General features: G+C 34.8%; 8 protein-coding genes and 1 long non-coding RNA gene across 16 annotated transcripts; 5 read left to right on the top strand and 4 right to left on the bottom strand.

Annotated features, from left to right (window-relative positions):
- Positions 1–17,348: 17,348 nt before the first annotated feature.
- Positions 17,349–19,786, top strand: LOC133824555 (E3 ubiquitin-protein ligase WAV3-like). 2 transcript variants are annotated; one of them, XM_062257459.1, is made up of 5 exons: positions 17,349–17,446; positions 17,697–17,765; positions 17,887–18,446; positions 18,556–18,902; positions 18,988–19,786. In XM_062257459.1, exons 2-5 carry the CDS (start codon positions 17,714–17,716, stop codon positions 19,583–19,585), a joined length of 1,557 nt encoding a protein of 518 aa, XP_062113443.1. In that variant the 5' UTR covers positions 17,349–17,446; positions 17,697–17,713; the 3' UTR covers positions 19,586–19,786. The 2 variants fall into 2 exon arrangements, with proteins under 2 accessions (XP_062113443.1, XP_062113442.1); XM_062257458.1 differs by having other exon boundaries at positions 17,364–17,446; positions 17,701–17,765.
- A 13,516-nt stretch (positions 19,787–33,302) lies between these two features.
- Positions 33,303–35,554, top strand: LOC133824554 (E3 ubiquitin-protein ligase WAV3-like). Of its 2 annotated transcripts, none has more exons than XM_062257456.1 (5): positions 33,303–33,388; positions 33,686–33,754; positions 33,875–34,434; positions 34,526–34,872; positions 34,947–35,554. In XM_062257456.1, exons 2-5 carry the CDS (start codon positions 33,703–33,705, stop codon positions 35,542–35,544), a joined length of 1,557 nt encoding a protein of 518 aa, XP_062113440.1. In that variant the 5' UTR covers positions 33,303–33,388; positions 33,686–33,702; the 3' UTR covers positions 35,545–35,554. The 2 variants fall into 2 exon arrangements, with proteins under 2 accessions (XP_062113440.1, XP_062113441.1); XM_062257457.1 differs by having other exon boundaries at positions 33,311–33,388; positions 33,690–33,754.
- An 11,153-nt stretch (positions 35,555–46,707) lies between these two features.
- LOC133821687 (uncharacterized) lies at positions 46,708–47,874 on the bottom strand. 2 transcript variants are annotated; one of them, XR_009887741.1, is made up of 2 exons: positions 47,782–47,874; positions 46,708–47,142 (listed from the first exon to the last, which is right to left on the bottom strand). It is a non-coding gene; the product is annotated as an uncharacterized LOC133821687 (long non-coding RNA). The 2 variants fall into 2 exon arrangements; XR_009887740.1 differs by having other exon boundaries at positions 46,708–46,889.
- Positions 47,875–50,973: 3,099 nt separating this feature from the next.
- LOC133824553 (uncharacterized) lies at positions 50,974–52,211 on the bottom strand. 2 transcript variants are annotated; one of them, XM_062257454.1, is made up of 2 exons: positions 51,371–52,211; positions 50,974–51,056 (listed from the first exon to the last, which is right to left on the bottom strand). In XM_062257454.1, the coding sequence occupies exons 1-2, from the start codon at positions 52,197–52,199 to the stop codon at positions 51,022–51,024; spliced, it is 864 nt and encodes a 287-aa protein (XP_062113438.1). In that variant the 5' UTR covers positions 52,200–52,211; the 3' UTR covers positions 50,974–51,021. The 2 variants fall into 2 exon arrangements, with proteins under 2 accessions (XP_062113438.1, XP_062113439.1); XM_062257455.1 differs by having other exon boundaries at positions 51,380–52,211.
- A 1,240-nt stretch (positions 52,212–53,451) lies between these two features.
- On the bottom strand, positions 53,452–56,120 carry LOC133825767 (uncharacterized). Its single transcript, XM_062258669.1, has 5 exons — positions 56,108–56,120; positions 55,754–55,998; positions 55,486–55,656; positions 54,229–54,681; positions 53,452–54,022 (listed from the first exon to the last, which is right to left on the bottom strand). The coding sequence occupies exons 1-5, from the start codon at positions 56,118–56,120 to the stop codon at positions 53,585–53,587; spliced, it is 1,320 nt and encodes a 439-aa protein (XP_062114653.1). The 3' UTR covers positions 53,452–53,584.
- Positions 56,121–69,107: 12,987 nt separating this feature from the next.
- On the top strand, positions 69,108–71,557 carry LOC133824550 (E3 ubiquitin-protein ligase WAV3-like). Of its 2 annotated transcripts, none has more exons than XM_062257451.1 (5): positions 69,108–69,193; positions 69,491–69,559; positions 69,680–70,239; positions 70,331–70,677; positions 70,752–71,557. In XM_062257451.1, exons 2-5 carry the CDS (start codon positions 69,508–69,510, stop codon positions 71,347–71,349), a joined length of 1,557 nt encoding a protein of 518 aa, XP_062113435.1. In that variant the 5' UTR covers positions 69,108–69,193; positions 69,491–69,507; the 3' UTR covers positions 71,350–71,557. The 2 variants fall into 2 exon arrangements, with proteins under 2 accessions (XP_062113435.1, XP_062113434.1); XM_062257450.1 differs by having other exon boundaries at positions 69,116–69,193; positions 69,495–69,559.
- Positions 71,558–97,990: 26,433 nt separating this feature from the next.
- LOC133824549 (uncharacterized) lies at positions 97,991–101,268 on the bottom strand. Its single transcript, XM_062257449.1, has 6 exons — positions 101,181–101,268; positions 100,177–100,709; positions 99,536–100,089; positions 99,263–99,445; positions 98,983–99,184; positions 97,991–98,865 (listed from the first exon to the last, which is right to left on the bottom strand). The coding sequence occupies exons 2-6, from the start codon at positions 100,694–100,696 to the stop codon at positions 98,168–98,170; spliced, it is 2,157 nt and encodes a 718-aa protein (XP_062113433.1). The 5' UTR covers positions 100,697–100,709; positions 101,181–101,268; the 3' UTR covers positions 97,991–98,167.
- Positions 101,269–119,503: 18,235 nt separating this feature from the next.
- Positions 119,504–121,937, top strand: LOC133824548 (E3 ubiquitin-protein ligase WAV3-like). Of its 2 annotated transcripts, none has more exons than XM_062257448.1 (5): positions 119,504–119,601; positions 119,852–119,920; positions 120,041–120,600; positions 120,710–121,056; positions 121,139–121,937. In XM_062257448.1, the coding sequence occupies exons 2-5, from the start codon at positions 119,869–119,871 to the stop codon at positions 121,734–121,736; spliced, it is 1,557 nt and encodes a 518-aa protein (XP_062113432.1). In that variant the 5' UTR covers positions 119,504–119,601; positions 119,852–119,868; the 3' UTR covers positions 121,737–121,937. The 2 variants fall into 2 exon arrangements, with proteins under 2 accessions (XP_062113432.1, XP_062113431.1); XM_062257447.1 differs by having other exon boundaries at positions 119,519–119,601; positions 119,856–119,920.
- Positions 121,938–135,456: 13,519 nt separating this feature from the next.
- Positions 135,457–137,898, top strand: LOC133824547 (E3 ubiquitin-protein ligase WAV3-like). Of its 2 annotated transcripts, none has more exons than XM_062257444.1 (5): positions 135,457–135,542; positions 135,840–135,908; positions 136,030–136,589; positions 136,681–137,027; positions 137,102–137,898. In XM_062257444.1, exons 2-5 carry the CDS (start codon positions 135,857–135,859, stop codon positions 137,697–137,699), a joined length of 1,557 nt encoding a protein of 518 aa, XP_062113428.1. In that variant the 5' UTR covers positions 135,457–135,542; positions 135,840–135,856; the 3' UTR covers positions 137,700–137,898. The 2 variants fall into 2 exon arrangements, with proteins under 2 accessions (XP_062113428.1, XP_062113430.1); XM_062257446.1 differs by having other exon boundaries at positions 135,465–135,542; positions 135,844–135,908.
- The last annotated feature ends 3,562 nt before the right edge of the window (positions 137,899–141,460 follow it).

The following is a 141,460-nucleotide window of genomic DNA, read 5'->3' as shown; positions in this document are numbered from 1 at the left end:
ACTAGACTAATCACATAGTTAATTTTCACACTAAACTAGTCATCGAGATATCATCTAGCAACACAAATATAATCCTATTATAGGTCATAACTAACAGCAAACATTCCCAGAACATGCATAGTTAATAATTAATTTCCACGTATCCTAAGTAGGTGGACATAGGTCAACTTGTTTAGAGTCGAACCAGTATAAATTTCTTCTTCTCTACTACTCAGTCTTTTTAAACACTAAACCAACATCCTTGTGCTTATAAGAATTTTATCATTGATGAAATATGTCATCAACACTTTTCATTCTTGCTAATTGTATCCTTAGATGTTGTTTTTCTTCTTCAGTTATCGTATATGATTTATTATATTGTTATGGGTCCCTTGGAAAAATGGTCTATTTTTTTAAGTCAATTTACACTTTGGCCTAATTTTGGTAATTTTTTATAAAATGATCTCTGACACTCGAGACAAGTAGTCGAAATTTTTTAAACAAGTGGTTGAAAAATTGAGATAACTAGTTGAAATTTTAGATAAGGGCTATTTAATTTTGCAAAAAATTATTAAAACTAAGTCAAAGTACAAAATAACTCCAAAAAATATGTTATTTTCACCAATTACTCTATTGTAATGAAATTGAAGATATGTGTAGAAGAAGAGTTATACTCATTTTTCCAACAAAAAAAAAAAGTTCATTTAACATAATTTCTGATGTTACTTTTTCATTTGTTTTGTTTTATTTAGTTTCTTTTTTTAGAAATATGACAAGGAATAAAGATTGAATGCCATGTGTATAATATAGTGATGATAGAGTTAAGCCCAAGGTCCTAATATTATTCCTTGTTCTTGTCTTATCCGTGACAATGTTGAAAGGAGGGAAATTTGTAAAGTGAATGAGAACTTATATAAAAATGGAATATTAGAAGTTATAAGGTTTTAATTTTGCATGGAGAAAAAATCAAACTTAGTTATATAAGTGACCACTAGATAAGAATAAAGGTGATTGTGTGGATTGTAAGAATGATGGCATTGCAATAATAATAAAAACTATGCACAACCATGCATTCTAACTAATAAGTCTCTTTGGAGTAAGAAAAAGAAAAGAAAAGAAAAAAGCAGGTGGACTAGCAATAATAAAGTTGTTTCTTCATACATAATTATTTAAGTAGCCAAGGAAAGAACAATAGAGGACAGCAAAGCATTAAAACAATTATATTAAAGCTTAATAACAATTATAGATCAAAGGTACGTAGGATACCGAATTGATGCTTCTAGTTTCTTTTGCGCTAGCAAGTAAGGGTACGTGTTCATCAAACTGACAACACCTCACAAACCTTCCACATCGCACTACACTGCACCCTAATTTGCGGTTTGAAACTCTTCACGGTGTGGTTGCAGTTTGCATTTTTGGCAAATCGCGTTGTGTGGCGCGGTTTGCGGTTTTGAATTTTAAAAATGAGTTTCAAACCGCACCGCATCGTTATATATATAAAAAAAATTATACATTTTTTCAATTTTACTACATTTAAACTTAATACATATATATATAGTATAATACATACAATATCTAGAAAAATTACAATATACACAATATATGTTTCATAAGTTGCTAACACAGATTCTACTTCAACCTAAATATATTCCTCCTTAATTAAAATCTTTACTTATATATCACTTTTTTTTTCTTTATTATTAGTTTGTTGTATTTTTATTATTTTGCTAAAAGTTTATTAGTTTGTTGTATATTTATTATTTTGTAAAACATTATTTAGTTATATATGAGTTTTCCAATGAATCTTTATTAATTATAACGTTTAATTGTTAAAATATTTGGCGATAGGTATAAACCGTCTACACCATGCCACATTTTTGAGGTTTATGTGGTGCAGGTTGCAGTTTGGAAAATTGCTCAAATTGCATATGCGGTGCAGTCCAATAAATTGGCAAAAAACTACACCGACCGCACAAGAAACACCCTTACTAGCAAGACATATTAGCTAGTTGAGGTCTATGTACGAAATGAGAAAGTGTTGTGTTGGATTGAGTATTTACTTTAAGATTTGTGAGTTACACCTTTGATTATTTATAGTTCTTGAGATAACGTTTTTTTAGATTACCAACTGAATTTAACAAACAATTTAATTAATACGGAATAGTTAAACAATTGTTTGATCAGATAGATATTCTGATGAATCAAAACAGAATTTTGGTGAATTAGAATATACGAATAGAAAGTAAATAAACTAAAAGTAACGTGACACAATAAGTTTTTTACGTGGTTCGGAAAACCTAGTCCATGAGGCCACACCCAGGGATAAAATCAATTAGTCAAGTCTCAAGAATACAATAAGCAATTGCCTTATACAAGTTTAGACTCCCTCTAAATCCTTGTCGCAACCTTGAAGTACTCCACTTTAATAATCTGATTTTGATAAAGACCAAGAACATGAAATCCCTTCTGAACTTGATGAGTGATTACTTCCTCCCGAAGTAAGTCTTGTGAAAATCTTCTACCGAAAACATGTATGTCACATTCACAAGCTTTATTACCTGTTTAAGAAAAAGCAACACAAAAACAAACAAACAAAGAGATAGTAGAACAAGAACTACTCTTTTCAAATAAAATACTCTTAAAAAACATAAAACATTAGAATGGTGAAGATGTGAGAATGGCTTCTGCTTAGGTCTAGTATTTATAGAGTTTAGAAACCTCTAAGCCAGCCAATCTCGTTAATGCCCCAAATCAGACCAAATCGGGAAGTTACTAAAAATAACTTCTCATTTCATTTACTGCAGGCATTTCCAGATGTGATAGACAACAATTTTGTAGCATCAGGAAATGGACGAACCTAGTCTTAGAATCCAACCAGGTTCATTTCGAAATTTCCTTCCTTTAGGCACAAGCATCATTCAGTTTCCTCATTTTAGTCTAGATAAAATCAAGCAAAAATATACAAAGAAAAATTCTTTAATACACATACTCATTATAGACAAGGTTGCCATAAATAATTAAGGAAACTTCACTATATATAAATTGCACTTAATAAAGAATTGATTCTTACCAAATTGAGACACAATCACACTTAATTACCCAATATAAAATTTCAAAAAATACCCATTAAATAATAAAATATATTTATTAAAAAGGTTAGCCAAAATAGGATTTTACAATCTCCCCCTTTGGCAACTTTTTAGACAAAATATATTTTCAGCAATATGAGCTCAAAAACCTGCAGCAAACACTTTGTTAGAAAAAATAAAAGTTCCTAAGAACTCCCCCTGCAAACAATCATACTAACAAAGATAAGATTTGTCAATTTTTTGGAAAAAGTTTAACAAGACATACCACGCATCTCCCCCTGAAAATAGGGTCCAGAGTTGTACACAAAAAACATAAAAATAAAAACCATAGCAATCCAACTACTCCCCCTTTTTGTCTATCAAGGAGCCAAAGTAACGAAAATTAAAAATAGAAAACAAGGAACATGTTCCTTGGAAAAACAAGATAAAAATGGAAAAACATGAAAAATAGAACTAAACATCCTTGGCTAAGGCCGCCAGCTGAGCAAGGATTGCTTGTTGATTGGCCTCCAATGTTCCAAGTCAATTTTGTACCATTGTAAGATTAGTCTTGACAGCGAGCATTTCTGATGTCTCAGGACCAGCACCAGACAGAGCAGCGGCAATGGCAGTGGAAACAGAGGGAATCACCACAGATTTGGACTTCTTCAATGCTTGATCTTTCCCTTCAAATGCCTTGAAAGAGGGATCGGGAGGAGGAACCTCAACTGACTCATTTGGCATCAGGACATCTTTATGAGATGAAAGAATCTTAAACATGAGTTGTGGAAATAACAGGTTGAACCCCTTCTTTTTTTCCTTCCTTAGAGAAACAATTTGGTCCATAATTAAGGAAGAAAGATCTATATGTGCACCATAACCAATCTTGAATAGAAAGAATGCTAATTCTTGAGACACAACAACTAGATTAGAAGAGGGCATCCAGTTGGACAGATCAAAATGCATAAGCACATCATAGGTATGTGTAAGACCAGTAATGGAGAGTGATGTGCTTGGATTTCATGATACCTTTTGTCCTACAAACTCTGAAAGGACTAGGTCCTTATCAAATTCAAGGGTATTTGGAATGACACCAAATGGAAAACTTAGGGCAGTAGCAATATCTTTAACTGTAAAAGAAAACCAATGATCCCGAACATACACTTTGCCATACGTAAAGGAATTATGATTAAGAAAATCATCAGTAGTGTTAGCATAAAATTCCTTGACAACCTGATCTACATACCCAGATTAGCCCTGTAAAGAATCTAACCACTCTCTTTCTTGCAAATTACCAATCACCCCAAACACCCTATGAGCAGCAAGATAAAAAAAAAATTCACAAATAACCTTACGATTAACACAATAAACCATATCCCTTTCATGATCATTATAGCAAAAATGATGAGAAAGAGGAACAAAAGATGAACTTGAATCAGTGTTTTTGGTTAGAACCTTGCGAGCAATTGGACTAGGAATAGTCAAGGGTTTCATTCCCTTGGATTTGGAAGGTAGAGGTTCGGAGAGATGGTCAAAGGGCTCAAACGGAGTGTCGGATGCATCATAACCATCCTCTGATTCAACAACTCGTTCTTCAGAGGAAATAAGATCTTCAAGTTTTGGGGAAGATTCTGACCTTTTGGTTCTTTCAGAACTTGAGTGGTCAGAAGGATTGGCTGCTTCACCAGATGGGTCTTTAGACAAATCAGCCTCAAAGGAAGAACATGCAGGTGGAGTGATTTTGAGTTTCTTCGCTGGAGGAGATGTCTTGCCTCGTTTTCCTCCTTTCTTCACGACTATCGTTGAACTAGAGGCGGTTGCTTGTCCTAGAAGCATATGACATACGAGAAACAGGTTATGCAGTAGCAGGAGAGGCTTTTGATTTGGAAGTCCTGAATTTTGAGGGTTTGAGATTTGGAGTAGGTGGCTCGATTGCTGAAGGAAGGGTCTCGATAGCCACCACCTCTTCAGATGGTGGTGTGGGCAGAGCCATCAGATCAAGAAACAGAGATGGAGGCACTAACAGAGAGGTTGTGGACACAGGGAAGGTCTTTTTGCGAGCCCTAGTCTTGACAGAGGACTTCAGAGAAGATCTTGAAGCCACGGGAGGCAAAGCTGATAGAGCAAAACCACTCACAGCAGCAGAAGGTCTGAGAGCTCCGGTGGTCTTAGTTCGAGCCATGGGTTCCTGCACACTTAGACAGGCGAGAGAGCAAATAAGTAGAAAACAAAGAAAGAGAAAAAAAATTAAAGTGTGAGAGTGGAAGAGTGATCGTTGGAGTTGAGGCCAAACGTGGGATATAGGCATAACAAAATGGGTAGTTAACCGTTTTTAACTATGAGACAAAAAAAAAGCAACTTTTGTCTTAATTGTGACCAAACCAGAAAAGGCAACATATATATTTTTTTAAGGAAATTTTTCAAATTGTCATTTTTCTTCACATATTACACAATTAATATCAGCAATTTGCTTGTCTATTTCAATGCATTCCAAGATTAGTGTCTTATTTTCAACAAGCTCTCTAATGAAATGGTGTCTAATATCAATGTGTTTTGTGTATGAGAATGTTGGACAGGATTTTGAGAAATATTTATTGCATTGGTAGTGTCACAAAAAATAGTTAAAGTGTCAAATTCAAACACATAGTCAGACATCATTTGTTTCATCCATAATAGTTGAGTACAACAACTTCTAGCAGCAATGTACTCGGCCTCAGCTGTAGAAAAAGATATGAAATTCTGCTTTTTGCTATGCCATGACACTAAGTTGTTCCCTAGATAGAAACACCCTCCATTTGTGCTTTTTCTGTCATCTACATTACCTGCCCAATTGACATCACTAAAATACACAAGATTAGAATTTGTTTCTTTAGAGTACCAAATCCCATATTCTAAAGTACTGTGACAATATTTAATAATTATTTTTACAGCAACCACATGTGACTCCACGGGATTTCCTTGGTACCTAGCACATACCCCAACATTATAACATATATCAGGACGACTAGCAGTGAGATACAAAAGATGTCCAATCATACTGCGGTATAAAGTGGGATCTACCTTAACTCCATTCTCATCTTTAGTTAATTTAATTGTTGTTCCCATGGGAGTTTTGGTATGTTCTGCAGTATCAAGCCCAAACTTTTTTCACCAAGTTTTTGGCATACTTACTTTGAGATATGAACGTACCATCTTCTTATTGTTTAACCTGCAAACCTAAAAAGTATGTTAATTCACCCACTATACTCATCTCAAATTCATCCTTCATTAGATGAACAAATTTCTGCACTTCAGAGTTAGATTTAGAACCAAACACAATATCATCAACATATATTTGAGCAATAATTATGTCTTTCTTGATTATTTTAATAAAAAGTGTTTTATCTACTCCACCTTTACGATAACCATGAGACACCAAAAATTGTGGCAATCTTTCATACCATGCCCATGGGGCTTGTTTCAAACCATACAAAACTTTTTTTTTTTAATTTAAAAACATGATTTGGAAAATGTGGATCTTCAAACCCCTTCGGTTGTTCAACAAAAGCTTCTTCATTCAAAATGCCATTCAAAAAAGTGGATTTAACATCCATTTGATGCAATTTGAAACCCATGATGTGTGCAATAGCTAATAACAATCTAATCGATTTTAGTCTAGCAACAAGTGCAAATGTTTCATCAAAGTCCACACCTTACACTTGAGTGTACTCTTGTCCTACCAATCCAGCTTTGTTTCTTACTATTGTGCCAAATTCATCACTTTTATTTTTAAAAATCAATTTTTTTCCAATGACATTATTGTGATTTGGTCTGGGCACAAGGGTCCACACATCATTTCTCATAAACTATCCCAGTTCTTCTTGCATAACTTTAATCCAAGATTCATCAGTTAAAGCTTCTTTCACGTTTTTTGGTTCAAGTGAAGAAGTGAAACACACATGTTGAACAAGATTCACATACCTTCTCCTTGTGACCATGCTCTCTTCCAAATCACCCAGAATGAGATTAGCAGGATGATTCTTTTTCACCCTGTTTGAGGATCCTCTATGCACGGAATCAGTGATGATTTTTGGCATTTGTGCCTTTGCCTGTTCAGATGACGATATATCAGAGACAAAGGGTGATGGTTCAGTTGATGTTTCTATCGCAGTGGGTAAAATTTCTGATACATCATTTTGTGCATCTGAGGCAACATGCATGTTTTTTATGAATTTTTCTATCTTCGCTTCTGTTGAAAACTCTTTCATATCATCAACAACAATGTTAGTAGATTCCATAACAGTTTGGGTTCTCATGTTGTACACACGATATGCCCTACTATTTATGCAATAACCAAAAAAGACACAAACATCACTTTTAGCATCAAATTTTCCAATATTTTCGTGATCCCTCAATAAGACGTTTAACAAACACAACCAAAAATATGGAAGTAACTTACATTCGGACGTTTATCTTTCCAGATCTCATAAGACGTTTTGGTTGTACCTGGACGTAAGAACACTGTTTATTGTGTAGCAAGGAATATTATTAGCTTCACCCCATAATCGTTTGGACAATTTCTTGCTATTCAACATTATTCTTGCCATTTCTTGAAGAGTGTGATTATTTTTCTCAACAACTCCATTTTGTTCAGGATTTTTGGGTGCTGAAAAATCATGAGAGATACCACAAGACTTACAGAATTCATCATACACAACATTTTCAAATTCTTTACCATCATCACTACAAATTCTTACAATTTTTCTAATATTACAATCTTTTTCAACTCTCAATTTTAACACAGATTTTTGAAAGCTTCAAATGTGTCAGATTTTTCTCTTAAAAAATCAACCTAAGTAAAACGAGAGAAATCATTTACACATACAAAAATGTATCCTTTTCCATTTAAACTCTCAACTTGGATCGGACTCATGAGATCCATGTGAATAAATTCTAAAATTTTTGAGGTATTTACATCCACAATACATTTGTGAGTCATTTTTAATTGCTTGCCAAGTTGGCATGGCTCAAACTTACCAATAGACTCTTTACTCAGTTTGGGTAATCCTTGAACAATACCGGCATTTGATAACTTTTTCATGTTTTTGAAATTAATGTGACCAAGTTTTTTATGCCACAGATCAGTTGAATTATTTATGGCTGAGTGACATGACAAATTTTGAGAAAGAGGATAACAATTGTCAACTAGTTTGAAACCTTTTAAAACACAATTTCCATCTTTATCAATCACACTACAATCATCACAAGAAAAATTAACACTAAATCCTTGATCACAAATCTAACATATGCTAATTAGATTAGCTTTCAATCCATCAACCAGTAGGAAATTTTTCAGTTTAGGTAACCCTTCCAAATTTAGGGTTCCCTTTCCAAGTACTTTACCTGCCATACCATCACCAAAAGTGACTGCACCACAATTTTCATCTTTAAAATTAATAAGAATATTTGTGTCACCTGTCATATGTCTAGAATGTGACAGTCAGAATCTCGTGATCCGTAAGGGGAAAAACCGAGTAAAGTTGTGCAACCTCACACCGCTTGGGGAAGGTTAAGTGTGATGATTCTAAGACTGTGTACGTATGGGACTACACAGTTCAAGATGGCTTAAATGGATTGATGGGTACTACTTATGCCAACAAGATGCATCTTCTTTTCAGTAGCCCATCACTTGAGAACTCCAAAGTTAAGCGTGCTTGGCCTGGAGTAGTCTCAAGATGGGTGACCTCCTAGGAAATTTTCCCAAGAAGTGTGCGAGTGAGGACAAAGTACACTGGAAAGACTCAATGTGGTTTGTAGGGCCAGTCATCATTCCAGGAAGCAGCCATAATAACGTGGGGTGTTACAAATGGTATCAGAGCCTTGACCCAACCAGAAGTGTGGCCGACGGGGACGTCGGGCCCGTAAGGGGGGGTGATTGTGACAGTCAGAATCCCGTGATCCGTAAGGGGAAAGACCGGGTAAAGTTGTGCAATCCCACACTGCCTGGGGAAGGTTAAGTGTGATGATTGTAAGACTGTGTAGGTATGGGACTACACAGTTGAAGAGGGCTTAAATGGATTGATGGGTACGACCTATGCCAACAAGATGCAGCTTCTTTTTGGTAGCCCATCACTTGAGAACTCCAAAGTTAAGCGTGCTTGATCTAGAGTAATCTCAAGATGGGTGACTTCTTGGGAAGTTTTCCCAAGAAGCGTCCGAGTAAGGACAAAGCATGCTGGAAAGACTCGTGTTGGTTTGTAGGGCTAGCCGTCATTCCAGAAAGCAGCCATTGTGACGTGGAGCGTTACATAAAACATCCACTATCAAAGTACCAAGAATTAGATGTATGAGTTCTATGACATGTAAATGTTGCAAAACAAGTATTCACATTCTTTTTTAACCCATTTTTGTTTAGGTGCATGATGTTTCTTTTGTACCTTTTTGAATTTTTCATGATGGAAATAATTTGTATTAAAAAAATTCATCATAGTAAAACACTTTGGTCGAATGTGACCTTTGACACCACAAAAATGGCAAGTGGGAATGAATTTTTTAGTCCCTTCATTGGACGTCAGATTCTTTCCTATGTGTCTCTTTGTTGATGAGACACTCAGTGATGTTGGTGAATCAGAAACCTACAGTGTTAGATCATAAGATACAACGGTTAATGAGCGAGCTTGATGTAGAGTCCAAGAACTTTACTTAGCTAGTTAGATAGTAGTAGCAATAGTAATTGTTGTAGTATTTTTATGACTGTGGATTTTGGTTCAGACTGGGATTTAATTGGACACTCGTAGTAACACTTGTAGATTTTCTAAGTTTAACCTATAGTTTAAGAATATTAATTTTAACCTAAGGTTTGATTAATATGACTGATATTGATGGTAATATTTATTATATTATAAGGTTTAGATAGACCCAATAAGATAGTAACACTTGTCTTATGTATGTTTAATGATAATTATGTGTTTTTGAGGAATAAGTTTATTAAGATCAATATTTGAATATCTAGGGTCTGCCAGCAGCTTTGAAATCGTTAGAGGACTTAGTCAAGGTTGTTTACTTAATTCAAATTAGGCTGAAAAAGTGTAATTTCGTGTTTAATATTTCAGCGTATGCCGATATATCGCAGCTATAGGGGGCGATATATCGCCATACGGGGATACGAAAAACACGTGCCTTCGCACGGCCACCTCGACGAACCTCGGGCATATTAGCCCAGGCGATATATCGCCTACTAGGGGCGATATATCGGCTCATTTGAAGGATTTTTTAATGTTTTTAAAACCGAGCTCATTTTAATCTTTAACTTCTTGATAAGTCTAGCATCTTTCTGACCAAGTCTTCAGCCTCTGCTGAACGATAATTCAAATATTTTTCACTTAAAAAGTCATTATTTTATTCAAGTTAAATGAAGATATTTTCATTCTTGAACTCTATAAATAGGACCTAGTACCCAGCCATTTATTCATTCATCAAGCTAAGTTCAGAGTCTGCAAGCTGCTAGGTTATTTTTGAGTGCTTAAACACTTGGGTTGGGAATATAAGCTTTATCCTTTTAAGCTTAATAAACACTCGGGAAGTAAGGTTCATAGTATTTTTCGGTTCGAGGTGTAGTTCGGTTATAGAAGCATTCAAGGTATTCATTATTCTAGTTCACTTCTGTGTTATTCTTATAGTTTTCTACTCAAACTCCTAACTCTATTCTTTATTCTTGGTTAGGAAATCTAAGATCTTGAACATAAGGTTCTTGGTAAGTATCTTTTCGATGGTATAGTTCTTTCATTCTTTTCATCCCTTTTTCTTTAGTATACTCACATTTCTTTGATGGTTTTTAGGAGTGTTCCAAAGTCTCAATCCTGTTCTCATATCCCGGTATATTTGGTAAGGAAAATAGGATAGGATTTTATATGTTATCTTATGATTTATATGTTATCTTATGATTTATGTGTTATGTTATATGTTATATTGTGTATGATTGTAGACTTGGGCATATGACTTGTATAACTAACAAGCCCCAATAAATTTATGGGCATATGACTTGCTTAGCTAGCAAGCCCCGCAAATCTAATGGGCATATGACTTGTTTAGTTTACGAGCCCCAAGTAATAATGGCCATTACAGTATATGTGACATATGTTTATGATATGTTTTAGTATATGTTGCGATATGAATTTTATGTATATGATTTATGTGTTAGATTTTCCTTGCTGGGCATTAGGCTCATTCCTTTATGTTTATATGTGCAGGAAAATAGCTATGGTGGCGGTAAGGTTCTTAGCAGCTTGGGGGTTGTGTATTGAGGCAGGATGGAATCAGTGGATTGAGCGTTCAATTCGAGGATGAAGTCACTTCTTATTCTTTTAAAAATTAGGCTTTATATATATTTTCCGCACTTTATTTTGTAATCTATTTATTTAAAGTTATGTTATGTTTTATTTTAAAAAACAATGGGATCCCATATCCTACTTTAAATTGTATGTAGTTTAACATTTGTCTTACAAATTTTAATGAAGTTATGATTATTTCACTAGTGAGTTCTATTAAAGATTAGTGTCTATGTATAAGTAATCATTAATGGTCCAAAGTCTAGAGTAGTTGGGTCATTACACTTGAACAGACACATTTTTTCCCTTTGATCAAAACCCTTTAGATCCCAATCTAACATTGTTTCGTTGACATGCATTCTGGACCTCCTCAAAAATTGTAGATCCTGGATTAAGCATTTGAACATTTCTTTTTATAAGATCAAGCTCTTTTTTCAAACGATTAATTTCAGCATTTTTATCAAAAATCTCAGTTTCAAGAATTTTAACATTTGTTTCATGTTCATCATTTCTATAAGAAATAGATTTAATTATTTTTGCATTTGATCTTGTAATGACGCGACTAACTTAAAGACCTCGGACCATTAAAAACTACTAAGACATAATTACTATTTTCGAATACATGCATACGATAATAGAACTTTATTATAAAACTCCAAAATACGGGATCCCATTGACATAAAATCATAAAGAAAATTTAAACCTTTATTTTAATCGTTCAAATTCTAAATGCAGAAAAACATAATACATAATTAAAAAAACTCAAAATATAAATGTCATCCTCGATCTTTCCCATCAGTCCATTCATTTAGTCCTCTCCCAAAACACATGCCAAAGCTATCATGAATCTGTCTTGCCTTCCATGCTCATTTTCCTGCACCATCTAAAATAAAAAGGAATGAGCCTAATGCCCAGTAAGGAAAAACTACTAAAGTTTATCATAAATCATAAGAAGTAAAAACATAAATCATAAAATCATGACGTAATAACGTAATTCATAAAACATAAGACTACAAATTAATGGTCATTAACTCATTACCGTAGTATGTGATAAAAACTATCTAGGTCCTCTTGCTACTATTTAGAGGTAGGTTTAGACACAAATATAGTATATGATAAACCATCTAGGTCCTCTTGATACTATTTAGAGGTAGGTTTAAACATAACTATAGTCTACGATAATGATAAAAAATCTTGGGATTTGCTTATTTGCTATATAAGCAACTATATTTCCCAAGCGACTAAAACATAAAACATATACATTCATACATACAAATATCATATAAACATAATCATAACACATAAAATCTAACCTATTTTCCTTACCAAAAATTGGGGTATTGGAGACAAAAGCGGGATTAGAAACTCCTAAAATCAAACAGTAAAAATCATAAGTTTCCTAAAGAAAATAAGATGAAGATGAGATCTAAACGATCAAGATAAGAACTTACCGAAAACCTTTAGTTTTAAAGGAATCAATTACCTAACCAAAAGTCATTATAACAAGTTAGGATTTTAAAGAAAATGAAAAGAACAAGAGGAACTATAATGAACTAAACCTGAGGATAAGAGTACTTTAGATAGATTAGAACTTGGATCTACACCTTAATACCGAAATAACATTTTATCTTACTTCCCAAGTGTTTAGAAAAGCTTGAATTTGAAATCTTTTAACCCCAAAACCCTAGTGTTTCTCTTTAGAACGAACTTAGCAGCTTGGAGGGTCTGAAAAATGCTTGAATGATGAAGCAAATGGCTGAGTGAAAGGTCCTATTTATAGAGTTCAGGGAGTGAAACTAACTCCTTTTAAAATGAATAAAAATTAAATTTTCTGCTCAACAAATGCCCAGAACTCGGTCAAAAACGTTCAGGAGCAAGTCCAAGTTGTTGGGGGTTGTTTCTAGCTCGGATTCCATGGATTTTCAAAAATGCCAAAGGGAGCCGATATATCACCCATATAGGCGATATATCGCCTACCCCATAATCCCGAGCCTCCGTGGTTTCGTTCGTGCGAAGTCAACGTGTTTTCAGTATCAATCATAGGCAATATATCGGCCCATATAGCTGCAATATATCGGCATACACTGATATATCAAACACATTTTTGCACACTTTGAGCACACTTGAATTTGTTTAAACCACTTTGACTAAGTAAAACGTGATCCTAATAGCTGAGGGAAGGTTCTAGACTTCCTTGGTTTATCCTAGATTAATTTATTCATCTAAAATCCTTAAATCCTTGATAAACATACATGTGACAAGTGTCACGTTCTTAATTATTCTATCTAAACCTTAGGTTATAATAAATATCATTTCTAGGACTAGCTATATTAATCAAACCTTATGTTAAAATTAATATTTCTAAACTATAGGTTAAACTTATAAAATCCATAACTATCTCTATGAGTTTCCAACTAAATCCTAGCTTGAACCAATAACCACGAAAATTAAAATACTACAGCACAAGCTACTTCTATCTAGCTAAAGTAAAATTCTGAGACGCTCTAGATCTATTCATAGCACACCACTTAATTCATTCATCATACATTTTTTGTAAGATTCTTCCAATGAATCTTCATTGACTTCTGATTCATCAGAATCAGTGTCAACAATGTCAGCGGTACCTGTCGTGTTATTAGTAACCTTATTTACCGAAACATTATTGTTTAGGCAAACTAATTGTCTATTTTTCTGCAAAAAAACACAGAAAATTTGAGAGTACAGATGTTAAATAAACATTTTCTCTGTCTTCATCACTACTTCCAGAGTCATTGCCACTCCAAGTAGCATTCATACCTTTTTTATTTCTTTTCAAGGTATTTGCACATTTTGATTGAATGTGAACAAATATTTCACATTCCCTGCATTGAATTCCCTTTCTATTATTAGGAAAAGAAGGTTTTGAAGATGTATTACCTTTAGAGAAATTCTTTTTGTTGCCCAATTTTTTCATATATTTTTTAAAATTTATTGTCCATGGGGCAAACTCATTATGATCTTCATCCTCATAACTTTTCAGGGAGATAGAGTTTTCTTTTTCTTTTACCTTGGTCGGCTTTTCTTTCTGTCTGATTTGTTGATTTAGTTCAAAGGTTCGAAGAGAACCCATTAATTCTTATACCTTCGTGGTATTCAGATCTTTGGCCTCCCCCATAGCCGTTAGCTTGGTGCTAAGCCTGTCAGGTAAGACACGAACAATTTTTCGAACTAAAACAGTTTCTTCTAATTTTTCTCCTGAGGCAAAAAATTCGTTAGCAATATCAGACAATCTTTCATAAAATTCAGTAAGAGTTTCAGTCTCAGACATTCTAAGATCCTCAAATTTTGTTTGCAACATAATGGACATAGAATGCTTGACATTAGCAGTTCCTTCAAATTGAGTTTGAAGGATTTGCCAAGCTTCTTTGGTCGAATCACAAGAGGATATGAGTTTAATATATCATTCACCAACACCTTTGAATAAGGCTTGTAAGGCCTTGTTATTGTAACTAGACAGTAAATTATAAGCATTGACCAATTTAACTCAGATTTTACTGTTGTTTCTCCAGTTTTTCGTCAACTTCTATTGGTGCTGACTAGCCTGTCAAAACAATTCTCCATGCCTTCTCATCTTGAAATTTGATGAAGGATTTCATCCTAACTTTCCTGTAATGATAATTTGAATCATTAAGCAATGGTGGTCGAGTTATAGAACTCCCTTCTGCAAAAAAAAATGACATGTTGCAACACAAAAAAAAAAAATACAACAAAAAATACAAACAAACGGAAGGAAAATCACAAGATCTCACTAAGAGTTTAATGAACTGCTTTAATACCCATTGAGGTTCCATATTTTAAGATTACCAACTGAATTTAACAAATAATTTAATTAATGCGGAATAGTTAAACAATTGTTTGATCAGATAGATATTCTAATGAATCAGGACAGATTGCTGATGAATCAGAATATACGAATAGAAAGTAAATAAACTAAAAGTAACGTGACACAAGAAGTTTTTTGCGTGGTTTGGAAAACCTAGTCCACAAGGCCACTCCCAGAGATAAAATCAATTAGTAAAGTCTCAAGAATACAATAAGCAATTAACTTGTACAAGTTTAGACTCCCTCTAAATCTTTGTCGCGACCTTGAAGTACTCCACTTTAATAATCTGATTTTGATAAACACCAAGAACACGAAATCTCTTATGAACTTGATGAGTGCTTACTTCCTCCTGTTCTAAGTCTTGTGAAAATATTCTCCCAAAGACTTGAATGTCACGTTCACAAGCTTTATGACTTGTTTAAGAAAAAAACAACACAAAGCACAAACAAACAAAGAGATAGTAGAACAAGAACTACTCTTTTCAAATAAAATAACTCTTTAAAAGCATAAAACACTAGAATGGGTAAGAGGTGAGAATGGTTGCTACTTATGTCTAGTATTTATAGAGTTTAGAAACCCCTAAGCCAGCCAATCTTGTTAATGGCCCAAATCAAACCAAATCAGGAAGTTACTAAAACTAACTTCTCATTTCATTTACTGTAGGAATTTCCAAATGTGACAGACAACCATTTTGTAGAATCAGGAAATGGACAAACCTGGTCTTAGAACCCAACCAGGTTCATTTTGAAATTTCCTTCCTTTGGGCACAAGCACCATTGTGTTTACTCATTTTAGATCAGATAAAATCAAGGAAAAATATACAAAGAATAATTTTTGAATACACATACTCATTATAAAGAAGGTTGCCTTAAATAATTATGGAAACTTGACTATATATAAAATACACTTAATAAAAAATTGATTTTTACAAAAATGAGACACAATCACACTTAACCCAATATACAATTTTGAAAAATACCTCATAATCCCAAACCTCCGTGGTTTCGTTCGTGCGAAGTCGACATGTTTTCAGTATCAATCATAGGCAATATATCGGCCCCTATAGCTGCAATATATCGGCATACGTTGATATATCAAACACGTTTTTGCACACTTTCAGCACACTTGAATTTGTTTGAACCACTTTAACTGAGTAAAACGTGATCCTAACAGCTAAGGGAAGGTTCTCGACTTCCTAGGTTTATCCTATATTAATTTATTCATCTAAAATCCTTAAATCCTTGATAAACATACATGTGACAAGTGTCACGTTCTTAATTATTTTATCTAAACCTTAGGTTATAATAAATATCATTTCTAGAGCTAGCTATATTAATCAAACATTATGTTAAAATTAATATTTCTAAACTATAGGCTAAACTTATAAAATCCATAATTATCTCTATGAGTTTCCAACTAAATCCCGGCTTGAACAAATAACTACGAAAACTAAAATACTACAGCACAAGCTACTACTATCTAGCTAAGTAAAATTTTGAGACGCTACACAACGTATTCCATTCATCATACATTTTTTTGTAAGATTCTTCCAATGAATCTTCATTGACTTCTGATTCATCAGAATCAGTGTCAACATTATAGACAATATTGTCATAAATAATTAAGAAAACTTGACTATATATAAAATGCACTTAATAAAGAATTGATTCTTAACAAAATGAGACACAATCACACTTAATTATCCAATATACAATTTCCAAAAATACTCATTAAATAATAAAATATATTTATTAAAAAGTTTAGTCAAAATAGAATTTTACAGTCCTAAAATTTTGAATTATTAAATATAAATAAATTAAAAAGTATATATAAAAAAAAAAAATCAATCTAAAGTTGTTTCTTCATACCTACATAATTGAAAAGTAAGTAGTCAAGGAAGGAATTAACAATAACGTACGACAGCAAAGCATACTTATCCATTTTCTTTTATCTATTAACTTTTGTGTGCTAGAATTTATCAGTCAACTCAGTTAACTTTTAATTTAACTAGAGCTAAAGTATAGATTAACCTATGGTTAAGTTATGTGAACTAAGAGTAAGTGTATGGTTGGAATAAACCAGCGAGAGTCACTTACTTAATCCTTGGCTCTTCTATATAATAGAATTGTCTCAGTTCATAATAAATCAAACACAAGCTTTATTCTTTTGTCAGAAGCAGAAGAAAGAAGGAGATATAGTGAAGGCTTCATCCACAGAACACCACCCAATATGTAAGGCTTCAATAATATTATGCATGGCTTTGTTACATTTATTATATATAAATATATGATAATAATATAAGATATTAAGAACATGATGTACTCGTGTCACGTGCATGGCTTGGCTAAATATAAAGATTTTGTATGTTTAATTGTTAAACAAATTAATTTGTAATCACTGGTATAAAATAAGCACACGTACGTGCATGTATGTGACACTGTTGTATCTTTTTTTGTGCATGAATATGAATATTTGGATTAGCCAGTATTCTTGGCAAAATGAGCTTCAACGATGATCAGCCGATTGTTGCAACTACCCAAGATGTATCAGGTTTGTGTTTGACATTATTTTTCCATAAATTAATATCTGAATATTATATTTCACAACTAATATTAATTTTTTTTTTTTTTTTGGAAAATATTTGAATTTGGGATCGATGCATATGTGGCAGAGGAAAGATACAGGAGTTCTTTTGTAGCAGGTAAAATAAAGATGTCAATCTTCAACAAGACAGAGGCACCACTAGAAGAAACGAAATTCAAGGTGGTGTTGGAGCTGACAGGGTCAGGACTCGGAAATGATAGACCTGGAGTTGATCTTGTGACGGTTTTGGATGTGAGTGGGAGTATGGAGGGTGAGAAGTTAGATAAGATGAAGACTGCCATGCAATTTGTCATCAAGAAACTCAGCCCAATTGATCGTTTGTCAGTTGTGACATTCGATGCTAATTCGAAGAGGTTGTGTCCACTGCGCCAAATTACTGAGAGTGCTCAATCTGATATTGAGAATATAGTCAATGATTTAAAGGCCAACGGTGGCACCAACATCACTGCTGGCCTTGAAACTGGCTTGAAAGTCATCAATGACCGCACTCTCAGTAGCGGTCGTGTGGCTGCTATCATACTTATGTCTGACGGTAAACAAAATGCTGGTTGTGATGCGGCCCAAGTTGACATCGGCGATATTGTGCCCGTCTTCACATTTGGTTTCGGCGCAAAACATGATCCAAGGGTACGTACGCACGCACATGCATGTTTCATAGTTATACATATACACACACACATATATATTCACTACTACTCTTTCTCTCACTCTCTCTTATATATCCCTTTCTCTCTAGGTGCTTAATGCCATTGCTGACAACAGCAAAGGAGGAACATTCTCAGTTGTCCAAAACCGAGACACCTTGAGCGTTGCATTTGCCCAGTGTTTGGCTGGGCTTCTGACTGTGGTTGTTCAAGACTTAGAGCTAACTGTCACACAAGTCGAAACCGAATCAACCATTGAGAATGTGCGTGCTGGAAGATACCCTCAATATGAGGGCAATGAAGCTGGCTCTGTAATGATTTCATTTGGTGATCTTTATGACAAAGAGATACGTAAGGTCGTAGTAGATCTTGTTCTTCCTTCTGTTGGCAAGCGAGCAGGCCCAGGGGCAGATATTATACAAATCGATTATACTTACAGGTACGTATAGCTAATAAATTAATGCTTAATTTTGTAAAGATCATCATCATCATCATCATCATCATCATCATCATCATATATGTAGCAATGGAGGGAAACCCTTTTCTGCAAATACAATGTATGCTAACGTACGTCGCACGGGGGCAAATGCGGAGGAGAAGGAGGAGGTGTTGGTAGAGGAGAACCGTCTTCAAACTGCAATGATGGTAAAAGAAGCAAGATCCATGGCTGACCAAAAGAGGCTACAGGAGGCTCGGGACATGATCCTCGATGCCCAAAGAATGCTTGATGATGAGTCAACCCCTGATAATCCATTGATTGAGATGCTGAGAATTGAGTTGCAACAGCTGCAGAGGTTGATGAAATCACAACAGATGTATGAAAACAAAGGGCGTCCTTTTGCACTCTCTTCTGAGACATCTCATGATCGCCAACGTTTCGCCACAAGAGGAGATGCGGAGAAGCTGCGTTTATTTGCTACACCACGTATGGATGCATACCTTGACCAAGCCAAGGCATTTGATGAGGACCCATCCCAGCCATTGCCCACTTCGGACCAAGATATGCTCGAAGAACTCGCTGCAGATCCCCTTGGTCCCATCGCTGGAGCTCTTAGCTACCATATTCAGTCTGCCATTCAGTCCCTTCAAGCCATTGACAAAATAATCAACAAAGCTCGTTGATCATATACATATATACATATGATCTTATTAATTAATGCATGTGTGCTTTAATTATATATGTACTCCTTGTTGTCGTTTCTGCTTTTGCTTAATTCAGTATTTAAATAATAAGCCCAGATCATAATAAAGTGGTGTGCATGAGATGGGATATGTATGGTTTGTTTGGTTTGTTGGTTGCCTGATAACAGACTTATTTAATAATGGTACATTTCCTTAATTTTCAAGTTATATATTCTTTTTATTTTTTAACCTTACGAGCTCATCTAATATATATTTGATTTATAAATGAGTAATGGGAGACACACACTTAAATTGTACACAATTTTTACTCACATGTTAAGTTTTAACAATGGATAATTTTAAATGGGGATCACATCAATTTTAATTGTTAGTTGAGATTAGCTAGTGCAAAGTGAGTATGTCTCAATCATTACTCTTTATTAAAAAAAAAAAAATTATTCTTTCCCCCTACACAGTCACAAGTATCAAAGTTATGCAAACACTACACAACTATCAAAAGTCATAAATGATGTAGTCATCTAAGAGCACAATTATAAATATTGTACATTGGAGCACAATTATAAATATTGAGTCAAATATAGTATTTACTCATTTTGTGTGCCAAATTTGACACAAAATTTACATCTTGCATTGGATATGGTCTAAATGTTATCTTTATCTTCAATTATACTATTTGTAACTACCAAACAACTGTAGTGCTTATATTTATTGACATTAATAAATTAAGGGAAAATACTAATTTGGCTCATGTGTTTTTCCTGAATACTCGATTGGCCCCTATGTTTTGTTAAATGACAAATCGGACCATGTGTTTTGCAAAACGGATCAAAATGATACCCTGAGCCTAATTTTGGTCAAATAATTTTTAAATATGACCAAAATACCCTCGAGTTTTATTAATTAATGAATTAAATAGATTTCCAAATAAAAATAAATTCAATTTAATTTAGAATAAAACTATTACTTTTTTATGTAAAAAAGTAAAACAAAAATTAAATCTGCTAACAATCTGATATTAAAAAGGAAACCCTAACTTTATTTTCCTTCTCTTTCTCTCTCCTGTCCGACCCTCTCTCTCCTTCTCTCTTGTCTACCTCTCCTTCTCCACTGCCATCCATGGCAGCTCCAGCATGCGAGATCCCCTGGCAATACGCGCTCCACCAGCCTCCACCTCTCACCGTTGCATGGCCACCTCGGAAGTTTGGAGGCTCGATTTGAGTCGTATGATATCGTGCGTGGCGACGAAACCATCTCACTAGAATCCATGGACTCCAAGGCTGTTTGCTTCTATCTGACCACCTTAGCATGTCGTGGGTTACACTGTCACCACCATTAGCTTCCTCGTGGTCAGGGCTTTAAAGCCAAGCATCTTCTGTGACCAACCTTCCTTTCGCCTGTGAACTCTTCCCATATTCCCATTCACATTTTATACCAACTCTCTGATCTGATTTTGTGTATTTGATGTCATTAATATCTGTAAATATACTTGTAGGAAGATAAAATGGAAGAGGTTGCACACGGGAGAGTTTGGACCGGTAAAGAAGCAGCATCACGAGGTTTAGTCGATGCAATAGGAGGTCTCTCTCGGGCTGTTGCAATAGCAAAACAAAAGGCCAATATACCACAAGACAAAAAGGTTTGAAGATCAGTTTTCATCAATCAAACTATATTTTCTGTTGTTATCAGTATACATGTGTTTTTTGTTTTATATTTATTACATCTTCGTCACCCAGTCAACAGAAGAAGAAGAAGAAGAAGAAGATGATGATGATGATGTTGGAGATTTAGGGTTTAGGGAAGGGAAGGGAGATTTAGGGTTTAGGGGAGGGAAGGGAAGAGAGGAGTTAGGTTTAATTTTAATTTTGTTTTAGTTTTAGTTTTATTTTTTATATATTTTAAGTGTGATGATTCTAAGATTGTGTATGTATGGGAATACACAGTTAAAGACGACTTAAATGGATTGATGGGTACTACATATATCAACAAGATGCATCTTCTTTTTGGTAGCCCATCACTTGAGAACTCCAAAGTTAAGTGTACTTGACCTGGAGCAATCTAGTGATGGGTGACCTCCTGGGAAGTTTTCCCAGGAAGCGTGCGAGTGAGGACAAAGTACGCTGGAAAGACTCGTGTTGGTTTGTAGGGTCATTCGTCATTCCAGGAAGCAGCCATAGTAACGTGGGGTTGTAGAGTCCAAGAACTTTACTTAGCTAGTTAGATAGTAGTAGTAGTAGTAGTAGTAGTAGTAGTAGCTAGTAATAGTTGTAGTATGTTTATGACTGTGGATTTTGGTTCAAATCGGGACATAGTTGGACACTCGTAGTAACACTTGTAGATTTTATAAGTTTAACCTACAGTTTAAGAATATTAATTATAACCTAAGGTTTGATTAATATGACTGATTATGAAGGTGATAAATATTATACTAGAAGGTTTAGATAGACCCAATAAGATAGTAACACTTGTCATATGAAGGTTTAATGAGAAATTAAGTATTTTTGAGGAATAAGTTTATTAAGAGTAATATTTGAATATCCTAGGGTCTATCAACAGCTTTGAAATCGTTAAAAGACTTAGTCAAGGTTGTTTACTCAATTCAAATTGGGCTAAAAATGTGTAATTATGTGTATAATATTTCAACGTAGGCCGATATATCGCAGCTCTAAGGGGCGATATATCGCTACTCGGGGAATATGAAAACATGTGAACTTCGCACGAACACTTCGACGAGCCTCGGGAATATGAGCCCAGGCGATATATCGCCTACTAGGGGCGATATATCGGCTCAAGAGGATGGTTTTCAAATCATTTTGAAACTGAGCTCAATTCAACCCATAACCTCTTAGCAAGCCTCTAAATCTTTTGACCGAATCTTCAGCCTCTGCTGAATGATTATTCAAATGTTTTTCAATTAAAAAGCCATTATTTTATTCAAGTTAAATGAAGATCTTTTCATTCATGAACTCTATAAATAGGACCTAGTACCCAGCCATTTCTTCATTCATCAAGCTGAGTTCAGAGCCTACAAGCTGGTAGGATTACTTTAGAGTGCTAAACACTTGGGTTGGGGTTATAAGCTTAATCATTATAAGCTTAATAAACACTTGGGAAGTAAGGTTTATAGTATATTTCGGTTCGAGGTGTAGTTCGGTCATAGAAGCATTCAAGGTATTCCAAATTCTAGATCATTTCTGTATTGTTTCTTTAAAGTTCTTATAGTTTTTCTACTCAAATCCTAACTCGTATTCTCTATTCTTGGTTAGGCACCTAAGATCTTGAACGTAAGATTCTTGTTGGTAAGTATCATTTCGATGGTGTAGTTATTCTTTTCATCTCTATTCATTAGTATACTCACTTCTCTATTATGGTATTTAGGAGTGTTCCAAAATCCCGACTTTGTTCTCATCATCCCGGTAAATTGGTAAGGAAAATAGGATAGTTCTTATGTGATATGTACTATGTTTACATAAAAGTGTTATAGTATGATTTTATGTGTTATGATATATGCATGTTTTGGGGCTTATAGTTGTTATATAACAAATCCTAACACTTTTATGTTTTGGGCTTATAGTTGTTATATAGCAAACCCCAACACTTTTATGTTCTTGGGGCTTATAGGTGCTTAGCTAGCAAACCTCAACTCATAGATATAGAATAATTATGAGGTTATGGACTTCATAGACATAGTCAACTAGAGCATTTGGCTCAAATGGAGCATCAGCTCAACTTACCTTCCAAACATGTGCACTAAGATCATCTAGCAACACAAATATAATCCTAATATAGATCATAACTAACAGCAAACATTCCCAGAACATGCATAGAAAATAATTAATTTCCACGTATTCTAAGTAGGTGGACATAGGTCAACTTGTTTAGGGTCGAACGACTATAAATTTCTTCTTCTCTATTACTCAGTCTTTTTAAACACTAAACCAACATCCTTGTGCTTATAAGAATTTTATCATTGATGAAATTTGTCATCAACACTTTTCATTCTTGCTAATTGTATCCTTAGAGATGTTGTTTTTCTTCTTCAGGTATCGTATTTGATTTATTATATTGTTATGGGTCCCTTGGAAAAATGGCCTGTTTTTTGAAGTCATTTTGCACTTTGGCCTAGTTTTGATAATTATTTACAAAATGGTCTCTTACACTCGAGACAGGTGGTCGAAATTTTTTAGACAAATGGTTGAAAAATTCAAACAACTAGTTGAAATTTTAGATAGAGATCATTTAATTTTGCAAAAAATTATCAAAACTAGGTCAAAGTATAAAATGACTCCAAAAAATAGGTTATTTTCACCAATTACTCTATTGTTATCAAAATTGAAGAGATGTGTAGAAGAAGAGTTATACTCATTTTTCCAAAAAAAAAAAAAGGGGTCATTTAACATAATTTCTTATGGAACTTTTTCATTTGTTTTGTTTCATTTAGTTTCTTTTTTAGAAATATGACAAGGAATAAAGATTGAATGCCATCAGAGTATCAGTATAATATAGTGACATAGAGTTAAGCCCAAGGTCCTAATATTATTCCTTGTTCTTGTCTTATCTGTGACAATGTTGAAAGGAGGGAAATTTGTAAAGTGAATGAGAACTTATATAAAAATGGAATATTAGAAGTTATAAGGTTTTAATTTTGCATGGAGAAAAAATCAAACTTAGTTATAAGTGACCATTGGATAAGAATAAAGGTGATTGTGTGGATTGTAAGAATGATGGCATTGCAATAATAATAAAAACTATCCACAACCATGCATTCTAACTAATAAGTCTCTTTGGAGTAAGAAAAAGAAAAGAAAAGAAAAAAGCAGGTGGACTAGCAATAATAAAGTTGTTTCTTCGTACATAATATAATTATTTAAGTGGCCAAGGAAATAACAATAGAGGAGAGCAAAGCATTAATACAATTATATTAAAACTTAATAACAATTATAGATCAAAGGTACGTAGGTTACCAAATTGACGCTTCTAGTTTCTTTTGCGCTAGCAAGTAAGTGTTAGGAAAAAATAGATTGCTTCAATGAAAATAGTAAGAAAAATACAACTCTATACAATATATTACAAATAAATAATTATTGATTAAAAGGAGTGTTACAACTCTATAACTAAAAAATACAAATAAAGGGAGAAAGAGATGTAATATGATAGAAATAGAAAGTACAACTCTATTACAAAATATACAAATAAACTAGAAGTGTTTGAACAAATGAAATAAAATGGTTACAACTCTTAAACAAAAGTACAAGTAAATAGAACAAGAAGAAAAACAATAGAAGAAAATAAGAACAAGAACAAAAACAATAAACTCTCACTCACACAACCAAAGTGAAGAGTGTTGGGGATCACCAACTTGAACAAGGTTGGAAACCTTTATCCAAAAGCTTATTTCTCCCTAACTCAAGCACTAAGGGATCTCTCACAGATATTGGAAATGCTTTCTGGATTTATCAAGCCTCAAAGTATGTCTAGCCAAGTGCTCTAATAGATAGAAAATGTTGTGTCTTTCAAGTGAGCTATAGGCTCCTATTTATAGAGTTTAGAGACACCCTTTGAATTTCAAATTCCACCAACCCACATGGCTGTTACCAATGTTTAATTAGATTAATATGGAATTAAAATTGAGATTTGGGAGTTATTTGAGTTTTTGGAACCGTTCAACACATTTGGAAAAAACTGAAAAATTGGCCTGAAATGCACCTGTGGCCGCAAGCACTGCTCTCTGTCCCCCAGGCCGCGGCCACAGCCCAGTTTCAGCACTTGAAAATGTGTTGATTTTCCAAACGGTTCCAAACCCTCCCAAATAATTTTGTAACTCTCAAAACACATTATTAGGGTTAAAATCATATCTCTAACAGCCATTTCACATATGGCTTTATGAAATTCATCTCAATATTGTGTAACACAAAATTTACACAGTAAAGGGTAATATTTGAAAGTTGCAAATTTGTAACACCAAATATGTTACATTATTTGGATATATCTCATATATATAAATATTGTAACTCTCTATTATATGTTACAATATGTGACACTCTTTGTCACATTTATTTAATCTAAAACATTATATTATAATATAATAATATAATATTACATTATATTATAAAATAATATAACATTCCCCCACTAGATTAAATAATTATCTACTGTAACACGTATACAATCAATCATTATATTTTGAAATATAACATATCCCCCACTTGATTAAATAAGAACTCTCTCTTATAGGAGTCATTGCATTAGTGCATAAAGCAAAGTGTTTTTCAACTTGAACTTTACTATAGTGTAATTATCACAAAATTTGTCAAAAATTTGGTTGCACTAGGCATTGAACCATCTTTTCATGATAACAAATCGGTGATAACACACACACATTTACGATGTTCACTTGAGACCTCTATGTCTCGTTTTGCACCGTTAATGGCCATGTGCACTTTCCATTCATGGACGTTCTTGAGAATACTCTCAATTCTCATGAGAGGTGGCACCACCTCTAGGTCCATATAGGTAGAATTTTTACAGCATTTTGTTACCAAAAATACTTGTCTTCACAAGACTAGATTCTATTAAAAAACATTTCGGTTTTAACCCTCAACTTTGGTAACACACAAGTACTCAATATCTCAGATGGGACATGTTTTGAGTACATCTAATATTCACTTGATTGACTTGTTATTACCTATTGAACCTAACACTAGTTGAATAACTAGTGTTAAGATAGGTTACCATCAATCGTGAATCTCTTTAGGGAGTTTAAGTCTCATCCCTCAAGATGATGCAGCCACTAAATCCCTCGTTAGTGGCTTAGTGAAAAGATCCGCCAGATTTTCACTTGTTCTCACATAGGATATTGAGATGACTCCTCTTTGAATCAATTCTCTTACATATCCATGTCTTACACTAATGTGTCTAGACTTCCCATTATACACTCCGTTGTATGCTCTAGCCAATGTCGCTTGGCTATCACAATGTATCGATATAGTAGATACATTCTCTTTGATTAGGGGATTCTCTATCAACAAATCCCTTAACCATTCGGCCTCTTTACCAGTAGCAGCTAGAGCTATAAACTCTGCTTCCATAGTGGAATGAGATATACAGGTTTGTTTCTTGGAACCCCAAGAAATTGCACCTCCACCAAGTGTAAATACCCAACCAATTGTGGACAAGTTGTCCCCAAGATTGGATATCCAACTTGCATCTGTATATCCTTCTAAAATTGAAGGAAATTTGGAGTAGTGAAGGCTTAGTCCTTTGGTTTTCTTGAGATAACCTAGGACTCTTCCAATTGCCTTCCAGTGATCCACACTTGGATTACTTGTAAATCTATTAAGTTTACTTACCGAAAATGCTATATCAAGTCCAGTACATTGGGCAGTGTACATTAGACTCCCTATAGCACTAGCATACTCCAATTGAGTCACCACTCTTCCTTCATTCTTCTCTAGTTTTACACTATGGTCGAATGGAGTATTGGCATCTTTAACCTAGAGATGGTTAAATTTGTTCAATACTTTCTCAACATAGTGGGCTTGCCCTAATGCAAAACCCCCCACTATGTTTCTTTACTTTGATACCGAGTATATGGTATCAACTTCTTCAAAATCTTTCTTCTTGAAGGTTGATGATAGAAACCTCTTCATTTCTTCTATCACTTTCATGCTATTACTTAGAATAAGCATGTCATCCACATATAAGCAAACAATGATCACATATCCCTTATAAGTTTTGGAATACAAACACTCGTCTCTATTATTATGTCTAAACGCATTAGACATGATGGCTTGATCAAATTTCTCATGTCATTGCTTAGGAGTTTGTTTCAATCCATATAAGGATTTTACAAGTCTACAAACTTTATGTTCATATTTTGGTAGGACAAACCCTTCGGGTTGTTCCATATAGACCTCCTCATTGAGGTCACCATTAAGGAATGTCGTTTTGACATCCATTTGATGAACCATACAAGTTGTGTATATAAGCTAAAGCGAACAAAATTCTTATAGAAGTTGTTCTTGCAACAGGCGCATAAGTATCGAAATAAGCGATACCATCTTTTTGCCTAAACCCTTTAGCTACTAATCTAGCTTTAAAGGTTTGGATAGTGTTATCAGTGTGGTATTTTCTCCTAAATACCCACTTACACCCAATTGGCTCCCGGTGGGAGGTCTACCAATTCCCAAGTGTCATTGGAAAGACTGTAATCCATCTCATCATTGATGGCTTCTTTCCAAAATTCACTATCTCTCGATTGCATAGCTTCTCTATAAGCCTTAGGATCACCCTCAACAAGAAGTACAATAGGAATTTTCCTAATAACTTCCTCTCTATTTCCTTCTACCATGTAGAACAAAATTCGTTGAGAATATATCTCATCCATTACTAGACTTTTATGATTTTTAAGCCTTTGACTTCTTCTAGGTTCAAAGGGTTGCTTTACATCTTTTTGAGAATTCTCCTCTTGAGAATCAACTTTGGATGTAGAAGCTTGAGAATTGTTCTCATATAACAAATTCTCCTTTAGAGATGTTAAAGCTTGAGAATTGTTGTCACATAACAAATTCTCAAGAAATTCAACTTCTCTAGATTCAATCACAATATTAGACTCTAAGTCTAATAGCCTATAAGCTTTACTATTGTTGGCATAACCAACAAAAGCACACTTTATGGCTCTTGAACCTAACTTTATTTTATTACGTTCGTTTTTCTTGCAATATGCAAAGTACCCCCACACTTTGAAGTACCCTATGTTGGGTTTTCTTCCTTTCCATAACTCATATGGAGATATCTCATTTTTCTTCATCGGTATTCGATTAAGAATGTGACAAGCGGTTAAAAGCTCTTCACCCCATAAGTTGAAGTTCAACTTAGAAAACACCAACATAGAATTTATCATCTCTCGATAAGTCCTATTTTTCCTTTCGGCAACACCATTGTGTTGTGGTGTATAAGGCGCAGTGCACTCATGAATTATACCATTTTCTTCACAAAATGTATTGAATTCATTAGAGAAATACTCTCCTCCTCTATCACTTCTTAGCACCGTAATTTTTTTATTTAGTTGATTTTCAACTTCTAATTTATACAATTTAAAAGCATCAAAACTCTCATCTTTATGATTTAAAAGAAACACATGGGTATATCTACTAAAATCATCTATAAAAGTAAGAAAATACATTTTACCACCTCTAGTTAAAACACCATTTAATTCACAAAGATCACTATGGATTAAATCTAGTAAATTAGATGATCTTTCTACACTAGGAAATGGTTTATTAATCATTTTTGCCTTAACACATGTTTCACATTTACCATAGTTTTTAATATTGCATGCAATCATACCACATTTTACTACTCTTTTCATGGTTGAAAAACCTATATGCGATAGTCTGAGATGCCACAAAAATAAAGAATCATACTCAACAATATAGGCGGAATTAGCATTTTTATTGATAACATTGAAAGTTACATCATTGGTGCACAATTTAACCATACCCTCACAAGAGTACCCCTTTCCCAAAAATACATTAGATTTGGTAAGTATAAGTTTACCGAACTCAAAAACGGCTTTAATGCCAGGCTTGCCAAGAAAATCACCACTTACCAAGTTTCTATTCATTTCGGGAACATAAAGTACATTCACTAATATAACTTTCTTGCCGGAGGTGAAAAAGACTTCAATGGTACATTTGCCAAGTACCTTGGATTTGCCCTCATTGCCCATTTGAATATCATGGTTTCCCTTTGACTCTTCAAATGTCTTGAACAATGATTTGTCATAGGTGACATGGACGGTGGCACATGTATCATACCACCACCCTTTCACCTTGCCTTGGACCGCATTCACCTCACTAAGGGTAGCAACTATGTTTTCCTCTTAAGTTGCGTTCACCTTAGGTCCTTGTTGGTCTTTTCTATGCCTAAACTCTCTAGCATAGTGACCATTTTTCCCACACACAAAGCAAGGACCTTTCTCGCCCTTAAACTTGTTTGGGTTGGTTTTTGGACCCAAAGGTTTCTCGTTACCCTTTTTCCCTTTGTTTTTGGGATGTTTTGGTTGTGACACCGCATTTACTTTGGAACTCTCCATGAGACTCATCCACAAGTTTATCTCTACATATCGATTCCTCTTCGATTCGAATATGCTTTTGGATTATCTCCAAAGAATAATCCTCATTTTTATGAATGATTCTTTTCCTATAGCTCTTCCAAGTTGGTGGTAATTTAGCCACTATAGCACCAACTTGAAAGGCCTCGGGAAGCTCAATCTTTAAAACTTTCAGTTTGTTAACAATAATTTGTCATTCATGAATTTGAGGAAGAATAGGTTTATCACCAAAAAATTTGAAATCAAAGTATTGAGATATCAAAAACTTTTTGGTACCTTCCTCTTCCGCCTTGAACTTTTTCTCAAGTGCATCCCATATCTCCTTTACCGATTTGGTCTCATTGTAGAGGTCATAGAGCCTATCGGATAGGGCGTTGAGGATATGACCCCTACAAAGGAGATTGTCCTCCTCCCTCTTCCTTCTTTCTCCACCTCCTCGGGAGTGTCCTTGTCGGATGGTGTTGGGAGAGGTTCTAGAGTGGATTCTAGGATGTAGGTGATTTTGAGAGTGGTTAAAAGGAATCTCACCTTGTCTTGCCACCTAGTGAAATTGGACCCATCAAACCTATCCAACCTCACTAGGTCTTGATTCATGATTTTGATGGTTTCACCTTCCATTGAAACAAACAAAGGATTAAGCTTTTGAATGTTAGGAAAAAATACATCGCCTCAATGGAAATGGTAAGAAAAATACAACTATATGCAATATATTACAAATAAATAATGATTGATTAAAAGTAGTGATACAACTCTATAACTGAAAATTACAAATAAAAGGAGAAGGAGAAGGAGATGTAAGATGATAGAAATAGAAAGTGCAACTCTATTACAAAATATACAAATAAACTAGAAGTGTTTGAACAAAGGAAATAAAAGGATTACAACTCTTAAACAAAAGTACAAGTAAATAGAACAAGAAGAAAAAGAAGAAAAGCAATAGAAGAAAATAAGAACAAGAACAAAAACAAAAACAATAAACTCTCACTCACACAACCAAAGTGAAGAGTATTGGGGATCACCAACTTGAACAAGGTTTGAAACCTTTGTCCAAAAGCTTATTTCTCCCTAACTCAAGCACTAAGGGATCTCTCACAGATATTGGAAATGCTTTCTGGATTTATCAAGCCTCAAGGTGTTTCTAGCCAAGTGCTCTAATGGATAGAAAATGTTGTGTCTTTCAAGTGAGCTATAGGCTCCTATTTATAGAGTTTACAGACACCCTTTAAATTTCAAATTCCACCAACCCCCATGGCTGTTACCAATGTTTAATTAGATTAATATGGAATTAAAATTGAGATTTGGGAGTTATTTGGGTTTTTGGAACCGTTCAAAACATTTGGAAAAAACTGAAAAATTGGCCTGAAATGCACCTATGGCCGCGGCCAGGGACATCAGTGGCCGCGACCACTGCTCTCTATCCCCCAGGCCGCAGCCACAGCCACAGCCCAGTTTCAGCACTTGAAAATGTGATGTTTTTCCAAACGGTTCCAAACCCTCCCAAATGATTTTGTAACTCCCAAAACACATTATTAGGGTTAAAATCATATCTCTAACAGCCATTTCACATATGGCTTTATGAAATTCATCTCAATATTGTGCAACACGAAATTTACACAATAAAGGGTAATATTTGGAAGTTACAAATCTGTAACACCAAATATGTTACACTATTTGGATATATCTCATATATCTAAATATTGTAACTCTCTATTATATGTTACAATATGTGACACTCTTTGTCACATTTATTTAATCTAAAACATTATATTATAATATAATATTACATTATATTATAAAATAATATAACTGTAAGGGTGTTCATCAAACCGACAACACCTTTCAAACCGTTCACACCGCACCACAATTTGCGGTTTGAAACCCTTCAAAGTGTGGTTGCAGTTTGCATTTCTGGCAAACCGCGTTGTGCGGTGCGGTTTGCGATTTTGAATTTTATAAATATGTTTCAAACCACACAACATCGTTATATATATTATTTTTTATACATTTTTTTCAATTTTACTATATTTAAACTTAATACATATATATATATTTATATAGTATAATATACACAATATCTAGAAAAATCATAATATACAGAATATTATATGTTTCATAAGTTGCTAACACATATTCTACTTCAACCTAAATATATTCCTCATTAATTAAAATCTTTACTTATATATCACATTCTTTCCTTTGTTATTAGTTTGTTGTATTTTTATTATTTTGCTATAAGTTTATTAGTTTGTTGTATATTTATTATTTTGTAAAACACTCTTTACTTATATATGAGCTTTATAATTAATCTTTATTAATTATAATGTTTAATTGTTAAAATATTTGGCGATAGGTATAAACCGTCCACACCACACTGCATTTTTTAGGTTTATGCGGTGCAGGTTGCAGTTTGGAAAATTGCTCAAATTGCATATGCGGTGCAATCTAATAAATTGGCAAAAAACTGCAATGCCCGCACAACAAACACCCCTACTAGCAAGACATATTAGCTAGTTGAGGTCTATGTACGTACATTTAAGAAGATAAAGCTATTTTTAAGTATAATTTTTTTTATGGAAATGAGAAAAGTGTTGTGTTGGATTGAGTATTTACTTTAAGATTTGTGAATTACACCTTTGATTATTTATAGTTCTTGAGATTCTTTATTTTAAGATTACCAACTCAATTTAACAAACAACTTAATTAATGCGGAATTTAAACAATTATTTGATCAGATAGATATTCTGATGAATCAAGACAGATTGAAGATGAATCATAATATACGAATAGAAAGTAAATAAACTAAAAGTAACGTGACACAAAGTTTTTTACGTGGTTCGGAAAACCTAGTCCAAAGGAAGGAAGATATATATGTGCACCAAAACCAATCTTGAACAGAAAGAATGTCAATTCTTGAAACACAACAATTGAATTAGAGGAGGGCATCCGGTTGGAACCTAAATATATTCCTCCTTAATTAAAATCTTTACTTATATGTTACATTTTTTTCTTTATTATTAGTTTGTTGTATTTTTATTATTTTGCTAAAAGCTTATTAGTTTGGTGTATATTTATTATTTTATTAAACACTCTTTAGTTGTATATGAGTTTTATAATGAATCTTTATTAATTATAATATTTAATTGTTAAAATATTTTACTATAAGAATAAACTGTCCACGCACCACACCGCATTTTTTTTAGGGCTATGCGGTTTGAGGTTTAAGATATGTGAGTTACACTTTGATTATTTATAGTTCCAAAATTTTGAATTATAAAATATAAAAAAAAAATTAAAAGGTATATATATAAAAAAAAAATCAATCTAAAGTTGTTTCTTCATACGTACATAATTAAAAAGTAAGTAGTCAAGGAAGGAATTAACAATAACGACAGCAAAGCATACTTATCCATTTATCCATTTTCTTTTATCTATTAACTTTTGTGTGCTGGAATTTATCACTCAACTCAGTTAACTTTTAATTTAACTAGAGCTAAAGTATAGATTAACCTATGGTTAAGTTATGTGAACTAAGAGTAAGTGTATGTGGCTCTTCTATATAATAGAATTGTCTTAGTTCATAATAAATCAAACACAACCTTTATTCTTTTGTCAGAAGCAGAAGAAAGAAGGAGATATAGTGAAGGCTTCATCCACAGAACACCACCCAATATGTAAGGCTTCAATATTATTATGCATGGCTTTGTTACATTTATTATATATAATAAATGCAATAGTGTTAAGATAATATTCTATATATTTATATTTATATGTGCATGCATGCATGCTTATTACTATAAAGAACATGATGTAGTCATGTCATGTGCATGGTTTGGCGAAGTATAAAGATTTTGTATGTTTAATTGTTAAACAAATTAATTTGTAATTACTGGTATAAAATAATAAGCACACGTACGTGCATGTATATGACCAGTGTTGTATCTTTTTTCGTGCATGAATATTTGGATTAGCCAGTATTTTTGGCAAAATGAGCTTCAACGATGATCAGCCGATTGTTGCAACTACCCAAGATGTATCAGGTTTGTGTTTGACATTATTTTTCCATAAATTAATATCTGAATATTATATTTCACAACTAATATTAATTGTGTTTTTTTTTTTTTGGATCATATTTGAATTTGGGTCGATGCATGTGGCAGAGGAAAGATACAGGAGTTCATTTGTAGCAGGCAAAACAAAGTTGTCAATCATCAACAAGACAGAGGCGCCACTAGAAGAAACGAAATTCAAGGTGATGTTGGAGCTGACAGGGTCAGGACTCGGAAATGATAGACCAGGAGTTGATCTTGTGACGGTTTTGGATGTGAGTGGGAGTATGGCGGGTGAGAAGTTAGAAAAGATGAAGATTGCCATGCAATTCGTCATCAAGAAACTCAGCCCAATTGATCGTCTGTCAGTTGTGACATTCGAGGCTAATTCGAAGAGGTTGTGTCCACTGCGCCAGATTACTGAGAGTGCTCAATCTGATATTGAGAATCTAGTCACTGCTTTGGTAGCCAACGGTGGCACCAACATCACTGCCGGCCTTCAAACTGGCTTGAAAATCATCAATGACCGCACTCTCAGTAGCGGTCGTGTGGCTGCTATCATACTTATGTCTGACGGTGAACAAAATGCTGGTGGTGATGCGGCCCAAGTTGACATCGGCAATATTGTGCCCGTCTTCACATTTGGTTTCGGCACAAAACATGATCCAACGGTATGTACGTACGCACATGCATGTTTCATAGCTATTCACTACTTCTCTTTCTCTCTCTCTCTCTCTCTCTTATATATCCCTTTCTCTCTAGGTGCTCAATGCCATTGCACACAAGAGCAAAGGAGGAACATACTCAGATGTCCAAAACCAAGACAACTTGAGCATTGCATTTGCCGGGTGTTTGGCTGGGCTTCTGACTGTGGTTGTTCAAGACTTAGAGCTAACTGTCACACAAGTCGAAACCGAATCAACCATTGAGAATGTGCGTGCTGGAGCCTACCCTCAATCTAAGGGCAATGAAGCTGGCTCTGTAACCATTTCATTTGGTGATCTTTATGACAAAGAGATACGTAAGGTCATGGTAGATCTTGTTCTTCCTTCTGTTGGCAAGCGAGCAGGCCCAGGGGCAGATATTATACAGATCGATTATACTTACAGGTACGTATAGCTAATAAATTAATGCTTAATTTTGTAAAGATCATCATCATCAATGTTTCATTATAATTATATAGCAATGGAGGGAAACCCTTTTTCGCAAATACACTGTATGCTAACGTACGTCGCACGGGGGCAAATACGGAGGAGAAGGAGGAGGTGTTGGTAGAGGAGAACCGTCTTCAAACTGCAATGATGATAAAAGAAGCAAGATCCATGGCTGACCAGAAGAGGCTTGAGGAGGCTCGAGACAAGATCCTCAATGCCCAAAGCATGCTTAATGATGAGAAAACCCCTGATAATCCATTGATTGAGATGCTGAAAATTGAGTTGCAACAGCTGCAGAGGTTGATGAAATCACAACAGATGTATGAAAACAAAGGGCGTCCTTTTGCACTCTCTTCTGAGACATCTCATGATCGCCAACGTTTCGCCACAAGAGGAGATGTGGAGAAGCTGCGTTTATTTGCTACACCACGTATGGATGCATACCTTGACCAAGCCAAGGCATTTGATGAGGACCCATCCAAGCCATTGCCCACTTCGGACCAAGATATGCTCAAAGAACTCGCTGTAGATCCCCTTGGTACCATCGCTGGAGCTCTTAGCTACTATATTCAGTCTTCCATTCAGTCCCTTCAAGCCATTGACAAAATATTCAACAAAGCTCGTTGATCATATACATATACATATGATCTTATTAATTAATATGCATGTGTGCTTTAATTATATATGTACTCCTTGTTGTCGTTTCTGCTTTTGCTTAATTCAGTATTTAAATAATAAGCCCAGATCATAATAAAGTGGTGTGCATGAGATGGGATATGTATGGTTTGTTTGGTTTGTATGGTTTGTTTGGTTTGTTGGTTGCCTAATAACACTTATTTAATAATGGTACATTTCCTTAATTTTCAAGTTATATATTCTTTTTATTTTTTAACCTTACGAACTCATCTAATATATATTTGATTTATAAATGAGTAATGGGAGACAGATACTTAAATTTTACACAATTTTGACTCACAATAATGTGTGTTAAGTTTTAATAATGGATAATTTTAAATGGAATCAAATCACTTTTAATTTTTAGTTGAGATTAGCTACACACGTGCAAAGTAAGTGTCTCAATCATTACTCTTTATAAAAAAAAAAATTTATTCTTTCCCCCTACACAGTCACAAGTATCAAAGTTATGCAAACACTACACAACTATCAAAAGTCATAAATGATGTAGTCATATAAGAGCACCTCTTATGTAGTTTAAAAAAAAGTGGTGCATTGTTATATTTAGCACATTAAAATAAAATAAAAAAAAAATTGTTACCTTTTGTATATTATTAATAAATATTAAATGAATTGTTGATTTTTTTTAGTTAATTTTGTATCTTGTACATTGGAGCACAATTATAAATATTGAATCAAATATAGTATTTACTCATTTTGTGTGCCAAATTTGGCACAAAATTTACATCTTGCATTGGATATGGTCTAAATGTTATCGTTATCTTCAATTATACTATTTGTAACTACCAAACAACTGTAGTGCTTATATTTATTGACATTAATAAATTAAGGAAAAATATCAATTTAGCTCATGTGTTTTGCTTGAATACTTGATCGACCCTTATATTTTGTTAAATGACAAATCAGACCATATGTTTTGCAAAACATATCAAAATGATACCCTGAGCCCAATTTTGGTCAAATAATTTTTAAATATGACCAAAATACCCTAGAGTTTTATTAATTAATGAATTAAAAATAGATTTCCAAATTAAAATAAATTCAATTTAATTTAGAATAAAACTATTACTTTTTTTTTATGTAAAATAGTAAAACAAAAATTAAATCTGCTAACAATTTGATATTAAAAAGGAAACCCTAACTTTATTTTCCTTCTCTTTCTCTCTCCTACCCGACCCTCTCTCTCCTTCTCTCTTGTCTACCTCTCCTTCTCCACTGCCATCCATGGCAGCTCCAGTGTACGAGATCCGCTGGCGATACGCGCTCCACCAGCCTCCTCCTCTCATCGTCGCATGGCCACCTCGGAAGTTTGGAGGCTCGATTTGAGTCGTATGATATCGTGCGTGGCGACGAAACCAGCTCACTAGAATCCTTGGACTCCAAGGTTGTTTGCTTCTATCTGACCACCTCAGCCCGTCGTGGGTTACACTGTCACCACCATTAGCTTCCTCGTGGTCAGGGCTTTAAAGCCAAGCATCTTCTGTGACCAACCCTCCTTCCACCTGTGAACTCATCCCATATTCCCATTCACATTTTGTACCAACTCTCTGATCTGATTTTGTGTATTTGATGTCATTAATATCTGTAAATATACTTGTAGGAAGATCAAATGGAAGAGGTTTCACACGGGAGAGTTTGGACCGGTAAAGATGCAGCATCACGAGGTTTAGTCGATGCAATAGGAGGTCTCTCTCGGGCTGTTGCAATAGCAAAACAGAAGGCCAATATACCACAAGACAGAAAGGTTTGAAGATCAGTTTTCATCAATCAGACTATCTTTTCTGTTGTTATCAGTATACATGTGTTTTTTGTTTTATATTTATTACATCTTCGTCACCCAGTCAACAGAAGAAGAAGAAGAAGATGATGATGATGATATTAGAGATTTAGGGTTTAGGGAAGGGAAGGGATGAGAGGAGTTAGGTTTAATTTTAATTTTGTTTTAGTTTTAGTTTTATTTTTTATATATTTTCATTGTTTTATTTATTTTTAAATCAATTTAATTTATTTTTTTTATAAAATTCAATATTAATTAGATAATAAAAAAAACTTGAAAATAATGAAATGGGGGCGATCTTTGACACAAAAGGTAAGTTATATTTAATCTGGACCATTATAATCTCTAGTGATATTTCTTTATATGATTGCTTATTAATTCCCCATTCATTGAATGTTCTCAAAATTATTTTAATGCTTTCATGCTTCTTCGAATGCTCACTTATTTATTTCTTTAAACAGTCCCTCAATTCTTCGAGTGTTTACACAAAATTTTATTTCAAAAAGAAAGAATGGGCATAAATAGATCACCCCTTTGACCCATCTCATCTATTTATACCCCATCACTAAGAGCTAAATGACCTACTTGGGTTTTGTCCAAAAAAAATGACCAACTTAATTGGGCTATAATGGGCAAAAGCTAATTATGGTCAAGTACACAAATATAATTATATTAGGTAAATCAAACCAGCACTCATGAAGACTTTACTTGATGCACTTCCTACTATGATTTTATGCTGCCTAGTATATAATTCTTTCTATTGTTATATTTTACAATTCTATTGCTACTAATTTCAAGTTATTTTGCTCCTAAATTTTACTATCAAAATAATTTCAAGTTATTAATAATCCAATTTTCTATTGAACACTATTCTGTTCGCTACCATTTTTCAAGTAAGTGGTAACTAAATTTAGGGTAGCGAAACTAATTTATATTAAAAAAAAATAGGGCATATTTTCGAGAAAAAAATTGCAACGTAAGTTGTTTGCTTTCCATATGAGATATGACATATTTACAAATTAGGTGAAGTCTTGCATATCCAAGTAAATTTCAAACATAGATGCATTCTAGCTAATAACATTTGGGATAATTAAAATAATATTGGGTATGTCATTTTAATTTAAGTTAATATTAGTAGATCGCTTAGATAGTGTCTTTAGATATTTTAAACTAAAATAAATATATAAGAGTCGCTTATTTATTTGTGTGCATACTTTTGATGGAATCTCATTATGAGAAACTTAGAATAAGTTTAGAATATTTTGTGGGGGTTATATAGATAAGTCTGGCGAGACTTTAGACTATGATTTTATAAGTTGAAGAGTGTAAGGGCCCAAGATGTTGGACTTGGGCTCGAGAATTATTATTTATAAATAAATGAAGTTTAATCTTTGGATTTTAGACTTAAGATTGGATTAACTATTTTGGGGAAAAGTAATTATCTAAGCAACATTTTGGATTTTCGAGAAGGATAATTTAGTCACTTTAGTCCGGGGGCTCGGGTTTGAGCCGAATTTCAAGAATGTAATTTTGAGATAGGTTTTTCCTTAAATTGTTTTATTAAGAGACTTAGTAAGCATATAACAAAAGTGCAAGTGGGGGTAGTGGGCCATATCTTATTCCATTTATACATACTTCTTTTATATGTTGTTCAGGCCATTGCTTAACTCGAGTTAGCTATTAATTTAACTAGAACTAGGGTAGATTAACCTAAGGTTTATGTTAACTAAGAGTACTGGTTATGAGTAAGAGTTAGCTCATAATAAGGCTATTATTGAAGTGAATGAAACTTGTGACTACACATTTCACACGCATTCAACTTCAATTGTTAGCCTCATTTGTGATAGTTGCTCTCTTGAATTTTGTAAAGCATTAACCTACCCGGCCTCTTCATGTCAGTAGCATATTCAAAGATAATTTTAGACCAAACTTTATTTAAGGAAACAACTTGTATGGGGAACGAAAAAACTGAAGTAGGATATAAAAATACTAAATAAAAGGGATGTGGAGAGATGAAAAGTTCAAGAATGTTGCTTCAACAGATTGAGTCACTACAATGATATAATAACCATGTATTCTGGCTAATAATTGTTGATATATTGAAGTTTATTAGCATAGCTCTAGTAAAACTTAATAGCAATTATATTGTTGCCTATCACTTAACATTTACAGTAATACATGATTAGACTGCTTGGTCGAGCAAAGGTATGAAACCAATTTGAGGCATCTAGTTCCTTTTGTGCTGGCAAGACATAGTTGAGATCTATGTAGAAAAATGTTAGAAGATAAAGGAATTTCTTAATTTTAAGTTTTTTTTTTTATAGAAATGAGAGAAATTGTGTGTTGGATTGAGTATTTTCTTTCAAATTTGTGAGTTAACTTTGAATACTTTTACTCTTAGAATAAATTTAAATTATTAAATTTCAAAAAACAATTAAAAAGTATACATAAAAATCAATCAAAGGTAGTTTCTTCATGCATTATTAATTAAGTAGCGAAGGAAGGAATTAACAATAAGGACAGCAAAGAATTAATGCTTGCATATACTTATCCATTTATCCATTTTTCTTTTTATCTATTTGCTTTTGTGTACTTGAATTTATCAGTACTTAACTCGAGTTGACTTATAATTTAACTAGACACTACAAGAAAAATGATTTTTAGGAGCGATTAAAAATCGTCCCTAATAATGTTGTTATTAGCAGCGACAGCACATTTTTGCCGCTAATATCAACTCAAATAAAAAAAATTAAACAAATTATTATTAGGGGCGACTTTTGTAATATTAGGCACGACTTTAATTTGAAAATTTTCTGGAAAAGAAAAACGTGGAATTTTTCCCACCTAATTTTTTTCCCGACTATTAGCAGCGACATGTGTCGGTGCTGATACTATGACACATTGATTAAAAACAACATTAGTGGCGCCCAATATCAGACCCATGCCTCGACTTCTTCTCCTTCATTTCGCCACTTTTCTCCAAAATCCCCAAATCTGAAACCCTCCCCCGAGTCGTCCCCTCCCGAAGCCCACCCACCCTCTCCCCGAGCCCACCCAGCCTCCCCAGAGTCGTCGCCCCTCCCACTACAAGAAATTCCATTATTAGCGGCGGGGGACTCCGCCGCTAATAATGTCCAAATCCGCCGCTAATGCTAATAATGTCCAAATCCGCCGCTTATCCCCATTAGCGGCGGGCCTCCGCCGCTAATACACCGCGCCTAAAAAGCTGTCGCTAATAATGATTATTAGCGGCGGACTGACACACCCGCCGCTAATACCCATGTCCGAGGCATTATTATTAGCCGCGGGGTCCGCCGCTAATATTGTTTTTATCATTTTTTTAAATTAAATTTTAAATAAATTAATATTTATTAAATTTAATTATTTTTAAAAATAATTTATAATATAATTTAACAAAAATAAACATTTAATTAATTTAAACATAACTAACATTAAAATTAATATAAATAGTTTTAATATTTATCAACCTAATAAATATCACTATAGTCATTAAAAATAAATAAAGTATTAATTCAGTCCAAATATATAAACTAGTAACTAAAGAAAGTTTCTTCTATTTCTCTTCTCACAAAATATCAATAAATAATTTAACATTATTTATTTCCATTGAACTAGTCAATATGATATTTTTATAATTAATAATTAAATTAATTATTCAAGGCTACTAAGTTCATTTTGATAAGAGATGGCATAGGAACCATGGATCCATGAACTCAAACTCCAATAAGTTATCGTGAATTTATTTATAACAAATAATCTCACTACCTTATTAATTCCTCGTGACTCCACTATAGACTCAGAATTGCACTCTTGAACTCATAGAACGCTTTACCCAAAATGTAAATATGTTATCCATTGTTATAACGGTAACCGTCATTCAATCCTTTATAGATGATCTACTAATGAGACGGGTGCAAATTATCGTTTTACCCCTCATTGGTATTTTATCATTAACTCCCACTAAGTTCTTTGTAAATGATATTTCCGTAAACTTAATTACAAAAATGAGTACTCTATCATTTAACACTTGAACCAAGCTATAAGGAAATCATCGTTTCACTTCTTAAACAGAAGCTATAAAATTTCATGTCTATGATTAATACTCCCACTCAATTATACTATCGAATCTCCAATATGTAAGTATGAGCTAGTCCGTAGGATAAGCTGATAATGAACAAATCAAAAGACTTGAATAATATAATTAGCAGAATACTAATCACTAAGAATTAAGATTGAATTGACCTATGGTCAATGTTGTGATATGATTAGAATAGATAATAACGATATTTACTTATCTTATCAATAATCAATATCGGTCCAATCCAATGTCTTGGAAAAGACATCACACCTCAAATGTGTAAATAGATCATATCGTAGATTACCAGATCAGTGAAAATCAAATGCACTAACTTAATCTTAGGACTCGTTATTTTGAATATATAATTACAACTATAATCTACTGTGACCTAGTCACTATAATTATAATTATTTATATGTTTGGGATTTTATAAATGTTTGTAGTATTATAATAATCATGTAATAAAACAAGCAAGCAATACAGTTGTCAAACTAAATGATTTTTACATCTTTTATTGAAAATATAAAATTGTGTTACATGTCCGACATGGTTTTATAAGGGCATAAAACCCAATATATATATATATATATATTGGTCGTTAATTCAAAAATCAAGACACGTCTTTAAACGATCGTTATTTTGTAGCCTCTAATCTTATATTGAGGCTAATTTCTCATTATAACATTAAACGATGTACTCCCTTACAGTAAATAAGAGTAATAGATAGACTGGTGAATTTGCATTAGTAAATATACAAAGAACAAGGCCCACTATGACCTCAATTACGTATCTTTTTGTCATAAAATTCACCAAACATAATAGTTACAGGACCATCGTAATCATCATTTTCATCATCATTGTCATTGTCAACATCATTATTATAATGTCTTCCTAATTCAGGACTGTTACACTATGTATTAGAATTTGTGCTCAACTCGCTAAACGAGACATTTGGACTTAAATTGTGTAATTAAGATTGACACAGGGTTTAGTTACTAAAAATTTTGGTCACACAGTAACTATTTCATTAAAAATGGTTAAATTTGATACATGGGATCCCAAAATGAGTTTATCACTGTTACAGACCCAAAATAAATACAAAAGGTCGACCTAACTGGAAAAATTAGGGTCCAACCCTAGTTCCAACAGATACCATCGGTCGTGGAGGTCGAGCAGGCCGCATATGTACACTCTGCCCCTGAAGCTCTCCAACTCATGGATAGTCCAGTTTTTCCTTCCCTTTACATGCACCATATGGCACTGTGAGTCGAGGCTCAGCAAGAAAACATAAACATGCTCATAAACATTTAATCAACAGATTTCATAATCATGATTAACATGTCTAGCAGTAATAACCAACCATATGTGTGCATGCATTTAATCCATTTAAGCAGTTATGGAGCCACATCGGTGCCCATCGCACTATTCCTTTTGGAAACGGCTATAGAGTCAGTCAAGTGTGCACCACGCTCAATGTTCCAAGCAGCTATAGAGTCGTACAGGTGTATATCACGCTTCTATATTGGCCCCGCCATTATGGCCTGCATTCTGCACGCTAATGTCGCCCATGGCTTATGATGAACTTCTATATTGGCCCTACCATTTCGGCTTGCGTTCTGCACACTAATGCCGTCCTTGACTTATAAGCTGAGCTTCTATATTGGCCCTACCATTTTGACCTGCGTTCCGCACGCTAATGCCGCCCTCAACTTATAAGTCGAGCTTCTATATTGGCTCTGTCATTTCGACCCACGTTCCGCACGCTAATGTCGCTCTCGACTTATGCTTCATCATCATATATGACGGATAAACCCTAGACTTGTAAGCCGAGATTTTCAATCAAATATAATAGATAAACTCGACTTATAAGCCAAGCTTTTCAATCAAATATAATAGATAAACTATTGACTTATAAGACGACATTTTCAATCATATATAACAGATAACCCTTGACTTATAAGTCGAGTTTTTCAATCAGATATAACATATAAACAATCATTACTTAACACAAGTATGCATAGTGCAACCAACATGGTTAGTAAAACGTTCTAAACATGGTTATAATTATGTTTGATAACTGGGCTCAAGCCCTAACCACAGTCCAGGTGCAATTTTCTTACCTCAAGTCTTGAGCACGCAAATATAATGACCTTGAGTGCGATCATTTCCTCCCGGTAAACACTAGTCACAACCATAACAAAGAATAACTATCAAGAAACGAACTAATAACGACTTCCGAACCAAGTCCTAGCCTCTGGGACCCTGAATTCTACTAAACCGAGTAGTAGAACCATTCCCGAGCCTTTAAGTTTGGGTTGCCACGACCCAAAACACATTTTTCTCATTTTTCCCATTTTGAGCTGTGGTGCCCCCCACTAAGGACCGCATCGCTCAACTAGGCAGAGAGCACCCAAAAATCCATGCACCTGCGCCGCGGCACAGCCCACCAAACGCCACGGGGCAAAGGCGGTTCAAAGCAGGGATGTTCATCTGGGTCGCAGGGCCCCAAGAATAGTGTCGTGGCGCGACCCTGCGAACTCAAAAACAAGTGATTCTAGAAATCGCAATTGACCCCAAATCCATTCCAAAACACAGTTTTCACCATAATAATGGTCTCAGCAACTCAGAAACATAATAAACAAACCCTAAAACTCAACTGAACTCAATATCAAAGTAATTCTTTTGAAACTTTCAAAACCAAGACCAAAGCTTAAAAAAACAGAGTTACCTTTGCCAAGGACGATTTCTAGTTGTTCAATAAGCTTAACAGCCTCTAAGTTCTCCCAAAGCAACTCAATTCCAACCAAAGATTGTTTCTAAACCTTAGATTTCAAGAACTCTCATCAAAACTCAAAACTTAGAGAGAGAGAACGTGTGAGAGGAGAGAGGAAATGAGACTTCTATTTTTCTGAGTTGATAAACTCAGCCTCTAGCCTATACATTCAAATGGTTCAAAATTACCAAAATGCCCCTACTTACGTTCCTCTCAAAGCCCACTAAGGGCAAAATTGTCATTTTACATTCCCGTCTCTCCTAGCACTTATAATTCTCAATTAATTCTGCCAATCCCATAATATAACTCGTACAATTCACACAATCACATAAATATCCAATTAAATCACATATTAACATATAATGATCAAATAATGCCCTCATTGCCCCCTAATCAAGACACTAAGCCTTACAATAGATGTATGAAACGGAAGGGCATCCTTTTGCGCTCTCTTCCGAGACATCTCATGACCGCCAACGTTTCGCCATGATATGAGATGTGGAGAAGCTACGTTTATTTGCTACACCAAGTGTGGACACTTGCCTTGAGCAAGCCAAGACATTTGCTGAGGACCCCTCCATGCTATTAACCACTGTGGACCACGATATGCAGGAAGAACTCGATGCAGATCCCCTTGGTCTCATTGTTGGAGCTCTTAGCAACTTTATTGAATCTGCCATTCAGTCACTTCAACCCGTTGACAACATAATCAAAAAAGGTCGTTGAATATAATGTGTGCTCGAAAAATGTGTGCCTTTATAATTCATTGTTGTTTTAAATAATGTGTTAAATAAACCAAGAGACGTGGTGCTTTGTGGTTTGTGGCTTTTAAATTATGTGCTAAATAAACCAAGAAGAAAAAGTATAGACAACCCCGCATTAAGCCTAGCCTTTTTTAAATTATGAACTAATCATTTGTCACATGTAACCAAAACAACTGCATAAAATAAATTTTCATATAAATTATGAGTCTGCAAGAGAATATACATGCCCTATCATCTTTAGGTATAGTATGAGCATTAACCAATAGATAACTAATACAAAAATTAAAAAAACATATCTAAATTATAATTGTGTCTGGTAAAATTTTTGTTTTTGAATTTTTGAAACACAAAAATAGAAATATTATTTTTATTTTTAAAAAATAAAAATATGTTTGGTAACTATTTTTTTTTTTTTAATCAAAAAATATTAAATGTGTTTAATAATTTTTATTTTTATTTTTTGTTTAACAATATAAAATGGGGTATTGATTTAAAGAAGAGAAGAAACAAAAAGTCAAAAAGGATTTAAAATTTTTAAAAGTGAAAAAATTATATTTTCAAAATTTAATAAATTTTAAAAAATAATAAATAAAAATAGAATTATCAAACACTATTTTATGTTTAATTGTCAAATTTTTAATTAATTAAATAAATAAAATTAAGAGTTACCGAACAGCACCTATATAAACTAACTATTCCTACATGAAGTAACTATTGATTTAATTTTATTGCTCAAACAAAACTATTAATTTAATTTTATGTTTTTATAATTTAGATGCCACCAATTAAATAATATCTTATCAAACTCAAAATCCAACTAGATTAGCTACATTAAACATACATGTGTTCAAAACTTATGAAGTAAAATACATTAAAAAATAATTGATTTCCATTCATATTCATAGTAAAATATTAATTGCGTACATGGCTTAGCAAATATGTGTGATTTTTCTTACCAATTGTTGATGAAAGAGATTAGATGGCGTTACTAAAAAAGCAATATAAAGATTTTGATCTTGAGTAATGTTAATTAATTAGGACAATGTATTTTATAATTTTGCAATTAATGCAATCTTTTCTATCAACAATTGAACAAACAAATAACATACACAAACTTAATTGTCACTATTAAATGAGATATACTTGAAGATTATCATGCCAAAAGCTAACACATGGTTGTAAGGGCATCACTATTCTCATTTAAACAATTTTTTCCCACCTCTTCCAATAACTATGAATACTCATAACAATATATTGTATTGCCATCTCCAATTAAGAGCAATTTGGAAATAATGTTAGAGGTAGTGTCATTAAAGAATGTATCTTGTGAAATAATATTGAATTTAATAATTTCTTCTCAATTTTTATTTGTACCTGTTCATTTATTACTATAATAAATAAAATATCATTTACATTCCAAGAATATTAATGTAAATTTAAAACTTGGTGTATAAACAACTATATACAAGTAGATTAAGATTTATAATCTATGACATACTCTTACTCAAACAAGCTTTGAAATTTAAATATTAAAAAGAAAAATCTAAATAGAAACCCACAAAGATGGGCATTTTACACCAAAAAAAAGAAGTAGAAGCTCCAAAAGATGCAAATTCAAGAGAAAGAAAAGAGTGAGGGGCAAAGGGCAAGTGAGCAAGTGAGCAAGTGAGCAAGGAGAAAGTTCACTAACATAATGCACAAATTATAAGAAAACTACAAACATGGATTGTGCTTAACACATTAACTAACCATTCATGTTCATGTCATTACCTTCTAAAACCATTGAACAACACTTGATGATGCTATATAGCATCTGTATAACCAATATACCATTATACTCAGTGTTGGCTTTCAAAGCATCCACTGTAACAATAAAAAGATAATTTAGAGAGTTGCACAAAAACATACAGTGAAATATGCTTAATGATTTGAAGGAAGTATAAACTTTGCTGCCAACACATGATGCATAGATAAGTTTATATTTTGGATTTGGTTTTAACAGCTACACCACTTCACGAAATCTGGGTTTACTTCACATTTTCCATTTGTTTGGTTCAAAAGCCTTGAAAAGAGCATTGGATGATCTTCCAGTGGCAGCTTAAGATGTGACAAGAAACTAAAAAATATAACCAGATATAGACAATCAATGCACTATCTCTATTTCCTTTATTGCTTTTTCATTCAGACACATGCAAGGTACTAATAATGATTTTTTTTTTTATGAAATAACTGAAATAAAAATGTTTGAAGCCAAGAAGAACAAAACTATTAAATCTAGACGGTTAAGCAAAGTCAACAGCCAAAAACAGAACAGAATAGTATGATTAAGCCAAAATAGGACAGAACAAAACACAAACATGGATTGAAAACTAGAAGAAAAAACATGATATAGTATAGTGATTTAAGTATGTGAATTGTCATATGGAATAATCTATGTTATAAGTAAAATTTCTAATAGACATCATTAACTTTGTAATCCAAATGAACCCAGACAATTTTATAGGGAATGGAAAGTGAATAGACCAAGAACTTACTACCAAGTATTATACAAGTAAAGGTCCTAGCAAAAAGTGAAAAAAGTGTATCATCTAATAATTTTCTGACACAATGAACATAATAATCAATACAGAAATTTTTCATATGAAATAAGTTAAAGTCGCATGTTTAAATGCACTTATAAATGTATGTAATCAAATAATATTTCAAACACAAGTACATGGGTGCACTCTTGACTGAGATTGTAACATTTGTTTACCTTTGATCTAATCCGGACACAAGCTTTCTTTGCCACAATTGCATCTAGCAACTCTTCTCTGACTGGAGTCGGTTCATCAAGAATTTGGGTGTGTATTGCGGAATGAAAAAAATGGAGAAAACTTTTATTAAGCTTGAATCAGTTCAAATTCACATTCGAGCATCAAGACTAATATATAGAACAAAGCAGCTAAGCTTCACAGAAGTCTAACAGAATTCGTTGAAAAAGCCCCAACAACTCTGCTTAACTAACTCAACTAATAAACTAAGCTAACAAACAAAATAACGGTAACAAACAACCGTCATAATACAACAGAAAGGATAAACCAATAATGCTAGTCCTAATACCCCCCCCCCCCCCCCCCCTCAAGATGGACTGTATATGTTGTATACAGACATTTTGGAGATGTGAGAGTTGAGAACTGGTGAAGTCAAGGGCTTCGTAAAGGCATCTGCTAGTTGTAAGGTGCTGGATATAGGTATGAGTCTGATCTGAGATGTCTTGATCTTATCCCGAATGAAATGACAGTCCAACTCTATGTGTTTAGTTCGTTCGTGAAAAGTGGGGTTATTAGCTATGTGGATGGCGGATTGATTGTCACAATAAATGAAGGAAGGATGCGGTTGAGGAATATGGAAATCTTTGAGAAGGTATTGAAGCCAAGTAACTTCACTGGTTGTAGATGCTAATGCTCGATATTCGGCTTCAGCTGAGCTTTTAGATATGGTGGGTTGTTTCTTGGTTCTCCATGAGATGAGGCAATCGCCCAAAAAAATACAGAAGCCTGTTGTTGATCTTCGAGTGATTGGGCAGGAAGCCCAATCGGAGTCTGAGAATCCTCGTAATTGCAGAGTAGAAGATGCAGAGTATAGAAGGCCTTGACCTGGTGTTCCCTTAAGATATCGAAGTAGATGGTGAATGGCTTGTAAGTGAGGTGTACGAGGAGCAGACATGAATTGACTCAAATGATTGACTGCATAGGTAATGTCTGGACGAGACAAGGTGAGATAAAGCAAGCGGCCAATGAGTTGGCGATACTGAGAAGGATTGGCAATGAGTTCCCCATCTTCATTATTTAATTTGAGCTTAGGATCCATGGGTGTTTTGCTAGGCTTGCTCCCTGTATAGCCAGTATCTTCAAGTAATTGTAAGGTGTACTTTCGCTGAGAGAGGAATAAGTTGTCTTGTTTTCTGGCTATTTCAAAGCCTAGAAAGTATTGAAGGTTGCCAAGTGCCTTAAGCTTGAATTTCTGGTGCAGGGAGTTTTGTAGTGAGCGTAAGACTGTGATGTTGGGACCAGTGATGATGATGTCGTCAACATACACAAGTAGTGCAATAAAAGAGTCTTCAGATCCTCTTGTGAACAGAGTATAATCGGCCAAAGATTGAGTGAAACCTTCTTGTAACAAGGCATCCGAGAGCTTTTTGTACCACTGTCTGGATGATTGCTTGAGGCCATACAGGGACTTATGCAGTTTACAGACCAAATTAGAACCTGCATTTAGAGAAGTAGATAGATTTAGTCCTTTAGGTAGAGTCATGTACACCTCTTCATTGAGGTCGCCATTAAGAAAGGCATTGTTAATATCTAATTGCAAAGTATGCCATTTTTTTATAGTAGAAATAGCAAGCAGTAGTTTAAGGGTAACCATTTTAGCAACAGGAGAGAATGTATCAAAAAAATCAAGCCCTTCTTGTTGCGTATAACCTTGAGCAACAAGTCGGGCTTTATACCGTTCAATGCTACCATCACTGTTATATTTAATTTTGTACAGCCATCGGCACCCAATTGCCCTTTTGTTGGCTGGTAATTCTGTAATAGTCCAAGTGTGATTGTTGTTAAGTGCATCAAGCTCCTGTTGCATAGCTTTTACCCAATGATCATGCTGCACAGCCTCTGAATAAACTTGTGGTTCTTTATGAGATGAAACTGCAAAGACAAAATTTTTGTAAGACTCAGATAACTTAGAATAAGATAGGACTTTAGATAAAAGATGAGGTGTGGAGGATTGATCTTGAATGAAAGAGGAACATTCAAAATCTCTTAAATAAGCTGGTGTTTTGGTAACTCTGCTGGATCTTCGAAGAACAGGAGGGACAGAAACTGATTCCATGAGTTCTTCATTAGGTGCAGATGAGTCGATGTCCATGGTTTGTGAATCTGCCATGTCATTGTTATTTTCCTGTGCAGAAGAAGGGGCAGTAATGCGAGACATAGGAGGATAATCACTATGCATATAATCAGTAATAGTAGTATGAGGTAATACAGTTTGAGAAAAAGGGTCCAAGTTTGGACTATCAGCATTAAGTTTCTGAAAAGGGAAGATTTGTTCATGAAACACAACATTGCGAGAAATAAAAAACAGTTTATTATGTATATCATAAAGTTTATACCCTTTAATTCCTTTAGGATATCCCATAAATACACAAGTTCTAGCCCTTGGTGAAAACTTGTGTCTATGAGCAGTGAGAGTAGAAGCAAAGACTAAACATCCAAAGGCACGTAAATGATCATAAGCAAGAATTTTATTAAACAGTAACTCATATGGTGTTTTTCCTTTTAGCAAAGGAGTAGGTGTTCTGTTAATTAGATAAGCAGAAGTCAAAATGCACTCAGACCAGAATTTGACAGGAATTTTAGCTTGAAAATATAATGCTCGAGCCACATTAAGTAAATGCTGATGCTTTCTTTCAGCAATTGCATTTTGTTCAGGTGTTTCTACACAAGTGAACTCATGCAGAATTCCATATTTAGAAAACAATTCCTTGAATAACAATTCGGGAGCGTTGTCAGATCTAAATGTTTTAAATATGCATTTAAATTGATTTTGAACATAGGACAAGAAAGCAGGAATAATGGTTGAAGCATCAGATTTAAAATTCATCAAGTATACCCATGTGAATCGAGAATAATCATCTACTAAAGTAAGAAAATATCTGTGATTTGTGTGTGATGTGATATGATAAGGGCCCCAAACATCACAATGTATAAGATCAAAAATTTGACTTGAAAATCTGGTTTTATTATTAAAAGAAAGCTTCTTTTGCTTAGCAATCGGACAGATATAACAGGGTTCATGTTTATGCAAAACAGAAATATTACAAGGCAAAATATCTTTGAGTAAATGTAATCTCTTATTGGATGGGTGACCTAGGCGTGAATGCCATATTTCAGCAGAAACAGTAAGTATTGAAGATGATGTCGGTGTAGTGTCAAGTATATACAGATCATTGACATTTCTACCCCTTCCAATCATCTTCTGGTTGGCCTTGTCCTGTATATGAAAAAACTCAGATGTGAATTCAATAGCAATAGAAGTATTGTTAGTAAGGCAACTTACTGACACAATGTTGTATTTGAAATTTGGTGCATACAACACATCATTAAGAGTGATATACTCATTTATGCACACTGTACCACTTTGACTAACTAATACAGATTCGTTATTAGGTAATATTAATTTAGTAGTAGAAGTTTTACATAAAACTTGAAACAATTTTATATTACCACAAATATGCCTTGTAGCTCCGGAATCGATAATCCATGAATTATTTAAGGTAAAATTGGAATGATGAGATAGCACAATACCTGAGTTACCTATGGAAGTAGATGGATCTGTGTTATTCGTACCATTGTGCTGAGATGCGAGCAAACTCAGTAATTGCTGATATTGACCAGTTGTCAATTGAGGCAGAAAAGCATGATTATCCGATGGTGCTGTGTTGAGAGAATCCTTGGTTTGTATATGATTTGCAGCAGCTTCATCAGGTTTGTTGCGTTTATTGTATCCAGGAGGATAGCCGTGTAGTTTATAACACCTTTCTATGGTATGCCCAAGTACATTGCAATGGCTACAAAAAGGTCTGCTTTTCTTTTGAGGATGATTCTTGAAATTTTGATTGTCATTCTTTGGTGCAGAATTCTTGTCACTTTTGAAAGCAAAAGCCATGGCATTATTAGAATCATTACTTGCAAAAGCATTACCTTTTTGATGTTCTTCTTGTGTCACGAGATGAAAGACTCTGTTTACTTCCGGCATTGGGTCCATGAGCAAGATGCTTCCTCGAACTTGAGAGTATGAATCCGAAAGCCCCATGAGAAATGACATTATGTACTCCATGTGATGGTGTTCTTGAAGTTTTTTAACACCTCCACAAGTGCACCCATGACAAATACAACTTGGCCTGTAATTTGTTAGTTCCTCCCATATAGTTTTGAGCTTTGTAAAATACATGCTTATAGTCTGATTTTCTTGTTTCAGATTCATGAGTTCTTTTCTCAAATTAAAAATATGAGGACCATTTCTTTGGTGGAATCTAACCTTAAGATCTGACCAGATAGTTGAGGCAGATTCATCGTACAATATACTAGACGATATTTCTTTAGAAACAGAATTTAAGATCCAAGAGATTACCATGTTGTTGTTCCTGATCCAGGCAGTTTGAAGAACAGGATCTGAAATTGATGGCTTAGAGATTGAACCATCAAGGAAGCCGATCTTGTTTTTGACCGAAATGGCAAGAAGCATGGCTCTACTCCATGAAGTGTAGTTGTCTTGTCCTGTTAATGGCTGTGATACGAGAGTGTTGCCCGGATTGTCTCCATGATGCAAGAAATAGGGATTTGACGGATCTTCCAGAGGATTCTTGATCATAGTGAGCGGTATGCTTGGATTACTTTGGGCTGACTGTGTTTGAGGATCTCCAGGAGGATTTGAGCTTTGATCGGTCGAAGATTGAGTTTGAGGATCTGTAGCCATTTCTGAAAGTTCGAAGTTTCGAAATTGAAAGAATCAAGAAGGCGCTGAAATGCAGAAGACAATGGAATGCAGCAGAAGAAATTTGATGAAGAACGGATCGGAAGTTGAGCACGGCGTCGTCGGAACTGTGCACGAGAAGCCGGAGATTGGATCGGAAAACAGGGAAGCTTAACCTTCCCGCTCTGATACCATATTGCGGAATGAAAAAAATGGAGAAAACTTTTATTAAGCTTGAATCAGTTCAAATTCACATTCGAGCATCAAGACTAATATATAGAACAAAGCAGCTAAGCTTCACAGAAGTCTAACAGAATTCGTTGAAAAAGCCCCAACAACTCTGCTTAACTAACTCAACTAATAAACTAAGCTAACAAACAAAATAACGGTAACAAACAACCGTCATAATACAACAGAAAGGATAAACCAATAATGCTAGTCCTAATAGTGTGCACTTTTGATATTGTACGGAATGATCAGTACCTAAGATGATAATAGAATTGGATACCAAGAAATCTCACTTTATGGTCTAATAAGAAAAACCATACATCAAATGCCAATTAATAAATGGAATCAAAATGGGACATCAAGAAATATAACTCACGGCCAGAGCCACAATAACCAGTGCAAGGATCGATGTGGTTCAATCCCAAACCCCTTTATTTATTTATTTTTTGATAAAAAAAAAACAGTTAGTGGTTCTCCATTTGTTAAATTAGCCCAGCTGGGATTTGAACTCCAGACCTCTTTCACACAACACACACCCAACCACCACATGAGCTAGACTCAAGTGCCAGAACAATCATCCATTGCAAGGGACAAAATATATCCTAACCATGATTATCCACTTAATGAAAGAGATTTATTTCAGCCTCGTCATGATGTTCAAGAGTAAGAAGAAACAAAACTGAGATATGTGAAAACGTTTATCTATATATATCTAACTCAGATTACAATTAGCCACAATTACAAAAAGGGATCGGTCAAACAAAAAAGCAAAGTTCACATTACCCTCATCAAAATTTCATACCATAAGTTTTCTTCAATCAGGCCGCCTTTTTTAGTCTCTTTATTCTCTCGAGGGCACCAAGACGGCTTTCATCATCCTTGTTCTGAGCATCATCTTCAATTTCTTTTCTCTTGTGAGCCAAGTCTCCAAAAACAGCATCCGGCACATCTTTTTGCTTAATTTCAACAATTTCATTGTCTTCATCAGAGTCATTCTCTTCTGGTAGCTCAATATCTTCATGATTTGCTGTAACTTTCAACCCTTCATCAGTTTGTGATTGCACTCCGGCACTCACGAATCCCACTTTCCTACTGCCATCTTTGGCAATAGTATCGTTTGCTGCAGGAGCTAACTGCCTCTCTAGAGCAGCCATTTCATCTTCAGGGACCCCTGCCTGTTTCAATTTGTCTTTTGCCTCATCAAGGTCCACAGTTTGATCCTTCTGCATCAAATACTCTGGCAGAATAAAGTGCGTCTGGAAAGCGATAAATATAAGATCAGTAAAAAAATTGTTATTCCTTAATACAAAGAACGATGTGCAATGAAAAAATGGTACGGAAAGACATGCATCGGCAAGCCTTGAGATCTCAAAGCATATATGATAAAGTAAACATCCAATAAGATTGACAAACAATCACAAGCTTCTCAAAGATGTATATGAAAATAAAATTCTTATCTTACCTGGCTGTAACTTGCAGAAACACTTCGTTTAATACGGAGCATTTCTCTAAAGGTATCTTCGTTACCATGTTGCACTTCAAAATTATTCCATTCTTGCCAGAAATCCATATCTGATCGTGGATCTGAAAACTGCGATGCAAAGACAAATATTGCACGAGCACGGTCAATTTCTCCCAAGCTCTTCTCAAGCTCGGCATACTTTGAACACATTTTCTTCACATCTTTATCTGGAAGACCAGATTCTATTGCTTGTTCGTATATTTCCCTAGTTTTGGGGACACCAAAGATCTCAGCTGCACGGTTAATGTAGAGCTCATACATGCTAAATTTTTCACTGTTTGGAACAGCCTTAGTAGCTTGGTCATAGACCTTCATAGCTCGCTTTGCCAGACCATATTCCTCCTCCAGTTTGGCATATTGAAGATACAGAGGTTTCACTACATCAGCAGGGGTCTGATAGACAAAACCAAAAGCATTTGTCAGTATCATAACAAGTAGTTAATAGAACAACAGAACAAAGACAGCACTAGAGTTACCTAACTCAAAATTTACCCTGAAATTAACATGAATAATGTTAATATATATACATATAAAATTATACACTTACATATAGCTATAGAAATAGAGATGTGAACAATAGTAGCAGGACAAAACAATTATCTAACTCAAAATCTTAAGTGAGATAAACTTTTGATTAAGTTTAATGTCACTACATAATATACGATGTATATCTATAAAACCAATGATGGGGACATGAGTAAAGAGAGACTATTTAATCCTAGTATAACATCGTCAATTCTTACTGAGCTTTACTTTGGATTCCATACTATGGACAGTGAAATATAAATAACCCTGCGAGTCTGCTCAATAATTTTGTGTTTCCAAGCATATTTAATTCGCATTACCTTGTTCCCAGATAGAAGCCTTACCGTGTCTGCAAGTCTTACTAATTTTATTAAATTCAATGTAGCAAACCAACCATAACATAATTAAATCACATTCTTCCCACTACGAAGTCAAATTAAATTAGTGACAACAAAATAAAGACATTTGCACCTTTTGGATATATCTGTAACAAACATTTAAGAAGATATAATATACAACTAACCAACAAAACTAAATTGCAAAGTCACCAAGAAAATTGAACACAGAAATGTGTTGAAGGCATTGGCACTAGGAAATTTTTTCTTTAATTTAGAAAGAAACCCTGATGGAACATCCATTATAAGACAACCATAAATGGGAAACTGTCCATACCGTTTCAATAGCATGTTCAAATAGCTCTCTTGCACGTTCCAATTTTGTCCGTCCATATCTCTTCACAAACTTAGTTAGATAAGTCACCCATATATCTTTGACATGTGGATACTTGAATATCTTTACTCCTCTTTCATATACCTTAAATGCATCTTCAAAGTATTTATTTTCCTGAAACAATAAAATTATAATTAATATATCGAAATAAGTCTTAATAGCAAAACTTCCAGAAAAATTAATAGACAAAGATACAAAAGAAATTGCATACTTCCAATAGAAATGCATAGTTAATTATAATTTGCGGTGTGGCTATTCTTAAATCCAGTATCCTTTCATAAACTTCTCGAGTGGACTCCAAAGTGCCAAGGCTCTCCTCCAAATCAACATAAAAAGTCCATAGTCTCAAAGACTTATGCAGCTTCATTTGAACTGGTTCACTTCCATCAGCAGCCACTGAAATAGCAATAAAGGCCAAAATGTCAGCGACAAGATTAAAATTATTAACAAAAGCCACTCAGATTACAGTTAGCTTGCTTTACAAATATAAAACACCAGAGTCTGAAACCATGCAGGTTGTCTTTTCTTTTTCTTTTTTAATCAAGAGAAAATGCCTGTAACTCACTTACTGGGCCCATGTTTGAAACTAGGGCTCCTCAACTAACCCTACAAATTTTAACAGGAAATTATAGCAATTACCATGTAGGAACTTATGAAGGACTCGACTTTCAGACTTTGAGGGAACCAACAAACCACAAGCATGATCGTTTGAGCTATAAATAGTTCAAACATGTTCTGACTTATAAACTAAACCTAGGTTATCTTCCACCAAGAAACAGAGACAAAAGAAAAGTAATGATTAATAAAACAAAGCTTACCATAAATATGAATAAAATATAACACCAATGCTTCAACTAATACGAGAAATGGTATATCTGAGCCTAACTTCTCACTACAAGACGTAGTATAGCCCATTCAAATTTCAACTTTTAAAAATGAGACTAATTGCTTGGTCAGGAATAAAATGCCAATGCAATAAACGAGGCCAAACAAATTGCAATACTAAACTGAAACCTAAAAAAATCCTCAGAGAAGGGGAAGTTTAACATAAAACTAAAGCCAACTAATCGCTGTTAAACAGGTAACTGATAGGCCCTAATGTATTAATTTACCACATTGGCATTAGGGGTCATTTTGGTACATTGTTCTAGGCGGCTAGGGTTGTATGGGTATATATGAAGTGGGAGGAACAAAGAGTATGGTATGGAATTTCTATTGAGTGGAGCATGTTCTCTTTGGAGAGTTGGCAGTCTTTTGAATACCGGCCACTTTGGAGAGTTGGAGGTCTCTCGAATACCGGCCACCTTAGGTGTTGGCCGTCTCTCGAATACAGACCATTTTATTATTGTAATGTGCTTGCTGTTTCTATAATAAACTCGAGATTTTTCATCATCTTTTTTATCTTTCTTGCTGGTTTGTTCTTATGTGATATGTACTATGTTTACATAAAAGTGTTATAGTATGATTTTATGTGTTATGATATATGCATGTTTTGGGGCTTATAGTTGTTATATAACAAACCCTAACACTTTTATGTTTTGGGCTTATAGTTGTTATATAGCAAACCCCAACACTTTTATGTTCTTGGGGCTTATAGTTGCTTAGCTAACAAACCTCAACTCATAGATATAGAATAATTATGAGGTTATGGACTTCATAGACATAGTCAACTAGAGCATTTGGCTCAAATGGAGCATCAGCTCAACTTACCTTCCAAACATGTGCACTAAGATCATCTAGCAACACAAATATAATCCTAATATAGATCATAACTAACAGCAAACATTCCCAGAACATGCATAGAAAATAATTAATTTCCACGTATTCTAAGTAGGTGGACATAGGTCAACTTGTTTAGGGTCGAACGACTATAAATTTCTTCTTCTCTATTACTCAGTCTTTTTAAACACTAAACCAACATCCTTGTGCTTATAAGAATTTTATCATTGATGAAATTTGTCATCAACACTTTTCATTCTTGCTAATTGTATCCTTAGAGATGTTGTTTTTCTTCTTCAGGTATCGTATTTGATTTATTATATTGTTATGGGTCCCTTGGAAAAATGGCCTGTTTTTTGAAGTCATTTTGCACTTTGGCCTAGTTTTGATAATTATTTACAAAATGGTCTCTTACACTCGAGACAGGTGGTCGAAATTTTTTAGACAGATGGTTGAAAAATTCAAACAACTAGTTGAAATTTTAGATAGAGATCATTTAATTTTGCAAAAAATTATCAAAACTAGGTCAAAGTATAAAATGACTCCAAAAAATAGGTTATTTTCACCAATTACTCTATTGTTATCAAAATTGAAGAGATGTGTAGAAGAAGAGTTATACTCATTTTTCCAAAAAAAAAAAAAAGGGTCATTTAACATAATTTCTTATGGAACTTTTTCATTTGTTTTGTTTCATTTAGTTTCTTTTTTAGAAATATGACAAGGAATAAAGATTGAATGCCATCAGAGTATCAGTATAATATAGTGACATAGAGTTAAGCCCAAGGTCCTAATATTATTCCTTGTTCTTGTCTTATCTGTGACAATGTTGAAAGGAGGGAAATTTGTAAAGTGAATGAGAACTTATATAAAAATGGAATATTAGAAGTTATAAGGTTTTAATTTTGCATGGAGAAAAAATCAAACTTAGTTATAAGTGACCATTGGATAAGAATAAAGGTGATTGTGTGGATTGTAAGAATGATGGCATTGCAATAATAATAAAAACTATCCACAACCATGCATTCTAACTAATAAGTCTCTTTGGAGTAAGAAAAAGAAAAGAAAAGAAAAAAGCAGGTGGACTAGCAATAATAAAGTTGTTTCTTCGTACATAATTATTTAAGTGGCCAAGGAAAGAACAATAGAGGAGAGCAAAGCATTAATACAATTATATTAAAACTTAATAACAATTATAGATCAAAGGTACGTAGGTTACCAAATTGACGCTTCTAGTTTCTTTTGCGCTAGCAAGTAAGTGTTAGGAAAAAATAGATTGCTTCAATGAAAATAGTAAGAAAAATACAACTCTATGCAATATATTACAAATAAATAATTATTGATTAAAAGGAGTGTTACAACTCTATAACTAAAAAATACAAATAAAGGGAGAAAGAGATGTAATATGATAGAAATAGAAAGTACAACTCTATTACAAAATATACAAATAAACTAGAAGTGTTTGAACAAATGAAATAAAATGGTTACAACTCTTAAACAAAAGTACAAGTAAATAGAACAAGAAGAAAAACAATAGAAGAAAATAAGAACAAGAACAAAAACAATAAACTCTCACTCACACAACCAAAGTGAAGAGTGTTGGGGATCACCAACTTGAACAAGGTTGGAAACCTTTATCCAAAAGCTTATTTCTCCCTAACTCAAGCACTAAGGGATCTCTCACAGATATTGGAAATGCTTTCTGGATTTATCAAGCCTCAAAGTATGTCTAGCCAAGTGATCTAATAGATAGAAAATGTTGTGTCTTTCAAGTGAGCTATAGGCTCCTATTTATAGAGTTTAGAGACACCCTTTGAATTTCAAATTCCACCAACCCACATGGCTGTTACCAATGTTTAATTAGATTAATATGGAATTAAAATTGAGATTTGGGAGTTATTTGGGTTTTTGGAACCGTTCAACACATTTGGAAAAAACTGAAAAATTGGCCTGAAATGCACCTGTGGCCGCAAGCACTGCTCTCTGTCCCCCAGGCCGCGGCTGTAGAGTCCAAGAACTTTACTTACCTAATTGTTTAGTAGTATTATAGTATGTTTAGTGTTATCATTGTTACTTTGGATTTTTGGTTCAGACCGGGAGTTATTTGGACACTCATAGTAGTACTTATAGATTTTCTAAGTTTAACCTATAGTTTAAGAATATTAAGTATAACCTAAGGTTTGATTAATGTGACTGATATTAAGGATTATATTATTATATTATAAGGTTTAGACATCAACCAATAGGATTTTAAGCACATGTTTTGAATGGTAATTAAGGATTAAGTATTTTTGAGGATTAAATTAAATAAGGGTAAAAGTTTGAATGTATAGGGTCAGTCAGCAGCTTTGAGTACGTTGAGGGCTTAGTCAAGGCTGTTTACTCCATTCAAACTCAGCTAAAAATGTGTAAATTCGTGTTTAAATATTCTGCGTATGCCGATATATCGCAGCTATAGGGAGCGATATGTCGCAGCACGTAGATACGGAAAACACGAATCGATGCACGGTCGCCTCGGGAACAAAGGTCCAGGCGATATATCGCCTATAGGGGGCGATATATCGCCTCCACCAGCATGAATTCAAATACTTTTGAATTCTTTTCCCTTCAGCCATTCAAACTCCTTCAACAGTCCAGCATCTTCTGAACGAGTCTTCAGCCTCTGCTGAACAATTATTCAAATGATTTTCACTTAAAAAGCCATTATTTTTATTCAAGTAAAATCAAGATATTTTCATTCCCAAACTCTATAAATAGGACCTAGTACCCAGCCATTATTCACCATTTGCTCTAAGTTTAGAGGCTGCTAGTGTTAAGTGAGTGTGAGAGTGTAAACACTTGGTTTGGGGAAAAACTATAAGCTTAAACATCATAAGCTTATCAAACACTTTGGGAAGTGAGTGCTATAGTATTTCGGTGGATGTTAGATTGATCTTGCAATCTTTGAGGTAAACCCAAAACTCTAGTTCTTTTCTGTATTTTTATGTTATTTCCTTTCTCAAAACCTTCTACTCAGTCCCCTAACCTTATTCTTCTTCTGGTTAGGGAATCCAAGCTTTTAAGCATATAAGTCGGTAAGTATGTTTTCTATGGTTTAGTCGTTCCATCTCTTTCATTTCATCTCCTTTCTTTAGACTTACTCTTTCTTATGGTTTTAGGAGTGTTCCAACAATCCCAACTCAGTCCATAATCTCGGTAACTTTGGTAAGGAAAATAGGCTAGAATATATATGTTTATGTTTATGTTATCTTTTGTGTTATGATATGATATGGGTATGTTTTGTGCATGTGTATGTTGTAGGCTTGGGCATATGCCCTATTTGACTAACAAGACCCCAAAAAGATTGTGGGCATAAGCCTATTTAGCTGGTAGGACCCCACTAATCTCATGGGCATAAGCTTGTCTAGTCTATGGGACCCCAAGTAATAATGGCCATTATAATAAGTGAATTATGTGTTATGATATGTCTTTATGTTTTCTTATGAAATTATGTATATGACTATGTGTTAGGTTTTCCTTGCTGGGCATTAGGCTCACTCCTTTCTGTTTATGTGCAGGAAAATAAGTTTAGAGGCGGAAAGATTCGTGACGCTTGGAGAATGTGTATCGATGATGAATGGAGTCAAGGGGCCGAGTGTTATTCGATTGGAGGATATAGTCTCCTTTTATGTTTTTATGGTTTTTATGTGTATTTTCCGCATTATTATGTAATGTCTTTTATTTTAAATCTTGTTTTGTTTTAAAGACAATGGGATCCCAAAATCCTTCTTAGTATTCTGTTTATTTGTAAATAACTCTTATTTTCAAGTTATTCAATAAATTATGGTATTTTCGTAAAAATGTAAGTTTTATGTATAGTTTCGATAATGGTCCAATTAGTCTAGATTAGTGGGTCATTACAGCGGCCACAGCCCAGTTTCAGCACTTGAAAATGTGTTGATTTTCCAAACGGTTCCAAACCCTCCCAAATGATTTTGTAACTCTCAAAACACATTATTAGGGTTAAAATCATATCTCTAACAGCCATTTCACATATGGCTTTATGAAATTCATCTCAATATTGTGTAACACAAAATTTACACAATAAAGGGTAATATTTGAAAGTTGCAAATTTGTAACACCAAATATGTTACATTATTTGGATATATCTCATATATATAAATATTGTAACTCTCTATTATATGTTACAATATGTGACACTCTTTGTCACATTTATTTAATCTAAAACATTATATTATAATATAATAATATAATATTACATTATATTATAAAATAATATAACATTCCCCCACTAGATTAAATAATTATCTACTGTAACACGTATACAATCAATCATTATATTTTGAAATATAACATATCCCTCACTTGATTAAATAAGAACTCTCTCTTATAGGAGTCATTGCATTAGTGCATAAAGCAAAGTGTTTTTCAACTTGAACTTTACTATAGTGTAATTATCAGAAAATTTGTCAAAAATTTGGTTGCACTAGGCATTGAACCATCTTTTCATGATAACAAATCGGTGATAACACACACACATTTACGATGTTCACTTGAGACCTCTATGTCTCGTTTTGCACCGTTAATGGCCATGTGCACTTTCCATTCATGGACGTTCTTGAGAATACTCTCAATTCTCATGAGAGGTGGCACCACCTCTAGGTCCATATAGGTAGAATTTTTACAGCATTTTGTTACCAAAAATACTTGTCTTCACAAGACTGAATTCTATTAAAAAACATTTCGGTTTTAACCCTCAACTTTGGTAACACACAAGTACTCAATATCTCAGATGGGACATGTTTTGAGTACATCTAATATTCACTTGATTGACTTGTTATTACCTATTGAACCTAACACTAGTTGAATAACTAGTGTTAAGATAGGTTACCATCAATCGTGAATCTCTTTAGGGAGTTTAAGTCCCATCCCTCAAGATGATGCAGCCACTAAATCCCTCGTTAGTGGCTTAGTGAAAAGATCCGCCAGATTTTCACTTGTTCTCACATAGGATATTGAGATGACTCCTCTTTGAATCAATTCTCTTACATATCCATGTCTTACACTAATGTGTCTAGACTTCCCATTATACACTCCGTTGTATGCTCTAGCCAATGTCGCTTGGCTATCACAATGTATCGATATAGTAGATACATTCTCTTTGATTAGGGGATTCTCTATCAACAAATCCCTTAACCATTCGGCCTCTTTACCGGTAGCAGCTAGAGCTATAAACTCTGCTTCCATAGTGGAATGAGATATACAGGTTTGTTTCTTGGAACCCCAAGAAATTGCACCTCCACCAAGTGTAAATACCCAACCAATTGTGGACAAGTTGTCCCCAAGATTGGATATCCAACTTGCATCTGTATATCCTTCTAAAATTGAAGGAAATTTGGAGTAGTGAAGGCTTAGTCCTTTGGTTTTCTTGAGATAACCTAGGACTCTTCCAATTGCCTTCCAGTGATCCACACTTGGATTACTTGTAAATCTATTAAGTTTACTTACCGAAAATGCTATATCAAGTCCAGTACATTGGGCAGTGTACATTAGACTCCCTATAGCACTAGCGTACTCCAATTGAGTCACCACTCTTCCTTCATTCTTCTCTAGTTTTACACTATGGTCGAATGGAGTATTGGCATCTTTAACCTAGAGATGGTTAAATTTGTTCAATACTTTCTCAACATAGTGGGCTTGCCCTAATGCAAAACCCCCCACTATGTTTCTTTACTTTGATACCGAGTATATGGTATCAACTTCTTCAAAATCTTTCTTCTTGAAGGTTGATGATAGAAACCTCTTCGTTTCTTCTATCACTTTCATGCTATTACTTAGAATAAGCATGTCATCCACATATAAGCAAACAATGATCACATATCCCTTATAAGTTTTGGAATACAAACACTCGTCTCTATTATTATGTCTAAACGCATTAGACATGATGGCTTGATCAAATTTCTCATGCCATTGCTTAGGAGTTTGTTTCAATCCATATAAGGATTTTACAAGTCTACAAACTTTATGTTCATATTTTGGTAGGACAAACCCTTCGGGTTGTTCCATATAGACCTCCTCATTGAGGTCACCATTAAGGAATGTCGTTTTGACATCCATTTGATGAACCATACAAGTTGTGTATATAAGCTAAAGCGAACAAAATTCTTATAGAAGTTGTTCTTGCAACAGGCGCATAAGTATCGAAATAAGCGATACCATCTTTTTGCCTAAACCCTTTAGCTACTAATCTAGCTTTAAAGGTTTGGATAGTGTTATCAGTGTGGTATTTTCTCCTAAATACCCACTTACACCCAATTGGCTCCCAGTGGGAGGTCTACCAATTCCCAAGTGTCATTGGAAAGACTGGAATCCATCTCATCATTGATGGCTTCTTTCCAAAATTCACTATCTCTCGATTGCATAGCTTCTCTATAAGCCTTAGGATCACCCTCAACAAGAAGTACAATAGGAATTTTCCTAATAACTTCCTCTCTATTTCTTTCTACCATGTAGAACAAAATTCGTTGAGAATATATCTCATCCACTACTAGACTTTTATGATTTTTAAGCCTTTGACTTCTTCTAGGTTCAAAGGGTTGCTTTACATCTTTTTTAGAATTCTCCTCTTGAGAATCAACTTTGGATGTAGAAGCTTGAGAATTGTTCTCATATAACAAATTCTCCTTTAGAGATGTTAAAGCTTGAGAATTGTTGTCACATAACAAATTCTAAAAAAATTCAACTTCTCTAGATTCAATCACAATATTAGACTCTAAGTCTAATAGCCTATAAGCTTTACTATTGTTGGCATAACCAACAAAAGCACACTTTATGGCTCTTGAACCTAACTTTATTCTATTACGTTCGTTTTTCTTGCAATATGCAAAGTACCCCCACACTTTGAAGTACCCTATGTTGGGTTTTCTTCCTTTCCATAACTCATATGGAGATATCTCATTTTTCTTCATCGGTATTCGATTAAGAATGTGACAAGCGGTTAAAAGCGCTTCACCCCATAAGTTGAAGTTCAACTTAGAAAACACCAACATAGAATTTATCATCTCTCGATAAGCCCTATTTTTCCTTTCGGCAACACCATTGTGTTGTGGTGTATAAGGCGCAGTGCACTCATGAATTATACCATTTTCTTCACAAAATGTATTGAATTCATTAGAGAAATACTCTCCTCCTCTATCACTTCTTAGCACCGTAATCTTTTTATTTAGTTGATTTTCAACTTCTAATTTATACAATTTAAAAGCATCAAAACTCTCATCTTTATGATTTAAAAGAAACACATGGGTATATCTACTAAAATCATCTATAAAAGTAAGAAAATACATTTTACCACCTCTAGTTAAAACACCATTTAATTCACAAAGATCACTATGGATTAAATCTAGTAAATTAGATGATCTTTCTACACTAGGAAATGGTTTATTAATCATTTTTGCCTTAACTCATGTTTCACATTTACCATAGTTTTTAATATTGCATGCAATCATACCACATTTTACTACTCTTTTCATGGTTGAAAAACCTATATGCGATAGTCTAAGATGCCACAAAAATAAATAATCATACTCAACAATATAGGTGAAATTAGCATTTTTATTGACAACATTGAAAGTTACATCATTGGTGCACAATTTAACCATACCCTCACAAGAGTACCCCTTTCCCAAAAATACATTTGATTTGGTAAGTATAAGTTTACCGAACTCAAAAACGGCTTTAATGCCAGGCTTGCCAAGAAAATCACCACTTACCAAGTTTCTACTCATTTCGGGAACATAAAGTACATTCACTAATATAACTTTATTGCCGGAGGTGAAAAAGACTTCAATGGTACATTTTCCAAGTACCTTGGATTTGCCCTCATTGCCCATTTGAATATCATGGTTTCCCTTTGACTCTTCAAATGTCTTGAACAATGATTTGTCATAGGTGACATGGACGGTGGCGCATGTATCATACCACCACCCTTTCACCTTGCCTTGGACCGCATTCACCTCACTAAGGGTAGCAACTATGTTTTCCTCTTAAGTTGCGTTCACCTTAGGTCCTTGTTGGTCTTTTCTATGCCTAAACTCTCTAGCATAGTGACCATTTTTCCCACACACAAAGCAAGGACCTTTCTCGCCCTTAAACTTGTTTGGGTTGGTTTTTGGACCCAAAGGTTTCTCGTTACCCTTTTTCCCTTTGTTTTTGGGATGTTTTGGTTGTGACACCGCATTTACTTTGGAACTCTCCATGAGACTCATCCACAAGTTTATCTCTACATATCGATTCCTCTTCGATTCGAATTTGCTTTTGGATTATCTCCAAAGAATAATCCTCATTTTTATGAATGATTCTTTTCCTATAGCCCTTCCAAGTTAGTGGTAATTTAGCCACTATAGCACCAACTTGAAAGGCCTCGGGAAGCTCAATCTTTAAAACTTTCAGTTTGTTAACAATAATTTGTCATTCATGAATTTGAGGAAGAATAGGTTTATCACCAAAAAATTTGAAATCAAAGTATTGAGATATCAAAAACTTTTTGGTACCTTCCTCTTCCGCCTTGAACTTTTTCTCAAGTGCATCCCATATCTCCTTTACCGATTTGGTCTCATTGTAGAGGTCATAGAGCCTATCGGATAGGGCGTTGAGGATATGACCCCTACAAAGGAGATTGTCCTCCTCCCTCTTCCTTCTTTCTCCACCTCCTCGGGAGTGTCCTTGTCGGATGGTGTTGGGAGAGGTTCTAGAGTGGATTCTAGGATGTAGGTGATTTTGAGAGTGGTTAAAAGGAATCTCACCTTGTCTTGCCACCTAGTGAAATTGGACCCATCAAACCTATCCAACCTCACTAGGTCTTGATTCATGATTTTGATGGTTTCACCTTCCATTGAAACAAACAAAGGATTAAGCTTTTGAATGTTAGGAAAAAATACATCGCCTTAATGGAAGTGGTAAGAAAAATACAACTATATGCAATATATTACAAATAAATAATGATTGATTAAAAGTAGTGATACAACTCTATAACTGAAAATTACAAATAAAAGGAGAAGGAGATGTAAGATGATAGAAATAGAAAGTGCAACTCTATTACAAAATATACAAATAAACTAGAAGTGTTTGAACAAAGGAAATAAAAGGATTACAACTCTTAAACAAAAGTACAAGTAAATAGAACAAGAAGAAAAAGAAGAAAAGCAATAGAAGAAAATAAGAACAAGAACAAAAACAAAAACAATAAACTCTCACTCACACAACCAAAGTGAAGAGTATTGGGGATCACCAACTTGAACAAGGTTTGAAACCTTTGTCCAAAAGCTTATTTCTCCCTAACTCAAGCACTAAGGGATCTCTCACAGATATTGGAAATGCTTTCTGGATTTATCAAGCCTCAAGGTGTTTCTAGCCAAGTGCTCTAATGGATAGAAAATGTTGTGTCTTTCAAGTGAGCTATAGGCTCCTATTTATAGAGTTTACAGACACCCTTTAAATTTCAAATTCCACCAACCCCCATGCTGTTACCAATGTTTAATTAGATTAATATGGAATTAAAATTGAGATTTGGGAGTTATTTGGGTTTTTGGAACCGTTCAACACATTTGGAAAAAACTGAAAAATTGGCCTGAAATGCACCTATGGCCGCGGCCAGGGACATACGTGGCCGCGACCACTGCTCTCTATCCCCCAGGCCTCAGCCACAGCCACAGCCCAGTTTCAGCACTTGAAAATGTGATGTTTTTCCAAACGGTTCCAAACCCTCCCAAATGATTTTGTAACTCCCAAAACACATTATTAGGGTTAAAATCATATCTTTAACAGCCATTTCACATATGGCTTTATGAAATTCATCTCAATATTGTGCAACACGAAATTTACACAATAAAGGGTAATATTTGGAAGTTACAAATCTGTAACACCAAATATGTTACATTATTTGGATATATCTCATATATCTAAATATTGTAACTCTCTATTATATGTTACAATATGTGACACTCTTTGTCACATTTATTTAATCTAAAACATTATATTATAATATAATATTACATTATATTATAAAATAATATAACTGTAAGGGTGTTCATCAAACCGACAACACCTTTCAAACCGTTCACACCGCACCACAATTTGCGGTTTGAAACCCTTCAAAGTGTGGTTGCAGTTTGCATTTCTGGCAAACCGCGTTGTGCGGTGCGGTTTGCGGTTTTGAATTTTATAAATATGTTTCAAACCGCACAACATCGTTATATATATTATTTTTTATACATTTTTTTCAATTTTACTACATTTAAACTTAATACATATATATATTTATATAGTATAATATACACAATATCTAGAAAAATCATAATATACAGAATATTATATGTTTCATAAGTTGCTAACACATATTCTACTTCAAGCTAAATATATTCCTCATTAATTAAAATCTTTACTTATATATCACATTCTTTCCTTTGTTATTAGTTTGTTGTATTTTTATTATTTTGCTATAAGTTTATTAGTTTGTTGTATATTTATTATTTTGTAAAACACTCTTTACTTATATATGAGCTTTATAATTAATCTTTATTAATTATAATGTTTAATTGTTAAAATATTTGGCGATAGGTATAAACCGTCCACACCACACTGCATTTTTTAGGTTTATGCGGTGCAGGTTGCAGTTTGGAAAATTGCTCAAATTGCATATGCGGTGCAATCTAATAAATTGGCAAAAAACTGCAATGCCCGCACAACAAACACCCCTACTAGCAAGACATATTAGTTAGTTGAGGTCTATGTACGTACATTTAAGAAGATAAAGCTATTTTTAAGTATAATTTTTTTTATGGAAATGAGAAAAGTGTTGTGTTGGATTGAGTATTTACTTTAAGATTTGTGAATTACACCTTTGATTATTTATAGTTCTTGAGATTCTTTATTTTAAGATTACCAACTCAATTTAACAAACAACTTAATTAATGCGGAATTTAAACAATTATTTGATCAGATAGATATTCTGATGAATCAAGACAGATTGAAGATGAATCATAATATACGAATAGAAAGTAAATAAACTAAAAGTAACGTGACACAAAGTTTTTTACGTGGTTCGGAAAACCTAGTCCAAAGGAAGGAAGATATATATGTGCACCAAAACCAATCTTGAACAGAAAGAATGTCAATTCTTGAAACACAACAATTGAATTAGAGGAGGGCATCCGGTTGGAACCTAAATATATTCCTCCTTAATTAAAATCTTTACTTATATGTTACATTTTTTTCTTTATTATTAGTTTGTTGTATTTTTATTATTTTGCTAAAAGCTTATTAGTTTGGTGTATATTTATTATTTTATTAAACACTCTTTAGTTGTATATGAGTTTTATAATGAATCTTTATTAATTATAATATTTAATTGTTAAAATATTTTACTATAAGAATAAACTGTCCACGCACCACACCGCATTTTTTTTAGGGCTATGCGGTTTGAGGTTTAAGATATGTGAGTTACACTTTGATTATTTATAGTTCCAAAATTTTGAATTATAAAATATAAAAAAAAAATTAAAAGGTATATATATAAAAAAAAAATCAATCTAAAGTTGTTTCTTCATACGTACATAATTAAAAAGTAAGTAGTCAAGGAAGGAATTAACAATAACGACAGCAAAGCATACTTATCCATTTATCCATTTTCTTTTATCTATTAACTTTTGTGTGCTGGAATTTATCACTCAACTCAGTTAACTTTTAATTTAACTAGAGCTAAAGTATAGATTAACCTATGGTTAAGTTATGTGAACTAAGAGTAAGTGTATGTGGCTCTTCTATATAATAGAATTGTCTTAGTTCATAATAAATCAAACACAACCTTTATTCTTTTGTCAGAAGCAGAAGAAAGAAGGAGATATAGTGAAGGCTTCATCCACAGAACACCACCCAATATGTAAGGCTTCAATATTATTATGCATGGCTTTGTTACATTTATTATATATAATAAATGCAATAGTGTTAAGATAATATTCTATATATTTATATTTATATGTGCATGCATGCATGCTTATTACTATAAAGAACATGATGTAGTCATGTCATGTGCATGGTTTGGCGAAGTATAAAGATTTTGTATGTTTAATTGTTAAACAAATTAATTTGTAATTACTGGTATAAAATAATAAGCACACGTACGTGCATGTATATGACCAGTGTTGTATCTTTTTTCGTGCATGAATATTTGGATTAGCCAGTATTTTTGGCAAAATGAGCTTCAACGATGATCAGCCGATTGTTGCAACTACCCAAGATGTATCAGGTTTGTGTTTGACATTATTTTTCCATAAATTAATATCTGAATATTATATTTCACAACTAATATTAATTGTGTTTTTTTTTTTTTGGATCATATTTGAATTTGGGTCGATGCATGTGGCAGAGGAAAGATACAGGAGTTCATTTGTAGCAGGCAAAACAAAGTTGTCAATCATCAACAAGACAGAGGCGCCACTAGAAGAAACGAAATTCAAGGTGATGTTGGAGCTGACAGGGTCAGGACTCGGAAATGATAGACCTGGAGTTGATCTTGTGACGGTTTTGGATGTGAGTGGGAGTATGGCGGGTGAGAAGTTAGAAAAGATGAAGATTGCCATGCAATTCGTCATCAAGAAACTCAGCCCAATTGATCGTCTGTCAGTTGTGACATTCGAGGCTAATTCGAAGAGGTTGTGTCCACTGCGCCAGATTACTGAGAGTGCTCAATCTGATATTGAGAATCTAGTCACTGCTTTGGTAGCCAACGGTGGCACCAACATCACTGCCGGCCTTCAAACTGGCTTGAAAATCATCAATGACCGCACTCTCAGTAGCGGTCGTGTGGCTGCTATCATACTTATGTCTGACGGTGAACAAAATGCTGGTGGTGATGCGGCCCAAGTTGACATCGGCAATATTGTGCCCGTCTTCACATTTGGTTTCGGCACAAAACATGATCCAACGGTATGTACGTACGCACATGCATGTTTCATAGCTATTCACTACTTCTCTTTCTCTCTCTCTCTCTCTCTCTTATATATCCCTTTCTCTCTAGGTGCTCAATGCCATTGCACACAAGAGCAAAGGAGGAACATACTCAGATGTCCAAAACCAAGACAACTTGAGCATTGCATTTGCCGGGTGTTTGGCTGGGCTTCTGACTGTGGTTGTTCAAGACTTAGAGCTAACTGTCACACAAGTCGAAACCGAATCAACCATTGAGAATGTGCGTGCTGGAGCCTACCCTCAATCTAAGGGCAATGAAGCTGGCTCTGTAACCATTTCATTTGGTGATCTTTATGACAAAGAGATACGTAAGGTCATGGTAGATCTTGTTCTTCCTTCTGTTGGCAAGCGAGCAGGCCCAGGGGCAGATATTATACAGATCGATTATACTTACAGGTACGTATAGCTAATAAATTAATGCTTAATTTTGTAAAGATCATCATCATCAATGTTTCATTATAATTATATAGCAATGGAGGGAAACCCTTTTTCGCAAATACACTGTATGCTAACGTACGTCGCACGGGGGCAAATACGGAGGAGAAGGAGGAGGTGTTGGTAGAGGAGAACCGTCTTAAAACTGCAATGATGATAAAAGAAGCAAGATCCATGGCTGACCAGAAGAGGCTTGAGGAGGCTCGAGACAAGATCCTCAATGCCCAAAGCATGCTTGATGATGAGAAAACCCCTGATAATCCATTGATTGAGATGCTGAAAATTGAGTTGCAACAGCTGCAGAGGTTGATGAAATCACAACAGATGTATGAAAAAAAAGGGCGTCCTTTTGCACTCTCTTCTGAGACATCTCATGATCGCCAACGTTTCGCCACAAGAGGAGATGTGGAGAAGCTGCGTTTATTTGCTACACCACGTATGGATGCATACATTGACCAAGCCAAGGCATTTGATGAGGACCCATCCAAGCCATTGCCCACTTCGGACCAAGATATGCTCAAAGAACTCGCTGCAGATCCCCTTGGTACCATCGCTGGAGCTCTTAGCTACCATATTCAGTCTGCCATTCAGTCCCTTCAAGCCATTGACAAAATAATCAACAAAGCTCGTTGATCATATACATATACATATGATCTTATTAATTAATGCATGTGTGCTTTAATTATATATATACTCCTTGTTGTCGTTTCTGCTTTTGCTTAATTCAGTATTTAAATAATAAGCCCAGATCATAATAAAGTGGTGTGCATGAGATGGGATATGTATGGTTTGTATGGTTTGTTTGGTTTGTTGGTTGCCTAATAACAGACTTATTTAATAATGGTACATTTTCCTTAATTTTCAAGTTATATATTCTTTTTATTTTTTAACCTTATGAGCTCATCTAATATATATATTTGATTTATAAATGAGTAATGGGAGACAGATACTTAAATTTTACACAATTTGTAATCACAATGATGTGTGTTAATTTTTAATAATGGATAATTTTAAATGGGATCACATCACTTTTAATTGTTAGTTGAGATTAGCTACACAGGTGCAAAATGAGTGTCTCAATCATTACTCTTTCTAAAAAAATAATTATTCTTTCCCCCTACAGAGTCACAAGTATCAAAGTTATGCAAACACTACACAACTATCAAAAGTCATAAATGATGTAGTCATATAAGAGCAACTCTTATGGAGTTCAAAAAAGTTGTGCATTGTTATATTTAGCACATTAAAATAAAAAATGAAAAAAATTGTTACCTTTTGTATATTATCAATAAATATTAAATGAATTGTTGACTTTTTTTAGTTAATTTTGTATCTTGTACATTAGAGCACAATTGTAAATATTGAGTCAAATATAGTATTTACTCATTTTGTGTGCCAAATTTAGCACAAAATTTACATCTTGCATTGGATATGGTCTAAATGTTATCTTTATCTTCAATTATACTATTTGTAACTACCAAACAATTGTAGTGCTTATATTTATTGACATTAATAAATTAAGGAAAAATATCAATTTGGCTCATGTGTTTTGCCTGAATACTTGATCGGCCCTTATATTTTGTTAAATGACAAATCGGACCCTGTGTTTTGCAAAACGAATCAAAATGATACCCTGAGCCCAATTTTGGTCAAATAATTTTTAAATATGACCAAAATACCATCGAGTTTTATTAATTAATGAATTAAAAATAGATTTCTAAATTAAAATAAATTCAATTTAATTTAGAATAAAACTATTACTTTTTTTATGTAAAATAGTAAAACAAAAATTAAATCTGCTAACAATCTGATATTAAAAAGGAAACCCTAACTTTATTTTCCTTCTCTTTCTCTCTCCTACCTGAACCTCTCTCTCCTTCTCTCTTGTCTACCTCTCCTTCTCCACTGCCATCCATGGCAGCTCCAGTGTACGAGATCCCCTGGCGATACGCGCTCCACCAGCCTCCTCCTCTCACCGTCGCATTGCCACCTCGGAAGTTTGGAGGCTCGATTTGAGTCGTATGATATCGTGTGTGGCGATGAAACCAGCTCACTAGAATCCATGGACTCCAAGGTTGTTTGCTTCTATCTGACCACCTCAGCCAGTCGTGGATTACACTATCACCACCAGTAGCTTCCTCGTGGTCAGGGCTTTAAAGCCAAGCATCTTCTGTGACCAACCCTCCTTTCGCCTGTGAACTCATCCCATATTCCCATTCACATTTTGTACCAACTCTCTGATCTGATTTTGTGTATTTGATGTCATTAATATCTGTAAATATACTTGTAGGAAGATAAAATGGAAGAGGTTGCACAAGTGAGAGTTTGGGTCAGTAAAGATGCAGCATCACGAGGTTTAGTCGATGCAATAGGAGGTGTCTCTCGGGCTGTTGCAATAGCAAAACAGTAGGCCAATATACCACAAGACAGAAAGGTTTGCATATCAGTTTTCATCAATCAGACTATCTTTTTTGTTGTTATCAGTATACATGTGTTTTTTGTTTTATATTTATTACATCTTCGTCACCCAGTCAACAGAAGAAGAAGAAGAAGAAGAAGAAGATGATGATATTGGAGATTTAGGGTTTAGGGAAGGGAAGGGATGAGAGGAGTTAGGTTTAATTTTAATTTTTTTTTAGTTTTAGTTTTATTTTTTATATATTTTAATTGTTTTATTCATTTTAAAATCAATTTAATTTATTTTTTTTATAAAATTAAATATTAATTAGATAATAAAAAAAACTTGAAAATAATGAAATGGGGGCGATCTTTGACACAAAAGGTAAGTTATATTTAACCTGGACCATTATAATCTCTAGTGATATTTCTTTATATGATTGCTTATTAATTACCCATTCATTGAATGTTCTCAAAATTATTTTAATGCTTTCATGCTTCTTCGAATGCTCACTTATTTATTTCTTTGAACAGTCCCTCAATTCTTTGAGTGTTTACACAAAGTTTTATTTCAAAAAGAAAGAATGAGCATATATAGATCAGCCCTTTGACCTATCTCATCTATTTATACCCCATCACTAAAAGCTAAATGACCTACTTGGGATTTGTCCCAAAAAAATGACCAACTTAATTGGGCTATATAATGGGCAAAAGCTAATTATGGTCAAGTACACAATTATAATTATAGGTAAATCAAACCAGCACTCATGAAGACTTCACTTGATGCACTTCCTACTATGATTTTATGCTGCCTAGTATATATATAATGCTTTCTATTGTTATATTTTACAATTCTATTGCTACTAATTTCAAGTGATTTTGCTCTTAAATTTTACTGTCAAAATAATTTCAAGTTATTAATAATTCAATTTTCTATTGAACACTATTCTGTTCGCTACCATTTTTTAAGTAAGTGGCAACTAAATTTAGGGTAGCGAAACTAATTTATATTAAAAAAAAATAGGGCATATTTTCGAGAAAAAAACTGCAACGTAAGTTGTTTGCTTTTCATATGAGATATGCCATATTTACAAATTAGGTATTCTAGCTAATAACATTTGGGATAATTAAAATAACATTGGGTATGTTATTTTAATTTAAGTTAATATTAGTGGATCTCTTAGATAGTGTCTTTAGATATTTTAAACTAAAATAAATATATAAGAGTCGCTTATTTATTTTTGTGCATACTTTTGAGTGGAATCTCATTATAAGAAACTTAGAATATTTTTTGGGGGTTATATAGATAAGTCTGGCGAGACTTTAGACTATGATTTTATAAGTTGAAGAGTGTAAGAGGGCCCGAGATGTTGGACTCGGAGCTCGAGAATTATTATTTTGATAAATAATTGAAGTTTTATCTTTGGATTTTAGACTTAAGATTGGATTAACTATTTTGGGGAAAAGTAATTATCTAGGCAATATTTTTTGGATTTTCGAGAAGGATAATTTGGCCACTTTAATCCGGGGGCTCGGGTTTGAGCCGAATTTCAAGAATGTAATTTTGAGATAGGTTTTTCCTCAAAATTCTTTTATTAAGAGACTTAGTAAGCATGTAACAAAAGTGCAACTGGGGGTGGTGGGCCATATCTTATTCCATTTATACATACTTCTTTTATATGTTGTTCAGGCCATTGCTTAACTCGAGTTAGCTATTAATTTAACTAGAACTAGGGTAGATTAACCTAAGGTTTATGTTAACTAAGAGTACTGGTTATGAGTAAGAGTTGGCTCATGATAAGGCTATTATTGAAGTGAATGAAACTTGTGACTATACATTTCACAGGCATTCAACTTCAATTGTTAGCCTCATTTGTGATAGTTGCTCTCTTGAATTTTGTAAAGAATTAACCTACCCGGCCTCTTCATGTCAGTAGCATATTCAAAGATAATTTCAGACCAAACTTTATTTAAGGAAACAACTTGTATGGGGAACGAAAAAACTGAAGTAGGATATAAAAATACTAAATAAAAGGGATGTGGAGAGATGAAAGGTTCAAGAATGTTGCCTCAACAGATTGAGTCACTACAATGATATAATAACCATGTATTCTGGCTAATAATTGTTGATATATTGAAGTTTATTAGCATAGCTCTAGTAAAACTTAATAACAATTATATTGTTGCCTATCACTTAGTCATTTACAGTAATACATGATTAGACTGCTTGGTCGAGCAAAGGTATGAAACCAAATTGAGGCATCTAGTTCCTTTTGTGCTGGCAAGACATAGTTGGATCTATGTAGAAAAATGTTAGAAGATAAAGGAATTTCTTAATTTTAAGTTTTTTTTTATATAGAAATGAGAGAAATTGTATGTTGGATCGAGTATTTTCTTTCAAATTTGTGAGTTAACTTTGAATACTTTTACTTTTAGAATAAATTTAAATTATTAAATATCAAAAAACAATTAAAAAGTGTACATAAAAATCAATCAAAGGTTGTTTCTTCATGCATTATTAATTAAGTAGCGAAGGAAGGAATTAACAATAAGGACAGCAAAGCATTAATGCTTGCATATACTTTTCCATTTTTCTTTTTATCTATTTGCTTTTGTGTACTTGAATCTATAAGTACTTAACTCGAGTTGACTTATAATTTAACTAGACACTACAAGAAAAATGATTTTTAGGAGCGATTAAAAAGTGTCCCTAATAATGTTGTTATTAGCAGCGACAACACATTTTTGCCGCTAATATCAACTCAAATAAAAAAAAATTAAACAAATTATTATTAGGGGTGACTTTTGTAATATTAGGCGCGACTTTAATTTGAAAATTTTCTGAAAAAGAAAAACGTGGGATTTTTCCCACCTAATTTTTTTCCCAACTATTAACAGCGACATGTGTCGCCGCTGATACTATGACATGTTGATTAAAAACAACATTAGGGGTGCCCGATATCAGACCCATGCCTCAACTTCTTCTCCTTCATTTCGCCACTTTTCTCCAAAATTCCCAAATCTGAAACCCTCCCCACCCACCCTCCTCCAAGTCGTCCCCTCCCGGAGCCCACCCACCCTCCCCAGAGTTGTCGCCCCTCCGCCCCCGTCCCTCTCTCTCTCTCTCTCTCTCTCTTTCCCACCCTCTCTCTCTCTCTCTTCAGATCTGTTGCCACCACCGCCCCTTGTCGCCTCAACGACGCCGCCATCCCGTCGCCACCACCACCATATAGATATATATATATGTTTTTATTTAATATATATATGTTTAATTTTATTTAATTTTTGTGTTTATATATATACAGTCATGTATATGTGTATATGTGTTTATGTATGTTTATATATATATATGTTTGTTTATGCTTATATATATGTATGTGTGTGTATATATATATATATTATTCTGTACTTACTTTTATATATATATATATATATTGATTTTGTTTTCATCAATTTCAATGAAAGGGGAAACTTATGTCTGTGTTTATCGATTGAGGTGTCTCTCTTGGCTTGTTAATTGCAAGAGGTTTGTCTCTTATTTCTTCTTTTAATATTATTATTATTATTATTATTATTATTATTATTATTTACAATTGTTAGAGAAGTTTGAATATCCTAAATATTCATTCATAGTGAAGTAGGTTCTGAGATACATATTGTGTGTTGTGGTGATGACGGAAGGTTATGAACTTGTATGTATTACTGAAGTAGGTTTTGTAAAAATTTTGCGTGTTGCGGAGATATAAGGAAGAAACTTATTGTGTGTTATTTAAATTATTTTATTTAACTATTCACGGATGGTTAGGTCATTAGTATATACACACACACATACAAACGGGCAGTCCGAGCGTACGATTCAGATTTTAGAAGATATGTTGCGCGCTTGTGTACTTGATTTCGGAGGATCATGGAATAAGTACTTGCCGCTAATAGAGCTCTCCTACAACAATAGCTACCATTCAACGATCGGGATGGCACCTTATGAGTTTCTTTATGGAAGAAGGTGTCGATCACCGCTTCACTGGGACGAGGAAGGAGAAAGGCAGCTTCTCGGTCCCGAAGCTGTTAGAAAAGCTCAAGAAGCAGTAGCGCTAATTAGAAAATGTATGCTTGCTGCTCAAAGCCGACAGAAAAGCTATGCGGATGTCAAGCGACGCGATGTGGAATTCAAAGTCGGAGATCGAGTCTTCCTGACGATATCTCCTATGAAAGGTGTAAAGCGGTTTGGGAAGAAAGGCAAGCTTAGTCCCCGTTTTATAGGTCTTTTTGAGATATTGGACAAAGTGGGAGCAGCTTCGTATAGATTAGCCCTACCGCCAGCCCTAGCAGATAGCCACAACATGTTCCACATCTCAATGCTACACAAATATGTGTCAGACCCATCTCACGTCCCATCTCACGTCCTCAAGTACGATATGATAGCACTCCAGAAAGACTTGAGTTAAGAGGAACGACTGGTTAGCATCCTAGATAGAGGGATGAAGCAGTTACGGTCCAAGAGTATTCCAATAGTCAAAGTCCTATGGAGTAATAGTTCTGAACAAGAGGCAACGTGTGAGTTGGAGGAGGACATGCAAGGCCAGTATCCGTAATTATTTGGTAAGTAAATTTCGAGGACGAAATTCTTTTTAGTAGGGGAGAATTGTAGAGTCCAAGAACTTTACTTAGCTAGTTAGATAGTAGAAATAATAGCAATAGCTAGTAGTAGTTATAGTAGGTTTATTACTGTGGATTTTGGTTCAAGCCGGGACTTAGTTGGACACTCGTAGCAATACTTGTGGATTTTATAAGTTTAACCTATAGTTTAAGAATATTAATTATAACCTAAGGTTTGATTAATATGACTGATTATGGAGATGATAATTATTATACTATAAGGTTTAGATAGACCCAATAAGATATTAACACTTGTCATGTGTATGTTTAATGAGAAATTAAGTATTTTTGAGGAATAAGTTTAATAAGGGCAATATTTGAAAATCCTAGGGTCTGCCAGCAGCTTTGAAATCGTTAAAGGACTTAGTCAAGGCTGTTTACTCAATTCAAATTAGGCTGAAAAAGTGTAATTACGTGTATAATATTTCAGCGTATGCCGATATATCGCAGCTCTAGGGGGTGATATATCGCCATACGCGAATACAAAAAACAAGTAGCTTCGCATGACAACCTCGACGAGCCTCGGAAGCATCAGTCCAGGCGATATATCGCCTAGCATGGGCAATATATTGGCTGTGGTGCATGGTTTTTTAATGATTTTGAAACCGAGCTCATTTTAATCCTTAACCTCTTAATAAGTCCAGAATCTTTTTGGCCGAGTCTTCAGCCTCTGCTGAACGATTATTCAAATGTTTTTCAATTAAAAAGGCATTATTTTATTCAAGCTAAATAAAGATCTTTTCATTCTTAAACTCTATAAATAGGACCTAGTACCCAGCCAATTATTCATTCATCAAGCTGAGTTCAAAGCCTACAAGTTGCTAGGATTACTTTAGAGTGTTAAACACTTGGGTTGGGGTTATAAGCTTTATCATTATAAGCTTACTAAACTCTTGGGAAGTAAGGTTTATAGTATATTTCGGTGTCTAGGTGTAGCTCGGTCATAAGAAGCATTCAAGGTATTCCTATTCTTAGTTCCTTTCAGTACTATTTCATTAAGTTCTTATAGTTTTCTCTTCTCAATTCCTAACTCATCTTCTCTATTCTTGGTTAGGCATCTAAGTTCTTCGAACTTAAGATTTCTTGTTGGTAAGTATCTTTTTGATGGAGTAGTTCATTATTTTCATCTCTTTTCTTTAGTATACTCACCTCTCTATTACGGTTTTTAGGAGTGTTCCAAAGTCCCAATATTGTTTTTACATTCCGGTTTTTGGTAAGGAAAATAGGGTAGATTTGTATACTTTTATGTTGTTGATATATGTCTATGATATGTTTTTAGTTGTTTTAGTATATGAATTTTCTAGATAACAAATCACATAATTTGTTTAGATAACAAATATATAACTTGTTTAGATAACAAGTCCCAATAGTAGATTCCTTGGGCATATGATTGTTTAGATAACGAGCCCCATAAATTTATATGACTTGTTTAGATAACTAGTCCCGTAAATTTTTGGGCATATAATTGCTTAGCTAACAAGTCCCAAGAAGTATGATGGGCATTGTAATAGGTATTGTATTTATATAGTCATATGATTATAGTTTACAGTTTATAGCTACAGTTTATGTGTATGTATATGTTTCATGATTGTGGTAGATTTTCCTTGTTGGGCCTTAGGCTCATTCCTTTATGTTTTATATGTGCAAGAAAATAGTATGGCGGCGAAAAGGTTCTTGGCAGCTTGGGAATGTGTATTGAGGCAGAATGTAATCGGTAGACTGCGCAAACGATTTGGTGATGAAGTGTTTTCTAGTCTTTTAAAATTTTACTTTATATGTATTTTTCCGCATCTGAGTTGTAACAATTTTAAGATTTAAGTCATGATCTATTTTATTTTCAAAACAATGGGATCACATATCCTACTTATGAATTTTTATGTATTTAACATTTGCTTTAGAGTTTATAATAAAGTTATGGTTATTTCATATGTATGTTTTCCTTAAGATTAGTGTATATGTATAGTAGTTATTAATGGTCCAAAGTCTAGAATAGTAGGGTCGTTACACATCTACCCTCAAAGGCAAAGCTCTAAACCACTTCCTAGATATTACCACCTCCCCGGTCAGTAACATGGTCCCAAACCCCTTAGCATGCATCTCATGAGGTCTATTAAATCTATCAACTATTCTCTTAGAAACAAATGAATGAGTGGTTCCAGAATCAATTAAAATATGACAATCAATTCCAGCGATAAAAATCTGACCTGAGACCATGGAAGTGCTTGCTTCTGCCTGAGGCTTGGTGAGAGCAAACACACATGTTGGAACCATAATATCGTCCTTCTTGTGGTGCTCTTTAACCCCTTCCTGAGTCTTTTGTGGGAAATTTTTCTTGATGTGTCCTTCCTTACCACAACCATAACACGCGTTTGCCCGGCATTCACCTTGGTGATGCTTCTTACATTTATCATATTCTGGGTACCGTACCCATTCCTTGTTACCATTGCGATTATTTCCCTTATTATCTCTAGCCCTTTTATCTTGGCTTGACTACCCTGCCTGGTCACTTCATTTCCTTTTCTGATCATTAGCGTTATGACCTTGGGAGGCGTTCTTCCTTGCCTCTCTTTTAGCAACACCTTCCTTCCAGATTCTGTCTTCCATTCTTTCAGCAGTGAGGGCCCTTTCCAGAACCTGAGCATGTGTACTGCTGCCCCTACTGATACAATCTCCACTTCTCTGGCTATCATAGGCTTTAAGCCTCGAACAAATCGGTCTACTCTAGTTGCATTGGTTGGCACTTAATCTGTCACAAACTTGGCAAGCCTGTCAAACTTTAGTGTGTACTCTGTCACCGTCATATTCCCTTGAGTCAAGGTGGCAAACTCATCCACCTTTGACGTCCGAACTGAAGCATTGTAGTACTTGTCATTAAAAGCTTGCTAAAATTCTACCCATGTCATTGCAGTAACGTCTCTTGCTTGGGAGATAACTTCACACCAGATTCTTGCATCGTCCCTCAGCATGTAATTTGCACATGTTACCCTGTCATTTCCTTCAACTTGCATGAAGTCCATAATTGACCCCATCATACTCATCCATTGCTCTGCCTTCCATGGATCAGCACTCCCCTCAAACACTGGAGGATGTTGCTTCCGGAACCTTTCATACAATGGTTCCAAATGATTGCCAGCTTCAGGAATCGCTACAATCGGTGCTATAAACTGTTGAACGTCTCTGATCAATGGTGTTGGCTGAGCTTGTTGCTGCCTTAGCTGTCTCGGTTCCCTTTACTCCTCGACCTATATCCTCATGTCTTCTTACATGGCCATAAACTGCACCTCCAACCTTTGGCAAGTGATATAAGGATCTTCCTCGCGCCTATTTCCCCCATCATTTGGCGAAGGGTCACTGTGGTTAGCTCGTGTATTGGGTCTCACAACACGTTGGCTGTCAAGGTTGCGATTCACCCCAGCATTCCTTCATACTGATCTTCTAGAAGCCATGGTTTCAATTCGTGCCTGAAGCCAACAGTGTATCTTAATGTAACTCTTTCAAATCAAAAACCAAAACATACTTTTAAATCCATCAAACAACTAATCTCCATTTATTCATAAAGCCCAAAATATTCGAAAACATCCATCATTCAAAAAAGTTCATAACCCAAAAAGTAAGAACAAAATCAACTAAAACTGATATGTTTACAACAAAACGTCTACAACCACATCCTATGCACAAGAAAAGAACTTTTGAGCTTATCTAACAGCTTTACTGAAATTTCTTGATCAGATGGTTTGTTGGACATTGCGAATGTAATATTCGCCTTTGCATTTCATGGGTATTGTGGTAATTTTGGCATGTGAGGGCAATTTGGTAATTTATGTTGATGCATATGTGAATTTTTTTTATTATTTCATGATAATGTGTGATATATTTCATGATTATAATATGTGTATGTATGGTAGCGGCAAGACACGATTCCTTCAAGTATTGAGGGTTTAAGTGCCAATTGTAATATCCGCTTTTACTAGTAAGGGTATTATGGTAAATTGCATGACATTATGTGTTTAATTATATGAATTATGATATGCATGATTTATGATGTATGTTCATTTATGTGTTATGTCAAGCAATCCACTCACACGTGTTTCTTCAAGTATTAGGGGCCAAAGTGTAATAGAAGTTATGTAAACGACTATAAAGTCGGTCAAGTGTGCACCACACTCCATGTTCCGAGCAGCTATAGAGTCGTACAGGTGTATATCATGCTTCTATATTGGCCCCACCATTATGGCATGCATTCCGCACACTAATGCCGCCCATGGCTTATGTAACGCCCTAGATACCCCAAGACCGTTACGGTGAACGTTGAACCGTGAATTTAACTCGCTACCCGAGTTCTTTGGTTAAAAACATGATTCTAGGTGTTATTAATAGGTTAAGGTAGAAAACCAATCAAAAGGAAATGATATATTTTATTTAAAACATAAAAATGGTCATGGGCCCATCAAAACATTTACAAGTTATTTACAACTCAAAATGGTCATTACAGTTTAAATTTAGAACCCGCCGACCTAAGTGGCAAAAATAGGGTAAACCCCCTAGCTCCTCTAAGAACATCTTGGCCGTGGTGGTCAAGCGACCGCATATGTACACAGCACCACCTAAGCTCTCCACTCAAGGCTGGGTGAGCTTTTCTTTCCCTTTACCTGCACCACATATCACCCATGAGCCAAAGCCCAGCAAGAAAACATAATAATGTAAGCATATAATATCAAATGATGATCATGATAATCATACAGAGCTTATAGCTCTGAATCAGATGAGTGAATATCACTTTGTGGTTTCATTAACCATGAAAGAGCTTACAGCTCTTAATCAGATGAGTGACTTAACACTTAAGGTTCTGGTAAACCATAATGAGTGACTAACGAGCAAGTCACTAGCTTAAACAAATGAGTGACTGATGGGTAAGTCATTAGCTTAAAAAAATGAGTGACTGATTGTAATGCCCCAAATTTCCTAATAAGCTTTAGGACCTTGATTAGGAGGCCGGGAGGACCATAATTGATTTATTATAGTACTTAATGATTATATGCATGTTTACGTGAATTATACTATTATATGATGGTGGATGCATGCATATGGGCTCATATGTTAATTATGAGGGTAATTTGGTAATTTGGCCACTGTGGGCGTAATTGTATATTTTGGGTGCATGATTGTGATTAATTAATATAGCCACATTATAAGGTGGATTGGTTCGAGCTATCGACATGAGACGATCATGAGATGTAAGTGTTCGGTCTAGTCATAACGGGTTTAAGTCCGGGGCTCGGGGTGAGTCTCGGGGTGATATTAATGATTATAGCGTTACCGGGGATTTTAGGGTAACGGGATTTGAATTATTGGTGTTTGAGGGTTTTGAGATTAGCAGGAATTGGGAAGCGTTAATTATGATTAATGGGTTAAGCTAAAGTACCAATTTTACCCCTAGAATGGTTTTAAAGGCTTAAGATGACACAAGGGTAATTTGGTCATTTGGAGTTTGGATATATATGACTTAAGAGGGCTGTAGAAAGAACAGGGCAAAACAGAATTCTCTTCTCCCTTCCCGTACACCAATCTTCATCATCCTCCTCTTTGAAGTTTTGAGCTCTTGGTGGGGATTCAAGCTAGGGAATCCATGGGCTGAGTTAGTGGACTTGGTACAATCATTGGGGAAGGCTCAAAGCTGGTTTTAAGGTGAGTTTTAGTCTTTGAATTCAGGTGGTGCTCTGTTTTTAAGCTTTGGTTTTCAGCCTTTGATTCTTGTTGGAAGTTTGGATTTAAAGGGGTTTTGAGTGATGTTTACTTTGGGTTTTGATGAGGGTAAATTGTAGAGGATGTTTGGTGGTTGAATTGGGTGTTAGACTGTGAATTGAGACAGGTTTGAGGGACTGGTTTGGGAGGAAAAACGCAGGGGAAATTTTGAGATCGCGTGCTGGTTTTTGCCTGGTCTGGGCTGAGCGCCGCGGCGCAGCTGTGGTGCGCCGCGGCCCTTGGCGTCTGGCAGGGGGGAGCATTTCTGTTTGAAGGCGCGCCGCGGCGCAGTAGGGGAGGGCCGCGGCCCTTAAGGCTATTTTGACCAAAAAAAAATGTTTTTAGCTTGGGGATTCAAGCCATAGGCCTCGGGGTTGAACCTAGTACCCGGTTAAGTGGGGATTGATGTCCCGGAGGCTAGATATTGACTTGGGAACTTATGTTGATCATTCTTATTGATGATACCTTATATTTGGTTATGTCTAGGTGATCGCTAAAGGACTAAAAGTTGATAGTTCTCAAGGGTCGTTCTTTTAATCGTTCTAGCTCGACTTTGAGGTAAGAAAACTGCACCCTGTGTATATGAGACATGCATGGCTATTCTTGATGCATGTTGGTTGATTATTATGTATGACATGCATGGCTATTATTGATGCATGTTGGTTGATTATTATGTATGACATGCATGGCTATTATTGATGCATGTTGGTTGATCATTGTGTATGACATGCATGGCTATTATTGATGCATGTTGGTTGGTTATTGAGTATGACATGCGTGGTGATTATTGATGCATGTCAGTTGATTATTATGTATGACATGCATGGTTATTCTTGATGCATGTTGGTTGACTATTAAATGTGACATGCATGGCTGTTATTGGTGCATGTTGGATTGCTGGATATATTGCATATGATGCATGAGAAACATGTGATTGGGACATGCTTTATATACTGAGTATGATATTGTTCAGAGCTTGAGCCTCTGTGTTTATGCATGGTCCTAATAGCACTAATACATGTTTAGTAAGCATGCTAAATGCCTCGTTTATGGATATGGAACGTGTGATATATGATTGGTGGCATGTCTTACTTGTGAATGACACTGACTAGTCAGGGACCGACTCTAAAGTCGAGAATCATGCATTGAATGGCTCTATGGCATTAATGCCAGACCGACCCTAAGGTCGAAGAACTTATAAGCGTTTTCCTGGTCTATGACCAGATGTTTATGGCCAAGGTATATGACCTCGGTGACTGTTTGTCACACGGCCAAGGGACGCTGTCCATGGCACGACTCTAGAGTCGGGAGGAAGGTTATGTTGGTGACCATTCACCATGCACCTGTCCTAATCAAACTTATGAAAGGATCACTTATCAGTTAAGCCCTGGTGACCCTATCGTCACATGGCTAGAAGGAGCGATGCTCATTATTGTGACTTTTGGCTATTGTCACCTGACTGATAGTCCTGAATGGTTATTATGATCGTTGTTGATATTATATCACGCTTTATCGTGTTTTCTTGCTGGGCTTTGGCTCACGGGTGCTACGTGGTGCAGGTAAAGGCAAGAGGAAGATGGACCATCCTTGAGCTGGAGAGCTTTGGTGATGATGTGTACATATGCAGTTGCTCGTCCGCCACGGCCGAGGTTTAAAGTGGAACTAGGGTTGAACCCTGTTTTGCCGCTTAGAACAGCATGTTGTAAATATTTTCTGTAATAAACTCTAAAATTATATTTTCGGGATCCTAATGTATATATTAAACGTTCTAGTGAAACGTTACATCTTAACCAAAATGTTTAAACCCTAAGTCGCTAATCATACTTAGTTACACGTTTTGGCCAAATGACTCGATTAGCGAGTTTAGCACTGTTTACAAGGCACACCGTAACGGTCCCTGGAGTTTGGGGCGTTACACTGATGGGTAAGTCACACGGGGCTCGGCACCCATAGCCATGTGACTAAATAGTCAATGTGGCTCTAAGTACCTAGCCTTTGGCTAGACAAGCGCTTATAGTATTCATCGAACTTGAGGTCGGTCTGGCATTAACGCTCTTCTAAGTCATTTAATGCAGATGTCGATTAGATCTAATCTTTATTGGCTTGCGTTGAACACGCTAAGGCCGTTCCTGACTTATGAGTCAGCACTGTGTGACCAGTGCCCAGTACCACTGCCGAACTTGACCAATGAGTCACAGCTTCACAGTTGATACTGACACCTTTGCCAATTCTGACTATTCAGTCAATACCATACACAAGTGAGCAAGATTTTCTAAGCATTCAATAATCAATCTATGTCCACATTTAAACATTCAACATGCCTCATAAATAACCATGCATGTCACATATGGGGTGCAATTTTCTTACCTCTGATTCGAGCGAGAATGAATAAAAGAACGACCCTTGAGAACGATCAACCCTTAAGTCCTTTAGCGGTCACCTAGTCATAACCAAACATGGGACACCATCAATAAAATGAATAACAAAGGTTCCCGAACCAAGATCTAGCCTTCGGGACATCGAATCCCACTAATATGGGTAGTAGGAATGATCCCGAGGCCTAAAACTGAGTTCCCATGATCAAAACACCCAATTGGCCTCAAAACCACTCATGAGTCACGGCCCTAGAACCTTGAGCCGCGGCCCCCAGCCACACCAAGAGCAAGCGTCGCGGCGCCCTCTACTCATTTTCGCGGCCCCCAGCACACCCAAAACCTCACCATCTGCTTCTTCGAGCTTGGGCCGCAGCGCCCAAGAATAGGGCCGCGGCCCCCACTCGAGAACCTGCCATAACCTCATTTTTCTCCATTTTAAACCTTCCAAAAGCATACCTAAACACTTCCAAACCCAAAAATCAAAGTTCTCAAACTTCCCAATGATCCAAAATCATCAAATCCCGAGGCTCAAACGAATCAAAAACTCAACGATACACAAAATCTAATTCAAAGCTTAGAAACTCTAAAAATTCAAAACTTAAAACTTAGATTACCTTTGATTGGGTTGTTTCTCGTTAAATCCTTCGGTCAAGAAGCTTCTAATATTTCCTAAGATCACTATGCCTCGATCCTCGCTTGATTCCAACTCCTAGAACTCAAAATTTCTTCGAAATTACCACGAACGTCACAAAGGTTAACGGAAGATAAAAAAGTATTTTAAACATACGGTTCTATCTGACAAACTACTTCAGGCTTAAGTAACCTCAAATAAAACCTAATGCTCGAGATCCCAAAAACATCCCCGGGGGCAAAATAGTCAAAACTTCCAGAATTTACTCATGATCTCAATAACTCCCAATTTACCTTCAAATAATCACTCTCATTACCCAATATCTCAACAATTGACCCAGTTATGACAAAACCGCTAATTTGCAACATAGGACCGTCTCATGTCGAATAGCTCGAATATATCCCCATAATAATGGGATCTCATCCATAACTCACAATATGCACCAGAAATACACAAATATGCCCTCAACGGGACAAATTATCAAAATGCCATAATAATCAAATGTGGACCCACATGCATGCATTTAACATCATATTATAATATAATTCACATAAACATGCATATATAATCACTTAATGGAATAATTAAACAATTATGGCCCTCCCGCCCTACTAATCCAGCCATTAAACTGCATTAGGGATTTCGGGGCATTACAGCTTATGACGAGCTTCTATATTGGCCCTACCATTTCGGCTTGCGTTACGCACGCTAATGCCGCCCTTGACTTATAAGCCGAGCTTCTATATTGGCCCTACCATTTTGACCTGCGTTCCGCACGCTAATGCCACCCTCGACTTATAAGCTGAGCTTCTATATTGGCCCTGTCATTTCGGCCTGCGTTCCGCACGCTAATGTCGCTCTCGACTTATAAGTCGAGCTTCATCATCATATATGACGGATAAACCCTAGACTTGTAAGCCGAGATTTTCAATCAAATATAATAGATAAACTCGCCTTATAAGCCGAGCTTTTCAATCAAATATAATAGATAAACTCGCCTTATAAGCCGAGCTTTTTAATCAAATATAATAGATAACCATCGATTTATAACTTATCAGAGCACTTGCTCGGATTCTAACCGTCCAATGATTAAGTAAGCATGAGGGCCCCTAGGTCCCATTTATCTTGGCGCCCCTAGGTTTAACCAGCTTATCCTCATCTCATGGCCACTCGTCGCGGTAATGAACCGGACATAAATAAAATCAAGCAGTGTGACGGGGATCAACCGTCTAGGATATGACGGACTTCTACCGTTCATATTTTCTAAATCAGCACTCACTAGACTAACGTCTCTAAGCAACTTTCTATGACAGTCTATATATGTGCATGTATCCCTATACTAACATACAAGACAATAATCATTTCATGTTGCAGCCATACAATATAAGTTGACTTACTTAGAGTCCTTAGCGCTCAGCAAGTTTTCACCCTCCAACGTTCAGTCCAGTTACGCTTAGCCAATACTGTAGTTATCCATACAGTATACTCGGATTAATTATGGCACTCATAATTCATTATTATTATTTTGGGCAATTTGGTCATTTTAATAAAAGTCATTTGTAAGGATTTATAATCCTTATTTGGTTTTAAACCTATTAAGGAAAGTCATACAAAATATTCGAGACTAAACCCTAAGTCTCGGGGAGGCCTATCCTAAGGTCTCGATACCTAGGCTCAGGTATCACAATGGTATTTTCTCACAATCCGCTAAAAATCTTATTCTTTCAAGATATCGCTATTAACCCGCACTTTCGACTAGTCAGTTAAAATATGTAAGATTTTAGCCGGTATTATATCCAGAAAATACTAATAAATTCCTTAATTATTTTTAAATAAAATAAACTCTTAAATTTTCCTTTTATTTTTCTTAAGGTTTTAATATCTAAAAATCGTTTTAAGAAAATTGCCTAATTTTTCTTAATTAGGAAAACCATTAAAAAATTTCGATCTTGACTAATTAATTTTCCAAAATCAATTAATCAATTTTACTTACTAGAAAAATAATTCATTTAATTATTTTCTCAAATTATAGGGTTTTAAACCCTCTTTTAATTTATTAACTATTAATAAATTAAATCTCTTATTTTTAGAAAGAATAAAAGCTCTTTAATAAAAATAATTCATTTAAACTCAAAGGGGTAATTTTAGTGAGAATATGATTTCAAGACTTACCAATTTATATCTTGAAATAAGCAAAATTTTACTTTTTATCTTATGTTCCAAAATCTCATTTTTACACTAAGTGTGAAAAGCCTATTTTTCACATTTTTAACTACATACTTCGCTAGTTCATAACTTGAAATTTACTTACCCAATTGTTACCAAAATTTCCCAATTCCATTTTTGTTATGCCATTTAGGTCTTTGTAAAATCCTAGGTCAAAATGAGTATTTTTGATTGGTGAAATCATTTTCCAACAATGAGGTAAAAATGACATTATTTTCAAGTCCTTATTTTTTTTCTTCCAAACTTTAACAGTTAATAACTTTCAAACTGTTCAACATTTCCTTACCAAAATTTACAGTGGAATAATAGGTTATGCCAGAAACATGTCCACAAAATTTTAGAAAAAACTGGGTTCATTTTCCCTATACAGTGGCTGTCCAAACTTGGTTCCGAAAATAAGAATACGAAAAAACAGTTTTTTACCTAAACTTTGAAATAGCATAACTTACTCATTTCTAAACATTTTTTAGTGTTTCAAAAGCTCAATTTTATGTAATCAATCTCAACAACATCACAGTATAATTTAATTTTACAAAAACAATATACAATGGCTTCTTGACCCCTTGGAAGTCATAGCTCAAAACATGTTTTGTTTTAGGGTATCCTACAAAACCCTTGGGGGTTTTGGTTCCCATTTTCAAAAATCAATACACATGCATCATAAAAATTATTAAACAACTACCATACCCTTATTACATCACCAACAAGAAACTTTAAGCATTAGATATACAAAATAATGCTTAAAACTAAATATCCTACAACAAAATCATCAAAAGTAAACTTTTTACCTCTTTGGTGTTCTTGCTTAAGGTTTGGACCTTCCTATAAGCTTTGACTCCTTCAAAACCTTTCAAAAACCCTAACCAAGTTCCCCCAACAACATAGTTAATTAGCTATTTGAAACTCTATGCTTAAAACTTTACAAAAGCCTAGATTAGTGAAACTTTACCTTAGGGAAAAATACTTCCTAGACCAAGACTTAGCCTCCAAGTTTCCTTGGTGTTCTTGAGGTTGAATATTGAGATAAAACTTTGAGAGGTCTTCAAAAATCAGATGAGTGAATGAGAGAGAGTGGTGTGCTCGGTTGGGGAGGGTTGGAAGAGTTTATACTATCTAATTTATCCTAAAAACACTCAAGTGTTTTACTCCCACTTGCCCACTTGACAATATCTCAAACTTTTAAATAAATGGGATTTAAACTCAAATAGTTAATAAATGGGGTTTCAAAACATCACTTGGCCGGCCACCCCTTGCTATATATATGATCATTTCATTTTTTTTTTTTTTTATAAAGATTAATGAATGTTTCATAAGAAGAAAAGTCCAAATTGGCTTTTGACACCTTTTACACTCTTATTAAGTTTTAATCACCAAACTTAACATTAATTAATTAAATTAAATGTCTCTCACATTTAATTTAATTAATCACATAATAAAATTTAACCTAAGGTCCATTCATGGAATAAAATTCCCCATTTCGGCAAAATTAGGCATTTAACACAAAATGCCTTAAATTTTCCATTTTCTTTTAGGTTTATTATTTTTGACCAAACTTTAACTTTTATGAATGTATTTTATGCCCAAAATATAATTGCCATGATTTTTCATTTTATTTTCCAAGATTTTTACCCGATCAGGGTTTTTGTGTCGGTCCAGGACCGAAAGTCTTATCTTGACTTTTAAAATCATAAAATTCATATTTTGGCTAGCAATAACTCATGGAATACTTACAAACAAAATATAATATTATTTAAAATAATATTCTTAACCCGGGGGAAAAATCCCGACCCGAGTCGTTTAAAGGTACCCGAAAACGTAGGACGTTACAGTTTCTCTCTTCCCTTTCTCTTTCTATTCTCTTCTTTCTCTCTTCTCTCCACGGCAACACACCATCACCACTAAGATCCAACCTCTGGCAACCACCATTTTTTACATGCGGTGGCTCATTGGATTCGCCTTCTTCCGACGATCTCAACCACCAAACGGCACCGCCCAACTTGCCGTCAATTGTTCGGAATTGTCAGTCAAAGTTTTGGTCCATCAACTTTGATTGTGTTTTTCGGCCAACTCCGACCACCCCCTGACGAGTGGTTGGTACCTTTGGAATCAGCGTGGAGAGAGGAACAAAACAAACTAATCCATTCTGGTAAACTCGCCATTTTTCTCCGGCGAGATTTTGGGTATCTCCGCTCTTTGGAAGCGTTTTTCGACAACACCGACAGTTTTTTTGGGCTAATGAGTTGCATAATTGTGATGTACTCATTGAGGGGATCATTTTGATATATGTCATGCATATATTCGTCAATGTTTCCGGTACACCACTCACTACTGTCACCAACTGCTATTGTGTACCGCTTGGGTGGGGTTCTAGAACTTGAAATTTTAAATATGGTCATATTATATGTTGTTGGACATGATTTTGAATAAGGAATGCAACAATGATAATAATTTGCTCATTTGATGCACGTAGGAAAAACATGATATTAAAAATCGGACTAAATCACTCTATGATCATTGTTAAGCTTAGGAGCGTCGCTTTGGACTCGGATTGAAAATTCTAAGGAGGTACGGACTCAACTTGACTGTTGGACTTATTTTACTCGTATTGAATTGCATTAAACATATTCCAATTTTGATATTTATAAAATGTTTGAAAAATTGAAAACTTAATTTGAATGTTTTTTGTTCTGTTCTGAGGGCACTGAGTGCCAAATATATTTTTGTTCACTTATTTATGCAGGTTATGATTATTTTTGGGTTTTATTCAAATGCAACTGTTATGTTGCCCAATTTTCTAAAATATAAAAGGAATATGTTTTTTTCTTTTCATGTGTACCTACATTTGGTTATACCGATGAGAGCCATAGTGATAATGATTTGTGCATGTTGTTGTTTCACGACCTAGTCTCTGTGCCATCATAGGTAGATCAGGTTTCCACTCACCTGTAGGTGTAAAACCTAGCATCTGTATACAGGAAGTGTTCTGAGCCTCCCCTTGTGGTGGTTATCACACTACAAGAAATAAGGTCTTTGCCGGCGCATTTCGTAATTTTCGGCGCAATTCGTGAAATGCGCCAGCAAAAACAATGACTTTTGCCGGCGTTCATTTGCGCCGGCAAAGGTTTGTAAATATCAGACACTTTTGCCGGCGCATTTCACCTAACATGCTAGCAAAATTCAACGTGTATATTAAACTCAATCCACATTTTCAAGAAGGTAGGTGGTCAGACTTTTGCCGGCGCGTTTAGTTGCGCAAGAAAAAGTCTAAAAATGCATCGGTAAAAGATATAATTATTTAAACGGTAACATTTTGGATTAAGGTTTTCTGATAGACTTTTGCCGGCGCAACGAAACGCGCCACCAAAAGTCATAACGATTTACACCAGCCGCTGAGCCCTTCTTCCCCGTTTTTTTTTCTTCTTCCTTTTCTTTTTTCTCTCTTTCTTCTTCTCTTCTCTCTAGCTTTCCCTTCTTCAACCCTCCACCACCCCCACCAGCCGCACCACCACCACCCCAACCCTCCACCACCCCCACCAGCTGCACCCCGAGCCCAACCCCCCCGCCCCCCTCTGATGACATCCCGAGCCCCCACCCCACCCCGACGCCACCGCGAGCCCACCATTGCCGCCCCCTCCAAGCCACCCCCTAAGGTAAGTTTTATAATATAGTTTTGTATTTTATTTTATTTAATTTATGTATTGAATTTTTTTTTATGGAGTTCCCGAGCCACTGCCGAAGCAGTCGGAGCGGAGCCACTTCACCCACTGTAATATTTTTATTTACAATTTTTAATTTATTTTTATAATATATGTTTTTAGTATTTATTAATTGTTTTTTTTTTGTAAAATTAAAAAAACAGATTTGAATATGTTTTTATTTTTATTTTAATGCTTTATATGTATATGTTTATTTTTGCTGGTTAATATTTATTATATTGTATTTTGTAATATATGTATTTTATTTAAAGTATGAACTTAAAAAAATCTGATTAATAATGTATGTTTATATTTTTAAATTGTCTCGGGAATTCCTCTTTCCCAAGGCATCATTTGGCAGAGGCACCTATTGGAGAGGTTGGATCTACAGAGCATCAGAGGGCGTAGAGGACCGCCTGTGTATATGAGAGGAGTTGCGTGCCAAAGCAGATTTGTTAGGAGACGATTTTGTGGCAGGAGTTAAGTCAGAGCCATCTCTCTTCTTGCTCTCAGGGATCCCTTGTCATTTGGCACACGCAGCAAAGGTCTCGGAGCATGCCCTTTCATACTCAGCCTTTGATAAGGACAAAGTCGAAGAAGCATGGGGAGACTTATTTAAGAACACTCCCAACTGCTTCGCACACGTAGCCGTGATCTTGGCAAGGGACATATCGCCCTTCTGTGTTTTGACCCGCATAGCACCAAGATCGGTTTGATCCATGAAACAGAGCCGAGTCATGATTTGCATGAAGTAAGGGTTCATTACCCCTCTGATGCTAATGGTGTTTTCCTTGGACTCATGAAGGAGTCCTTTCTCTGTCAGCAGGTATCGTCTCTCAACACTCATGCTGACTTGAGGCCACGCGAAATCTGGAACATAAATAAAATGGCAACGCATAAGACCAGGTCAATGGACAGTCATTTAAACGCAATATGCTTGCGTGAAGGAAGAGAAAGAACAAAGTAAAGAGATAACTTACCTTTTATAAAAACCCTGGCCAGGGGAAATATTATTTGAGGTAGAAACTCAGGGTACCACGCACCTCCAATTGCAAAGAAGTACTTGTCCTAATTCCTATGGGAGCTGTCGAAATCAGTGAAGATTGTTCGGTCTTTTTTGGGGGAAAGGTAAAAGGTTTTCCAGGGCTTGCCTTCTATCGCTTTGTTCGTCGATTTAGTGAAGCGGGCATAAATGTCATCCGACTGAATGTCAACATTCCTAAGAGCTCCGATCATCTGAGCCCTAACTATGGACTGAATGGCATTCGGGAGAAATTGAGAAATGTGAGCTCCAAAATTTGAAATTATCTGTACTAGCAAAGCAGGAAGAGGAAATCAGAGCCATTCTATGTGCCTCAGACTCATGACGATCTCGTTGGGCTTGACCACATCCTTGAATCGCCATTCCTTTAGCTCAAAGTTCATGAGCATTCGAACCGTGACGTTGTTTGGGATGTCAAACGACTTGCGTAGGCGATCGTATGCAGCTTTGTATCCTTCGCGATCCACAGGCTCGAGAGATGAACGTGAAGACATGATTAAGAGAGTTGGGAGATTGGCTATGGAAATGGAGGGATGATCGATTTAAGAGTTTTTTCTATCTAAATTCTTCTCTGAAAAGCTAAAACGAGGTTTGAAAAGTTTGAAATGCAGTTATTTGAACTTAACCAACAAAATAGGAAACAAAATGCCTTAATCAAGTGCAATACTCGGTAATGGTGCTCGCATTAAATTCTGAATGATGCATGTCAGGGGTCTATGTGATCGTGCGCCTGCAACCTAACTCAATTAACGGGAGGTGACGGCTTTGGGCGAAATTTTTGGCGTTGAAGAGTCAGCCAAAGGTTTGAGTGGATAGGCGTGCTTTGTCCGATCGAAGCTTGGGCCGGGGGGCATCTGTTGGACCCAAAATGTTCGGCCCGAAAACCCTTTCCATTTTAGGTAAATTAAAACGGGTCGTTTTAGCTCTACAGAGGCTCCGAGGTCAGAAGTCATGGGTAAGAGGCGATCTGGGCCTCTGACTTTCGTACATTTAAGTGATCCAAGTGAATTTTTGGAGGGAAATTCATATATGCTTCTCACCAATCAGGGAGTCAGCTTAACCAACTAACCATCTCACATTTTTGTTCTATAAATACTGAGCTCTTATTCAGATAAAGGGATCGAAAAACTGACTTAGTCATCGGAGTGTCTTTCTTGCAGGTACCCCTGATAGTTCAATGATTGACAAAGTTATCTTCATCATCGGCGAAGGACCGGAGAATTGGAACTCATCGACAAATACCTCCAGATATAGAAAGGCAAAGTTGTTACATCAACACCATGGTAAGACAAATACAAAAGCATCTGACTGATTGGCGCCACACGATTAAGAAACACTAGGTAGAGGTTGGAGGAGAGGTGGATAATGAGAGAACGAAGTAAAAACCTTTTGGGTCGATTACTTCTTCTTATTGGGCAATTCTATGCGGTTTTTAGGCTTCTGATTCTCAGCATGTATGCCTTAGTTTTTACATTAATGTTTAATTATAAAATTACAATCTAGATTAATGAGTACTATGTTCTGTTTGAAGCGTATATCGAAAAGAAATAAAGAAGCTCGAGCAAAAATGACCATACCAGGAGGACACGGTTCCAAATCCATCGTTGCCTGTTTATGATCACGTAAATTATAATAACCTAAATCTTTACATTTACGAAAATATTATAAAGGTAACAATGTTTAAATAATTTGCTTTTTTAAATGGACCCGTCTATTGGCCAACTTCCGAGCATGATCGACACATTCGAGCACCTCCACAAGAAGAAGGATAAGTGAATTAGTAATGTAGCGGCGACAAAACATGTAAGTTGCCTAACCTTAACTAATTTATGATCATTTAACTTTAAAAAAAGTTTAGTAAATAATTAATAAATATTAATTATTAATTGGTTGGTGTCAATTAGTAATTATTTATTAATTATTAATTAAATTTTTAACAATTAAATATTTATAATCTATGTGCCAATATTTTTATGATTAATGATTGTGGACTAAGATAAAAAAAAAAATGTAACTAATGTTGTCCCCGTATCAGGAAGCTTGTGGGCTAAGTTAGTTTGTTCATGAAAATCCATATCTAAATCACAAACATGCAAATATAGTTTATGTATATGTTTAGAGACGTAAATTCCCCATTAATGGAATTAACTGCTCTTACTGTATATATCAACAATATCTTCATGATTGTGATTTAGATATAGATTTTCATGACCAAATTAACTTTAGCCCACTTGCTCCCTGATACAGGAACAAAATTAATTACATTATTTTTCAATCACTGGCATGCAATTATTAATGATAGGATGTTGGCAAATAGATAATAAAGTTATATTTTATATGTTGTTATATTAAAAATTTACAAGTTTGGTTTTCAAATAATGTTATGTTGTTATACATGCTTTTTATTGTGCAGACTAAGATGACCGAGCGTTGAGCATCGCAGAGTACTACCCCTGTATCATCTGCTGCTTCTTGTGTCGGCGATAATGTCGACGGTTAGTTCCCGCCTGATATGGATATTGTCACGGATGTCCTTGGACCTCGCTCACGTTATAAGAAAGGGTTTGGGAGGTGTCCTAGGTTGAAGGCGATTGGCGCAAAGAGGGTAGCATCTTCGTCAACTTCACAAATGTCTGGGACACCATTTTGCAGCAAACTCAGGACATTATGCTGGAAAATCATAACCTAAAGAAGTATACGACTAAACTTGAGAGTCGTCAACGACGTCAAGATGTTCTCCTCAGTGCTTTGTAGAAGTAGGTTGGTGTATTGACTCCTGATTTTACTGTCAACTTACCATAACAGAATCCAGACGAGGACGATGATGCTCACGGGGACGGGGATGATGAGGAGGGCAATACACATTTGTAGAACTTTTTTATTTATTTATTTAAAGTTTAATTTATTAGAGATTTAGTTTACTAAACTACTTTTATATTTTCATGTTTGGTGGAGACAATAAACACTAATAGTTATAATTTTTTTATTTATTTATAAAATTTTAAGTTTAATTTTATTTCTAATTAAATAATATTACTAAAAAATTAAATAATTATTAATATATTAAAATCGAAATTTATTAATTAATATTAATATATTGAAAATAAAATTAGTAACATTATCAAAAAATTTATTTAAAAAATATTTTTACTGATGCAAAATTACATCGGCAAAAGTCTCAACATTTACCGACGCAAAAATGCACCACTAAAAGACACATCTTTTGCCGATGCAATTTTGCGCCACTAAAAGAATAATCTTTCCCGGTGCAATTTTGCGCCGCTAACAGTGTTTTCAAAAATCCCGCGACAAAATTTTTCGTTGGCGCATCCTTATTTTTCCCAGCGCATTTTTTCGTCGCTAAAAGATACAATTACCGGCGCAATGCGTTTTGCGTCGGCAAAAGTCACATTATCGAGGGGGTACGTCGTCACTTTTTGCCGACGCAAAAGCGCGTCGGGAAAGACCATAAGGCTTTTGCTGGCGCAAAATTGCGCCGACAAAAGTGACGTTTTTTGTAGTGTCAGGTCCGGCTACCCGGTTTAAGATGTCGGTTTTTGTTTTGTAGGTAACGGGAACTAGGGACCTAGTGGACGGTGTGATGTGCACTTGTAGCTATGCTCTTATGATTATTTGTGGTTCCTCTCTAATTTTGTTTACACATTATGATATATGTTTTGTTCTCATAGCTAACCATGCAGGGTTTTATTTAACTTTTTGGGTCCTATGATATTAGTTGATGTCTTACTGTGCTTTATAAGCTCACCACCTTTAGCTCTCCCATTCCAGGAACCTAGTGACGCGATTGTGGATAAGGTGAATTATTGATGAAGTAAATATGTGTTTATTGTCATAGTTCTATCTTTTGAATATGTGTTTAATTTGGAACCCAATGGTATATATATCTAAATTAGCTATGTAATAGTTAGGAATGAGGAATGGTGGATGCTAAGTATTATTTTAGATGTTTTATAACTTATTAAATTTAACTATTTGGTGACTACATAACTGTGGGAATATTATTGTTCTATGTATAATGATAAATGATCCTGCTTTTATCACTAATATTTTTATTTATAATTATATGAATTATTCCATTGTTTTGACTTATAATTATAGTACTATCTAGTATAAACTAAATGATCATTTATAAAGACTATTTTCCAACAAGGGTCAAAGTTTGACATTTGACCACCCAAGTTATGGATATTACAAATCTGCCACAGCCTAGGGCTCGGATGATGACAAAGCTATTATATGCTAACTAGTGGTACCCTTACCACAAGAAAAGTACGATATAATATGCTATCTAGGGTTGCACATATTTTACAATTCTATTGGTTATTAATTTTAAATTATTTTGCTACGACATTTTACTATTGCAAAATGGTTCTCTAGATTCAAACTTTGACAAGTAAATATGAAAATAGAAATGCATACTAATGAATTTTAAATAAGTAGAATATACAAATTGCACAAATAAGAGTAAGAACTAAAAAAAAACTTCATATTTAGAATAAACATCCACACATTTATTTTTGATGCATGGTATATATACCAAGCTTCAAAACAAGCAGTGCACACATTGAAACTTAAATATTGATAATATGACACGCATAACTTATTATCAGAAAATGATAAGATAACACACACACACACATGCATGCAGGAATACAGAAGCAATTAATCAACAACATCTTTTTGGAATGCAAAGGTGTCCGGTCATGTGCCAACTTTCACCTCCATCAGGATATGCATAAGGGCACGCTGGCGTGTGGTCTTCCTTTAAAAGCAGATTCCATGATGCTTTTGGATCCTGAGTTGAGAACATTGTCCAACTAGCAGTGGAGTTCTCATACCGACTATGTGTAACACGGGTGAATTTCTTGACGTTCTTGTTTTTTTTAATGTCATCTGGGTCAATATCCACAGTGAATATATCTCCATAAGGCCTGACAGAGTGCACGAAAAGAGGCAAAGAGATAGGATCAACAGACACTCCAGCAAGGTCTGCAATCACAACAATGCTCTTTCCATCGGGACTGAAGAATGGATGGTTCACATGTCCAGCAAGATCATCTCCACTTCCCAACACTCTTATAACAACCGAAGGGTCAGTTGCCTTCACTAGAAACACAGCAAAGAATCCTGGGTCGAGACCATTATCATTCTCTGGTGCATCTTCTGGTTTGTCTCGTGTTGAAGAAAAAACTATCCAATCTCCCCTTGGAGACCATTGGCAATGCGTGTCAACCCAAGGCCCATTTGTTAGCCTCGTGATTGTGCCTTCTCCGAACTCACCAGATTCTGCGTCCTCCATTATGTATAGATTCTTGTGCTTTTTATCTTCTTGATCTCTGTTGGATCGAAATACTAATTTTGTCCCTAATACAATTTTCAGCCCATAATTAATAAATATATATAGAGTAGGTGTTTTCTCATTCAAAGTGATTGTTTTACTAATGGATAAACGTACATAAAATATAAAAGAACTTATATTACCATCTGGATTAGTGGATGGGAAGGCATTATTACTAATTCTTGTGAGTAGTTTTCGATGTCGTTTCTCACTTGATACCTCTGGGATTGCACAAATGTTTAGCTTTTGGCTAAAGTTGAAAGATGGCCCTGTGCATATATATAACACATCTTTGTTTGGATCTTGGTTCCAAACTGGTCCGAAGATGTTATCGGGGCCTTTTGTCTACATGAACAATAAAACTTATTATAAATATTAAACAAAATAAAGAATACTTGCATGCATGCATTTTAACGTACGTACCTCGTAAACATTACGCAATCCTTGACTATCGGCTACCCACAAAGTCTTAAACTCATTGTCAACGAATGCAAGTTTTGAGCCATCTTGGGAAAATGTTGGAAACACTCCCGAAATCCGAAACAATCCTACTTCTGGATGTGGAGATTCAAGCTTGTGGAATTGTCTTTCGATATCATCTCCACTCTGTTACACTCAATTTTTTTTTAAAAAATCGCACAAATATATTTATATATAAAAGGGCACGTAGAAAATGATGTTGGCCGGGTCAAATACCTTTAAAATGTCACTCTTGCAACGATGGTAACCAATACGCTTCCCACTGTCTATAACAAAGGGGTTATAGTGGTCAGCCTTTGGTCTAGTGTTTAGAGTAATCTGTATGGGTTGTTGTGCTCCCGTTGAATCGAAAACCTCAATGTGGCGATACTGTGCTTCTACCCGAACAACATTAAATGATTTAGATTTTTCGCGAATAGTGGCGACAACCACAGTGGTAGCGTTGATGGCTGCTGGAGTTATGGCATCCATTCCATCTGGGGTGACACGAGGGAATTCCGATGTCGGAGTAGAATTGTTTATGTCAGCTCTAAACACACCCCAATACTCTCCAACCTTACGATGGAAAAATATCACATTGTCACTTCCCCAAGTCGGCCACCCACCATTATGTATAACATACTTACGACCAAAAGGCTTCTCTACGTTGATCACAAAAATATCAGTCTGTAGATCTTCAATCTCGCCATCCCAGCCGCCTTTTCTTTGGAATGATGCCACTGCTATCATCTTTCCAGATGGTGACACTGATGGACTTAGGTCAGCTTCCCCTGATGCACACAATATCATCACATAAAAAGAGAATGCACAAGTAAGAACTTCACATAATAATTAAAAACTAAGGAATGAAGAGAAACCTTTTGGGGTGAGTCTTTCAGTTTTGGCTGTGATAAGATTAGTTTTGTACACAGCAGTCCATGGTTGACGACGAACGCCAATATCATCCTTAGTGGTAACATAAACAAGATAATCACCAGCCACGCAGCCACTGTCCTCCATTCGAATGCCGTTGAATGTCCCAAATATATCAGCAACACTAAAAACTTTGACTTTGGGTTGGTTTATTTCATTGAAGCGAAGAGCTATGTGAAGTGTTTCAAGGTTATCACGTTCAGAGACGAAAACCATGGCTGAGAGCCGGCCTGAGTCTACATCGGCCTCAGTAATGCCTTCAGAAGCCAACTTGGGACGAGTGAGAATTTTTTTGAGAGCATCTGGTGGAATGACTTGTGCGTTGTAATTATAAGAAACTCCATCAGTCATGTGAAGCTCTTCTTTCCTCGATTTTACAGAAAGTGGGGATGAGTATATGTCCAGTGGTAGTGGTGGTCGATATGTTGCGAAGAAGGCGATGCTACCTCTCTTCTCATCTCCCATCTCTGCTAGATCTCTACATATATATATATATATATATGGAAAATAAAAGTTGAGATCGATCGAGCAATTAATTATTTTGACAAGACTATATGAATGCATGTAAAATTGTTTCATAGTACGTACAAAGTACATTATATTGTACTATATACACTGTTTCTTTTTAAAATAGATTTCAAAACTTTCAGAGTAATAAAATATAAATATACAAACAAATTTTGTTGTTAGGAGTAAAATAATTCCTAATAACAATCATGCAACAACTAAGAATAACCATCTATAATTACCTAGACAAATATATTTATATATTTATATATACTTAGCTATACAATTGGTAGAAGCCAAAAATGTATTATATCAACCAGAATAATAATATGAGTTGATACTGATGTTCTTAAGCATGCATATCTCTCTAATTTTGTTAATAATAATAATAATAATAATAATAATAATAATAATAATAATAATAATGGACACTACTACGTACCTTAAGTGAATGTGTGGGTGAAGGATCTGAAAATGTAGATTGGTTGGTTTTTTTTTTGGATCAATATACTTATAAATTCACAACTCTCTTCCTCTTCTTATATAGCCACTCAGTAACACCAAGAACAAGCTATGTTTGTTTAACTGATTAATGAAACTCAACCACCACCCTTGGTTAAGTTGAACCATAGTTTAGTCAACCCTAATTACAGTTCAGTAGATAACTCAGGTTAAGTAATGATTTCTTATTATTTCAGTTTTTTTCCTTATTGAAGCTCTTTTTTGTGTTGCACCCTATGATTAAGTCCTAATGTTTTTTTTTAAATTATATAAATGCAAATATAAGCATTTGTATTGATTTAAAATTTAATTTTAGTCTAAATTGTGATCACGTGAATGGTAATTATTTACATTGTACATACTAATGTGTCATATTTTCAATATTTAATCATATTATTTTTTATAACAAGAGATATTTATTTTGTGTGAAAACAAATACTCTTATACCCAAGATGAAAGGATTAAAAAAAGTATTGCAAACATAGTGATTAACCAGGGTGAGTTTTTTTTTTATATGAAGAAATATTTGAAAAAATAAAAAAGAAAAAGAAAAAGTATAAAGGAAAAAGAAAAAGGATAAGGATAAGGATAAAAAAGAAAAGAAAAAAAGAGAGAAAATATGAAATGTAAAATAAAAAAGAAACAAAACAAAAAAAAAAAAGCAAAAGGAAAAAAAATAAAGAGGGATTAATTAAGAAGGTTAGAGAAGAATGGAGATAGAGAATCCTTTATATATTGTTTGGTAAATTAGGAAGTAGAAAATGTGTTTCTCGATCCATTTTATTGGTAAGTTCCTGCTCAAGAGGAATGTAAATCAAATAGGAAGAAATATGTAGTCACCTCATACCAAAGGGTCACTACATCCATCACAACTAGAATAATTATGAGGTTATCGACTTCATAGACTTCTACAATCAAACTAGACTAATCACATAGTTAATTTTCACACTAAACTAGTCATCGAGATATCATCTAGCAACACAAATATAATCCTATTATAGGTCATAACTAACAGCAAACATTCCCAGAACATGCATAGTTAATAATTAATTTCCACGTATCCTAAGTAGGTGGACATAGGTCAACTTGTTTAGAGTCGAACCAGTATAAATTTCTTCTTCTCTACTACTCAGTCTTTTTAAACACTAAACCAACATCCTTGTGCTTATAAGAATTTTATCATTGATGAAATATGTCATCAACACTTTTCATTCTTGCTAATTGTATCCTTAGATGTTGTTTTTCTTCTTCAGTTATCGTATATGATTTATTATATTGTTATGGGTCCCTTGGAAAAATGGTCTATTTTTTTAAGTCAATTTACACTTTGGCCTAATTTTGGTAATTTTTTATAAAATGATCTCTGACACTCGAGACAAGTAGTCGAAATTTTTTAAACAAGTGGTTGAAAAATTGAGATAACTAGTTGAAATTTTAGATAAGGGCTATTTAATTTTGCAAAAAATTATTAAAACTAAGTCAAAGTACAAAATAACTCCAAAAAATATGTTATTTTCACCAATTACTCTATTGTAATGAAATTGAAGATATGTGTAGAAGAAGAGTTATACTCATTTTTCCAACAAAAAAAAAAAGTTCATTTAACATAATTTCTGATGTTACTTTTTCATTTGTTTTGTTTTATTTAGTTTCTTTTTTTAGAAATATGACAAGGAATAAAGATTGAATGCCATGTGTATAATATAGTGATGATAGAGTTAAGCCCAAGGTCCTAATATTATTCCTTGTTCTTGTCTTATCCGTGACAATGTTGAAAGGAGGGAAATTTGTAAAGTGAATGAGAACTTATATAAAAATGGAATATTAGAAGTTATAAGGTTTTAATTTTGCATGGAGAAAAAATCAAACTTAGTTATATAAGTGACCACTAGATAAGAATAAAGGTGATTGTGTGGATTGTAAGAATGATGGCATTGCAATAATAATAAAAACTATGCACAACCATGCATTCTAACTAATAAGTCTCTTTGGAGTAAGAAAAAGAAAAGAAAAGAAAAAAGCAGGTGGACTAGCAATAATAAAGTTGTTTCTTCATACATAATTATTTAAGTAGCCAAGGAAAGAACAATAGAGGACAGCAAAGCATTAAAACAATTATATTAAAGCTTAATAACAATTATAGATCAAAGGTACGTAGGATACCGAATTGATGCTTCTAGTTTCTTTTGCGCTAGCAAGTAAGGGTACGTGTTCATCAAACTGACAACACCTCACAAACCTTCCACATCGCACTACACTGCACCCTAATTTGCGGTTTGAAACTCTTCACGGTGTGGTTGCAGTTTGCATTTTTGGCAAATCGCGTTGTGTGGCGCGGTTTGCGGTTTTGAATTTTAAAAATGAGTTTCAAACCGCACCGCATCGTTATATATATAAAAAAAATTATACATTTTTTCAATTTTACTACATTTAAACTTAATACATATATATATAGTATAATATATACAATATCTAGAAAAATTACAATATACACAATATATGTTTCATAAGTTGCTAACACAGATTCTACTTCAACCTAAATATATTCCTCCTTAATTAAAATCTTTACTTATATATCACTTTTTTTTTCTTTATTATTAGTTTGTTGTATTTTTATTATTTTGCTAAAAGTTTATTAGTTTGTTGTATATTTATTATTTTGTAAAACATTATTTAGTTATATATGAGTTTTCCAATGAATCTTTATTAATTATAACGTTTAATTGTTAAAATATTTGGCGATAGGTATAAACCGTCTACACCATGCCACATTTTTGAGGTTTATGTGGTGCAGGTTGCAGTTTGGAAAATTGCTCAAATTGCATATGCGGTGCAGTCCAATAAATTGGCAAAAAACTACACCGACCGCACAAGAAACACCCTTACTAGCAAGACATATTAGCTAGTTGAGGTCTATGTACGAAATGAGAAAGTGTTGTGTTGGATTGAGTATTTACTTTAAGATTTGTGAGTTACACCTTTGATTATTTATAGTTCTTGAGATAACGTTTTTTTAGATTACCAACTGAATTTAACAAACAATTTAATTAATACGGAATAGTTAAACAATTGTTTGATCAGATAGATATTCTGATGAATCAAAACAGAATTTTGGTGAATTAGAATATACGAATAGAAAGTAAATAAACTAAAAGTAACGTGACACAATAAGTTTTTTACGTGGTTCGGAAAACCTAGTCCATGAGGCCACACCCAGGGATAAAATCAATTAGTCAAGTCTCAAGAATACAATAAGCAATTGCCTTATACAAGTTTAGACTCCCTCTAAATCCTTGTCGCAACCTTGAAGTACTCCACTTTAATAATCTGATTTTGATAAAGACCAAGAACATGAAATCCCTTCTGAACTTGATGAGTGATTACTTCCTCCCGAAGTAAGTCTTGTGAAAATCTTCTACCGAAAACATGTATGTCACATTCACAAGCTTTATTACCTGTTTAAGAAAAAGCAACACAAAAACAAACAAACAAAGAGATAGTAGAACAAGAACTACTCTTTTCAAATAAAATACTCTTAAAAAACATAAAACATTAGAATGGTGAAGATGTGAGAATGGCTTCTGCTTAGGTCTAGTATTTATAGAGTTTAGAAACCTCTAAGCCAGCCAATCTCGTTAATGCCCCAAATCAGACCAAATCGGGAAGTTACTAAAAATAACTTCTCATTTCATTTACTGCAGGCATTTCCAGATGTGATAGACAACAATTTTGTAGCATCAGGAAATGGACGAACCTAGTCTTAGAATCCAACCAGGTTCATTTCGAAATTTCCTTCCTTTAGGCACAAGCATCATTCAGTTTCCTCATTTTAGTCTAGATAAAATCAAGCAAAAATATACAAAGAAAAATTCTTTAATACACATACTCATTATAGACAAGGTTGCCATAAATAATTAAGGAAACTTCACTATATATAAATTGCACTTAATAAAGAATTGATTCTTACCAAATTGAGACACAATCACACTTAATTACCCAATATAAAATTTCAAAAAATACCCATTAAATAATAAAATATATTTATTAAAAAGGTTAGCCAAAATAGGATTTTACAATCTCCCCCTTTGGCAACTTTTTAGACAAAATATATTTTCAGCAATATGAGCTCAAAAACCTGCAGCAAACACTTTGTTAGAAAAAATAAAAGTTCCTAAGAACTCCCCCTGCAAACAATCATACTAACAAAGATAAGATTTGTCAATTTTTTGGAAAAAGTTTAACAAGACATACCACGCATCTCCCCCTGAAAATAGGGTCCAGAGTTGTACACAAAAAACATAAAAATAAAAACCATAGCAATCCAACTACTCCCCCTTTTTGTCTATCAAGGAGCCAAAGTAACGAAAATTAAAAATAGAAAACAAGGAACATGTTCCTTGGAAAAACAAGATAAAAATGGAAAAACATGAAAAATAGAACTAAACATCCTTGGCTAAGGCCGCCAGCTGAGCAAGGATTGCTTGTTGATTGGCCTCCAATGTTCCAAGTCAATTTTGTACCATTGTAAGATTAGTCTTGACAGCGAGCATTTCTGATGTCTCAGGACCAGCACCAGACAGAGCAGCGGCAATGGCAGTGGAAACAGAGGGAATCACCACAGATTTGGACTTCTTCAATGCTTGATCTTTCCCTTCAAATGCCTTGAAAGAGGGATCGGGAGGAGGAACCTCAACTGACTCATTTGGCATCAGGACATCTTTATGAGATGAAAGAATCTTAAACATGAGTTGTGGAAATAACAGGTTGAACCCCTTCTTTTTTTCCTTCCTTAGAGAAACAATTTGGTCCATAATTAAGGAAGAAAGATCTATATGTGCACCATAACCAATCTTGAATAGAAAGAATGCTAATTCTTGAGACACAACAACTAGATTAGAAGAGGGCATCCAGTTGGACAGATCAAAATGCATAAGCACATCATAGGTATGTGTAAGACCAGTAATGGAGAGTGATGTGCTTGGATTTCATGATACCTTTTGTCCTACAAACTCTGAAAGGACTAGGTCCTTATCAAATTCAAGGGTATTTGGAATGACACCAAATGGAAAACTTAGGGCAGTAGCAATATCTTTAACTGTAAAAGAAAACCAATGATCCCGAACATACACTTTGCCATACGTAAAGGAATTATGATTAAGAAAATCATCAGTAGTGTTAGCATAAAATTCCTTGACAACCTGATCTACATACCCAGATTAGCCCTGTAAAGAATCTAACCACTCTCTTTCTTGCAAATTACCAATCACCCCAAACACCCTATGAGCAGCAAGATAAAAAAAAAATTCACAAATAACCTTACGATTAACACAATAAACCATATCCCTTTCATGATCATTATAGCAAAAATGATGAGAAAGAGGAACAAAAGATGAACTTGAATCAGTGTTTTTGGTTAGAACCTTGCGAGCAATTGGACTAGGAATAGTCAAGGGTTTCATTCCCTTGGATTTGGAAGGTAGAGGTTCGGAGAGATGGTCAAAGGGCTCAAACGGAGTGTCGGATGCATCATAACCATCCTCTGATTCAACAACTCGTTCTTCAGAGGAAATAAGATCTTCAAGTTTTGGGGAAGATTCTGACCTTTTGGTTCTTTCAGAACTTGAGTGGTCAGAAGGATTGGCTGCTTCACCAGATGGGTCTTTAGACAAATCAGCCTCAAAGGAAGAACATGCAGGTGGAGTGATTTTGAGTTTCTTCGCTGGAGGAGATGTCTTGCCTCGTTTTCCTCCTTTCTTCACGACTATCGTTGAACTAGAGGCGGTTGCTTGTCCTAGAAGCATATGACATACGAGAAACAGGTTATGCAGTAGCAGGAGAGGCTTTTGATTTGGAAGTCCTGAATTTTGAGGGTTTGAGATTTGGAGTAGGTGGCTCGATTGCTGAAGGAAGGGTCTCGATAGCCACCACCTCTTCAGATGGTGGTGTGGGCAGAGCCATCAGATCAAGAAACAGAGATGGAGGCACTAACAGAGAGGTTGTGGACACAGGGAAGGTCTTTTTACGAGCCCTAGTCTTGACAGAGGACTTCAGAGAAGATCTTGAAGCCACGGGAGGCAAAGCTGATAGAGCAAAACCACTCACAGCAGCAGAAGGTCTGAGAGCTCCGGTGGTCTTAGTTCGAGCCATGGGTTCCTGCACACTTAGACAGGCGAGAGAGCAAATAAGTAGAAAACAAAGAAAGAGAAAAAAAATTAAAGTGTGAGAGTGGAAGAGTGATCGTTGGAGTTGAGGCCAAACGTGGGATATAGGCATAACAAAATGGGTAGTTAACCGTTTTTAACTATGAGACAAAAAAAAAGCAACTTTTGTCTTAATTGTGACCAAACCAGAAAAGGCAACATATATATTTTTTTAAGGAAATTTTTCAAATTGTCATTTTTCTTCACATATTACACAATTAATATCAGCAATTTGCTTGTCTATTTCAATGCATTCCAAGATTAGTGTCTTATTTTCAACAAGCTCTCTAATGAAATGGTGTCTAATATCAATGTGTTTTGTGTATGAGAATGTTGGACAGGATTTTGAGAAATATTTATTGCATTGGTAGTGTCACAAAAAATAGTTAAAGTGTCAAATTCAAACACATAGTCAGACATCATTTGTTTCATCCATAATAGTTGAGTACAACAACTTCTAGCAGCAATGTACTCGGCCTCAGCTGTAGAAAAAGATATGAAATTCTGCTTTTTGCTATGCCATGACACTAAGTTGTTCCCTAGATAGAAACACCCTCCATTTGTGCTTTTTCTGTCATCTACATTACCTGCCCAATTGACATCACTAAAATACACAAGATTAGAATTTGTTTCTTTAGAGTACCAAATCCCATATTCTAAAGTACTGTGACAATATTTAATAATTATTTTTACAGCAACCACATGTGACTCCACGGGATTTCCTTGGTACCTAGCACATACCCCAACATTATAACATATATCAGGACGACTAGCAGTGAGATACAAAAGATGTCCAATCATACTGCGGTATAAAGTGGGATCTACCTTAACTCCATTCTCATCTTTAGTTAATTTAATTGTTGTTCCCATGGGAGTTTTGGTATGTTCTGCAGTATCAAGCCCAAACTTTTTTCACCAAGTTTTTGGCATACTTACTTTGAGATATGAACGTACCATCTTCTTATTGTTTAACCTGCAAACCTAAAAAGTATGTTAATTCACCCACTATACTCATCTCAAATTCATCCTTCATTAGATGAACAAATTTCTGCACTTCAGAGTTAGATTTAGAACCAAACACAATATCATCAACATATATTTGAGCAATAATTATGTCTTTCTTGATTATTTTAATAAAAAGTGTTTTATCTACTCCACCTTTACGATAACCATGAGACACCAAAAATTGTGGCAATCTTTCATACCATGCCCATGGGGCTTGTTTCAAACCATACAAAACTTTTTTTTTTTAATTTAAAAACATGATTTGGAAAATGTGGATCTTCAAACCCCTTCGGTTGTTCAACAAAAGCTTCTTCATTCAAAATGCCATTCAAAAAAGTGGATTTAACATCCATTTGATGCAATTTGAAACCCATGATGTGTGCAATAGCTAATAACAATCTAATCGATTTTAGTCTAGCAACAAGTGCAAATGTTTCATCAAAGTCCACACCTTACACTTGAGTGTACTCTTGTCCTACCAATCCAGCTTTGTTTCTTACTATTGTGCCAAATTCATCACTTTTATTTTTAAAAATCAATTTTTTTCCAATGACATTATTGTGATTTGGTCTGGGCACAAGGGTCCACACATCATTTCTCATAAACTATCCCAGTTCTTCTTGCATAACTTTAATCCAAGATTCATCAGTTAAAGCTTCTTTCACGTTTTTTGGTTCAAGTGAAGAAGTGAAACACACATGTTGAACAAGATTCACATACCTTCTCCTTGTGACCATGCTCTCTTCCAAATCACCCAGAATGAGATCAGCAGGATGATTCTTTTTCACCCTGTTTGAGGATCCTCTATGCACGGAATCAGTGATGATTTTTGGCATTTGTGCCTTTGCCTGTTCAGATGACGATATATCAGAGACAAAGGGTGATGGTTCAGTTGATGTTTCTATCGCAGTGGGTAAAATTTCTGATACATCATTTTGTGCATCTGAGGCAACATGCATGTTTCTTATGAATTTTTCTATCTTCGCTTCTGTTGAAAACTCTTTCATATCATCAACAACAATGTTAGTAGATTCCATAACAGTTTGGGTTCTCATGTTGTACACACGATATGCCCTACTATTTATGCAATAACCAAAAAAGACACAAACATCACTTTTAGCATCAAATTTTCCAATATTTTCGTGATCCCTCAATAAGACGTTTAACAAACACAACCAAAAATATGGAAGTAACTTACATTCGGACGTTTATCTTTCCAGATCTCATAAGACGTTTTGGTTGTACCTGGACGTAAGAACACTGTTTATTGTGTAGCAAGGAATATTATTAGCTTCACCCCATAATCGTTTGGACAATTTCTTGCTATTCAACATTATTCTTGCCATTTCTTGAAGAGTGTGATTATTTTTCTCAACAACTCCATTTTGTTCAGGATTTTTGGGTGCTGAAAAATCATGAGAGATACCACAAGACTTACAGAATTCATCATACACAACATTTTCAAATTCTTTACCATCATCACTACAAATTCTTACAATTTTTCTAATATTACAATCTTTTTCAACTCTCAATTTTAACACAGATTTTTGAAAGCTTCAAATGTGTCAGATTTTTCTCTTAAAAAATCAACCTAAGTAAAACGAGAGAAATCATTTACACATACAAAAATGTATCCTTTTCCATTTAAACTCTCAACTTGGATCGGACTCATGAGATCCATGTGAATAAATTCTAAAAATTTTGAGGTATTTACATCCACAATACATTTGTGAGTCATTTTTAATTGCTTGCCAAGTTGGCATGGCTCAAACTTACCAATAGACTCTTTACTCAGTTTGGGTAATCCTTGAACAATACCGGCATTTGATAACTTTTTCATGTTTTTGAAATTAATGTGACCAAGTTTTTTATGCCACAGATCAGTTGAATTATTTATGGCTGAGTGACATGACAAATTTTGAGAAAGAGGATAACAATTGTCAACTAGTTTGAAACCTTTTAAAACACAATTTCCATCTTTATCAATCACACTACAATCATCACAAGAAAAATTAACACTAAATCCTTGATCACAAATCTAACATATGCTAATTAGATTAGCTTTCAATCCATCAACCAGTAGGAAATTTTTCAGTTTAGGTAACCCTTCCAAATTTAGGGTTCCCTTTCCAAGTACTTTACCTGCCATACCATCACCAAAAGTGACTGCACCACAATTTTCATCTTTAAAATTAATAAGAATATTTGTGTCACCTGTCATATGTCTAGAATGTGACAGTCAGAATCTCGTGATCCGTAAGGGGAAAAACCGAGTAAAGTTGTGCAACCTCACACCGCTTGGGGAAGGTTAAGTGTGATGATTCTAAGACTGTGTACGTATGGGACTACACAGTTCAAGATGGCTTAAATGGATTGATGGGTACTACTTATGCCAACAAGATGCATCTTCTTTTCAGTAGCCCATCACTTGAGAACTCCAAAGTTAAGCGTGCTTGGCCTGGAGTAGTCTCAAGATGGGTGACCTCCTAGGAAATTTTCCCAAGAAGTGTGCGAGTGAGGACAAAGTACACTGGAAAGACTCAATGTGGTTTGTAGGGCCAGTCATCATTCCAGGAAGCAGCCATAATAACGTGGGGTGTTACAAATGGTATCAGAGCCTTGACCCAACCAGAAGTGTGGCCGACGGGGACGTCGGGCCCGTAAGGGGGGGTGATTGTGACAGTCAGAATCCCGTGATCCGTAAGGGGAAAGACCGGGTAAAGTTGTGCAATCCCACACTGCCTGGGGAAGGTTAAGTGTGATGATTGTAAGACTGTGTAGGTATGGGACTACACAGTTGAAGAGGGCTTAAATGGATTGATGGGTACGACCTATGCCAACAAGATGCAGCTTCTTTTTGGTAGCCCATCACTTGAGAACTCCAAAGTTAAGCGTGCTTGATCTAGAGTAATCTCAAGATGGGTGACTTCTTGGGAAGTTTTCCCAAGAAGCGTCCGAGTAAGGACAAAGCATGCTGGAAAGACTCGTGTTGGTTTGTAGGGCTAGCCGTCATTCCAGAAAGCAGCCATTGTGACGTGGAGCGTTACATAAAACATCCACTATCAAAGTACCAAGAATTAGATGTATGAGTTCTATGACATGTAAATGTTGCAAAACAAGTATTCACATTCTTTTTTAACCCATTTTTGTTTAGGTGCATGATGTTTCTTTTGTACCTTTTTGAATTTTTCATGATGGAAATAATTTGTATTAAAAAAATTCATCATAGTAAAACACTTTGGTCGAATGTGACCTTTGACACCACAAAAATGGCAAGTGGGAATGAATTTTTTAGTCCCTTCATTGGACGTCAGATTCTTTCCTATGTGTCTCTTTGTTGATGAGACACTCAGTGATGTTGGTGAATCAGAAACCTACAGTGTTAGATCATAAGATACAACGGTTAATGAGCGAGCTTGATGTAGAGTCCAAGAACTTTACTTAGCTAGTTAGATAGTAGTAGCAATAGTAATTGTTGTAGTATTTTTATGACTGTGGATTTTGGTTCAGACTGGGATTTAATTGGACACTCGTAGTAACACTTGTAGATTTTCTAAGTTTAACCTATAGTTTAAGAATATTAATTTTAACCTAAGGTTTGATTAATATGACTGATATTGATGGTAATATTTATTATATTATAAGGTTTAGATAGACCCAATAAGATAGTAACACTTGTCTTATGTATGTTTAATGATAATTATGTGTTTTTGAGGAATAAGTTTATTAAGATCAATATTTGAATATCTAGGGTCTGCCAGCAGCTTTGAAATCGTTAGAGGACTTAGTCAAGGTTGTTTACTTAATTCAAATTAGGCTGAAAAAGTGTAATTTCGTGTTTAATATTTCAGCGTATGCCGATATATCGCAGCTATAGGGGGCGATATATCGCCATACGGGGATACGAAAAACACGTGCCTTCGCACGGCCACCTCGACGAACCTCGGGCATATTAGCCCAGGCGATATATCGCCTACTAGGGGCGATATATCGGCTCATTTGAAGGATTTTTTAATGTTTTTAAAACCGAGCTCATTTTAATCTTTAACTTCTTGATAAGTCTAGCATCTTTCTGACCAAGTCTTCAGCCTCTGCTGAACGATAATTCAAATATTTTTCACTTAAAAAGTCATTATTTTATTCAAGTTAAATGAAGATATTTTCATTCTTGAACTCTATAAATAGGACCTAGTACCCAGCCATTTATTCATTCATCAAGCTAAGTTCAGAGTCTGCAAGCTGCTAGGTTATTTTTGAGTGCTTAAACACTTGGGTTGGGAATATAAGCTTTATCCTTTTAAGCTTAATAAACACTCGGGAAGTAAGGTTCATAGTATTTTTCGGTTCGAGGTGTAGTTCGGTTATAGAAGCATTCAAGGTATTCATTATTCTAGTTCACTTCTGTGTTATTCTTATAGTTTTCTACTCAAACTCCTAACTCTATTCTTTATTCTTGGTTAGGAAATCTAAGATCTTGAACATAAGGTTCTTGGTAAGTATCTTTTCGATGGTATAGTTCTTTCATTCTTTTCATCCCTTTTTCTTTAGTATACTCACATTTCTTTGATGGTTTTTAGGAGTGTTCCAAAGTCTCAATCCTGTTCTCATATCCCGGTATATTTGGTAAGGAAAATAGGATAGGATTTTATATGTTATCTTATGATTTATATGTTATCTTATGATTTATGTGTTATGTTATATGTTATATTGTGTATGATTGTAGACTTGGGCATATGACTTGTATAACTAACAAGCCCCAATAAATTTATGGGCATATGACTTGCTTAGCTAGCAAGCCCCGCAAATCTAATGGGCATATGACTTGTTTAGTTTACGAGCCCCAAGTAATAATGGCCATTACAGTATATGTGACATATGTTTATGATATGTTTTAGTATATGTTGCGATATGAATTTTATGTATATGATTTATGTGTTAGATTTTCCTTGCTGGGCATTAGGCTCATTCCTTTATGTTTATATGTGCAGGAAAATAGCTATGGTGGCGGTAAGGTTCTTAGCAGCTTGGGGGTTGTGTATTGAGGCAGGATGGAATCAGTGGATTGAGCGTTCAATTCGAGGATGAAGTCACTTCTTATTCTTTTAAAAATTAGGCTTTATATATATTTTCCGCACTTTATTTTGTAATCTATTTATTTAAAGTTATGTTATGTTTTATTTTAAAAAACAATGGGATCCCATATCCTACTTTAAATTGTATGTAGTTTAACATTTGTCTTACAAATTTTAATGAAGTTATGATTATTTCACTAGTGAGTTCTATTAAAGATTAGTGTCTATGTATAAGTAATCATTAATGGTCCAAAGTCTAGAGTAGTTGGGTCATTACACTTGAACAGACACATTTTTTCCCTTTGATCAAAACCCTTTAGATCCCAATCTAACATTGTTTCGTTGACATGCATTCTGGACCTCCTCAAAAATTGTAGATCCTGGATTAAGCATTTGAACATTTCTTTTTATAAGATCAAGCTCTTTTTTCAAACGATTAATTTCAGCATTTTTATCAAAAATCTCAGTTTCAAGAATTTTAACATTTGTTTCATGTTCATCATTTCTATAAGAAATAGATTTAATTATTTTTGCATTTGATCTTGTAATGACGCGACTAACTTAAAGACCTCGGACCATTAAAAACTACTAAGACATAATTACTATTTTCGAATACATGCATACGATAATAGAACTTTATTATAAAACTCCAAAATACGGGATCCCATTGACATAAAATCATAAAGAAAATTTAAACCTTTATTTTAATCGTTCAAATTCTAAATGCAGAAAAACATAATACATAATTAAAAAAACTCAAAATATAAATGTCATCCTCGATCTTTCCCATCAGTCCATTCATTTAGTCCTCTCCCAAAACACATGCCAAAGCTATCATGAATCTGTCTTGCCTTCCATGCTCATTTTCCTGCACCATCTAAAATAAAAAGGAATGAGCCTAATGCCCAGTAAGGAAAAACTACTAAAGTTTATCATAAATCATAAGAAGTAAAAACATAAATCATAAAATCATGACGTAATAACGTAATTCATAAAACATAAGACTACAAATTAATGGTCATTAACTCATTACCGTAGTATGTGATAAAAACTATCTAGGTCCTCTTGCTACTATTTAGAGGTAGGTTTAGACACAAATATAGTATATGATAAACCATCTAGGTCCTCTTGATACTATTTAGAGGTAGGTTTAAACATAACTATAGTCTACGATAATGATAAAAAATCTTGGGATTTGCTTATTTGCTATATAAGCAACTATATTTCCCAAGCGACTAAAACATAAAACATATACATTCATACATACAAATATCATATAAACATAATCATAACACATAAAATCTAACCTATTTTCCTTACCAAAAATTGGGGTATTGGAGACAAAAGCGGGATTAGAAACTCCTAAAATCAAACAGTAAAAATCATAAGTTTCCTAAAGAAAATAAGATGAAGATGAGATCTAAACGATCAAGATAAGAACTTACCGAAAACCTTTAGTTTTAAAGGAATCAATTACCTAACCAAAAGTCATTATAACAAGTTAGGATTTTAAAGAAAATGAAAAGAACAAGAGGAACTATAATGAACTAAACCTGAGGATAAGAGTACTTTAGATAGATTAGAACTTGGATCTACACCTTAATACCGAAATAACATTTTATCTTACTTCCCAAGTGTTTAGAAAAGCTTGAATTTGAAATCTTTTAACCCCAAAACCCTAGTGTTTCTCTTTAGAACGAACTTAGCAGCTTGGAGGGTCTGAAAAATGCTTGAATGATGAAGCAAATGGCTGAGTGAAAGGTCCTATTTATAGAGTTCAGGGAGTGAAACTAACTCCTTTTAAAATGAATAAAAATTAAATTTTCTGCTCAACAAATGCCCAGAACTCGGTCAAAAACGTTCAGGAGCAAGTCCAAGTTGTTGGGGGTTGTTTCTAGCTCGGATTCCATGGATTTTCAAAAATGCCAAAGGGAGCCGATATATCACCCATATAGGCGATATATCGCCTACCCCATAATCCCGAGCCTCCGTGGTTTCGTTCGTGCGAAGTCAACGTGTTTTCAGTATCAATCATAGGCAATATATCGGCCCATATAGCTGCAATATATCGGCATACACTGATATATCAAACACATTTTTGCACACTTTGAGCACACTTGAATTTGTTTAAACCACTTTGACTAAGTAAAACGTGATCCTAATAGCTGAGGGAAGGTTCTAGACTTCCTTGGTTTATCCTAGATTAATTTATTCATCTAAAATCCTTAAATCCTTGATAAACATACATGTGACAAGTGTCACGTTCTTAATTATTCTATCTAAACCTTAGGTTATAATAAATATCATTTCTAGGACTAGCTATATTAATCAAACCTTATGTTAAAATTAATATTTCTAAACTATAGGTTAAACTTATAAAATCCATAACTATCTCTATGAGTTTCCAACTAAATCCTAGCTTGAACCAATAACCACGAAAATTAAAATACTACAGCACAAGCTACTTCTATCTAGCTAAAGTAAAATTCTGAGACGCTCTAGATCTATTCATAGCACACCACTTAATTCATTCATCATACATTTTTTGTAAGATTCTTCCAATGAATCTTCATTGACTTCTGATTCATCAGAATCAGTGTCAACAATGTCAGCGGTACCTGTCGTGTTATTAGTAACCTTATTTACCGAAACATTATTGTTTAGGCAAACTAATTGTCTATTTTTCTGCAAAAAAACACAGAAAATTTGAGAGTACAGATGTTAAATAAACATTTTCTCTGTCTTCATCACTACTTCCAGAGTCATTGCCACTCCAAGTAGCATTCATACCTTTTTTATTTCTTTTCAAGGTATTTGCACATTTTGATTGAATGTGAACAAATATTTCACATTCCCTGCATTGAATTCCCTTTCTATTATTAGGAAAAGAAGGTTTTGAAGATGTATTACCTTTAGAGAAATTCTTTTTGTTGCCCAATTTTTTCATATATTTTTTAAAATTTATTGTCCATGGGGCAAACTCATTATGATCTTCATCCTCATAACTTTTCAGGGAGATAGAGTTTTCTTTTTCTTTTACCTTGGTCGGCTTTTCTTTCTGTCTGATTTGTTGATTTAGTTCAAAGGTTCGAAGAGAACCCATTAATTCTTATACCTTCGTGGTATTCAGATCTTTGGCCTCCCCCATAGCCGTTAGCTTGGTGCTAAGCCTGTCAGGTAAGACACGAACAATTTTTCGAACTAAAACAGTTTCTTCTAATTTTTCTCCTGAGGCAAAAAATTCGTTAGCAATATCAGACAATCTTTCATAAAATTCAGTAAGAGTTTCAGTCTCAGACATTCTAAGATCCTCAAATTTTGTTTGCAACATAATGGACATAGAATGCTTGACATTAGCAGTTCCTTCAAATTGAGTTTGAAGGATTTGCCAAGCTTCTTTGGTCGAATCACAAGAGGATATGAGTTTAATATATCATTCACCAACACCTTTGAATAAGGCTTGTAAGGCCTTGTTATTGTAACTAGACAGTAAATTATAAGCATTGACCAATTTAACTCAGATTTTACTGTTGTTTCTCCAGTTTTTCGTCAACTTCTATTGGTGCTGACTAGCCTGTCAAAACAATTCTCCATGCCTTCTCATCTTGAAATTTGATGAAGGATTTCATCCTAACTTTCCTGTAATGATAATTTGAATCATTAAGCAATGGTGGTCGAGTTATAGAACTCCCTTCTGCAAAAAAAAATGACATGTTGCAACACAAAAAAAAAAAATACAACAAAAAATACAAACAAACGGAAGGAAAATCACAAGATCTCACTAAGAGTTTAATGAACTGCTTTAATACCCATTGAGGTTCCATATTTTAAGATTACCAACTGAATTTAACAAATAATTTAATTAATGCGGAATAGTTAAACAATTGTTTGATCAGATAGATATTCTAATGAATCAGGACAGATTGCTGATGAATCAGAATATACGAATAGAAAGTAAATAAACTAAAAGTAACGTGACACAAGAAGTTTTTTGCGTGGTTTGGAAAACCTAGTCCACAAGGCCACTCCCAGAGATAAAATCAATTAGTAAAGTCTCAAGAATACAATAAGCAATTAACTTGTACAAGTTTAGACTCCCTCTAAATCTTTGTCGCGACCTTGAAGTACTCCACTTTAATAATCTGATTTTGATAAACACCAAGAACACGAAATCTCTTATGAACTTGATGAGTGCTTACTTCCTCCTGTTCTAAGTCTTGTGAAAATATTCTCCCAAAGACTTGAATGTCACGTTCACAAGCTTTATGACTTGTTTAAGAAAAAAACAACACAAAGCACAAACAAACAAAGAGATAGTAGAACAAGAACTACTCTTTTCAAATAAAATAACTCTTTAAAAGCATAAAACACTAGAATGGGTAAGAGGTGAGAATGGTTGCTACTTATGTCTAGTATTTATAGAGTTTAGAAACCCCTAAGCCAGCCAATCTTGTTAATGGCCCAAATCAAACCAAATCAGGAAGTTACTAAAACTAACTTCTCATTTCATTTACTGTAGGAATTTCCAAATGTGACAGACAACCATTTTGTAGAATCAGGAAATGGACAAACCTGGTCTTAGAACCCAACCAGGTTCATTTTGAAATTTCCTTCCTTTGGGCACAAGCACCATTGTGTTTACTCATTTTAGATCAGATAAAATCAAGGAAAAATATACAAAGAATAATTTTTGAATACACATACTCATTATAGAGAAGGTTGCCTTAAATAATTATGGAAACTTGACTATATATAAAATACACTTAATAAAAAATTGATTTTTACAAAAATGAGACACAATCACACTTAACCCAATATACAATTTTGAAAAATACCTCATAATCCCAAACCTCCGTGGTTTCGTTCGTGCGAAGTCGACATGTTTTCAGTATCAATCATAGGCAATATATCGGCCCCTATAGCTGCAATATATCGGCATACGTTGATATATCAAACACGTTTTTGCACACTTTCAGCACACTTGAATTTGTTTGAACCACTTTAACTGAGTAAAACGTGATCCTAACAGCTAAGGGAAGGTTCTAGACTTCCTAGGTTTATCCTATATTAATTTATTCATCTAAAATCCTTAAATCCTTGATAAACATACATGTGACAAGTGTCACGTTCTTAATTATTTTATCTAAACCTTAGGTTATAATAAATATCATTTCTAGAGCTAACTATATTAATCAAACATTATGTTAAAATTAATATTTCTAAACTATAGGCTAAACTTATAAAATCCATAATTATCTCTATGAGTTTCCAACTAAATCCCGGCTTGAACAAATAACTACGAAAACTAAAATACTACAGCACAAGCTACTACTATCTAGCTAAGTAAAATTTTGAGACGCTACACAACGTATTCCATTCATCATACATTTTTTTGTAAGATTCTTCCAATGAATCTTCATTGACTTCTGATTCATCAGAATCAGTGTCAACATTATAGACAATATTGTCATAAATAATTAAGAAAACTTGACTATATATAAAATGCACTTAATAAAGAATTGATTCTTAACAAAATGAGACACAATCACACTTAATTATCCAATATACAATTTCCAAAAATACTCATTAAATAATAAAATATATTTATTAAAAAGTTTAGTCAAAATAGAATTTTACAGTCCTAAAATTTTGAATTATTAAATATAAATAAATTAAAAAGTATATATAAAAAAAAAATCAATCTAAAGTTGTTTCTTCATACCTACATAATTGAAAAGTAAGTAGTCAAGGAAGGAATTAACAATAACGTACGACAGCAAAGCATACTTATCCATTTTCTTTTATCTATTAACTTTTGTGTGCTAGAATTTATCAGTCAACTCAGTTAACTTTTAATTTAACTAGAGCTAAAGTATAGATTAACCTATGGTTAAGTTATGTGAACTAAGAGTAAGTGTATGGTTGGAATAAACCAGCGAGAGTCACTTACTTAATCCTTGGCTCTTCTATATAATAGAATTGTCTCAGTTCATAATAAATCAAACACAAGCTTTATTCTTTTGTCAGAAGCAGAAGAAAGAAGGAGATATAGTGAAGGCTTCATCCACAGAACACCACCCAATATGTAAGGCTTCAATAATATTATGCATGGCTTTGTTACATTTATTATATATAAATATATGATAATAATATAAGATATTAAGAACATGATGTACTCGTGTCACGTGCATGGCTTGGCTAAATATAAAGATTTTGTATGTTTAATTGTTAAACAAATTAATTTGTAATCACTGGTATAAAATAAGCACACGTACGTGCATGTATGTGACACTGTTGTATCTTTTTTTGTGCATGAATATGAATATTTGGATTAGCCAGTATTCTTGGCAAAATGAGCTTCAACGATGATCAGCCGATTGTTGCAACTACCCAAGATGTATCAGGTTTGTGTTTGACATTATTTTTCCATAAATTAATATCTGAATATTATATTTCACAACTAATATTAATTTTTTTTTTTTTTTGGAAAATATTTGAATTTGGGATCGATGCATATGTGGCAGAGGAAAGATACAGGAGTTCTTTTGTAGCAGGTAAAATAAAGATGTCAATCTTCAACAAGACAGAGGCACCACTAGAAGAAACGAAATTCAAGGTGGTGTTGGAGCTGACAGGGTCAGGACTCGGAAATGATAGACCTGGAGTTGATCTTGTGACGGTTTTGGATGTGAGTGGGAGTATGGAGGGTGAGAAGTTAGATAAGATGAAGACTGCCATGCAATTTGTCATCAAGAAACTCAGCCCAATTGATCGTTTGTCAGTTGTGACATTCGATGCTAATTCGAAGAGGTTGTGTCCACTGCGCCAAATTACTGAGAGTGCTCAATCTGATATTGAGAATATAGTCAATGATTTAAAGGCCAACGGTGGCACCAACATCACTGCTGGCCTTGAAACTGGCTTGAAAGTCATCAATGACCGCACTCTCAGTAGCGGTCGTGTGGCTGCTATCATACTTATGTCTGACGGTAAACAAAATGCTGGTTGTGATGCGGCCCAAGTTGACATCGGCGATATTGTGCCCGTCTTCACATTTGGTTTCGGCGCAAAACATGATCCAAGGGTACGTACGCACGCACATGCATGTTTCATAGTTATACATATACACACACACATATATATTCACTACTACTCTTTCTCTCACTCTCTCTTATATATCCCTTTCTCTCTAGGTGCTTAATGCCATTGCTGACAACAGCAAAGGAGGAACATTCTCAGTTGTCCAAAACCGAGACACCTTGAGCGTTGCATTTGCCCAGTGTTTGGCTGGGCTTCTGACTGTGGTTGTTCAAGACTTAGAGCTAACTGTCACACAAGTCGAAACCGAATCAACCATTGAGAATGTGCGTGCTGGAAGATACCCTCAATATGAGGGCAATGAAGCTGGCTCTGTAATGATTTCATTTGGTGATCTTTATGACAAAGAGATACGTAAGGTCGTAGTAGATCTTGTTCTTCCTTCTGTTGGCAAGCGAGCAGGCCCAGGGGCAGATATTATACAAATCGATTATACTTACAGGTACGTATAGCTAATAAATTAATGCTTAATTTTGTAAAGATCATCATCATCATCATCATCATCATCATCATCATATATGTAGCAATGGAGGGAAACCCTTTTCTGCAAATACAATGTATGCTAACGTACGTCGCACGGGGGCAAATGCGGAGGAGAAGGAGGAGGTGTTGGTAGAGGAGAACCGTCTTCAAACTGCAATGATGGTAAAAGAAGCAAGATCCATGGCTGACCAAAAGAGGCTACAGGAGGCTCGGGACATGATCCTCGATGCCCAAAGAATGCTTGATGATGAGTCAACCCCTGATAATCCATTGATTGAGATGCTGAGAATTGAGTTGCAACAGCTGCAGAGGTTGATGAAATCACAACAGATGTATGAAAACAAAGGGCGTCCTTTTGCACTCTCTTCTGAGACATCTCATGATCGCCAACGTTTCGCCACAAGAGGAGATGCGGAGAAGCTGCGTTTATTTGCTACACCACGTATGGATGCATACCTTGACCAAGCCAAGGCATTTGATGAGGACCCATCCCAGCCATTGCCCACTTCGGACCAAGATATGCTCGAAGAACTCGCTGCAGATCCCCTTGGTCCCATCGCTGGAGCTCTTAGCTACCATATTCAGTCTGCCATTCAGTCCCTTCAAGCCATTGACAAAATAATCAACAAAGCTCGTTGATCATATACATATATACATATGATCTTATTAATTAATGCATGTGTGCTTTAATTATATATGTACTCCTTGTTGTCGTTTCTGCTTTTGCTTAATTCAGTATTTAAATAATAAGCCCAGATCATAATAAAGTGGTGTGCATGAGATGGGATATGTATGGTTTGTTTGGTTTGTTGGTTGCCTGATAACAGACTTATTTAATAATGGTACATTTCCTTAATTTTCAAGTTATATATTCTTTTTATTTTTTAACCTTACGAGCTCATCTAATATATATTTGATTTATAAATGAGTAATGGGAGACACACACTTAAATTGTACACAATTTTTACTCACATGTTAAGTTTTAACAATGGATAATTTTAAATGGGGATCACATCAATTTTAATTGTTAGTTGAGATTAGCTAGTGCAAAGTGAGTATGTCTCAATCATTACTCTTTATTAAAAAAAAAAAAATTATTCTTTCCCCCTACACAGTCACAAGTATCAAAGTTATGCAAACACTACACAACTATCAAAAGTCATAAATGATGTAGTCATCTAAGAGCACAATTATAAATATTGTACATTGGAGCACAATTATAAATATTGAGTCAAATATAGTATTTACTCATTTTGTGTGCCAAATTTGACACAAAATTTACATCTTGCATTGGATATGGTCTAAATGTTATCTTTATCTTCAATTATACTATTTGTAACTACCAAACAACTGTAGTGCTTATATTTATTGACATTAATAAATTAAGGGAAAATACTAATTTGGCTCATGTGTTTTGCCTGAATACTCGATTGGCCCCTATGTTTTGTTAAATGACAAATCGGACCATGTGTTTTGCAAAACGGATCAAAATGATACCCTGAGCCTAATTTTGGTCAAATAATTTTTAAATATGACCAAAATACCCTCGAGTTTTATTAATTAATGAATTAAATAGATTTCCAAATAAAAATAAATTCAATTTAATTTAGAATAAAACTATTACTTTTTTATGTAAAAAAGTAAAACAAAAATTAAATCTGCTAACAATCTGATATTAAAAAGGAAACCCTAACTTTATTTTCCTTCTCTTTCTCTCTCCTGTCCGACCCTCTCTCTCCTTCTCTCTTGTCTACCTCTCCTTCTCCACTGCCATCCATGGCAGCTCCAGCATGCGAGATCCCCTGGCAATACGCGCTCCACCAGCCTCCACCTCTCACCGTTGCATGGCCACCTCGGAAGTTTGGAGGCTCGATTTGAGTCGTATGATATCGTGCGTGGCGACGAAACCATCTCACTAGAATCCATGGACTCCAAGGCTGTTTGCTTCTATCTGACCACCTTAGCATGTCGTGGGTTACACTGTCACCACCATTAGCTTCCTCGTGGTCAGGGCTTTAAAGCCAAGCATCTTCTGTGACCAACCTTCCTTTCGCCTGTGAACTCTTCCCATATTCCCATTCACATTTTATACCAACTCTCTGATCTGATTTTGTGTATTTGATGTCATTAATATCTGTAAATATACTTGTAGGAAGATAAAATGGAAGAGGTTGCACACGGGAGAGTTTGGACCGGTAAAGAAGCAGCATCACGAGGTTTAGTCGATGCAATAGGAGGTCTCTCTCGGGCTGTTGCAATAGCAAAACAAAAGGCCAATATACCACAAGACAAAAAGGTTTGAAGATCAGTTTTCATCAATCAAACTATATTTTCTGTTGTTATCAGTATACATGTGTTTTTTGTTTTATATTTATTACATCTTCGTCACCCAGTCAACAGAAGAAGAAGAAGAAGAAGAAGATGATGATGATGATGTTGGAGATTTAGGGTTTAGGGAAGGGAAGGGAGATTTAGGGTTTAGGGGAGGGAAGGGAAGAGAGGAGTTAGGTTTAATTTTAATTTTGTTTTAGTTTTAGTTTTATTTTTTATATATTTTAAGTGTGATGATTCTAAGATTGTGTATGTATGGGAATACACAGTTAAAGACGACTTAAATGGATTGATGGGTACTACATATATCAACAAGATGCATCTTCTTTTTGGTAGCCCATCACTTGAGAACTCCAAAGTTAAGTGTACTTGACCTGGAGCAATCTAGTGATGGGTGACCTCCTGGGAAGTTTTCCCAGGAAGCGTGCGAGTGAGGACAAAGTACGCTGGAAAGACTCGTGTTGGTTTGTAGGGTCATTCGTCATTCCAGGAAGCAGCCATAGTAACGTGGGGTTGTAGAGTCCAAGAACTTTACTTAGCTAGTTAGATAGTAGTAGTAGTAGTAGTAGTAGTAGTAGTAGTAGCTAGTAATAGTTGTAGTATGTTTATGACTGTGGATTTTGGTTCAAATCGGGACATAGTTGGACACTCGTAGTAACACTTGTAGATTTTATAAGTTTAACCTACAGTTTAAGAATATTAATTATAACCTAAGGTTTGATTAATATGACTGATTATGAAGGTGATAAATATTATACTAGAAGGTTTAGATAGACCCAATAAGATAGTAACACTTGTCATATGAAGGTTTAATGAGAAATTAAGTATTTTTGAGGAATAAGTTTATTAAGAGTAATATTTGAATATCCTAGGGTCTATCAACAGCTTTGAAATCGTTAAAAGACTTAGTCAAGGTTGTTTACTCAATTCAAATTGGGCTAAAAATGTGTAATTATGTGTATAATATTTCAACGTAGGCCGATATATCGCAGCTCTAAGGGGCGATATATCGCTACTCGGGGAATATGAAAACATGTGAACTTCGCACGAACACTTCGACGAGCCTCGGGAATATGAGCCCAGGCGATATATCGCCTACTAGGGGCGATATATCGGCTCAAGAGGATGGTTTTCAAATCATTTTGAAACTGAGCTCAATTCAACCCATAACCTCTTAGCAAGCCTCTAAATCTTTTGACCGAATCTTCAGCCTCTGCTGAATGATTATTCAAATGTTTTTCAATTAAAAAGCCATTATTTTATTCAAGTTAAATGAAGATCTTTTCATTCATGAACTCTATAAATAGGACCTAGTACCCAGCCATTTCTTCATTCATCAAGCTGAGTTCAGAGCCTACAAGCTGGTAGGATTACTTTAGAGTGCTAAACACTTGGGTTGGGGTTATAAGCTTAATCATTATAAGCTTAATAAACACTTGGGAAGTAAGGTTTATAGTATATTTCGGTTCGAGGTGTAGTTCGGTCATAGAAGCATTCAAGGTATTCCAAATTCTAGATCATTTCTGTATTGTTTCTTTAAAGTTCTTATAGTTTTTCTACTCAAATCCTAACTCGTATTCTCTATTCTTGGTTAGGCACCTAAGATCTTGAACGTAAGATTCTTGTTGGTAAGTATCATTTCGATGGTGTAGTTATTCTTTTCATCTCTATTCATTAGTATACTCACTTCTCTATTATGGTATTTAGGAGTGTTCCAAAATCCCGACTTTGTTCTCATCATCCCGGTAAATTGGTAAGGAAAATAGGATAGTTCTTATGTGATATGTACTATGTTTACATAAAAGTGTTATAGTATGATTTTATGTGTTATGATATATGCATGTTTTGGGGCTTATAGTTGTTATATAACAAATCCTAACACTTTTATGTTTTGGGCTTATAGTTGTTATATAGCAAACCCCAACACTTTTATGTTCTTGGGGCTTATAGGTGCTTAGCTAGCAAACCTCAACTCATAGATATAGAATAATTATGAGGTTATGGACTTCATAGACATAGTCAACTAGAGCATTTGGCTCAAATGGAGCATCAGCTCAACTTACCTTCCAAACATGTGCACTAAGATCATCTAGCAACACAAATATAATCCTAATATAGATCATAACTAACAGCAAACATTCCCAGAACATGCATAGAAAATAATTAATTTCCACGTATTCTAAGTAGGTGGACATAGGTCAACTTGTTTAGGGTCGAACGACTATAAATTTCTTCTTCTCTATTACTCAGTCTTTTTAAACACTAAACCAACATCCTTGTGCTTATAAGAATTTTATCATTGATGAAATTTGTCATCAACACTTTTCATTCTTGCTAATTGTATCCTTAGAGATGTTGTTTTTCTTCTTCAGGTATCGTATTTGATTTATTATATTGTTATGGGTCCCTTGGAAAAATGGCCTGTTTTTTGAAGTCATTTTGCACTTTGGCCTAGTTTTGATAATTATTTACAAAATGGTCTCTTACACTCGAGACAGGTGGTCGAAATTTTTTAGACAAATGGTTGAAAAATTCAAACAACTAGTTGAAATTTTAGATAGAGATCATTTAATTTTGCAAAAAATTATCAAAACTAGGTCAAAGTATAAAATGACTCCAAAAAATAGGTTATTTTCACCAATTACTCTATTGTTATCAAAATTGAAGAGATGTGTAGAAGAAGAGTTATACTCATTTTTCCAAAAAAAAAAAAAGGGGTCATTTAACATAATTTCTTATGGAACTTTTTCATTTGTTTTGTTTCATTTAGTTTCTTTTTTAGAAATATGACAAGGAATAAAGATTGAATGCCATCAGAGTATCAGTATAATATAGTGACATAGAGTTAAGCCCAAGGTCCTAATATTATTCCTTGTTCTTGTCTTATCTGTGACAATGTTGAAAGGAGGGAAATTTGTAAAGTGAATGAGAACTTATATAAAAATGGAATATTAGAAGTTATAAGGTTTTAATTTTGCATGGAGAAAAAATCAAACTTAGTTATAAGTGACCATTGGATAAGAATAAAGGTGATTGTGTGGATTGTAAGAATGATGGCATTGCAATAATAATAAAAACTATCCACAACCATGCATTCTAACTAATAAGTCTCTTTGGAGTAAGAAAAAGAAAAGAAAAGAAAAAAGCAGGTGGACTAGCAATAATAAAGTTGTTTCTTCGTACATAATATAATTATTTAAGTGGCCAAGGAAATAACAATAGAGGAGAGCAAAGCATTAATACAATTATATTAAAACTTAATAACAATTATAGATCAAAGGTACGTAGGTTACCAAATTGACGCTTCTAGTTTCTTTTGCGCTAGCAAGTAAGTGTTAGGAAAAAATAGATTGCTTCAATGAAAATAGTAAGAAAAATACAACTCTATACAATATATTACAAATAAATAATTATTGATTAAAAGGAGTGTTACAACTCTATAACTAAAAAATACAAATAAAGGGAGAAAGAGATGTAATATGATAGAAATAGAAAGTACAACTCTATTACAAAATATACAAATAAACTAGAAGTGTTTGAACAAATGAAATAAAATGGTTACAACTCTTAAACAAAAGTACAAGTAAATAGAACAAGAAGAAAAACAATAGAAGAAAATAAGAACAAGAACAAAAACAATAAACTCTCACTCACACAACCAAAGTGAAGAGTGTTGGGGATCACCAACTTGAACAAGGTTGGAAACCTTTATCCAAAAGCTTATTTCTCCCTAACTCAAGCACTAAGGGATCTCTCACAGATATTGGAAATGCTTTCTGGATTTATCAAGCCTCAAAGTATGTCTAGCCAAGTGCTCTAATAGATAGAAAATGTTGTGTCTTTCAAGTGAGCTATAGGCTCCTATTTATAGAGTTTAGAGACACCCTTTGAATTTCAAATTCCACCAACCCACATGGCTGTTACCAATGTTTAATTAGATTAATATGGAATTAAAATTGAGATTTGGGAGTTATTTGAGTTTTTGGAACCGTTCAACACATTTGGAAAAAACTGAAAAATTGGCCTGAAATGCACCTGTGGCCGCAAGCACTGCTCTCTGTCCCCCAGGCCGCGGCCACAGCCCAGTTTCAGCACTTGAAAATGTGTTGATTTTCCAAACGGTTCCAAACCCTCCCAAATAATTTTGTAACTCTCAAAACACATTATTAGGGTTAAAATCATATCTCTAACAGCCATTTCACATATGGCTTTATGAAATTCATCTCAATATTGTGTAACACAAAATTTACACAGTAAAGGGTAATATTTGAAAGTTGCAAATTTGTAACACCAAATATGTTACATTATTTGGATATATCTCATATATATAAATATTGTAACTCTCTATTATATGTTACAATATGTGACACTCTTTGTCACATTTATTTAATCTAAAACATTATATTATAATATAATAATATAATATTACATTATATTATAAAATAATATAACATTCCCCCACTAGATTAAATAATTATCTACTGTAACACGTATACAATCAATCATTATATTTTGAAATATAACATATCCCCCACTTGATTAAATAAGAACTCTCTCTTATAGGAGTCATTGCATTAGTGCATAAAGCAAAGTGTTTTTCAACTTGAACTTTACTATAGTGTAATTATCACAAAATTTGTCAAAAATTTGGTTGCACTAGGCATTGAACCATCTTTTCATGATAACAAATCGGTGATAACACACACACATTTACGATGTTCACTTGAGACCTCTATGTCTCGTTTTGCACCGTTAATGGCCATGTGCACTTTCCATTCATGGACGTTCTTGAGAATACTCTCAATTCTCATGAGAGGTGGCACCACCTCTAGGTCCATATAGGTAGAATTTTTACAGCATTTTGTTACCAAAAATACTTGTCTTCACAAGACTAGATTCTATTAAAAAACATTTCGGTTTTAACCCTCAACTTTGGTAACACACAAGTACTCAATATCTCAGATGGGACATGTTTTGAGTACATCTAATATTCACTTGATTGACTTGTTATTACCTATTGAACCTAACACTAGTTGAATAACTAGTGTTAAGATAGGTTACCATCAATCGTGAATCTCTTTAGGGAGTTTAAGTCTCATCCCTCAAGATGATGCAGCCACTAAATCCCTCGTTAGTGGCTTAGTGAAAAGATCCGCCAGATTTTCACTTGTTCTCACATAGGATATTGAGATGACTCCTCTTTGAATCAATTCTCTTACATATCCATGTCTTACACTAATGTGTCTAGACTTCCCATTATACACTCCATTGTATGCTCTAGCCAATGTCGCTTGGCTATCACAATGTATCGATATAGTAGATACATTCTCTTTGATTAGGGGATTCTCTATCAACAAATCCCTTAACCATTCGGCCTCTTTACCAGTAGCAGCTAGAGCTATAAACTCTGCTTCCATAGTGGAATGAGATATACAGGTTTGTTTCTTGGAACCCCAAGAAATTGCACCTCCACCAAGTGTAAATACCCAACCAATTGTGGACAAGTTGTCCCCAAGATTGGATATCCAACTTGCATCTGTATATCCTTCTAAAATTGAAGGAAATTTGGAGTAGTGAAGGCTTAGTCCTTTGGTTTTCTTGAGATAACCTAGGACTCTTCCAATTGCCTTCCAGTGATCCACACTTGGATTACTTGTAAATCTATTAAGTTTACTTACCGAAAATGCTATATCAAGTCCAGTACATTGGGCAGTGTACATTAGACTCCCTATAGCACTAGCATACTCCAATTGAGTCACCACTCTTCCTTCATTCTTCTCTAGTTTTACACTATGGTCGAATGGAGTATTGGCATCTTTAACCTAGAGATGGTTAAATTTGTTCAATACTTTCTCAACATAGTGGGCTTGCCCTAATGCAAAACCCCCCACTATGTTTCTTTACTTTGATACCGAGTATATGGTATCAACTTCTTCAAAATCTTTCTTCTTGAAGGTTGATGATAGAAACCTCTTCATTTCTTCTATCACTTTCATGCTATTACTTAGAATAAGCATGTCATCCACATATAAGCAAACAATGATCACATATCATTTATAAGTTTTGGAATACAAACACTCGTCTCTATTATTATGTCTAAACGCATTAGACATGATGGCTTGATCAAATTTCTCATGCCATTGCTTAGGAGTTTGTTTCAATCCATATAAGGATTTTACAAGTCTACAAACTTTATGTTCATATTTTGGTAGGACAAACCCTTCGGGTTGTTCCATATAGACCTCCTCATTGAGGTCACCATTAAGGAATGTCGTTTTGACATCCATTTGATGAACCATACAAGTTGTGTATATAAGCTAAAGCGAACAAAATTCTTATAGAAGTTGTTCTTGCAACAGGCGCATAAGTATCGAAATAAGCGATACCATCTTTTTGCCTAAACCCTTTAGCTACTAATCTAGCTTTAAAGGTTTGGATAGTGTTATCAGTGTGGTATTTTCTCCTAAATACCCACTTACACCCAATTGGCTCCCGGTGGGAGGTCTACCAATTCCCAAGTGTCATTGGAAAGACTGGAATCCATCTCATCATTGATGGCTTCTTTCCAAAATTCACTATCTCTCGATTGCATAGCTTCTCTATAAGCCTTAGGATCACCCTCAACAAGAAGTACAATAGGAATTTTCCTAATAACTTCCTCTCTATTTCCTTCTACCATGTAGAACAAAATTCGTTGAGAATATATCTCATCCACTACTAGACTTTTATGATTTTTAAGCCTTTGACTTCTTCTAGGTTCAAAGGGTTGCTTTACATCTTTTTGAGAATTCTCCTCTTGAGAATCAACTTTGGATGTAGAAGCTTGAGAATTGTTCTCATATAACAAATTCTCCTTTAGAGATGTTAAAGCTTGAGAATTGTTGTCACATAACAAATTCTCAAGAAATTCAACTTCTCTAGATTCAATCACAATATTAGACTCTAAGTCTAATAGCCAATAAGCTTTACTATTGTTGGCATAACCAACAAAAGCACACTTTATGGCTCTTGAACCTAACTTTATTTTATTACGTTCGTTTTTCTTGCAATATGCAAAGTACCCCCACACTTTGAAGTACCCTATGTTGGGTTTTCTTCCTTTCCATAACTCATATGGAGATATCTCATTTTTCTTCATCGGTATTCGATTAAGAATGTGACAAGCGGTTAAAAGCTCTTCACCCCATAAGTTGAAGTTCAACTTAGAAAACACCAACATAGAATTTATCATCTCTTGATAAGTCCTATTTTTCCTTTCGGCAACACCATTGTGTTGTGGTGTATAAGGCGCAGTGCACTCATGAATTATACCATTTTCTTCACAAAATGTATTGAATTCATTAGAGAAATACTCTCCTCCTCTATCACTTCTTAGCACCGTAATTTTTTTATTTAGTTGATTTTCAACTTCTAATTTATACAATTTAAAAGCATCAAAACTCTCATCTTTATGATTTAAAAGAAACACATGGGTATATCTACTAAAATCATCTATAAAAGTAAGAAAATACATTTTACCACCTCTAGTTAAAACACCATTTAATTCACAAAGATCACTATGGATTAAATCTAGTAAATTAGATGATCTTTCTACACTAGGAAATGGTTTATTAATCATTTTTGCCTTAACACATGTTTCACATTTACCATAGTTTTTAATATTGCATGCAATCATACCACATTTTACTACTCTTTTCATGGTTGAAAAACCTATATGCGATAGTCTGAGATGCCACAAAAATAAAGAATCATACTCAACAATATAGGCGGAATTAGCATTTTTATTGATAACATTGAAAGTTACATCATTGGTGCACAATTTAACCATACCCTCACAAGAGTACCCCTTTCCCAAAAATACATTAGATTTGGTAAGTATAAGTTTACCGAACTCAAAAACGGCTTTAATGCCAGGCTTGCCAAGAAAATCACCACTTACCAAGTTTCTATTCATTTCGGGAACATAAAGTACATTCACTAATATAACTTTCTTGCCGGAGGTGAAAAAGACTTCAATGGTACATTTGCCAAGTACCTTGGATTTGCCCTCATTGCCCATTTGAATATCATGGTTTCCCTTTGACTCTTCAAATGTCTTGAACAATGATTTGTCATAGGTGACATGGACGGTGGCACATGTATCATACCACCACCCTTTCACCTTGCCTTGGACCGCATTCACCTCACTAAGGGTAGCAACTATGTTTTCCTCTTAAGTTGCGTTCACCTTAGGTCCTTGTTGGTCTTTTCTATGCCTAAACTCTCTAGCATAGTGACCATTTTTCCCACACACAAAGCAAGGACCTTTCTCGCCCTTAAACTTGTTTGGGTTGGTTTTTGGACCCAAAGGTTTCTCGTTACCCTTTTTCCCTTTGTTTTTGGGATGTTTTGGTTGTGACACCGCATTTACTTTGGAACTCTCCATGAGACTCATCCACAAGTTTATCTCTACATATCGATTCCTCTTCGATTCGAATATGCTTTTGGATTATCTCCAAAGAATAATCCTCATTTTTATGAATGATTCTTTTCCTATAGCTCTTCCAAGTTGGTGGTAATTTAGCCACTATAGCACCAACTTGAAAGGCCTCGGGAAGCTCAATCTTTAAAACTTTCAGTTTGTTAACAATAATTTGTCATTCATGAATTTGAGGAAGAATAGGTTTATCACCAAAAAATTTGAAATCAAAGTATTGAGATATCAAAAACTTTTTGGTACCTTCCTCTTCCGCCTTGAACTTTTTCTCAAGTGCATCCCATATCTCCTTTACCGATTTGGTCTCATTGTAGAGGTCATAGAGCCTATCGGATAGGGCGTTGAGGATATGACCCCTACAAAGGAGATTGTCCTCCTCCCTCTTCCTTCTTTCTCCACCTCCTCGGGAGTGTCCTTGTCGGATGGTGTTGGGAGAGGTTCTAGAGTGGATTCTAGGATGTAGGTGATTTTGAGAGTGGTTAAAAGGAATCTCACCTTGTCTTGCCACCTAGTGAAATTGGACCCATCAAACCTATCCAACCTCACTAGGTCTTGATTCATGATTTTGATGGTTTCACCTTCCATTGAAACAAACAAAGGATTAAGCTTTTGAATGTTAGGAAAAAATACATCGCCTCAATGGAAATGGTAAGAAAAATACAACTATATGCAATATATTACAAATAAATAATGATTGATTAAAAGTAGTGATACAACTCTATAACTGAAAATTACAAATAAAAGGAGAAGGAGAAGGAGATGTAAGATGATAGAAATAGAAAGTGCAACTCTATTACAAAATATACAAATAAACTAGAAGTGTTTGAACAAAGGAAATAAAAGGATTACAACTCTTAAACAAAAGTACAAGTAAATAGAACAAGAAGAAAAAGAAGAAAAGCAATAGAAGAAAATAAGAACAAGAACAAAAACAAAAACAATAAACTCTCACTCACACAACCAAAGTGAAGAGTATTGGGGATCACCAACTTGAACAAGGTTTGAAACCTTTGTCCAAAAGCTTATTTCTCCCTAACTCAAGCACTAAGGGATCTCTCACAGATATTGGAAATGCTTTCTGGATTTATCAAGCCTCAAGGTGTTTCTAGCCAAGTGCTCTAATGGATAGAAAATGTTGTGTCTTTCAAGTGAGCTATAGGCTCCTATTTATAGAGTTTACAGACACCCTTTAAATTTCAAATTCCACCAACCCCCATGGCTGTTACCAATGTTTAATTAGATTAATATGGAATTAAAATTGAGATTTGGGAGTTATTTGGGTTTTTGGAACCGTTCAACACATTTGGAAAAAACTGAAAAATTGGCCTGAAATGCACCTATGGCCGCGGCCAGGGACATCAGTGGCCGCGACCACTGCTCTCTATCCCCCAGGCCGCAGCCACAGCCACAGCCCAGTTTCAGCACTTGAAAATGTGATGTTTTTCCAAACGGTTCCAAACCCTCCCAAATGATTTTGTAACTCCCAAAACACATTATTAGGGTTAAAATCATATCTCTAACAGTCATTTCACATATGGCTTTATGAAATTCATCTCAATATTGTGCAACACGAAATTTACACAATAAAGGGTAATATTTGGAAGTTACAAATCTGTAACACCAAATATGTTACACTATTTGGATATATCTCATATATCTAAATATTGTAACTCTCTATTATATGTTACAATATGTGACACTCTTTGTCACATTTATTTAATCTAAAACATTATATTATAATATAATATTACATTATATTATAAAATAATATAACTGTAAGGGTGTTCATCAAACCGACAACACCTTTCAAACCGTTCACACCGCACCACAATTTGCGGTTTGAAACCCTTCAAAGTGTGGTTGCAGTTTGCATTTCTGGCAAACCGCGTTGTGCGGTGCGGTTTGCGATTTTGAATTTTATAAATATGTTTCAAACCACACAACATCGTTATATATATTATTTTTTATACATTTTTTTCAATTTTACTACATTTAAACTTAATACATATATATATATTTATATAGTATAATATACACAATATCTAGAAAAATCATAATATACAGAATATTATATGTTTCATAAGTTGCTAACACATATTCTACTTCAACCTAAATATATTCCTCCTTAATTAAAATCTTTACTTATATATCACATTCTTTCCTTTGTTATTAGTTTGTTGTATTTTTATTATTTTGCTATAAGTTTATTAGTTTGTTGTATATTTATTATTTTGTAAAACACTCTTTACTTATATATGAGCTTTATAATTAATCTTTATTAATTATAATGTTTAATTGTTAAAATATTTGGCGATAGGTATAAACCGTCCACACCACACTGCATTTTTTAGGTTTATGCGGTGCAGGTTGCAGTTTGGAAAATTGCTCAAATTGCATATGCGGTGCAATCTAATAAATTGGCAAAAAACTGCAATGCCCGCACAACAAACACCCCTACTAGCAAGACATATTAGCTAGTTGAGGTCTATGTACGTACATTTAAGAAGATAAAGCTATTTTTAAGTATAATTTTTTTTATGGAAATGAGAAAAGTGTTGTGTTGGATTGAGTATTTACTTTAAGATTTGTGAATTACACCTTTGATTATTTATAGTTCTTGAGATTCTTTATTTTAAGATTACCAACTCAATTTAACAAACAATTTAATTAATGCGGAATTTAAACAATTATTTGATCAGATAGATATTCTGATGAATCAAGACAGATTGAAGATGAATCATAATATACGAATAGAAAGTAAATAAACTAAAAGTAACGTGACACAAAGTTTTTTACGTGGTTCGGAAAACCTAGTCCAAAGGAAGGAAGATATATATGTGCACCAAAACCAATCTTGAACAGAAAGAATGTCAATTCTTGAAACACAACAATTGAATTAGAGGAGGGCATCCGGTTGGAACCTAAATATATTCCTCCTTAATTAAAATCTTTACTTATATGTTACATTTTTTTCTTTATTATTAGTTTGTTGTATTTTTATTATTTTGCTAAAAGCTTATTAGTTTGGTGTATATTTATTATTTTATTAAACACTCTTTAGTTGTATATGAGTTTTATAATGAATCTTTATTAATTATAATATTTAATTGTTAAAATATTTTACTATAAGAATAAACTGTCCACGCACCACACCGCATTTTTTTTAGGGCTATGCGGTTTGAGGTTTAAGATATGTGAGTTACACTTTGATTATTTATAGTTCCAAAATTTTGAATTATAAAATATAAAAAAAAAATTAAAAGGTATATATATAAAAAAAAAATCAATCTAAAGTTGTTTCTTCATACGTACATAATTAAAAAGTAAGTAGTCAAGGAAGGAATTAACAATAACGACAGCAAAGCATACTTATCCATTTATCCATTTTCTTTTATCTATTAACTTTTGTGTGCTGGAATTTATCACTCAACTCAGTTAACTTTTAATTTAACTAGAGCTAAAGTATAGATTAACCTATGGTTAAGTTATGTGAACTAAGAGTAAGTGTATGTGGCTCTTCTATATAATAGAATTGTCTTAGTTCATAATAAATCAAACACAACCTTTATTCTTTTGTCAGAAGCAGAAGAAAGAAGGAGATATAGTGAAGGCTTCATCCACAGAACACCACCCAATATGTAAGGCTTCAATATTATTATGCATGGCTTTGTTACATTTATTATATATAATAAATGCAATAGTGTTAAGATAATATTCTATATATTTATATTTATATGTGCATGCATGCATGCTTATTACTATAAAGAACATGATGTAGTCATGTCATGTGCATGGTTTGGCGAAGTATAAAGATTTTGTATGTTTAATTGTTAAACAAATTAATTTGTAATTACTGGTATAAAATAATAAGCACACGTACGTGCATGTATATGACCAGTGTTGTATCTTTTTTCGTGCATGAATATTTGGATTAGCCAGTATTTTTGGCAAAATGAGCTTCAACGATGATCAGCCGATTGTTGCAACTACCCAAGATGTATCAGGTTTGTGTTTGACATTATTTTTCCATAAATTAATATCTGAATATTATATTTCACAACTAATATTAATTGTGTTTTTTTTTTTTTTGGATCATATTTGAATTTGGGTCGATGCATGTGGCAGAGGAAAGATACAGGAGTTCATTTGTAGCAGGCAAAACAAAGTTGTCAATCATCAACAAGACAGAGGCGCCACTAGAAGAAACGAAATTCAAGGTGATGTTGGAGCTGACAGGGTCAGGACTCGGAAATGATAGACCTGGAGTTGATCTTGTGACGGTTTTGGATGTGAGTGGGAGTATGGCGGGTGAGAAGTTAGAAAAGATGAAGATTGCCATGCAATTCGTCATCAAGAAACTCAGCCCAATTGATCGTCTGTCAGTTGTGACATTCGAGGCTAATTCGAAGAGGTTGTGTCCACTGCGTCAGATTACTGAGAGTGCTCAATCTGATATTGAGAATCTAGTCACTGGTTTAAAGGCCAGCGGTGGCACCAACATCACTGCTGGCCTTGAAACTGGCTTGAAAGTCATCAATGGCCGCACTCTCAGCAGCGGTCGTGTGGCTGCTATCATACTTATGTCTGACGGTGAACAAAATGCTGGTGGTGATGCGGCCCAAGTTGACATCGGCAATATTGTGCCCGTCTTCACATTTGGTTTCGGCACAAAACATGATCCAACGGTATGTACGTACGCACATGCATGTTTCATAGCTATTCACTACTTCTCTTTCTCTCTCTCTCTCTCTCTCTTATATATCCCTTTCTCTCTAGGTGCTCAATGCCATTGCACACAAGAGCAAAGGAGGAACATACTCAGATGTCCAAAACCAAGACAACTTGAGCATTGCATTTGCCGGGTGTTTGGCTGGGCTTCTGACTGTGGTTGTTCAAGACTTAGAGCTAACTGTCACACAAGTCGAAACCGAATCAACCATTGAGAATGTGCGTGCTGGAGCCTACCCTCAATCTAAGGGCAATGAAGCTGGCTCTGTAACCATTTCATTTGGTGATCTTTATGACAAAGAGATACGTAAGGTCATGGTAGATCTTGTTCTTCCTTCTGTTGGCAAGCGAGCAGGCCCAGGGGCAGATATTATACAGATCGATTATACTTACAGGTACGTATAGCTAATAAATTAATGCTTAATTTTGTAAAGATCATCATCATCAATGTTTCATTATAATTATATAGCAATGGAGGGAAACCCTTTTTCGCAAATACACTGTATGCTAACGTACGTCGCACGGGGGCAAATACGGAGGAGAAGGAGGAGGTGTTGGTAGAGGAGAACCGTCTTCAAACTGCAATGATGATAAAAGAAGCAAGATCCATGGCTGACCAGAAGAGGCTTGAGGAGGCTCGAGACAAGATCCTCAATGCCCAAAGCATGCTTAATGATGAGAAAACCCCTGATAATCCATTGATTGAGATGCTGAAAATTGAGTTGCAACAGCTGCAGAGGTTGATGAAATCACAACAGATGTATGAAAACAAAGGGCGTCCTTTTGCACTCTCTTCTGAGACATCTCATGATCGCCAACGTTTCGCCACAAGAGGAGATGTGGAGAAGCTGCGTTTATTTGCTACACCACGTATGGATGCATACCTTGACCAAGCCAAGGCATTTGATGAGGACCCATCCAAGCCATTGCCCACTTCGGACCAAGATATGCTCAAAGAACTCGCTGCAGATCCCCTTGGTACCATCGCTGGAGCTCTTAGCTACTATATTCAGTCTGCCATTCAGTCCCTTCAAGCCATTGACAAAATAATCAACAAAGCTCGTTGATCATATACATATACATATGATCTTATTAATTAATGCATGTGTGCTTTAATTATATATGTACTCCTTGTTGTCGTTTCTGCTTTTGCTTAATTCAGTATTTAAATAATAAGCCCAGATCATAATAAAGTGGTGTGCATGAGATGGGATATGTATGGTTTGTTTGGTTTGTTGGTTGCCTGATAACAGACTTATTTAATAATGGTACATTTCCTTAATTTTCAAGTTATATATTCTTTTTATTTTTTAACCTTACGAGCTCATCTAATATATATTTGATTTATAAATGAGTAATGGGAGACACACACTTAAATTGTACACAATTTTTACTCACATGTTAAGTTTTAACAATGGATATTTTTAAATGGGGATCACATCAATTTTAATTGTTAGTTGAGATTAGCTAGTGCAAAGTGAGTATGTCTCAATCATTACTCTTTATTAAAAAAAAAAAAAATTATTCTTTCCCCCTACACAGTCACAAGTATCAAAGTTATGCAAACACTACACAACTATCAAAAGTCATAAATGATGTAGTCATATAAGAGCACAATTATAAATATCGTATATTGGAGCACAATTATAATTATTGAGTCAAATATAGTATTTACTCATTTTGTGTGCCAAATTTGACACAAAATTTACATCTTGCATTGGATATGGTCTAAATGTTATCTTTATCTTCAATTATACTATTTGTAACTACCAAACAACTGTAGTGTTTATATTTATTGACATTAATAAATTAAGGGAAAATACTAATTTGGCTCATGTGTTTTGCCTGAATACTCGATTGGCCCCTATGTTTTGTTAAATGACAAATCGGACCATGTGTTTTGCAAAACGGATCAAAATGATACCCTGAGCCTAATTTTGGTCAAATAATTTTTAAATATGACCAAAATACCCTCGAGTTTTATTAATTAATGAATTAAATAGATTTCCAAATAAAAATAAATTCAATTTAATTTAGAATAAAACTATTACTTTTTTATGTAAAAAAGTAAAACAAAAATTAAATCTGCTAACAATCTGATATTAAAAAGGAAACCCTAACTTTATTTTCCTTCTCTTTCTCTCTCCTGTCCGACCCTCTCTCTCCTTCTCTCTTGTCTACCTCTCCTTCTCCACTGCCATCCATGGCAGCTCCAGCATGCGAGATCCCCTGGCAATACGCGCTCCACCAGCCTCCACCTCTCACCGTCGCATGGCCACCTCGGAAGTTTGGAGGCTCGACTTGAGTTGTATGATATCGTGCGTGGCGACGAAACCAGCTCACTAGAATCCATGGACTCCAAGGCTGTTTGCTTCTATCTGACCACCTCAACCCGTCATGGGTTACACTGTCACCACCATTAGCTTCCTCGTGGTCAGGGCTTTAAAGCCAAGCATCTTCTGTGACCAACCCTCCTTCCGCCTGTGAACTCATCCCATATTCCCATTCACATTTTGTACCAACTCTCTGATCTGATTTTGTGTATTTGATGTCATTAATATCTGTAAATAACATACTTGTAGGAAGATAAAATGGAAGAGGTTGCACAAGGAAGAGTTTGGACGGGTAAAGATGCAGCATCACGAGGTTTTAGTCGATGCAATAGGAGGTCTCTCTAGGGCTGTTGCAATAGCAAAACAGAAGGCCAATATACCACAAAACAGAAAGGTTTGAAGATCAGTTTTCATCAATGAGACTATCTTTTCTGTTGTTATTAGTATACATGTGTTTTTTGTTTTATATTTATTACATCTTTGTCACCCAGTCAACAGAAGAAGAAGAAGATGATGATGATGATATTGGAGATTTAGGGTTTAGGGAAGGGAATGGAAGGGAAGAGAGGAGTTAGGTTTAATTTTAATTTTGTTTTAGTTTTAGTTTTATTTTTTATATATTTTAATTGTTTTATTTATTTTTAAATCAATTTAATTTTTTTTTAATAAAATTCAATATTAATTAGATAATAAAAAAAAATTGAATTATGTGTCTAATTTGGCTAAACTTTTAGCATATGTCAAAAAGAAGGGGGCAAATTGCTCAATGGTGTCTTGACTCTGTGTCATGGTTAGTCGTCTTATTGTCTTTGTCTTGTTCACCCATTGTCAACGTTGATTTGCCTTTTGTTTTCATTTACGATGGCCTCGAGTCGGAACCAAAGACCGATGTTTGATCTTAATCTGGCGGCGGAAGATGCAGGGGGACTCGATGTGAATACCATCGGTGGGGAAGACGGTGGTCGTGTGGACTGTGAACCCATCTATAATTGGCGGTTGTGTCTGGTTGGTCGGTTTATTCAAACGGGAGCCTTGGATTTTGTAGCGATGCAGCAGACTCTTGCTTCACTTTGGCATCCGGGGAAGGGGGTATACATCAAGGAGGTGGAGACAAACCGGTTCTTATTTCAGTTCTACCATGAACTGGATATCAAACGGGTGATTGAAGGAAGCCCTTGGTCGTTTAATCGAAAGGCTTTGATTATAAATCGTATGCAACAAGAGGGGAACCCAAGGTGCGTGCCCTTGGATTTTATCGATATGTGGGTTCAAGTTTATGACCTTCAGACGGGTTTCATGTCGTCTCGGGTGTTGAAGGCAGTGGGAGATCATATTGGAACTTTTCTGGATTCTTGTTCGAAGAATTTTATGGGTGTTTAGAGGGAGTACATGCGTATTCGGGTTAGGATTGATCTGGCCAAACCGTTGTCGCGTCGAATGAAGATTATGCAGAATAAGGAGGAGTGGTTCTGGATTACGTTCAAATATGAGAATGTTCCTACATTTTGCTTTATCTGTGGTTTACTGGGACATTCGGAGCGTTTTTGTCCGCGGAGATTTGAGGCAGCTGAAGAGGATATTCCGCAACCTTATGGGGACTGGATGCGTGCCCCTTTTCGTCGACAAACAAAGCTTATCGGTGCGAAATGGCTCAGAACGGAGATGATGGAGGCGCAGCCAGCTCCGTCACCTGCTTCAATGGCGACCCCGACGCAGGCCACTATGCATACGGCTACGTCGTCGGCCACGGGAAACACAGCCCAACCGCAAGTTCCCACGACCGAATCTTCCAGAGGCATTTACTCGCATGATTTACGTGACTCCTCAAATCATGGTTCTTCATTATTACGCAATATTCGTGGAAAAGGGATTATGGCAAGTAACGTGGCTAATATGGGAAGTAATATGAGAGGAAGTTTATTGGGTCAACATGCCACTTCTGACCATGTTGGTGAGCTGTCCCATATATCTAATAAAGGAGATGATCATTTTGGTGGGCTGTCCAATTTTCCAAATAAAGGTGATGCGGCTGCCGTTTTTGTTGAATCTAAGAAGAGAAGGGTTATTGAGCTTTTGGGCCAAGGCCCATTTCGTGTATAGGAGGGTGGTAATGGGCTGGGTTCTTTGGAGAATAGTGAGGATCGTGATACTCAGGAGGTGGAAAATGTGGTTCGTACAGTTGGTGCTCCAACTGGGTAAAAAAACTTGTTTATGGCGGGTTCCGGTTCGCGGACCCGCCAAGAATTATGAGTATTCTCAGTTGGAATTGCCGCAGGCTTGGGACCCCGTGGACTGTTCAATTCCTAAAGGAGATTGTACTCCGCAAGAAACCCAATTTTGTGTTCTTATGTGAGACTTTGTGTAAGAAGAATATGGTTGAAAAATTAAAGATTTATTTGGGCTTTGAAGGCATGATTACGGTGGATTGTGAGGGTAGGAGTGGTGGTTTGGCTTTTTTATGGAGGTATCAAGAAGAGGCTATTTTATCTTCTTAT

The sequence above is a fragment of the Humulus lupulus genome, chromosome 3 (assembly GCF_963169125.1).
Source record: "Humulus lupulus chromosome 3, drHumLupu1.1, whole genome shotgun sequence".
Taxonomy (NCBI): Eukaryota; Viridiplantae; Streptophyta; class Magnoliopsida; order Rosales; family Cannabaceae; genus Humulus; species Humulus lupulus.
The sequence above is the reverse complement of the archived record's forward strand: the minus strand, read 5'-3'. Positions and strand labels throughout refer to the sequence as shown.

Bases quoted from the DNA above. Each gene is read 5' to 3' on its own strand.
- LOC133824555 (XM_062257459.1), top strand. From the start codon at position 17,714: ATGAGCTTCAACGATGATCAGCCGATTGTTGCAACTACCCAAGATGTA. The intron at 17,766-17,886 runs GTTTGTGTTTGA...CATATGTGGCAG, and splicing joins AACTACCCAAGATGTATCAG to AGGAAAGATACAGGAGTTCT. The intron at 18,447-18,555 runs GTACGTACGCAC...CTTTCTCTCTAG, and splicing joins GCGCAAAACATGATCCAAGG to GTGCTTAATGCCATTGCTGA.
- LOC133824554 (XM_062257456.1), top strand. From the start codon at position 33,703: ATGAGCTTCAACGATGATCAGCCGATTGTTGCAACTACCCAAGATGTA. The intron at 33,755-33,874 runs GTTTGTGTTTGA...TGCATGTGGCAG, and splicing joins AACTACCCAAGATGTATCAG to AGGAAAGATACAGGAGTTCA. The intron at 34,873-34,946 runs GTACGTATAGCT...ATAATTATATAG, and splicing joins CAGATCGATTATACTTACAG to CAATGGAGGGAAACCCTTTT.
- LOC133824553 (XM_062257454.1), bottom strand. From the start codon at position 52,199: ATGGTAATCTCTTGGATCTTAAATTCTGTTTCTAAAGAAATATCGTCT. The intron at 51,057-51,370 runs GTATTGTGCTAT...TTTCATATACAG, and splicing joins TACTTCCATAGGTAACTCAG to GACAAGGCCAACCAGAAGAT.
- LOC133825767 (XM_062258669.1), bottom strand. The intron at 55,657-55,753 runs GTATGCAATTTC...TTATTGTTTCAG, and splicing joins ACTATGCATTTCTATTGGAA to GAAAATAAATACTTTGAAGA. The intron at 54,023-54,228 runs GTAAGATAAGAA...ATCGCTTTCCAG, and splicing joins TTTCTGCAAGTTACAGCCAG to ACGCACTTTATTCTGCCAGA.
- LOC133824550 (XM_062257451.1), top strand. From the start codon at position 69,508: ATGAGCTTCAACGATGATCAGCCGATTGTTGCAACTACCCAAGATGTA. The intron at 69,560-69,679 runs GTTTGTGTTTGA...TGCATGTGGCAG, and splicing joins AACTACCCAAGATGTATCAG to AGGAAAGATACAGGAGTTCA. The intron at 70,678-70,751 runs GTACGTATAGCT...ATAATTATATAG, and splicing joins CAGATCGATTATACTTACAG to CAATGGAGGGAAACCCTTTT.
- LOC133824549 (XM_062257449.1), bottom strand. From the start codon at position 100,696: ATGGGAGATGAGAAGAGAGGTAGCATCGCCTTCTTCGCAACATATCGA. The intron at 100,090-100,176 runs GTTTCTCTTCAT...TGTGTGCATCAG, and splicing joins TGAAAGACTCACCCCAAAAG to GGGAAGCTGACCTAAGTCCA. The intron at 99,185-99,262 runs GTACGTACGTTA...TTGTTCATGTAG, and splicing joins GATTGCGTAATGTTTACGAG to ACAAAAGGCCCCGATAACAT.
- LOC133824548 (XM_062257448.1), top strand. From the start codon at position 119,869: ATGAGCTTCAACGATGATCAGCCGATTGTTGCAACTACCCAAGATGTA. The intron at 119,921-120,040 runs GTTTGTGTTTGA...CATATGTGGCAG, and splicing joins AACTACCCAAGATGTATCAG to AGGAAAGATACAGGAGTTCT. The intron at 120,601-120,709 runs GTACGTACGCAC...CTTTCTCTCTAG, and splicing joins GCGCAAAACATGATCCAAGG to GTGCTTAATGCCATTGCTGA.
- LOC133824547 (XM_062257444.1), top strand. From the start codon at position 135,857: ATGAGCTTCAACGATGATCAGCCGATTGTTGCAACTACCCAAGATGTA. The intron at 135,909-136,029 runs GTTTGTGTTTGA...TGCATGTGGCAG, and splicing joins AACTACCCAAGATGTATCAG to AGGAAAGATACAGGAGTTCA. The intron at 137,028-137,101 runs GTACGTATAGCT...ATAATTATATAG, and splicing joins CAGATCGATTATACTTACAG to CAATGGAGGGAAACCCTTTT.